At 34.4% G+C, this 113,448-nt stretch overlaps 11 protein-coding genes and 1 long non-coding RNA gene across 24 annotated transcripts; 4 read left to right on the forward strand and 8 right to left on the reverse strand.

Annotated features, from left to right (window-relative positions):
* The first annotated feature begins 402 nt into the window (after positions 1-402).
* Positions 403-954, forward strand: LOC123691652. The gene is made up of 2 exons (XR_006751438.1): positions 403-494; positions 883-954. It is a non-coding gene; the product is annotated as an uncharacterized LOC123691652 (long non-coding RNA).
* Positions 955-3,215: 2,261 nt separating this feature from the next.
* On the forward strand, positions 3,216-18,871 carry LOC123692088 (coatomer subunit beta). The gene is made up of 20 exons (XM_045636722.1): positions 3,216-3,380; positions 3,560-3,654; positions 3,833-4,062; positions 4,291-4,460; positions 5,250-5,457; positions 6,324-6,461; positions 6,997-7,195; positions 7,535-7,680; positions 8,698-8,838; positions 9,358-9,513; positions 9,895-9,998; positions 10,635-10,807; positions 11,123-11,298; positions 11,792-11,921; positions 12,837-12,983; positions 14,308-14,469; positions 16,013-16,158; positions 17,250-17,339; positions 18,043-18,195; positions 18,493-18,871. The coding sequence occupies exons 2-20, from the start codon at positions 3,564-3,566 to the stop codon at positions 18,580-18,582; spliced, it is 2,850 nt and encodes a 949-aa protein (XP_045492678.1). The 5' UTR covers positions 3,216-3,380; positions 3,560-3,563; the 3' UTR covers positions 18,583-18,871.
* Positions 18,872-19,254: 383 nt separating this feature from the next.
* Positions 19,255-28,170, reverse strand: LOC123692089 (troponin T, skeletal muscle). Of its 10 annotated transcripts, none has more exons than XM_045636723.1 (15): positions 28,022-28,170; positions 25,181-25,220; positions 24,863-24,904; positions 24,635-24,637; positions 24,350-24,367; positions 24,085-24,102; positions 23,242-23,269; positions 22,919-23,044; positions 22,549-22,767; positions 22,115-22,336; positions 21,747-21,839; positions 21,586-21,666; positions 20,925-21,003; positions 20,012-20,235; positions 19,255-19,428 (listed from the first exon to the last, which is right to left on the reverse strand). In XM_045636723.1, the coding sequence occupies exons 2-14, from the start codon at positions 25,201-25,203 to the stop codon at positions 20,012-20,014; spliced, it is 1,176 nt and encodes a 391-aa protein (XP_045492679.1). In that variant the 5' UTR covers positions 25,204-25,220; positions 28,022-28,170; the 3' UTR covers positions 19,255-19,428. The 10 variants fall into 10 exon arrangements, with proteins under 10 accessions (XP_045492679.1, XP_045492680.1, XP_045492681.1 ...); XM_045636724.1 differs by lacking the exon at positions 20,925-21,003 and adding an exon at positions 21,277-21,355; XM_045636725.1 differs by lacking the exon at positions 24,635-24,637.
* A 922-nt stretch (positions 28,171-29,092) lies between these two features.
* LOC123692090 (helicase POLQ-like) lies at positions 29,093-43,633 on the forward strand. The gene is made up of 16 exons (XM_045636734.1): positions 29,093-29,886; positions 30,292-30,470; positions 30,742-30,933; positions 31,114-31,195; positions 31,325-31,524; positions 36,987-37,132; positions 37,895-38,056; positions 38,616-38,785; positions 39,265-39,463; positions 39,902-40,056; positions 40,347-40,498; positions 40,718-40,813; positions 41,026-41,117; positions 42,463-42,664; positions 43,029-43,163; positions 43,479-43,633. The coding sequence occupies exons 1-16, from the start codon at positions 29,205-29,207 to the stop codon at positions 43,569-43,571; spliced, it is 2,937 nt and encodes a 978-aa protein (XP_045492690.1). The 5' UTR covers positions 29,093-29,204; the 3' UTR covers positions 43,572-43,633.
* On the reverse strand, positions 31,725-33,036 carry LOC123692091. Of its 2 annotated transcripts, XM_045636736.1 has the most exons (3): positions 32,973-33,036; positions 32,173-32,815; positions 31,725-31,845 (listed from the first exon to the last, which is right to left on the reverse strand). In XM_045636736.1, exons 2-3 carry the CDS (start codon positions 32,807-32,809, stop codon positions 31,742-31,744), a joined length of 741 nt encoding a protein of 246 aa, XP_045492692.1. In that variant the 5' UTR covers positions 32,810-32,815; positions 32,973-33,036; the 3' UTR covers positions 31,725-31,741. The 2 variants fall into 2 exon arrangements, with proteins under 2 accessions (XP_045492692.1, XP_045492691.1); XM_045636735.1 differs by lacking the exon at positions 32,973-33,036 and having other exon boundaries at positions 32,173-32,840.
* Positions 43,634-44,292: 659 nt separating the features above from the next.
* On the reverse strand, positions 44,293-47,013 carry LOC123691993 (ribosomal RNA-processing protein 8). The gene is made up of 5 exons (XM_045636593.1): positions 46,844-47,013; positions 46,061-46,751; positions 45,594-45,768; positions 44,984-45,220; positions 44,293-44,522 (listed from the first exon to the last, which is right to left on the reverse strand). The coding sequence occupies exons 1-5, from the start codon at positions 46,910-46,912 to the stop codon at positions 44,312-44,314; spliced, it is 1,383 nt and encodes a 460-aa protein (XP_045492549.1). The 5' UTR covers positions 46,913-47,013; the 3' UTR covers positions 44,293-44,311.
* Positions 47,014-47,457: 444 nt separating this feature from the next.
* On the forward strand, positions 47,458-73,373 carry LOC123691793 (trypsin alpha-like). Of its 2 annotated transcripts, XM_045636350.1 has the most exons (6): positions 63,552-64,055; positions 64,469-64,623; positions 64,968-65,056; positions 67,009-67,258; positions 69,522-69,671; positions 70,851-71,206. In XM_045636350.1, the coding sequence occupies exons 1-6, from the start codon at positions 64,010-64,012 to the stop codon at positions 70,995-70,997; spliced, it is 837 nt and encodes a 278-aa protein (XP_045492306.1). In that variant the 5' UTR covers positions 63,552-64,009; the 3' UTR covers positions 70,998-71,206. The 2 variants fall into 2 exon arrangements, with proteins under 2 accessions (XP_045492305.1, XP_045492306.1); XM_045636349.1 differs by lacking the exons at positions 63,552-64,055; positions 64,469-64,623; positions 64,968-65,056; ... (1 more) ...; positions 69,522-69,671; positions 70,851-71,206 and adding exons at positions 47,458-47,681; positions 47,936-48,045; positions 48,324-49,240; positions 50,045-50,201; positions 72,305-73,373.
* A 1,065-nt stretch (positions 73,374-74,438) lies between these two features.
* On the reverse strand, positions 74,439-82,636 carry LOC123691943 (trypsin-4-like). The gene is made up of 6 exons (XM_045636537.1): positions 82,423-82,636; positions 82,202-82,231; positions 81,713-81,860; positions 75,585-75,837; positions 74,933-75,088; positions 74,439-74,707 (listed from the first exon to the last, which is right to left on the reverse strand). The coding sequence occupies exons 1-6, from the start codon at positions 82,634-82,636 to the stop codon at positions 74,531-74,533; spliced, it is 978 nt and encodes a 325-aa protein (XP_045492493.1). The 3' UTR covers positions 74,439-74,530.
* Positions 82,637-84,857: 2,221 nt separating this feature from the next.
* LOC123691944 (serine protease inhibitor dipetalogastin-like) lies at positions 84,858-86,097 on the reverse strand. The gene is made up of 2 exons (XM_045636538.1): positions 86,082-86,097; positions 84,858-85,966 (listed from the first exon to the last, which is right to left on the reverse strand). The coding sequence occupies exons 1-2, from the start codon at positions 86,095-86,097 to the stop codon at positions 84,858-84,860; spliced, it is 1,125 nt and encodes a 374-aa protein (XP_045492494.1).
* Positions 86,098-87,709: 1,612 nt separating this feature from the next.
* On the reverse strand, positions 87,710-91,380 carry LOC123691917 (serine protease inhibitor Kazal-type 5-like). Of its 2 annotated transcripts, none has more exons than XM_045636505.1 (2): positions 91,335-91,380; positions 87,710-90,943 (listed from the first exon to the last, which is right to left on the reverse strand). In XM_045636505.1, exons 1-2 carry the CDS (start codon positions 91,348-91,350, stop codon positions 87,951-87,953), a joined length of 3,009 nt encoding a protein of 1,002 aa, XP_045492461.1. In that variant the 5' UTR covers positions 91,351-91,380; the 3' UTR covers positions 87,710-87,950. The 2 variants fall into 2 exon arrangements, with proteins under 2 accessions (XP_045492461.1, XP_045492462.1); XM_045636506.1 differs by lacking the exon at positions 91,335-91,380 and having other exon boundaries at positions 87,710-89,896; positions 90,338-91,058.
* A 2,232-nt stretch (positions 91,381-93,612) lies between these two features.
* Positions 93,613-96,733, reverse strand: LOC123691989 (agrin-like). Its single transcript, XM_045636588.1, has 2 exons — positions 96,601-96,733; positions 93,613-96,340 (listed from the first exon to the last, which is right to left on the reverse strand). The coding sequence occupies exons 1-2, from the start codon at positions 96,632-96,634 to the stop codon at positions 93,900-93,902; spliced, it is 2,475 nt and encodes an 824-aa protein (XP_045492544.1). The 5' UTR covers positions 96,635-96,733; the 3' UTR covers positions 93,613-93,899.
* Positions 96,734-103,106: 6,373 nt separating this feature from the next.
* Positions 103,107-112,087, reverse strand: LOC123691945 (sodium channel protein Nach-like). Its single transcript, XM_045636539.1, has 10 exons — positions 112,020-112,087; positions 110,333-110,533; positions 108,472-108,663; positions 107,535-107,636; positions 106,487-106,631; positions 105,823-106,019; positions 104,889-105,022; positions 104,432-104,546; positions 103,925-104,031; positions 103,107-103,243 (listed from the first exon to the last, which is right to left on the reverse strand). The coding sequence occupies exons 1-10, from the start codon at positions 112,085-112,087 to the stop codon at positions 103,128-103,130; spliced, it is 1,377 nt and encodes a 458-aa protein (XP_045492495.1). The 3' UTR covers positions 103,107-103,127.
* Between the last annotated feature and the right edge of the window lie 1,361 nt (positions 112,088-113,448).

Below are 113,448 nucleotides of genomic sequence, written 5' to 3' on the forward strand. Positions count from 1 at the left end.
AACACATTGATATCAAATATCATTTTTTGAGGGAGTCTGTTGAAAATAAGATTATAAGTATTAAATATATGTGTACTAGCGATATGCCAGCTGATATTTTTACAAAATCACTTTGTGCAAGCAAGCATTATAAATGTATTAAAGCTCTGGGAATTAATGATTGTTTATAATTGTATTGTATATGTGTTGTATTTGGTTTCATGTGATGTAGTGGGGGTGTTGTTTTTAATCTATGGACATCAAATGAAACCTACGTCATCTAGTGAATAAGAGAGTGAAGAATGTAATTCGTTTTGTGACTGTATGAATTGTATCAATGTATCGGTTCATTCGTTCTTGCTCATTAGTCATTAAAATACTTGCCTCTCGTTCGCAATCAGATACACGTTGTTTTATTTTATTAATAGTTTTCATTCGGTGTTTCTCATAATTTCAAGCTGAAAAACGAGAAAAATATTTGGAAAACGTTTACAGACGTACAGCAGATTATACCGGTGAGATTCCATTTATTTTTGCTCAGTACTACGTAAAATAGAATATTCCATTAGTGACCAGTGTTTAATGTACGTATCTATGGCGATTATTACGTTTTTGAAATTTAATTTGAGGTTATTTGTATGTAAACAAAAACTAGTTTTTATAGTGCGACCAGCACAATTTGAGTCAAGAAGTTATATCCAATCCAACCAGCCTTAAATAGTATAGTGATAACTATTTTCATACAGCTATCTATGAATCCTTACTTGCTACTTACTAGAGTGGACGCAGGGATCCAAAGTGAGTCTTGGCCTCCGACATAAAAAAAAATAGTTTTAAGCTACTAAATAAATATTATGTTAAATGTACTATTTGATTTTATTCATTTTAATTCGTTTGTTATAGGGGTTTCTGAAAGCACAGTACGCAGGATAGTGGAGCAAGGGAGTAAAAATGAAGGAGAATATCTACAAAAAATAAATAAAAATACATATGTAGTTTTCAAATCACCTTGTTTTTTTTACCTGACGGACCCAGAAGGAGCGTAATGTGTTTGAGCCTTAGGTTTGAGCTGTATGTATGTATGTTTGTTTGTTCGTATGTTTGATTCTATGTGCGCCTCTGCAGTCTAAATGGCTTGACCGATTTCTATAAACTAATTCCAAATACATTTAAGTAAAATTTGACCTAGGTAGGTCATTTAAAATACTAATGTATTTTTGTCTTCAATTTACACGATGATGAATGAAACAACTTTAAATCGCGGTATTTATTACTTTTTATTTTTTTGATTTTTATTCTATAGTATCAAGATTGCTTGCGTCGCAGTATCAGTGTTGCTATATGAGCGACGGTGGCGCCCTCATTTTTTGTCATCTCTTTTGTGTCGCACTGTATAAAAATACATACTTACATTATTTTCTTTATCACATTGTATTGAAATTCTTTTCTTTATAAAATTACATTTTAGTTTTATGACTTAGATTTTTGTGTTAAAACACGAGTCCCTAATAACAAATCCATACTAATATTATAAATGCGAAAGTAACTCTGTCTATCTGTCTGTTACTCAATAACGCCTAAACTACTGAACCAATTTGCATGAAATTTGGTATGGAGATATTTTGATACCCGAGAAAGGACATAGGCTACCTTTTACCCCGGGACATAGGATAGGTTTTATCCCGGAAATCCCACGGGAACGGGAACTATGCGGGTTTTTCTTTGACTGCGCGGGCGAAGCCGCGGGCGGAATGCTAGTATAAAAACATACATAATCATATTACTCACTTTCATACATTTTATCGACTCGTTCTTTCATAAAAATATTTCAGTTTTAAGACTTATTTTTCATGTTTAAACACGAGTACTCAACAATTAACATAAACTTTTTCATACAAACTTAGCATGCGCATGCGCAATGTAACTTTTTGCGATGTATATACGCGTAATTAAAAGTTGTAATTTAAACAATAAAAATGCAATTAAATGTTCGAACAAACGTAATTTATTGAAGAACAAACGTAAATCTGTATTTATTTCTGTATTTATTTCCTAAACGTAAATCTATCTGTATTTATCTGTAATTATTTTACTAATGATATGGAAAAATATTAATAAATTTGATTGAGGGGGCTAACCAAACGGTACGTTTTTAATTACAGTGAAAGTTAAGTGAGACATCAAGGGACCTGCAATGTCGTTTAACTTATAGAGGTATTCCACTTACCCAGTGTCCCAGATATACAGGTATAAATAAATATATCTGTCTCATTTTCAGAGGGTTCCATTAATAGAGGTGAGAATACAGGTTATTTCAGTTATACAAGTGCGATCATTAAAAAAAAAACGGTATGATAGTAAAGCGAAACTAAAACTGAAGGTAATTGAAGCTCAAAATTTGTAGTTACGTACTTGGAATTACGGGTGGAATTTGTGGGTAGAATAAGAATGAGTAAACAAACAATGTTATCTCAGTTACAGAGGTTTATGCATATAAAATTTACTCGCTGTCTCAGTTATAGAGGTAACTATGAAAGAGTTATAGAGGTAAATATATAAAAAAAAAAAAGGTCCCACTTAACCAAGTTTCACTGTAATTATTTTTAAATAAACAATTAAGGAACAAACAATTATTTATAGCGAACAATCAAAAACAAACCATGAACTAACGATATCTTAATATATATAAATCTCGTGTCACAATGTTTTTCCTCAATGGACTCCTAAACCACTTAACCGATTATAATAAAATTCGCACACCATGTGCAGTTCGATCCAACTTGAGAGATAGGATAGTTTAAACATGTAGGTACCACGGGCGAAGCCGGGGCGGACCACTAGTGACCTAGGGACTAGGACTAGGGACACTAGGGACCACCACAAAAAATTATATACGTAGGTACTCTTACCATAGCATTAAAAATATCATGCTATCTGCAACTGTTTTCATCAAGGTTTTAATCCCCTTGTATAAATAATATTATAATAAAAAAGACGTGTGGCACTCGGGGACTGCCGCGGTAAAGCTATTGTATAGCATGCCTTCAAGCCACACCTCCGTGCCCGTCTGAGTGGGGAGCGTGAGGGTTTTTTCGTTATGGAATTTCTGGATTCGGTCCCCGCGCTCAAGGCCCGCGATAGAAGCTATGCAATAGCTTAAAATTTTGTCAATACCCGTGGCACTCAATACTGATTATTCCTTTAAAAAAAAGAAATGTCAATGTCATCTGTCAATGTCACTCAAATGTCTCGATGCGGATAGTGGACACGTCTCACCGAATAGCGTATAATAAAACAATTTAAAATCTGTGTATTTCGTCATTTTTGTATTGGATTATTCATTTTCTTCATAATATACTATAAAGTATCATTAGTACAGAGAAGGAAACCCTAAAATAAAGGTATGTAAATTGCATATTTCATATGTGTCTTATCAAAAATAATTTCATGTTACAGCTATGTTTCTATTAAAGTATTAGATAAAGTATTTGTACTGCGATGGCAAGAGCTTAATAATTGAATGACAATAGTTGATGAGCCTCGTTACGATTGATAAATCTATATAAATGTACCTTTTCAGAATCATGGGGGGAGTAGAACAACCCTGTTATACTTTGATTAATTTTCCAACCGATTCGGAGCCTTACAATGAGATGCAGCTTAAAATTGACCTTGGTAAGTTGATTTTTTAATACATGCCACTATTCAATTTAATATGTATAATAAGTGTATTAAATTATTTCATCAATATGTCAAAAGGCAAAACATTTGTATCAATAAAAACATACTCAAGAAGTAATATACTAACTTTTACATATTGGACCCCATTTTATATTAACTTCCCATGTTTCAGAAAAGGGAGATATTAAAAAGAAAATAGAAGCTCTGAAAAAGACAATTGGAATTATTCTATCTGGAGAAAAGATACCTGGCCTTTTGATGATAATCATCAGGTTTGTCCTGCCGCTACAGGATCATACCATCAAGAAACTATTGTTGATCTTCTGGGAGATTGTCCCGAAGACCACACCTGATGGCAAGCTGATGCAAGAGATGATTCTTGTCTGTGATGCTTATAGAAAGGTAATGTTTACTGAAAAGTTGATGAAGTATAACATGATTATTTTTATTTCATTTTATGATTGATGAAGAGTATTTTTAATGAACATAATGCATGCTTATTTTATAAGAATGTAATGAAGTTCAAAACCTGTTAAAAATAAACAAACATTTGTTTACATTGTTAAAAATGCAACTTATGTCCAAATATTGTTTAAATAATTAATTTAAAATTCTATAATACATTTTTAGGACTTGCAACACCCCAACGAGTTCTTGCGTGGATCCACCCTGCGTTTCCTCTGCAAGCTGAAGGAGCCTGAGCTCCTGGAGCCCCTGATGCCAGCGATCAGGACATGCCTGGAACACAGACATTCTTACGTGAGGAGGAATGCTGTTCTTGCGATTTTCACTATTTACAGGTGAATTAAATGATTGACATATTAAAATTTCAAATGAATGTACCAGATTACATTTTGATAAATCTATCTGATTTTAATAAATTTTAAATATTCAAAATAATTATAACTCATCCTAAGTTGTTGAATGCAGCAAATGTGTGTATCCTACTAAGGGGCCATCCATAAAGTACGTCACACTAATTTCATGAGATTTTGAGCACCCCCCCGTCCTTGTCACAGGTGGTCACATTTCTAAGACCCCCCCCTCCCTAGTGTGACGTCACATGTTTTGCAATTTAACATCGAAAAATTATTAAATTAAAACAGCAGTTCCGAAATTAGTTTTATTTCCATTTAAATTAAGTACTTTTTTATGAAATCAACATAATATCAAATATTTGAAACAATAACAAAAAAATAAACTAATGTTATTCATTAGTTTATTTTTTTGTTATTGTCATAATATATTAATTGTCAACAAAACAATTTAAACCGTATTGCCCTAAAGATAGAGTTGGACATATTTTTTAGTTTAATTTATATTTCAAATTACGCGATTAGTACCTCTAGATTTTTAAATGTGACGTCACGAAACTTAAGACCCCTCCCACCCCTTGTCACACCGTGTCACACTTTGTCGACCCCCTCCCCCCCTCTTTACGTGTGACGTACTTTATGGATGGCCCCTAATAAATAAAATGTGAAAGAGGATTGATGTATCTATGTTTGTTGCTTCTTTACGAAAAAACTAGTATAGAGAAGTTAAGATTGACATTATTCTATAAAAATGTAACAATTCGACATTGTCAGAAACTTTGAATTCCTCATTCCTGACGCTCCGGAGCTGATAGCGAACTTCCTGGAAACGGAGCAGGATATGTCGTGCAAGCGTAACGCCTTCCTCATGCTGCTGCATGCTGACCAGGAGCGAGCGCTCTCTTACCTGTCGTCCAGATTGGACAGTGTGCATGGGTTCGGAGATATTCTGCAATTGGTGATTGTGGAGCTGATCTACAAGGTAAGATTTATATTTTGAGGTTTTTTCTGCCATGAAGATGATTTTTTATTCTAATTACATATTTATATATAAGGTATTTTTGCAACTTGGAAAAAAAACATTTTCTATTTAAAAATAGCTTTCTGGCTCTTTTCTGTTGTAACTCTGAACCAGATTATAAATTCTATGTATTTTGATGACTCAAAGCAAATTTTGATACATGTTTGAATGACCTTAAGAAATAATTGTATGCTCTAATGCCACAATTGAGTATTCGAATAAAAAAAAATTATTGATTTTTTTATGTATTTTAAAACCTTACTATTAATAATATTGATATTTAATGCAAAAAAACTCTAAAAAAATTTTTTTTCAATTAATTATAAGCAATTAAATATTGATGAAATTTAAATTAAAATCACGTGACTATAAACGCGCCATGACTGGTCACCATAGATGTGACATCAAAATGCTGTATACGTTTTTCTATCAACTGCAATGTGTTAAAACTAACATTATGACGTCACACGCGTCCGGGTGACGCTTCGGGAGTTGTCGGTGTTTTTTCGGTACTGGATTCAAAGACTAATTTTTATTTTGAAATAACTTTTGAATTATTGCAAAAAAAAATTTAAAAAAATAGTTTTGTTATAAAACTAATATATAATCTTTCCATTTAGCACAAAAAAAATTTTTATTCAAATACTCAATTGATATTTTTGCTAGCTGTGCAAATGGTATCCTGGACCTCTGTAGCAGCATGTCCTTGGATGCATGTAGTTGTAGTCATTTTTTATGTATTGTTACTAAATTTAATGTATGTTTTGTTTTAATTACTGTAAGTACAATGAATAATTCTGTTTAAATGAATAAATAAATAAATACAGGTGTGCCACGCGAACCCGGGCGAGCGGTCGCGGTTCATCCGCACGGTGTACGGGCTGCTGAACGCGCCGAGCGCCGCCGTGCGCTACGAGGCGGCCGGCACGCTCATCACGCTGTCCAACGCGCCCGCTGCGCTCAAGGTCAACTTTAACATTACAAATATTTAAAAAAAAAACTAATCTAATATATGTAGATTACATAGATGTATAATTATTATTTTCCCAATTCCAAAAAGTTTTTTAATTTTTGTGATTTTTCTAAAGCTTTCGAATATGTAGAACACAAAACATTATCAACAAAATGAAATTTTTGTGGAATTATAAATAATACACGAGATTTGACAGCCTCTTTCTATCGCATCGTTACAAACTTCAAAATGTTTCTTTTGGAGGCCATACCTCTCCTAGCGCAGTTATGCAAATTGGTGTCCCACAAGGTTCTATTCTAGATCCGGGTTTATTTTCTGTATATTATGTAAATGATTTAGTATTTAATATTATTCAGGCTTGTTTATTTGCTGATGACACTTCTTTGATTTAAAAGGAAAACAAATTAAGACATAAATTTATCGACTACAAAGTGGTAAACAGCTTATAATTTATTTCTAAACGATAAAAAAAACGTTACAGATAATAAAAGCATGATTTTTTTGCTAATAAATAATTATTTCAACAGGCAGCAGCGGCGTGCTACATTGATTTGATTGTAAAGGAGAGCGACAACAACGTGAAGCTGATAGTGGTGGGCAAGCTGAGTGCTCTCCGTGCGGAGGGCGGGGAGGGTGCTGCTAGAGCACTGCCGGACCTCGCTATGGACGTGCTGAGAGTGCTTGCCGCTTCGGATTTAGATGTGCGCAGGCACACCTTGCAACTTGGTGAGTTATATGATCTTGTAAACTGGGGATTGTAGGATTTTTTTTGGAATAGTAAATACATCTGGTTTTGTCTGGTGTCAACTGCTTTTTTTGTGAAAGTGATTGTGTTGCGTGATATTATTGAAGTAAAACTTCTTTAGGCGCGTTGAAAGTAAAATTTCAAGGTCGCGTCATGGCAATATCGTCAAGTCATAGCAATATCGTCACGTAATGGAATAAGGCGACGATTTTAGTATCTTTGAATCTTACCAAAGAAGTTTTACTACTTACACGTATGCGCGGTACACGCCCTTTTTTTCAAATAGGTATAATCTTTTATATGATTTGTTTGTGTATCAGCGTTGGAGTTGGCGACGCCGCGTCACGCGGAGGAGCTGGTGGGCGTGCTGCGCAAGGAGGCTGCGCGCGCGCACAGCGCGGACCACGACGACGCGCACAAGTACCGCCAGCTGCTCGTGCGCGCGCTGCACCGCGCCGCCACCAAGGTACCCTCAAATATTGTTATTATTTTAGAAACAAACAGTCATATACATAAAGAAATACAATCAAAATACATAAACATACCTATAGTTTCATTTTTTTAACTAGTTATTGTAATATTACAAATTACAATATACCATTACTATTATGTATGCCAAAAATCAAACATAATAAACTAACTATATATTGCATTATTGCGCTGCTTATTTTGTATTTTAAGTAACTCAAATTAATGTTTGTAAGTTGCTGGTACTGATATTGATATTGATTATTGCTGGTATTGATTTTTCTTCACTCACAATCAGTCGCTCACTTAGTAAATACCTCTATAACTGAAATTCATTATTTATGTCACTAAAAACTATAATTTACTGTTACTCGTTTAAATACTGCTCTTAAAACAATTGTAACCGATGTTGTTTTAAAAATGAAACGAGGATTTCGAACAGCTTTTTAATTTTTTTCTTTAGAACTTAGTTACATTACCTGTAACATCGTCACACAGTACAGAGAAGAGAGCGAGCGAGTGAACATAGGAACGAATGAACAAAACATACTTCAAACTAATACAGACTAATAAATTTATAATACAGACAATATAAACATTGCCATATAAAACAACAGTAACCATATAAATTTATAAAGAATAGAAAAAATTCGATCACGAGGCGGGACTAGAACCCGCATCCTTTCGCGCCATTCCGGGGCGGATGCCTCACCAACTCAGCCACTCGTGACCCGCCCCTGGCTGAGTTGCTGCTGCTGAGTGGCTGAGTTGGTGAGGCATCCGCCCCGGAATGGCGCGAAAGGATGCGGGTTCGAGTCCCGCCTCGTGATCGAATTTTTTCTATGCTTTATAAATTTATATCTATAAAGCATTTGAATGCCATAAAACCAAAAATATAAATTCAACTGTAACCATTTCAAGCAATGCACATTGAATTTTTTGAAATATTTCAATTTGCATAAAATTATCGCCCCTAGCCAATGGAAACTTGCACTAATATTATTATTCCGCACAGTTCCCCGAGGTGGCGGGCAGCGTGGCCCCGGCGATGGTGGAGATGCTGGGCGACGGCAGCGAGGCGGCCGCGCACGACGTCATGCTGTTCCTGCGCCACGCGCTGCACTCCTTCCCCGACCTCGCCTCGCAGGTCTACTCGGTGAGACTTAGTACACTGGTCACTTGGCACTTCGGACATTTAGCACTAGCCACCTGGCACTCGCCTGTATACCTGGTACTTGCTATACGGCACTTGCCACATGGCACTTGCCACATGGCACTTGCCTACATGGCACTTGCCTACATGGCACTTGCCACATGACACTTGCCACATGGCACTTTCCACATGGCACTTGGCACATGTTATTTGGTACTCTCCATTAGTGACACAGCATTTACTACTTACGCGTGTCACTAGCCTGGTGACACTTACGACATCTAACTTAACATTTACCTCTTTCAACATGATTAATGATTTGTGTACTGAATTGATACTTTTGTAAATCATTACTACCTCTTTATCTTATTCTTGAAAAGACTGATCAAACAGTCCAGACACATCCAGTTATTTAAAATCCTACTGACAAATGTAACATTTGAGTTTTGATACTTTCCAAATTCCACATATACCACAATTAGTATCAAATATTTTTTCCCTTAAATAAAATTTTCCCCGTAGAAACTTCTAGAATGCGTGAGCAACATTCGCGTCGGTAAGATCGCTCGCTCAGCGCTGTGGTTGTTGGCGGAATTCGCCGACACAGAAGAAAGGGCTTTAGCCGCACTTGAGATTCTTGATAACGTCATACCAGCGGCTAAAAATGCTGATGCAAAGGTATGTCTTTTTTAACTCCTTCTAATATGTATGTTTATTTTGTCAATTAGACATAAAAATGTGTATTGTGTTGTGTTTATGTATTTGTTTTCAGGACTTTGCTTCTTTTAAGTGTTGTGATGTATGGTTATTAAAATTAAGTTATATTTATTTGTTGTAAGATTGCTCAAATGTTTTCCAATTGATAAACGAAATTTTAATGGTAAAAGCTTTAGCATAAGAAATGATAAAAATGCCAAGCACACGCGTCAAAAGTGAAATTTCTTTGACAAGATTTAAAGATACCAAAACTCCATGACGTGACGATATTGCTATGATGCGACCTTGAAAGTTTACTCTCAACGCGCCTGAAGAAGTTTCACTTCAAAAATTAATTCGCAGGAGGAGGAACCAGAGAAAGCAAGCAAACAACCGGAGGCACCGGCTCGTCAATTAGTTACAAGTGACGGAGCGTATGCCACACAATCTGCTTTCAACTTGCCGCAGTGAGTATTTTCCTATTTTTCTATTTTCTGGTTGTGTGGTACTTATTTGGGTATCTTTAACTTTAATGTATTAAATTAGGAAATTCATAGAGGTTGATTAAAAGTGGGCCAAAAGTTGATCCTTGGTGAACTCCAACGTTTATCTTAAATGATTTACTAAACCCAGCAGCAAATTTTATTGTTGATTTTATTTACGTTTTCATCCATATTTTGCATTATTTTCTCAAAAATCTCTGGTACTTTTTGTAGTATGATTTTCTATCCAATTTTTTGTGCACACTATCAAACGCTTTTTCTAAATCAATGCGGGCAATTTGTAAAAATTATTAGTTGATTTGCTGCAGTAAAATCAAACTGATTACGGTAAATTAAATGTATTACGGCGCTTTAAAAATATATGGATATTTTTGCCAACCCACTATTAATTAATTGGCATGATGGTTGATTATGTACTTTGAAGTGTGTTAAAGTTGAATCCGTAAGTGGTATGTGAAGTTCTGTTGTGACTACAAACTTGACCGGTATTCTTGACGTTGTATAATTTCGACGCTCTAATTAACTTGAATGTCCGTCTGACAATTGACCTGTTTTCTTGACGTTGTATAATTCGACTGCTCTAATTTACTTTATATTTAGGGCGTCAACAACCGACACAAAAGAGGGTCTATCTACCGCAATCCGCGCAGGCGACAGTTTCACAGCAGCCTGCGCCTGCTCCGCGCTGTGCAAGCTGGCGCTGCGCTTGCCGCCCGCGAGACGTGCGCACGCGCTGCGGCTGGCCGCGCAGCTGCTGGCGTACCACAAGCTCGGTGAGTGGGGGGAGGGGGAATAATTAATTAAAAAAAAATGTTTTACATTGTTGGTTTGCAGACCTGACAGGATTTTTTTATTTTTATCATTCATAAAGTTTGTTTTCTGACAGCCAATACTTGAAAACAAGAATTGGCGAAATCAGTCCAGATGTTTTCACACGTCATCCCGAGTCCTGACCGATAAATTTTTCTATACTTAAACATATTTGCAAATAATTTTAGGCATTATTCCCTTCCCTCAATACTTGACCACTACAAAAAAGGAAGGCTTACAAAACAGCAAACACGTTTTAATTTTCTTTTATCTTTTAGAGGGTGCGAACGGTCTAACAGCGGACGACATCGAGCACGCAGCGGTGTGCATACGCGCGGGCGCTGAACGACCGCCCACCATCACCGGAGCGTTGTTGACTTCGTCTCGACAAGCACTAGCTGCATTACTGGCTCTGCCTGACCGTGCGCAGCCTGAATTGTTGCCTGAGGTTGAGGTAAGGGAGGATTAAGTGGAAATAAATATAGAAGGATAGTGCAGTGTTTTACATTTTGGTCCTTCGAGCCGGATTGATAAGTTTTCGTTTTGCTACTGGATTTAGTGAACAAATTGTGGTAATCATCAGAGTTAGTCATCAACATTAAGCCAACTTTCATATACATAATATATTTAATAATCGATGAATCAATTATTAATCAATCATAATATACGCAATAATCTAATTGAATGCCAAATTATTACTCCTGTTGATCTTAGCGTGATAATATATAAACCTTCCCTTTCCACAATAAATGGGCTATCTAACACCGAAAGAATTATTCAAATCGGACCAGTAGTTACTATCGGACCAGTAGTAGGTAGTACCAAACAAACAAACAAACTCTTCAGCTTTATAATATTAGTATTTATAGAAACAACAACTCACTGTTAAAAACCAATAGAATTTTTTAGTCCTTCGGTCCGGTTTTATAAGTGTTTTTTTTTTGCAGGCGGATCGTGCGTTGACAGTAGAGAAGCGCGTGGAAGTGGAGCGCGGTATAGCGTTCGGTGCGCTCGCCGGGGCCGCCACCGCGCACCAACACGACATGTTCGAGCTCTCGCTCAACAGGGCTGTGCAGGGTGAGCACACACACACACACACACACACACACATTCAAACACGTACACACACATCGTTTCACATTCACAGAAATGCGCCACGCAGATAAACATTAAATATTCACACACACACACACGCACATATATCCACCGCGCAGTCAAGACATTAAACATTAAATTGCCACGCCGACGGAAACGTTAAACATCCACACACGCACTTACCCACAAATGCACAACACACACAGATAAGGATAAATGCACTTACACACAAATACGATATGCAGACAGAAACACTAAAAATGCACATAGAAACATAAAACATCCATACACGCACTTACCTACAAATGCACAACACACACAGATAAGGATAAATGCACATACACACAAATACGATATGCAGACAGAAACACTAAAAATGTACAAAGAAACATTAAACATCCATATACGCACTTACCCACAAATGCACAACACACACAGATAAGGGTAAATGCACTTACACACAAATACGATATGCAGACAGAAACACTAAAAATGTACATAGAAACATTAAACATCCACACACGCACTAACTCACAAATGCACAACGCACACAGATAAGGAACATGGATAAACGCACTTACACACAAATACGATATGCAGACAGAAACACTAAACATTTACACAGAAATATTAAACATTCACATACGCATTTTCACATTTGAAATGTTAATTATAGGAAAATATTAATTTATTCATTGTAGTGATGCCGATATGGGTGTTCGTTTAGTTTTGAAACTCGCATTCAAAATGTTTGCTTCTTGTAAATATTAACAACTGATTATTTTACTTTCTACCCCACGCTTGATTCACTTATTAATTCGTGTTGAATCCTTAGTCTCACGATTGTAAGATATAATTTAACATCAAATTATCTAAATAACCCATTCCCGTATCCAGGCCGTCCATCAGCAAGCAGCACGTCGGGCGGCAAGTTGTCCCGCGTGCGGCAGCTGACGGGTTTCTCAGACCCGGTGTACGCGGAGGCGATAGTGGCGGTCAACCAGTACGATATCGTGCTTGACGTGCTCGTTGTTAATCAGACTGGTGAGTTTTCGATCAAATAATCGTTAGCGTCCTATTTAAAATTTAAATGTTCGTCCAGTGCAGTTCTGAAAACTGAGGATTTTAAATTATTTTATATTTAAGTCGTTAATAATGTAGTTTGTCATTCGATTAATGGATTATTTGCATTTTGTTAGATTTAATTTTAAACCATGACACTTGAGCTTTTATATTTTGAAAAAATTGTATTATTTAATGTCCAGTTTTAGTTATTCTTCAGATCGTCAGAAATGATTAAACAAATGTTTCATGGAACAAAAAACAATTAAAATATATTGCGTTATATAAGACAAATCATTATCATACATAAGCAACAATAATGGTTCAAGTAGGGTCCCTTGAGGAACTCCATGTCTGTTTTATTCATATGTGGACTTATATGCAACCATCTTGGTCTTTGTCAATATTTATTATTTCTTCATATTGTTTTCTATGTGCCAGATAGGTTTTTATCAAATTCTAGGAGCATTTATGTGTGAAGATATTGTGATTTACTAAGTCAAATGTTTTCAAGAGATCAAGGACATGTTTTATTACCTGCGATTTTTTATCGACATTCTCTGAAACTGTTTTAATCACTGAAAACATTGCCGACGTAGTAGATATATTAATCAAAAAACTATTTTCTAGTGTTGATTACATTTTTATATTAGTTAAATATATATATAACATTTATTTCAGGTAACAGACAATAAATTGTACAGACCCATAGAATAAATACCTTACAGACTAACATACATATAATATTTTATAACTAAAACTATTAAGCACTACACTATATACAATTCACGGCACTGGCAGTGTCATATTTCGCTGAATGGGCTTCGGCTGGATGTTGCGAAGCCGCCCGCAAAACCGCCGGAACACGACACCACGGGGCCAGAACTCCTCGCTCATGAAGATCGACAGCTGCTCGCTCGGTACACGCACAACAAATGAATTAAAATTCAAATTATTGCGTGGCTCCAGGCGCTGGACCCTCACGATAAACTTGGTCTTAACCCGCACATACTCCACTACATCAGAAGCTTGGGTGGAGTGGTGCAGGCGGGACACGTACAGCTGCGTCGTCGGTATGGCGGGCCGCAGCAGGTGGTTGTTACCGGTCGGGGCGGTACCGCACTTGTTGGAGGAGGGCTTCTTTAAAGGGCGACAATGCTTCCTATTAATTGTAACCCGATGTGTGTTGCGTGTTCCCGGAGGACACGCTAACTATTTATTAGAAAACTTCTTTTAATTATTTTTAATTAATTAAAGGGCGATAATTTTCCCTTTTAAATATGTATAACATGTTGTCCGTTGGCAGAGGACACGCTGCAGAACTGCACGGTGGAGCTGGCGACGCTGGGCGAGCTGCGGCTGGTGGAGCGGCCGGCGCCGCTGGTGCTGGCGCCGCGGGACTTCGCCACCATCCGCGCGCACGTCAAGGTCGCCTCCACTGAGAACGGCATCATCTTCGGCAACATCGGTACGTGCTGCTGCGGGTGGACACGCACGTGCTGCTCGTTAGTACGTCTACGCGAGTGCAGACACATCACTATTAGGTGGCATTGAGATAATATTACTACGTATGGAGGAGACACCACGAACAAAATCTGTGCGCCAATTTTTTTGCTCTGAGTTATAAAAATTATTATCTAGTTAGGTACTTACCGATGAAAGTTCCTTTGCACTTTTCCGTATTATTTGTGCAATGTTGTAATACACACGAAGGCATGTTTGATGCGTTTCACTTTAAAACAAATAAAAAATGAGCGTGCAGTTACGCCATATGGCTTATGTTGAGCGGAACATAAGTGATGTAGGCGGTGTCGTCTCCATATGTATATCTCAATGTTAGGTGGCAGGATTATCTGAACTACTAGATGGAGAGGCGGACCGCTCTGTACAAGCAAGTCCAGAACAGAATTCTATACCGTGTAATCCCAGTCTTTTTTTGCCAAGCAAGCGTCAAAGTTCATTGGATACATTTTTTGTATCTTACACAAATAATGCCTATACTTGCGTGATACGTAAGTAAAAGTCACTAAGAACAGAATAAAAAAATCGCTGTTTGTATAAATTAATTTAGATATAATAATTGACACACGTATCATAATTTATTCAAGTTTATTATATTTTTTACATTAATTATATAAGAATACCAACATATGTATTTGTTTTCTCTGGTGACATTATACATCCGTCGTAACATTCACAATAAAAGTGATAACGTTGACAGTGCTAATGACGAAGATATTGATTATAACGATGGTGATGATAATGATAATCATGATATTATTGACGATGGTGCCAGTGTACGAGGTGATATAATTAATGATGATGACAAACATAGTAATAATGATATTGTTAATAATGCTCCCAGTGCATGATGTGTCGTTATTGATGGCGACGATGATGATGATAATAAAGATATTGTTTATGACGCTCCCAGTGCATGATGTGTCGTTATTGATGGCGACGATGATGATGATAGTAATGATATTATTGTTAATGTGCACAGTGTACGTGTAGATATTAATCATGATGACGTCGATGATACTGATAATTACAATACAGGGCTAGTTTTCAATGACCAGCCAAAATTTAAAATTAAGATCTAGATATTAAGCCAAAGGTACATTTTTTTAGCCAAAGGTTTATTGTCGAATAAAAAAGAAAAAAATAATAGCATTCATTTGAAAATGTCTTAAAAATTTCCTAAATCGTAAACACGCGATAAGTTCAACGACCTCGCTCGTGCAAGCCGCCAGAATCTATGCACTTGTGTGCGTGCGCGCATCGCCAAATTTATGTGTGTGCTAACTTCTACCTATCTAGGTTGTTGAACTGAATTGTGCTTTTGTGCACACGTTCACTTTTTAGTGGCGGACAGGAATGAAATCTAATTGAAAAAAAAAAAACTTTTTTTTTTTTCATTAGATCGAAAGTGTTATCGATTCTGAGCCATTTCTGAAAATTTGGCCGGTCATTGAAAACTAACCCTGTATAAAAGATAATATTATATACAGTGTACGAGGTGTCGGGCGCGTCGCTGGACCGCGGCGTGGTGGTGCTGAACGACATCCACATCGACATCGTGGACTACATCCAGCCCCACGCCTGCTCCGATGCAGACTTCCGCACCATGTGGGCGGAGTTCGAGTGGGAGAACAAGGTGGGAGAGGGGTTTACTGATTCTAGTTATGTTATATATTCTTTATTGCACACAATTTTTAATTTACAATACAAGGACATTAGAAGCAATTGGCGGCTTTATTGCTAAATAGCAATTTCTTCCAAGCAACCAGTACAAAGCATGAAATATACAGTTACAAATATGGGAAGATAGTGTACACATAACAAGCAAATAAATAATTAATACAAAAAACATACAAATCAAAATAAACGAAAAAAAAACAAACAATATCAAAAACATTAAAAATAAAACACAACAAAGAAAAACAGCACAGAAAATTAGCAGGTTTGCAAATAATGATTCTTTACCATATTTTTAAAGGACTCAAGCGATTGAGCTTTCCTAATGCTGGTGGGTAGATCATTCCAAAGTTGCACAGCTTTAACAGTAAAAGAAGCGTTAAAAAATTTAGTTGAGTGAACAGGAACACGTAGCATTAGGTTATCATTTGATCGTAGGTTCAAACTCCTGCCAGATAAAAATTCAAAGTTATCTTTTAAATAGCAAGGAATACGAGGATCAAATAGTATGCAGTACAGGAGCGAGAGGACATGAGCATTCTAATTCGTTTTGTAGTCGTGGTGGTGGGAAAGTCTTTAAAATAATACAATAGAGTTATTCATTGTGGCATAAACGTTTAAATAAAATGAAAATAGTAAAGAACGAATGTAAAATATAACAATGATGATTTGATGTTACTTGCATAAACTAGTGATCGTGGTGCGATGATAGTATTCAGTACTAAATGGAAGAAATTCATTAGAATATGACGAGTGATACAACACAATTTAAATAACAATTTATAGACACGATATTTATTAAGTAATAAATCGATTGCGGTGCGTTTGTCTTGGTAATGTATTGTTTTTTCTTGAAGTATTTGCGGTAGTTGAGGGACGGAATGAAAGTCGGGTAACTTAAATACGAAATATAAATTATTTTTCACAATAATATCCAAGTTTACGAGTCATCTAATAATAATTATCTTTTTCTCAGCCAATCTCTTTTCTTAAATAAATCTATACATTTTTTTTTCTAGAAGCTAATTTCATTCATTTTATAATTACCAGGTGTCAGTAAATACCAGTATTACGGACTTGCGTGAATATTTGGACCATCTGCTCGCATCCACGAACATGAAGTGTCTCACGCCAGATAAGGTAAGTCATATTTGATTGTGGTAAAGTCTTTTTCGTATTTCTCTATATTTTTGTGTTCTGTAATAAGTTTCTTTTTTAAATTTTGAGTATATTTCAAACCAATTCAGCAAATAATTAACTTTTTCATCACAGGATGTTTCACAGTTTGTTTAACACACATTTAAATGCATGTGGCAGCACAAAAATACTTTAGCGATATTTGACCTTTCCAAAACATTTGATTCTGTGGAACATTCCATTTTGGTCCTAAAACTCAATTGCTATGTAATTATCTTTTTAGCACGAAACCAAGTAGCTGTATACGTTTACAATATGATACAAACCATTGTTGTTAATGAAAAATAATCTAGGTGATGCGTCGTTTGGTGTTCTACAGGGACCTACTTGGGGTCCATTTTTATTTTTGATAAATGTGTATTCAAGGGTATCTAATTACTTGCAGTTTATGTGTGAATAAGATCTATTCGCAGAATTTATTTCATAATTCTATTTAAAATATCGTCTAACTTATTCGTTTACAGTTACTAGTTAATAATAATCGTAAAATGATATTCATGGTGTTGAATTTGTTCCCCCCGAACGTAAAAAAGTTGCAAAGGCGTCTTAAATGGGGTATTATTACTCTGCGGCAATTTATCTATCTACTTTAAGCAGGGAGACGGTATACCTGTGGATATTTATCCATCTATTTATACACCTCCAGGCTCTATCCGGGCAATGCGGGTTCATGGCGGCGAATCTATACGCCCGTTCCATCTTCGGCGAAGATGCTCTCGCCAACCTGTCCATAGAGAGCGCTCTGCACCGCCCTAACGCGCCTGTTGTTGGACATGTCAGGATACGGGCTAAGAGCCAGGTAAGCACGAACTCGTACAAAAAAAAAAGATCGAGTGTGTCAGAAGTGAAACTTCTTTGGCAAGATTCAAAAATAACAAAATCGTCGCCTTACTCCATGGCGTGACGGTATTGCCATAACGCGACCTTGAAATTTTACTCTCAACGCGCTTGTACAGATTCACTTAAATTATTCACTGTACGTGTACTATCATTATGCAATTCAAGTCAAAAATTATTTAATCTCATAATATATTATATTTACTTAAAAATGTAAACATTTTAAAGCTTTTTTCTATACAATTTTTTTTTCTAACAGGGCATGGCACTCAGTCTCGGAGACAAGATCAATCTGATGCAGAAAGCGCCGACACACAAACAGACGGAAAATGCGATTCCCGCTGCGTAAATATATATAAATTAGGATGTAGGTTAGATTTAATATTATATCCTCGTATGGCAAGGAGTGTACTTTAAAATTTATTATAGCCAATAACATTTATAAAAAAGTATTGTCACCAATAGGACTTCAGAATAATGTTCTTTTAATTTTGTTATAACTATTCTTATTATAATATATTTTATGTCGTGCATTTAAATCATAAATTATTCAGTGTATACTTCCTTTGTCAGACATACTATTATGTTGATTGATTTATATTGATATTTTATTAATAAAATTACTTATTCGATATGTATAATTTTGTTTTATTTCTTACTTCAAAAATCATGTATTCCTGTTTCCTTCCTATTAGATTCTTCGTCAAACTTTCATCACATATTGTTTGACAGAATACTAAATATAGGTAATCGTTATAGTTGTAAAAAATACACATAATATAATAATTCTAGTATAATCTAAGCACTTTTTAACCTTTTTTTAACATCAATTATTTTTTATGACTTGAATCGTTATATTAAGGATCTCCGGAGAAAGAGCTATTTTTGAATATCTTATTAAATTGCTTATAGTTAAAAAAAATCTCAATTTCTCATTGTAATTTATACATTAATAGGGTAAAAAAGTAAGGTCACAGAAAAGATTCTTAACCATTTATTAAGAAGAAATAAAACCATCAAGTCTTATGTAATAAATTAGTTTAATGCGTCGTCAGCGATGTTGCGACGTGTATAGTTCATGTTTCGTACAAGTCAACGTATAAATAATAAAAATAATTTATAATTAGTTAATGGATTGGTTATGAAACAGTACAGTCGACGCGGCGGCTCGAGAGTGGCTTCTTGGAGATAGTGTCTGGAAATAAAATAACTTTCATTAGTTTCACGATTACATAAATTTCGAACAAAATTAAGATTTTGTTAAAGACACTGGACTATTTTTTTTTGTTAATATTAATTTCCATTTACAGTTTTAAATTAAACGATGTTCGCACATTTTTATTCAATCACATTTACTTCAAATTCAGATCTACACTTTAGAATATACCTAACGGCTCATTCATAAGAATAGTTAGCATAAAATGTACCGATGCATCAATCTATTCAAACCCATCAATTATTCAATTTTTTATTCATTGAATAAAGCGCAAGTGTGCGTAACCCACAATATTTCGGGTCATTTGTAACAGGATGGCGGTTCTACAGGGGTCTTAGTACGCAATGACAAAAAGAAAAATGATGATCAGAACGCTGATACCGGATACCTTAAGATACTATAACGTTTTATATTAGAGTATCTTAACATAAAATATTATAGTATCTTCACCGTGTGTGACGCGCTTTAGACTTCTAGAAGCGCTTTTGAATTGTCAAAATACAGAGAAGAGCCAACAAGAAACTCTTGATACTCTTTTAAAATCATTTTACATTTCACTCACTTATTCCTCCTCCTCTTCTTCTTCCTCCTCCTCCTCTTCTTCCTCCTCTTCCTCTTCCTCCTCGACCTCTTCCTCTTCTACGACCTCCTCCTCCTCGGGTTCAGGCTCGAAAGTGGGCTCCTCATCATCCTCGGGCTCAGCCTTGGCATCCTCCTCACCTTCGGGAGATTCGGGTTCACCCTTCTTCTTACCGGGCCTCTCGCCGAACCATTTGGGCAGTCTCGCTGTTTTGGAAATTATCATTAGATATCGATAGGATAAATGGGGCAACATTTAGCGCTTTCTTTTTAATGAGTCCTAGAGGTTTTTAGGCAAATCAGCGCTATAAAGCAAATCTATGTAGTAATTCAGGCCCCGGAACCACAGACACAATAGAAAATCTACTGTGTCTGGGACTAATCGGGCCGCTTGGGGCTCAATGGGTTAATGTAAAAGTAAAATATCACGTTGAAACATGCGATCTTTTTATTCGTATTAATTAAAATTCTTATCTGTTGTGGTAAAATTTTTGCAACATAAGTGTAAAGCATTGATATTATTTGCCATAAGAATATGATATTTACAATGAATCTTATTAAATAATTCAAAAATTAAAAAGTATTAAATTGATAAGATAGAAAGCGTGTTAGTTACAATATAAAGCTAAACCTACTTTATTAGTTTCAGATGAAAAGGAAACGATTTTAGTAATGTTACCTGTGTCCTTTAAAAGTTGATAGAAGATTCTTTGAAGAGCAGCAGAATAAGCAGTAAGTAAATTATTATAGATTTTTACTATTGATTGGCTTTTCCTTAGAAATTTTCCATATTAGAAAATTAATAAAGCATCGTCTCTATCGACATTTCTATATTTTGCTTTATTGTTAAAAGCTTTATTCTCCAAAGCATTTTTGCCTTTTTTCTCTTTACTTACCCTTTTGCCTGCCTCCGAACTGCTCAGCCCTTTCATGCCACACCTTCTCGAGGAAGTCCTTGTTCAATTTCTCTAGGTCCTGTTGTGAGGTTATGATTGGGGTCAAATATAGGTATCATGAGGGAACTATGGTTACATTATCGTATTGATTAAATTTTGGGCGTTTTTTAAAAGATGTATAAAATATTTATTCATTTAGTTATATCTAATTGAATTTCTAGTTATATCGATACGATAATGTCAGTTATACAGTTGGAATAGGACCCATAACAGCAAGCCACATGGACATGAGTACGACATGCCATCGCGGGGCTAAATGTGGGAGGAACAAGATGCCACATTCGCCGCTTACTTTTTGTTCGGTTCATAAACTCCTCGTGTTTCTCCTTCCATAATTTATCCAAAACCTCCGAGACTTGGGTATCGTATCCCTGTATAAAATGTGGGCATTAACAATGTTGATTTATCAGTTCCTATGTTAATCCTCTTTTTCAATATAGGTACATAGGTACCTTATTATGATTAATTCATTTTTGCTACCTTTGATTTCCTATGCTTATACTGTTCCCGATAGATGACTATCATTTTTATTGTTCACTATAAGATCAAATAAATGATCAGCTTTAATGATTTGGAGTATTTCATAGAATTTTCTACTTACACCCTCGAACAACTTCTTTTTGTCGTCGTACGAACGTGTGTCAACGCGTCTTTCATATTTGGACGCTACTTGGATTTTGGGCTGCAAAAGAAATAATATTTTAGAGTCATGTTACTTGTAAGATTCAACTCAATGGATTTCTTAATTAATTTGAAACTTACGGGGTGCTTGCCTGTGAGTGCTTCGGGGTCAAGACCCTTTTTAAGGGCCTTGTGCCTCAACTGTTGCTTTTGTCTTTCTTTGAGCTCTTTTAACTGTAAAAAAATACTTGTATTATTATAATTGTCTCAGTAGTTTTTTTTACATCATGCTAACTTTCGACTTGAATCTAACTCATGGAGAACGTTACCAATTTTTGTGGTAGTAAAAGAAAAATTTACTTGTCTCATACAATAGTTATCTGTTAATTTTACGTATCTATACCCACTTATATGAATAAAGTTCTTTGTTTTATTGACTGTTTTAATTATGCGCAAATCCTGTTCAAGTGCAAAAAAAATCCAATACAAGAAAGACTCTTGAAACTCACGTCATAGTCCTGTCTCTTCTGCCTCTCCTCGAGATCGTATTTCTCGGTCTCGAGCTTGACGATGCACTCCCAGAGCTCGGTGGCCTTCTGCCGCAGCTTGTCCACGGAGAGACCCTCGATGGCCAGCGGCTTGATGCGGATGGAGAGAGAGATCCTCTTCTCCTCTTCCAGCTGCTCCTTTGTCTTGTTGCGTTCCAGTTGGGCGTTGCTGAGTCCGAATTGCTGGAAGGTCACGGTATTTTTAAAAGATGATTTTGTGAGCTTAAGATGTATAAAGATTTATTTGTATGATTATAATTTTATAAAAGCAGAAATTTGTCTAGAAACACCTATAATCAAAAATCTATCAGTTCATTTTGATCGGTCAGATTCTACAAACGAATTTTGTCAGACGTGTCTCATAAAATTTGATTGATACAATGAGTGTAACTTACGTTGTCGCTCTTCTTCTGAATGGTGAAGTTGGGGCCTTGCTTGCTGGAGGCGTCCTTCATCGCCTGGAGCATCGCCTGGCGCTTCTTCTCAGCCTCCTCGAGCCGCTGTCTCTTCTCTTCGATGTCGCGCTGTTTCTTCTCCTCAATCTCGCGGATGCGCCTCTCTTCTTCTTCCTTCTTCTTCTGGGCGAGGCGCTTCTCTTCTTCAGCGCGGGAAACCTGATCAGTTTACCAATTACTTATCAGATTTAGGTAATTATAAAGCTAGTTAATTTATCTCTTAATTTGATATTGCTAATGAATGGAAACTAAAGTAATCAACGTTAAAAGCACTATGTTCATCATTTTGTGATTAAATTGGATTATTTACCTTGCGCTTGGCCTGCTTCTCTTTGAGACGTTTGAGCTCATCTTCTTCCTTTGACCTTTGTTTACGCCATTCGTTAATGTATTCCTTCAGCTGTTCATCTAAATCCGACCGCTTCTGATCTTGACGCTGTTCATAAAAACATACAATTAATTTAATTACATTTACTATTTAAATGTTGTTATTATAATATATTGCTTTTATTTACATTACATTAGCTCTAAAGAATCCAATATAAAACAAATCGAAATAACTTTTAGCAGGATCGTTAAATATGATTTGGTAATAAATCCTTTATAACTTATTTGTATAAAAGACGAAATTACCTTGATGAATTCTGGATCTCCCTCACCCCTGAAATTATACAGATCGATTAATGAAATGCTAAAGACTTCGGTCTGCAAGTTCCCAACAAATAGTTACGATATATCGTCGTCAAGTTACGCGTAAACTTAAATATTTATTCGATGACTATAAATTATTGTTATATCTTCTGTTGCCGTTGGTAGGTCGTAACGATTTATTGTGAATCAGTTAAATTGACCGCAGGTATATTATAGCTTCTGTTAGGTATTGCATTATTTATTATTGTCTTAGTTGTTGTAGTTATACGAGTAATATTATAGTTTGCTTTAACAACACAATTTATTTACTGTTTCTTAATTATTTGATGTGAGAATATGGACATAAGTATTAACATTTAAGATATCTGTTAATTAATTTATTGTGTAAATTTAACGTATAGTATTATTCCATTGGTATTTTATGTTTGATATTTATTTCTGTATAATTGTGTATAATAGTGAAATATTTCGTTAAGATAATGCATATTTATACTGAATATAATGTTTTATATTGGACATAATATAAAGGAAGTTAATTATAATAATAATTAGGAAATGCATGCTTTGACACTACCGTGCAATTATGAAACATTAACGGAAACTCATCCATTCGAATTGACCGAATCGATGTGTAAAAGCGGCGCGGGCGCAACGCGAACATTCAAAAATAGAACATCTAGTTTGACCGTTAAAAATAACCGCATTGATTCGCTTGCTCAACACGATGACGGAAAAATTCTGGCAAAACCATAAATAAAAACGCCCGAGCCGCGTTAGTTAATACGACTTTTATAGTTAGTGACACCATAGAGCGGTGCAACTTACGCGATCGACGGTCTACTCCTAGAAACAGAAAATAACAATCAGCATCTACCACACATTGTCGCAGTAATCGTACATAAAGAACATGAAAGAGAAAAGAAGCAGTGGTTTATACGTTGCGCATACAGTCTCCATTACAATATTATAGAGTTATAGAAGTAGAAAATTTAAAATACTTTTTTTTTCGTTTAGTGCAATATTATTGCCTGTGCATTATTAAACGGCGAAGCGAAGCTGTGAACATTTTGAAGTAATCAATACTACTTACTCTTGTTTGGGAGCGGGCCTAGAGAGCGATAGCAGGAGCGGGGAGGAAAAATAAATGTGATTAAAAATCGTATTCTAATTGTATTCATTTCAAAAGCTAAGTAATAGAAGCGAAAACAATCGGCCACACTATCGGTCAAGTAGATCGTTTGAACGATGTAGAAAGCGAGAATGCGCCTAACGTTCCAAGTCGGTCTGAGAGCTGAGAAAGCGTCAACTTAGCACTAGAAGCGAAAATCTTAGCCTAATTGAGGCAAGCGTGCGAGTGCCGGAACAAGTCACTTACTTCCTGCAACAAAAGATTTAGGATACGGTGAGGGGTGCATCAAACCCGATACTAAAGAAATTGGAAGACTGAAGCTAATTGAATTTACAGTAGTGGTACTAAATGATAGATTTCATCAAAACAAGGTTCTAGAAGATCGCTAGGCAAAGAGACCAGGCCTCAAAGCTTAAAGTATCAATCGGAAGAGTTAAATCTCAAAGGGATCGCAGTATTCGTCCGAGTACTCACGTCTCCACGACTTCTTCTTCTACTTCCTCCTCTTCGGAGCCACTGTTGAGAAAATAAAGGGTTTAGGAATAACGCAGAGTAACATTTGCAGATAACAATGGATATTGTGGAGCAGTTAGCACATAGGTAACAAAAATTCGTTCTCTATGAATGAAATGTTCTTTGGGGGGTAAAAAAGATGCACATAGTGTTTTGGTTACGTTCATTTGTTTTGTATATAGTATATAGAGTAGTGTGTACATTGATCATCGTAAGTTACCTTTAATTTATCTGAAGACTTTCTAATAATTCAGAGTGTTTAAATAAAATAATACTTACGAATATTCCTCTTCGTCAGACATGTTGGTAGTTTGTTATTCTGTAAAAAAAGTTATTTTTATTTTAAATAATGAAGTAACGACGGCTTAATGTGCATTCATTTATCAAATATCTTGGCACAGAAATGACTTGCACTGTTTAGATTTAGGTACATTATCTATTAGTTGGCTTTATTTCAAAACGTTGTTTAATTAGTTAAACAATGTTTTGTGTTACCTACTACGTCGAGAATAACTGTCTTACCACAAAAAAACTTTAGACAGGGTTAAACTTTAAGCGCGGGTTCTATTTAATCTGGTTTTGTCGTATTTCACAATATAGACAACTATTAGTGTGACAGATCCCTGGTTTAAAGTTAAACTGTGTTTAAATTGTTTTGTGGTAATACCATAAAACTCTAATATTATTCATACAAATCGGAACTAAAAACGTAATTCATCATTTGGGGTCGAGTAGTCTCGTATCAGTGGTTGAGTAGGTCCTCTCTACTCAAAGTTGCAATAATTGTCATGTTTAATCACAAAGCAGCAGCTGCTTAGCAGCTTCTTATCTGCTTTGTGTGTTTGTTATTTTATTTGACTGCATGAATAAATGCATACTTTGCACGAACTGCATGAATGGATTGCGTATCTATAGGTACGTTATAAAAAGCACATGTTACGCAAGAATTATTTATCTTGACAATTAATAATAAATATAAATAAGTACTTTACCATTCATAAAATGACGGTTAAAAATATAGGTATACGGTTGAATTTAGAACCTCCTCCTTTTTTGAAGTCGGTTAAAAATATTTAATAAGCTGTTTGTGTCCTGAATAGTTTAAAGTAGGTATTTTACGAAAAGTCCCTCGCAATTTCATGCGCGAAATAATATGTTCTACAATATATTCTTATAATAATTAGAACTCAACTTATTCGCATTACAATTATTTTCAAACAAGAGTAAATTTTCAAAAATTTAAAAGTTAAGTAGGTACTTAGTTATTTTAATTTCCAGTAAACCTGTCTTAATTTTATGAAATTATTAGAGTCACTGAAAGTGAAAATTAATGAAAAAAAAAAACCTTTCATTGAAAAATCTTTCTACTTTCTACCTACCTTTCAAGAGATTCCGATTGAATACGTAGGTATTACAATCTTACAATGTACCTATAGGCTTTTTTCGAGGAAGAATAAATACTAATTAATGTTTATTTTTAATAAATCAATAACATACTAGCAATATGCTAATCAGTTTTGTCAATCAACTTAATAATTAAAAATTAGAATCTGATTCTTAAAACTATGTAATCAAGTAGTTAGTACAATATATTGAACAACAAAAATTACATAAGCTATGTACCTACCCGCTACAACTGTATATTATGTAAAGACAACGTTTTTTTTTTTCATAATCTTATCCTCAAGCTTCAGCCTCAATTCTTTGAGCCTTAGCTCAAAGAATACTAAAATAGTCCGATAATAATTATCTAATGGCATAGGTAGTTAAAGAATTCGGAGGAACGTTATGCATCTATTCATCTATTAACCTATTTATTAGATATGTGCTTCATATTCTCAATATTTTGTTGTTACCTAAGTACCTAATTTTATTGAAGCTCCAGTTTGTGTTCAAAGTATGTTTCTATTAAAAGAAGAATATAAGCAAAATAAAAATGCATAAAGATAGTGCATATTTTCAATGAAATAATTCATGACGTCACTTTCAGCTTTTCAAGGTCAAAAAATTTTCGTTAAGTTACCGCCAAAAATTTTCAATCGTCATTGATTTTGAATTTGGAAACACGTTAAAAACGTTGGAATTTCGAATCACAGTATCCGATAGGTAGGTAGCCTTAGATAATATTATACGCATACGTTCCATTATTTAAAATAAAGTTTCAAATATTTGTCATTATTGACTGAATGTTCCAATTTCCAAATGTAAATTATGTAATATAAATATATAAATATTGTTTATGAGCGAAATACGAAGACGTGTAACCTTATTGTTTACAGAGAGCCGTCTATTTTCAGCGGTTTTATCTTTCGAACCAATAAGCACACCTACAGATTGCGCGTTGGCACTTGTTCAAAAAGTGTATATTTGGCATCAGTATCAAATTGTGCCTCGAAATATTTTTTGCAATACAGATATATACATTTTAAGGTGGTTTTGATAGTGGTGGTGTTTAAAAAATTTAACTGGATATCTTTTTAATACGAAAAAAGGAAATTTTGATAAAAACTTGTAACTTTTTTTATCTGAGCCAAGTGACATTTAACGAATTTTTATTTGAATCTAGGAAATTACGTTTTACTATTATTTTAATAACATAATATCCCAACAGTTACAATAGTTTAAATATTTTCCAAAATATACTTAACACGAAATTTTGTGTCCAAAGAGGACGTTTTTCGAATTTTTCACTACCTATGTATTTATCTAAATATATCAGAGCAATGCAATCAATGTTCCTTGATTTAACTTATTATTAATCTGTGATTACTCTAATTGCTATTTTAACTGTGAGAATTTCCTGAATTTTTTTTTATCTCAGGATAACTTATTATCCTCTGAATTTGCAGAATCTGTATAGTATATATATAGGTACTCTATTTTTAACCTAGTGTACAGTGTATAGTGTAAGTGTTATACTTAAAATCATGTGTATCCACACGAAATCACGTAACATCCGTGTAACATAACTCCGCGCTAAACATAGTGTTGCTATACGCTGCCGACCCGATTTGGCAAACTCGCACCGCGTATTTATAGACACATCCTTATTTTCCATAGACACTTATGGTAAATCTACACACTGTACATTAGGGCACTGCACTACACCACGTCACTTACGTCGCACGGGTAGAAGACGGTCACTCAGTCACTTTAGCACTGGTTCGTAGACCGGCAGCACAGCGACGTTGGAATGTGGAGTCCGCGGCGACCGGGGCGGCTCTGAGCGGTTGCGAGCGATGTGCTCGCGCTTGCCCCGCGCCGCGCGTTTATTTTTAACCGCAGTCATTTTTGATCTGATTTCAGCCAGCTCCGATTTCTGTAGCGCACGGTGGAACTCTGAGCGTCCTGCGGCGGACGTGAAGGGCGTGGTTACAGTTGTACTAATTATTATATTTATCAAAATTTCACGGAAACTGATTAGACATGTTAATAAAGATAAAATTAAGCTTAAACAAATACCGAACTATAAAGATTAAAGAACCGCTAAGATGTTTTCCATTCATCGGTCATGAAAAACATAATTTATCGATGCAAATTGACATCGATAACGCGAGGATATAACACCAATTCGTTCCTTCTTTCACACAACCAAATTCAAGAACTCATATTAATATAATATAATTTTATACAATTTTGAATAATTGAACTTTTTTCATTAAGTTGCAAAAAATAGCATTGATTACTATAATCATCGCATAGTATTAGTAAGTTTTCAAGGAAAAAGGGAGAGTACGTAACTTAGATTCTAACAACGTACTGAAAGTTTTTATTGATCACCAAAAACAAAATAAAACTATTAGCTATTATCAAATTCCTCCATTTGTGAGTTACGATCTAAGGTTACGATGATAACGACAGACCACTACCTTGGTCAGAGAATATACAATGATCCAAGTCACTTATTCATATTAATTTCTTCATAAAACGCAAATGTGTCCGACTGACTGACCACGCAGGCACAAGACGAAAGTTTGTCTTTCTTTCATGTCCTAACGAAGAATTATCTCATATGTAAAGAAATTTCCTTTGACAACGCAGCTAAGCGCCCTGTAAATAATAATTTGACCTTTTTTTTCATTTCAAAAATGTTAAGGCGTCTATAACTAATTGCCTTGTACCTATTAAAGTCACTATTAAAAAAAAAACGTGATTGTCATTTGTCACTTTAATGTCAAATCCACGTGACATCTGTTTGTTTTCAAAGTTGTTTACATTTACATTTTAAATTAGTGCACAAAAATGAACTTACAATGGACTATTTTCTTTATTTAGTTTTATTATTTAGTGATGTATTATAAAAATGAATTCTCGGAATAAAATACTTTCACCATCCCCATCAACACCGAAAAGACGTCGTCTTGGAATTAGAAGGAATGTGCGGTTGTCTCAACTAAGTATCGAAAATATCAAGTTAAATACACCGAAACATTTACAAATCAATTCTAGAGTTAAGGAGAATTGCGATTCGCCGCCATTACCATGCAATCAAGTGGAGTATTTGTGTGATTCAGAGAGTAATAGTTCAATTAGTAGCGATATACCGTGCTCTCCCGGCATATTAGAGACGTGCAATATTTTTCATAATCTAAGCAGTTGGAAATCGTTTCAAGAAACCAAAAGCCCTAAAAATGATGCTGCGTCTGTTAGCACAATTGTTGACGAAGTATTTAATGATTCATTTCAATCGAAATCATTTATAAATTGTGTGCAAGAATTACCAAAGAATCAAAATTATCAGGATGAAATTGAAAAAACTTTTAATGAGATAAATCAAACTATTTGCCATAACGATTCCTTTTTTGATGAGAAGGATTCGTTTTTGCTTAATATAAGAGAAAGTGGTATAATCAATGAAAAACATACTAGAGAAAAGGAATTACCTCAACCAAATGTAAATAAAGGAAATAGCAATGATTTTTTTGGTCTTCCAATGATTACAAAAGGACTTTTTAAATCATATAGAAATATTGAAAAATTTTATGGTAAATTAAATTATGTTTCTACTTTGTTTATTGAAGTTTTGTTTTAACTCTATCTCTTTTGTCTAATTTGATTCAGTAAGTAAATTTCTTGATTGTCAAGCTTTAGGCTGGTTGCAGAGCTTGACCGACCATCAGTGCGTACGTCAGTCGCGCTTGTCATATGTATGCAAATTCATAGAACCGACCGACCATACGCACGCATATTGTCATGCGCATTCGTTTCATAGTCATACAATTGTTGATGCATATTGTCAGGACCGACGGTACGCTGTAAACTGTTCTAGATGCCCATAAGCTTATAAGTAAAAATTTCATTCCCATTTAATATTTATTTCATATTATATTATTTTTACATATAATAATAATTGCGATAAAATGAATATCGTCATTCTCTCAATTATTTAGATTGGCAAGAAGAGTGTCTCAATCTAAATGCAATAAAAGAGAGACGTAACTTAATTTATGCTCTGCCAACAAGTGGAGGCAAGACATTGGTAGCAGAAGTGCTTATGCTACGAGAAGTGTTGGTCCAGAAGAAGAATGCACTGTTTATTTTGCCCTTTGTAGCTATCGTTCAGGAGAAGGTAATGTTTATATTGTAAAAATGAGTAAACAATACTTTGCTATGGGATTATAGACTTTATATGTAGTTACTAATGTTTATATTCGTACAGCCTAGCTGTAATATTGGAAAATATGTTTATTACCACAAGGCACAATGTAATCATTCCATCGTTTCTTTATATATCATTTCTTTATACTACAACAAGTTTTAAATGAACAATTTTCATATATTGGTTTCAAATATAAACAGGGTTGTTCCAGCTAAGTTTTGTTAAATATATTTTTTTACAGATATGGTCCTTATCACCATTTGCTATTCAATTAGACTTCTTAGTAGAAGAGTATGCAGCCGGAAAGGGACACTTGCCACCAAAGAAAAGGAGAAAGAGAAATAGTATTTATGTAGCAACAATCGAAAAGGGTCTAGCATTGATTAGGAGCCTTATAGAGTTGGATAGACTAACAGAAATTGGCTTGATTGTGGTAAGTTCTTTTTTTTTTGAAAATTTAAAGGTGTGCTGGTGCTGGAAATTGAAGGCTAGGTGATAGCTGAAGAAATTCTAATGATATCTTTGTGTGTTTTGTTTTTAATATAGGCTATCCTCCTTAAATCCTTTTCATTTTGAAATAGATAGCAAAATCATGTCTTATTTTTATTCCTAGGTGGATGAACTGCACTTAATTGGCGAACCAGGAAGAGGTGGAACTCTAGAAACCTTACTTTCAACAGTAATATTTGCTAATAGTAAGTAGAAAAGTTCAAATTTAATTCCTAAGTAAAAATAAACCATCTTGTTACATTTACCTACAAAATAAAATTTGATAAAAATTATTGACTACCCACATTTATAATAAAATTAAAATATCTCCACAGAAGGTATTCAGATAGTAGCCATGAGTGCCACAATAGGAAACTTACCGGACTTGGCGCAGTTCCTGCAAGCTGAAGTATACCAGCGTGACTTCAGGCCAGTGGAGCTCACAGAATATGTGAAACTCGGCAATGTGTTGCACAAGATTGTATGGGATAAGGGTGGTATGGAGTTAGTACCTGATCGGCAGCTGGCTTTTGATGTAAGTGTTATAATTATAGAACAAAAATTTGCATAATATAAATTGATTTTGTTGTTGCTTTTACGTGATCATTGGCATAGAGTATATTTTAAAATCCTGACAACTTTAATTAATTTTAGTTTTTTCTACTATCTTGAACAATTCTTCATTATTTTTCATGCTCTTATTAAAATACATAAAATTTAAACAATAAAACACAATTATTTTGATAATGCATTTATTTTAACTTGTAAACATGTCTTATTGCTTTAATGAGCTCCATGAAGGCGTCTTTTTTATATTTAATATTGTTTTTTCTCCACAGATATGCAAAAATATGATCTGAAAAATTATCAGTATAATTGTAAAAGAATCGTTTTATTGCTCTTCACTGGGACTCACTGACTTGTGTAAAAATAATCTTATGATAAAACAATATTTATAAAAAAGTGGGATGATTAATTCAACATGTTTAAAGATGAGACAATAATAGGTTTTCTGACAGCCCCAGGGACTTAGGGAGATACAGCCCTTTACCCTTTATAGTACAAAAGCAAAGGCAATTAATAAAACCTACCACAGCCTCGCCTTTTTGGATTATCACAAATGGAGATCTAACCTAACCAAAATTTTAGCAAATATTAATGATTAATGCATTAAAACTATTACCTCGAGTGTATTTTCTTTTGCCAAATTTTGATTCGAAAATCTGGACAATCTTCTCTGGGACATGAATATTTCCTTCATTTTTATCTCTTTGATAGACAGCAATGGTGTCCCTGCAGTGTTTATACCAATCACTTATGGTGACTTTGCTTAAGCACTGTTGTCTAACTTCTTTGTATGGATCTTCATGAACTACAGTATTATAATTCCATTTTCGTGAGTATGCATATAATAAGTAAAACACATGTACTAAATCTATTTTTGCATTTTCAAAAAAAGTTCCTTTATTTCTCGAAACTCTTGATGATTTCATTTTACAAGTACGTTTATAACAACACCATGAACCAAATGATTTATTTGATGATTTCATAATTTTCATTGGAATGCGATGTTTACTACATTGTTTTTCAGAAAGTACTAGACCTTGTTCCTCAGCGAATGCCACACATTGCTCATTAGTGCCCAATTTTTTTATGACCCTCGCCAAATTCCACTGTGTTATCACTTCCTCCGTATAGAGGTTCCGATGGATAACAGGCCCTTCGTCATCGAAGTTGTCCTCAACTGTCGGTCCTCTAACAAGTCCTGAACTCGCAGGACCTGGTTTACACCCACTTCCACTATTTTCAGATGGTGCCATCACAATCTGTAATCGCGAGCAATCAGTGTCCATAGTAAATCAGTGTCCATAGTATGCGAATGTAGTATAGAAAAGCAATTCAAACAAAGTCCAAACATAAATAGCCCTCTTAAAAAATCGTAAATAAAAAGTATGTCAAAGCAAAAAATGAAAAACACTGAACTCAGAAGCGCGAAAGTATGTAAACAAAACTTTGAAATCCACGGAATGATTAATGAATAAACCTGTCAAATGTCACTGTCATGTCATATATAATAGGTACCAAAAATCAAAGAGAAAATTGAAAGAGCGGTTTGCGTTTCCGCTAAAAATTTACGAATTTGCGTTTCCGTTTACGGTGAAAATTTCAAGCTGCTTGAAATATTATATTAAACAAATTTATCATTTTCTTTCACGAATTGGAAAATTGGTGACAAAATTAAATGTATTTTTTTGTATTTTTTGGAAGTGGGAGTCGAGCACTGCTTCGGCACGAAATGGGTCAAGCTCGCACCGGGGAAGTTACCACACCCTCACAGGAAACCGGCGTGAAGTGGTGGCATATTAACAGTATGCCACCGCGTTTCGTACGGTGAGTGAGGGGTCCGGAGGCCCAAAAACAACAACCCCCAAATATGAACGCGGCATTATTAGGCAGAATACCCCAGGAGGGTACCGGCACCTGCGGTGCAGGAGAATCCCTCCCGCAGCGCCTGCGCTGCGGCAGCCCGTCGTATTCTGGGGCGGGCATAATTCCGCTCGGTCATGTGCCAAGGGGTTCGCAGAGCAAGCAAAAAAAATCACCCCCCTTCACTCTCACGGTGGACTTTTGTAACATACGGGGGCTGCACACTAACTTAAACGCCGTCCACTACCATCTTGAGACGGCTAAGCCGGCCTTGCTCTTCCTGACTGAGACTCAGATATCAACTCCGGCCGACGTATCTTATCTCACATACCCTGGTTTTAAGCTGGAGCATACTTTTGCACCGCGTGCCGGGGTATGCGCATACGTTAGGGAGGATATCTGTTGTCGACGTCTTGGCACCCTTGAAGGTGAGGATCTGTCTATTATCTGGCTGCATATTGACTGCGGCGACCACCCTCGCGTCTATGCTTGCCTGTACAGATCCCACAGCGGGAATACTGGTACCGACCGATTATTTGAGCACATCCAAGAGATGATCGACACCTTGCTTGTACAGTTCCCTTCTGCAGAGCTCGTGGTTTTAGGCGATTTCAATGCCCACCACGTTGAATGGCTCGGGTCGCGTACAACTGACCACGCGGGACGAACTGTACACGATTTTGCTCTAGCCTATGGCCTAACACAGCTGGTCTCATCGCCTACGCGAATACCGGATGTGGAGGGCCATACTCCCTCTCTTTTGGATCTTCTGCTGACCACACATCCCGAGAACTATCAGGTCTCCGTCGTGGCCCCACTGGGGTCATCAGACCATTGCCTGATACGGAGTATGGTGCCACTTATGGGCTCGAAACAGCAGACACCTGCAGCTCGACGCCGTGTGTGGCACTACAAGTCGGCAGACTGGGACGGAATGCGTGGTTTTTTAGCTTCCTACCCATGGGGGCCTGTTTGCTTCTCCTCGGAGGATCCCAACGCTTGTGCTGAGTCTATCACTGACGTGGTACTGCAGGGTATGGAACTATTTGTGCCATACTCTGTTGTGCCCGTTGGTGGTAGATCTAAGCCTTGGTTTGGACGTTCCTGTAACATGGCGTCTCGTCAGAAACAGGAACTTTTTCAAGCCTGGGTTGCAGCAACGGCGTGTCGCGATCCAAGCGTTGGTCTCATCAGGAAGAAGTACAACTCTGCCTCCAGATCCTACAAGAGAGAAATCGCTAGGGCTAAATCCAGTTATATTGGTGCACTTGGTGATAGACTAGCGCGACTTCCTTCGGGAACACGGGCGTTTTGGTCCCTCGCCAAGGCCATCCAAGGTAACTTCTGTCGTTCATCCTTTCCTCCTTTGCACAAGGACGAAGACTCTCTGGCCCATTCCGCTAAAGAGAAAGCCGAACTCCTGGGCGCTCTCTTTGCTAGGAACTCGACTCTTGATGACAGGGGAAAGACACCGCCTACCATCCCGCGGTGCAACCATTCAATGGCGGATATACGTTTCACACAACGTGCCGTTCGAAACGCTCTCTTTTCCCTTGACATCCATAAGTCGACAGGGCCGGATGGAGTCTCCCCTATTGTGCTTAGGACATGTGCTCCTGAGTTGGCACCGGTTGTAACGCGTCTTTTTCGGCTCTCTTACGCCAAAGGAATCGTTCCGAACTCGTGGAAGACTGCTCTTGTCCACCCAATCCCTAAAAAAGGCGATCGCTCAAATCCGTCTAACTACAGACCGATCGCCATCACCTCTTTACTCTCCAAAATAATGGAATCCTCTAATGGTCGCTCGACTGGTGATCTTTTGGTGTACCTCACCCACAGATGGGCGGAGGCGGTTGAGAGTAAAGGGGAGGCATTGGCTGTAAGTTTGGATGTAGCGAAAGCCTTCGATCGGGTCTGGCACAAGGCACTTCTAGCGAAATTACCATCTTTCGGACTTCCTGCGAGGTTATGCGATTGGGTTGCCAGCTTCCTGGAAGAGAGGAGCATTAAGGTCGTTATCGACGGTTCCTGCTCTAAGCCTCTTTATGTGAATGCTGGTGTCCCACAAGGCTGCGTGCTATCTCCTACACTGTTTCTTCTGCATATCAATGATTTGTTACAAATCAGTAACATCCATTGCTATGCAGACGACAGTACGGGGGATGCTCTTTATCCCGGCCGTGCGAACACCTCAAAGGAAAGCCTCAATGAGAGCCGAAACAAACTTGTGTCTGAAGTCGAGTCTTCCCTTCAAGAAGTCTCGGATTGGGGCGAACTTAATCTTGTTGAGTTCAATCCCCAAAAGACACAGGTTTGCGCGTTCACCGCTAAAAAGACCCCATTTGTCGTAGAACCTCGGTTTAAGAGTACTCCCCTTAGTATATCGCCGAAAATCGGAATCCTCGGAGTTGAAATCTCGAGTGACGTTCAATTCCGCAGTCATTTGGAAGCGAAGGCTAAATTAGCCTCGAAAAAGCTTGGTGTGCTCAGCAGATCGAGACAGTACTTCAAGCCGGCCCACCGACTTCAGCTGTACAAGGCTCAGGTGCGACCGCATATGGAGTACTGTTCTCATCTCTGGGCCGGAGCCCCACAGTATCAACTCCTTCCTCTTGACCGCATCCAACGTCGAGCAGCTCGAATTGTCGATGACCGTAGGCTTTCCGATAGGCTCGATCCTCTGTCAGTGCGAAGAGACGTTGCGTCTCTCTGTATACTGTACAGAATCTACTATGGGGAGTGCTCTGAGGAATTGTTCCACCTACTACCAACCGCACAGTTCCACCACCGGACCACACGCCGTAAAAACCAGTTCCATCCGCACCATCTGGATGGTTGGCGCTCCACCACTGTCCGCTTCACCCGCAACTTCCTTCCGCGTACGGTGAAACTGTGGAACGATTTGCCACCTGCGGTGTTCCCGAACAACTACGACATTGGGGCCTTCAAGAAAAGAGCTTATTTGTCCATAAAAGGCCGGCAAAGCACCTGCAACACTTCTAGTGTTGCAAGTGTTTATGGGCGGTGGTGACCACTTACCATCAGGTGGCCCACCTGCCCCTTTGCTTGCTCTGACATAAAAAAAAAAAAAAAAATTTGTAATTCTGGCAGCTAAAATTTATTTGAAGATTGCCAAACAACGTCCCTAAATTACTTCAGTATCATCAAATTCAGGCTGCTTGATTTTAAATCCGATTCTAAATTATATACTACCTGGCTCCGACCGACTCGTAATTTTTCTGTTGTTTTACAAAATTTTATCACATAATAACCTAATCCCAATCCAACTAAACAGAAAATCAACAAAAATATCCTTCGGCCTTACATTACTTTCTTATAAACAGAATGTGGCATAATCAATGGATCTAAGGAATGTCTAAATAATTATAATGTACTTTTGTTTAGAAAGTATAATATTATAATATTCTATTTTAATTTATTTATATTCTATTTTGACCGCGTTTTCCCTAATCAGAACTAGTTGAAACAAAGGCACATTTCATTACCTACAACTGGTTGTAGGGATGAAGAATATTATCAGAAGTGAGATCCAATATTATATTGTTTTAGTACACAGAAGCTGGCAGTAGGCTAGACCCGGACTTCGTGGGGGGTCTCGTCAGCGAGGTGGTGCCCGGTGACAGCTGTTTACTGTTCTGCCCTACGAAGAGGAATTGTCAGAGCGTTGCAGCGCTTCTTTGTAGCATGCAGCGGAGGTTAGTGATCAAACAATGTTTATCGATGATTTTGCCATTGAGTTACTATGTACTACGTACTAGAGAGGACATCACTACTGCACTATTTGTAGCACGAGTTAGAGTCAATCGTCTCGAACAGTATTTATTTGTTGTATTGATTGGTTTAAATTTATAAGTAATAAGAGGCAGAATATCTACAAAGTGTATGACTCACCAGACCAGACCAGCGCGCTTGTCGCACAGATTTTGTTCGTGGTGTCCTCTCTATACGTAGTAATAATACCTCAATGAATTTTGTCTTGGTCTTTAGATACTTATATGTTATTATATTATATTAAGCAGGATTTTATATATTGATATTTTAGACAAATTTTAGATGAATTAATGCTCTTAGAACGCGTCCTGCGTCATGGCTTTTCGTCATTGCTACAACGTGTCGAGCTCGAAGCAAGTCAACTACGGCACGGATTTCGTAATGTTGTTCTTTCGGCAATTTTTACAACGCGTCGTGAACGTTTTTATTAGACCCATAACACGAACAAAACGTGAAGCTTTATTTTGAAATGAATATTTTTTGGAGGCATTGTGAGTAAAATTTCAAGGTCGCGTCATGGCAATACCATCACGTCATTGAGTAAGGCGACGATTTAGATTTTTTGTAGATTTCGCGACTCTAGCGAAGAAGTTTCACTTCTGACACGTATATACGCTCTTTTTTTCGTTCAATGCGCGTTTTTTTAATCATTGAGAGTAAGTTGTATATAATTATGTACATTGTAGCGACATGCTGCAGCACCGCAACGCTGAGCGCGCGTCGCTGCAGAGCGCGCTGGGGGCGGAGGGCGCGTGCGCGGAGCTGGTGCGGTGCGCGCGGGCTGGCGTCGCCTTCCACCACGCGGGGCTCGCGGCTGATGAACGCGCGCTGCTCGAGCAGGCTTTTCGGTGCGAGCGAGCATATAATATGTACATACATACGCACACACACACACACACACACACATGGGCAAACACAAATACACTTAATTACTTGTGGAAGTGTGGAAAGTATTCCGGAACTATTCAATATACTACAGATGCTAGTTTTATGAAGTTTGGGAAAACCAAACAATAGCAATTTTGGGATCATTCTAAAGCATTTGATTATGTTCAACACAAAATGTTGCAACGAAAACATTTTTTTTATGAAATCAAGAATACTGCTTTTAATCTAGACAACTTCATACTTAACTAACCGAATCCAAAAGTTTTCATTGAGTGATCAGAATTGACCATACACAATTAAACAAATTGGTGTCCCACAAGGTTCTATTCTATGCCCGTTACTATTTCTAATGTATATTAACGATTTGCCATTCTTATTTCTACTTCCTTCCTCATTTAATTGCTGTACCGATTATACTTTTAATCACGATAGTTTACTAAACTAAAAGCAATTTTTTTGGTATACTTATATGAATCTCTAGAACACAAAATATGTTCTTTATTCGTATATTTCTCATAGTTCGGGCGTGTTATCAGTACTATGCTGTACGTCCACACTAGCGGCGGGTGTGAACCTGCCCGCGCGGCGCGTGATAGTGCGCGCGCCGCGGGTCGGCCGCGAATTGATCAGCTTGGCTGCGTATAAGCAAATGGTCGGCCGCGCGGGCAGGAAAGGGCATTGTAGCGTGGGTGAGTGACATGTAACATAATGAACATTGCGAATGTCAATATTGTGATATCGAAAATTTTTAATTTGTTTGGTTTGTTTACGTTACATTGTAATAAACGTTTTTGTTCACTCTTTTATCATTTCAGTGTGTATGATGATTGATGTCATATTCCGTCGAACTTTTTGGTTCATGCCGGTTCTCTAGTAGTCCTGCGATATCATTGACGTGCTATTAACAACTAAACTCACACGTGGCAGTAATGATCAAATTAAATCGTATCGCTCATTAAACAACTCTGCTTAACATAATATGCGTAGGCAGAGTTTTTCCTCGGACATATTTTTTTTGTCATGTTATTAAAGTTTTGATGCATTTTACTTATCATTTACATTTATTAAGAAGAATTGCATTGTATAATCGAATATAGCATATCCGACCGCGAAATTTCATTTCATAAGATTTTGTCACAACCCTTGATCATATAATACAAATCACCAGGGGAAAGCATCATAATCTGTGACGAGCGTGACTGGCCCCGGCTCCGAGCTGTGCTCGCTGGTGGTCTACCACCTGTCCGCAGCCAACTGGCTACCAGTATTGAGGGGTTGCTATTGAGTGCTGTAGCTTTGAATCTCGCTACTGATGTGGGAACTTTGAAGAAACTGCTTGGGCATACTTTGTTGGCTGTTACGGAACAGTGAGTTTGGTTTTTTTTCTTTAATAGGATTTTTATTTTGACGTTATTACGTTCAAATATGCTTTTTGGATGTAGATTTACTGTTATGATGGATAAGTACTAAAATACAATAGATACAATTATATTTATTCCGCACAGGGTTCCCGAAAACAGTCAGGAACCTCCTCCTTAGCAAACGATCAATTTAATATAAAAAAATCATAGCATGAATAAGAGAAAGCCATTTCTGACCATTATAAACAAACATTTCATTTTTTATATTTATTTTCCTTTCTGAAACTTATTTCATTTCATTTCAGAAAGGAAAATAAATATAAAAAATGAAATGTTTGTTTATAATGGTCAGAAATGGCAGGAATAGAATCATTATTTTACCCAAATAATTTCAACCAATTATACTTCGGTATAGCATTCTAAAATAAAAATAAAATGTTCCAGAACACTCAATATAGACGAAGTATGTAAACAGAATGTATTGGCACTAATAAAAAGCGGTGCTTTAGAGTTTGTTGGCCAAAAATCTGCATCAGTTAATGAAGTAGATAATGAATTGAAATTAGCTGTTAGCAAACTTGGTAATGCTGCGATAAAAGGTAAGATACATTTTAATTTAGATAATATTTTGATTCTGATTCTTAAGACATTTAAATAACTTATATTATCAAAATAAGTTAGGAAATTGTAAGCTTTCTTGTGTTACTAGCGAGCGATCTAGCTTTTTTTATTTAAGCGAAATCCTGAACTAAGTGAGTCCCGACTGTATTGGCATTCTGTACACTAGAATTTTAATGCGTTTTGTTCTAGAAAAACTTTCTCCAAAATTTTGAAATCACTCATCAGCTGGAAATTGGAATATTTCTTAAAATACGTCACTTTTGTGCAGGATGTCTAGATCTGCCCATAGCAAGACAGTTATTAGCCGATCTAGATCAAGCCTCTCGCGGTCTAGTGCTTCTGGGCAGTTTGCACCTGTTGTATCTAGTCACTCCACATGAAATTGTCATCAGACCGGACTATAGGCATTATTACTCACTGGTAATTATCGTTTTTATTCACAGATTTATTATTGTCTTTTAGTATGACTCTTTACGATGCTTACCTTCATCTTCATTCATACCTTGCAACGTATTCAAATATTTTAGCTATTTTATGAATACATTTTGAAAGATACGTTAACTATTAAACATTTTGAAATAATTATTTTTTTAGTGTGATTTGGAAAACAGGTATATTTTCAATAGTTTTTTCATTTAGTACTGTGACTTGGATGAGGAAGGAGCTCAAACAGCGAGAATTTTGGGCATTACTGAAGTTAACGCGATACGCATGATGACTGGCAAACCCATCACGGTATGTTTCTTACATATGTCATTACTTTAGGTTTTGATCATAATATTGTTTATTCAAATAAATACAAAATATATGGTCTGATCGGAAATGAAAAGAGTTTGTGCACGCCAATTTTTTTCCAACAAAACAAGCTCATTCTAACTACTTTTGCCTTAAGGTTCCACATATTTTAATAAATTATCCACGTATTACGATTTTAAGCCATATTGCAGAATGTTTCGGAGCAAGTACTGAACAGGTTCTATCTCGCGTTAATGCTGCGTGATCTCTGGAAGTTAACGCCTGTTCCTGTTGTAGCTGACAAGTGAGTGTATTTTATATTTTAGAACGATAGTTGCAAGATAATGCATGTGGTTTAGAAAATGGATTTGAATAATGGAAAAATATTTATGAATCTGGGGGCACGGCAGTGCCCCCGCCAAGACCAGCCAAGCGAACAAGCACGGGCACTACCTACCTTTTCTCGAAGCGCTTCGACGTTTTTTTGAACCCTCATAACTTGGGTTTGGATTATGATAGATCAACAAAATTTTCGGGATATATTGTCAATAGCGGACTTATTGAACATATTAAGTTTTAATTACATTAGCTTCTATACTTCAGATTTTATTTATATCTAAAAAACGCTAATTTCGTCACTGACTCACTGATGATCATCAAAATTCTTAAGGTATTTCCTAATGTCCTAGAAAGCTGAAATTTTGTATGTAAGCTAGTATTAGCACACAAACAACAAAAAAATTATAAAACTTGTAACTTTCATCCCCCAACCCCTTAAACTAGGGGATGGGAGTTTGTATGAGACCTGTAATTTTAAATTAAATTTTGATGACGCTAGAGGTCTAATCTAATAATCTAAAACTTGGTTCCCCTAGATATATATATGTATAGGTACTCCTTGTTAAAAAAAATTAAAACTTTAATCGACATACTTATAAAATTTTGTTACAAACAACTTACAAAAAGAAATGAAATCCCACCAAAAACATTTTCATGTAAAATGTTGCCAAGACGAGCCCATATGACTCGCACTGTCAAAAAGTTATCAGATCTCATGTAGAGCGAAGCTTCTAACACTACACGCCCTAACTCTACAAGGCCTAACTTCACAAACTCTACACCTTAGTCAAAATATGTGGCTTGGCCGTTCGTTACTACAAGAACTATTGTATAACACAAAAGTAATGCACAGTGAATTAATTTTTCACCTTACGCCGATGTGAATGTAGCGAAATGGCCAAGCCACATATTTTGACTAAGGTGTAGAGTTTGTGAAGTTAGGCCTTGTAGAGTTAGGGCGTGTAGTGTTAGAAGCTTCGCTCTACATGAGATCTGATAACTTTTTGACAGTGCGAGTCATATGGGCTCGTCTTGGCAACATTTTACATGAAAATGTTTTTGGTGGGATACCTATATCCAAAAATTACGTATGACTTTTCGAAGTTAAGAACTATTTCCTATGATTCAAAATTTTAACTATTACTTAGTTAATAGAGCCGTGATTATTTTGATGCAAACTTTCTTTACCTATCTTTACTTTGACATGGTATTTTTTGTAGATACCTATGTGTTTTTCTTGTATCTTCTATCTATCTTATTTTTAAACACCTGTATTCCTGTGTCAACAACTTTTACATAATTTCTCAAAGATACAACGTATCCCGTGGTCTGGTCCAATCGGTGATGACGTCATCGTCTTCACTTGCGTCAAGCGCGGCGCGGCTCTGCGAGTGTCTGAGCGTGGAACCGTTCTGGCAGTTCCACGCGCTGTTCCACGAGCTCGGTCTGCGCTTGCGCAACTGTGCCGTGCCGGAATTGGAACAGCTTATGGAACTGCCGGCGGTTAAGAAGGTAGGCTTTGGGTATATTTGATTGTTTATTTTGATTTTTCATATTAAATAGTAGTGTAAAGCTTAAATTAACTTAATAGATTTATAAAAGAAGTTAATTTTTGTTAGTGTTATGATATCAGAAGTAGGAAGCTTAATATTTTTTCTTAAAAGCTTCCCAAGCTTGAAAAAAATTCCTTAATTTCGTAACTCTTCTCTATTGCTTCTACCTAAAGCTCAATTTGAATTTTACTTAAAAAATAAAAATATTCATACGAAACTTTTACCACCACTTTAGGCAAATTGTCACATTAAGCCTATAATTCAGTCTCAAAATATTACTTGCAACATTTTCTACAAATAAATAACTAGCAATATTCATACAGGCACGTGCACTACAACTGTACCGCGCGGGGTACAGGCGCGTGGAGCAAATAGCGCGGGCCAGCTCTGAGGAGCTCGCAGCCTCCGTGCCACATCTCGCACACACCGCTGCTAAACATCTGATAAGTGCTGCACGGGTAGGGATACTAATAACCATTAAATATTAAGATTTCCACCCGCGGCTTCGTTCACGTTTTCATAGAAAAACTCGCATAGTTCCCGTTCCTGTGGTATTTCCGGGATAAAAATTAGCGTGTCTTATTCTGGGTCTTCAGCTACTTACATACCTACCAAACTTCATTGTAATCGGTTCAGTAGTATTTGCGTGAAAGCGAAATTTGAGCGTTACTTTTATAACTACATACATTGTAAACACATCGAATTACGAATTATTCTTATTGTGTACATTTATGAAAGAAATATTTTAATATTGTTAAATTATCTTTTTACAGATGATGTTGATTGAAAAAGTGGAGAATTTGCGAGCTGAAGCCGAAGACGTTATGGAAGATTTGAAGTTGGACGATAGACTGAATATAATATGAGGCAATAATATATATCAAATCAACGAATGTATTGTGTAAATAAATAAACATTTTTATCAATACAATTGTTTTTTTTATTACTACTCATAAAATATTACCTTTCCTTACATATTTTGTGTATGCCGTAATAGATGTGTAGATAATCAATTAAATAAATCAAATTATGTAGGTCATAATGCTCGCAAATAACAATTTATATTTTCATACATGGAATGTTTATAAATTGGTTCCAGTTGTCTTTGAATTTATAAAAAATAACATAATTTACTTTTTCTTATTACTTACTGACTCAAAATTTTGGCTTGGTTATCCAAAGAATGAAAGTGATGAAACAAATTCAATTAAAAATACCCTCGAGTTCTTTTTGGTAGGCAAGTGATCACAGACATCTTTGCGTATAAATAATTATATTAGCTATGCTCCGCGGTTTCACCCACGTGGCTCCGCTCCTGCTGGTCTTAGCGTGATGATAATTATATAGCCTTCCTCGATGAATGGGCTATCTAACACCGAAATAATTTTTTTAAATCGGACCAGTAGTTCCTGGGATTAGCGCGTTCCAACAAACAAACAAACTCTTCAGCTTTATAATATTAGTATAGCTGATATTTCATAAAAAGACACCTCACCTGGTTATCAGATGAGTGGGTCGATCTTAATTCGGATCTCGTAAGTACTAAAAAGGTATATAAATAAATTAAATTAAAATAAAAAGCAAACATATCAAACAATCAATTTATTCATCGCTTCTTATAGAAACACGGTTTTAACGACAAAAATGGCAATTTATTCTTCTTAGGCGGCTCATTGACTTTCGTGAACTCCATGAAATAAAACACGTTGTTGCTTTTATCCAAATCCTTCAGTGAAAAGCCCATCCTTTGAACGTCGTTTATGAATTTGTCTACATCGTCGAAACGGCTCTCCACTTCTGCTATTAATAGATGCCCGCTGAAATATGTATTTTTATTTACATTATCTCTATTTATATAAAAGCGATGGTGAGTAATTAGGACATAATAAAATTACTGGACTAAACAATATTTAAATTTAGCAGGGAAGTTGTTTATATGCCAAAGGGGGCTTTTTATTATTTAAGGCTGCGAATATAATTTCGGGAACAGTTAAACTGCTTTATCGTACATGATATTAATGTTAATAAATGGTAGAATATCTATGCTTTGGCCCATATTTCTGTCCTATCATTAATAATTTGAACAATTTAAAAATAACTGGGTGGTAAACTATGAATTTCTATGCACTTAACTTTACATAGCAAGTGATTTCAATCATCTTAGTGCATTTATTTCAGTTGCAACATTAATTACGAAGCAAGCAAACCCACTTAATTTTCTAAACAAAATAATAACTAAACACATAAATTTTATTTCCCTCCCAAAACAATAACTTACCCTTTCTTCAAAACGCGATTAGCTTCCACGATAAACTGAGTCAACTCCGTGCCCATGAGCGCCAAGCAATAAACAGCTACATTCATTGAACTGGTTAACAGTGGAGTATGGGCAATATCACATACTTCAACATTTGGGTTAAACGCTACTAAGTCGAAAGATCTAACTTTTTGTGGCACTCGTCGAGAAAGTATACCTTCTCCACACCCCATGTCAACTATTAGATGGGATTTCGGCCTGAAAACGATTTTTTATTAAAATTGATCGATCCAACTAAGAATAGGATTACTTCGACGCCATTTTGTGACGTCAAAAATCATAATATACGTACTATTATTAAATAACACGAATTAATAACAGTGTCAGTTAAGCGATAATGTTTTATAAATGGTGTAAAAGTCCAACAAAATACATAATATTATAATTGTAATGGAAGAAAAATCCAAGTAAATCGTATTTTTCAAATAACAATTGATACAAAGAGGTAATTGATGTTACCATTCTTAATTGGCTTGCACTTAGGTATGTGTGTAACTGTGTAGCCATAGAGGGAAGAATGGATGGAGAAAAGATATGATTATTGGCATATTGATTACAAAAATAAACTTACATTTTCAATATCCTTTTCAAAATAACATCGAGGGGTTTTACAGGCCACTTCTTCACCTGCTGCTGGTAGCCCTCATGGTATGTTTGGAATGCATTAGGGTCCTCTTCAAATAACTTTTTGGCATCCGAACCAGATGATGTATACAGCTTCTCGTTTAAATACCTAAATTGTGCAGCTAGAAGGAAGAAAAAATACAGATCCTTCGTTACAATTACGATTTTTGTATGATGTCAGGAATGACGTCATAAAGGTATACATAGTCGCAAGACTACCATTACTTTTTTATGTTGAAATTTTAAGCCAATATGGGCAAAGTTTAGTCTAATACTGTTTCTACTAATATTAAAAACAGAAAAATTGATTTTTGTCAATAGAATTTAACAACAACAGGATTATTAATATGTTGGTTGGTAATCTATAACGAAGGTTCTCATGGACAATATAGTACAATATATTATGTAGACTACCTTTAAGTCGCTGCAACATTCGATCCCTCAAATTGCTACCGTTAACTTTTACTGTACTTCTAAGATTTTGTTTTTGTAAAACATTTCTTAACAGTTGTTTTTTACGTTCCTCTTTTGAAAGTGGCTTTTCCTCTATGAATGTTTCTTCCACAGCTTTTTCTTCTTCATGTTTACTTTTTTTTAATTTCTGTTTTTTAGCATTAATTATGGCTTCATCAAGTTTGTCAGTGTCAAAATTATCCATTTCAAGGCTCTCATTTAAGTCAGGTTTTTTATCACATATGTTACTTTTTTTATCATTTCTTTCATGAAGTCTTTTTTTTCCTACAACTTTTGTATCTGAACACTTTTCACTTCGTTTATTTTCTAGTTTCTTAGGTTCTGTTTCTATGTTTTTAATAATATTATTACTTTTAGCATCACTTTGTTTATTTGCTAAATTCTTGTGTTCTGTGTCTATTTTTTCGACAATATTCTTACGTTTAGGTATGTTTTTCATTGGGGAAGACTTATTTTGCAATAAGTTCTTTTTCTTAACAATACCATTGGATATAATAGGTGGTTTCTTAACCTTTTTATTCTTCTTTGGATGGACAATTCCATTGGGTTTATTAACTTCATTGATATTCTTTTCACTATTTTCTTTTTTGATGATGTCATGATTTTTATTATTCGGCTTGGGTCTGTTTTTCTAAAAATAAAACGTTCAATTCACACGTTAGCTACTGTTACTTTAAAAATAAAAATTTGTAAGACTATGACTTGGATAAACATAAGACTTACTTTTATTTCTTTTAAAAAGTCCAAATTTGAAGCCGGGACGCTAGCCTCCCATTCCGGTATTTTAAACATTTTGATTATTATAACTTAAATAATAATAATTCACGATAAAATTAAATAATTCATAGCGTGTTTACTAATCAAAAACATGTGAGCGTAGTTTAGTTTTGACCATTGACGTATGGTATCAGTTATCTTATCAACACTGACAGTGACAGTTCATCACAGAGCTCGTCACAGACTTATATTATGTTTTTTTATTTACTCTATGTTATGTGTGTAATTCGAAATTTAAACACATTTATTCAAAATTAATAGAAATGGTGGGAATTTATTACCAACAAAAATGAAAATAATCCGTTATCACAAGGTATGTATAAATTAGCTTACATGTATTATGTTCCACTTCTCTTGTTTTCGCTCTCTTAAATAAAATTGACGAACGAAAAAATAACACTTAGATTTTTTCTAAAGTGATCAATGAATATTCGCTCTTAAGATAAGTATCAATTATTAACACTTGCTGAAATTAAATGAATATTTATATAAAGAGTACACACTACGCAATACGCATGTCCATTTTTAGCACATGCGCCTATTAGAGTATCCAGCCCAGCTGTGTATCTATCTAAACAATATTGAACTGTGCAAAATTATATTCAATTTAGAGCTTCTTACATAAAATATTATTATTATTACCCTATTCAATGAAGTAAAAAAATGACACAGAAGAGGATAACATGTTGTTTTACCCATTTATATCAACCACTGTTAAGTTCAATGATAAATAACAAAATATAAATTTATTTAATAGGTTAAAATAAAAAGGAAGGCTATAAAGGTAAATAATAAAGCTGCCTATTTATTATTATAATATATTTATGTTTGGTAGTGTAGGTGCAATTGTGCGATAGGTCATACAAATTATTAGTTTTGTGTTATACCGATAGGTATGAAATTGCACATATTAAATATTTAAGTGCAATTTAATGGCACGTTTACCTTTTCTATTAGAAATTGCATCGACGTGAAAGAATGAAGGTCTTCATTTTATAACAAAACATTTATTATTATTATTTGTATGTATATTTGCAGAGCACACTGCTATGTCAAAAGTATGCAAGTATCGACGGTGATGTCAGCCTGAAATAATGCGTTTTAACGGATTGCAAAGACCAATGGCAAAGATAAGAAGGGACAAAATTGTAAGTACTTGCTAAAAAAACTGTACCCTAGGCTTAAAATTTAAATTTGGAATAAGTTTTGGACATGGTTATCTTTTCGTTTGACTTTTGCACAGACTATAAATTAAAATCATTAAATTTATGATGAAAAAAAAAATACCTATTGGTATAAATACTATTTATATTAATGGGAAGGAAATATTTTCTACAACCACTTTTTAATAGCCAATAATACTTAAGATTAAATAATTAAAGTGTTGCATTGAAAACTGAACGAATTTTATTATTTTGAATTTCAGTGGCGATGGCGGTTACAATGGAGCCTCGTCACGCTAGCGGCAGTCGCTCTAGTCATTTACAACGCAGCCGCTAACATGTGGCTCTTGCGACCAGCATCTTGTCCCATACCCAGCACTATACCACCCGCCGTAGTTGAAGCGACTTGCGAGCCGTGTCTCGAAACAGCCCCAAACACCGCCATCGACGATGACCCTATTTCTCGTATAGACTTAAATCTGGGAAGATGGGACGGGTCACGGTCCTTCAAACTGTTCGATTACGTCGCAGTCGGCGACATGTATGTCGAAGCTTCCGCGAATAGACAAGTCTGTTTGGCCACGCAGAGCTCTATAGAAAGATTGCATGAGCTATTAAGGATTGCTGCACACTGGTCAGGACCGATATCCGTTGCGGTTTTCGTAGCTGGAGATGAATTGAGGCTTTTACGTGCATTTGCAATGTGGCTGTTCAGGTGTCAGCCAGAATTGTATTCGAGGATAGCGATGCACGCAGCTATGCCGATCGCTAAGCCTGGTGTGCAGGGTACACTGCCAGTTTGGGCAAAAAATTGCGATGCACAGCCTTTACCCGTGGGGGAAAGACGAGCAGAGACTGTGTCTTGGAGATCGAGGCATCCATACCCCCAGAATCATTTAAGAAACCTAGCTAGAAAGAATTGCCACTCAGCCTATACATTTTTGGTTGATATTGACATAGTACCGTCAAAAGGAATGGCGGAGGAGCTGGATAAATTTTTATTAAATACTCCAAAATGTCCGCTATGTGCGTATGTGGTGCCGACATATGAGTTGGACAAACGTGTAGCGACATTTCCTCCCAATAAAAAGGAACTGCTGCGGCTGTCGAAGAGCAAATTAGCGATACCGTTTCATAGAAAAGTGTTTATTTATAATCAGTACGCTTCCAATTTTACAAGGTTAGTGAATAACGCAATTCAGCTTACCTACGTGTTAATATCGCGTGCGAGTTATCGTAAATGAAATAAATGTCAGCAGAGGAATATACTTATATTAACTCTTTAGCTATTCATAGAAGGGCTTTGAAACGATTTTGGTTTTGGATATGAATTTATTATAAATTTTAGATATATAAAGCAATTCAACACTGCTTATTGAAAACTTTGTTTAATGGTACAAAATATTATCACAGATATTATTATGCTGATTTTATTAGCGCTTGAGTTCGTTTTTTTGCGAAACTCTTAGACGTAAACATATGAACGTCCTTAACTGAAAACTATGATTTTTATAATAAATTATTCGATAGTTAACAAGATATTTTAACCATTCTTAATAGAACATTCAATTTTTTCATAATATTCTGGTATATAAAATTAAAAGAACAGTTCATATTCCGATAGTATTCTAATGCCGTAAGCTTTCCAATATTTTTATTTTTTGTGTTGATAGCTTAACATGCATCGTTTCTGTTTTTTATAAATAATATTTACCTACACAATAATTAATTAGTCGTGATTTTTTGCTTTATTATCTTACTAGCGGTCCGCCCCGGCTTCGCCCGTGGTACATATTTTGCAATAAAAAGTATGTTCTTTCTCAGGGTCTAAAGATTGTCTGTGCCAAATTTCATCAAAATCGGTCCAGTAGTTTATGAGCCTATTCATTACAATCAAACAAACAAAGTTTTCCTCTTTGTAATATTAGTGTAGATTACCATAATTGACCCAAAAGTTCGTATTTAACAGAGTATAATATTCCAGATGGGAATCAACAGGCGGCAACGAAAGCTTGGAGACGCATATCAGCCACAACGTCACCAACTTCGAACTCCTGTATGAGCCCTTCTACGTCGCCCCAGACACTGTTCCACCTCATGATGAGAGGTTCCTGGGGTATGGGTTCACGAGGAACACGCAGGTATGGCTTTTGATGTTAGGGAATATGCTAAGCGGTTCTATTATGATGTCGATTCGCAATATGCATAGTACCTACTTAAAATTGTATTTATTTCTGTTATTTCCGGCATTCGTCTTATTCGAAATTGAGCTGTGCGATAGTTGAAAATGCGCTCTTTAGTTTTATAAAGGATACCAATCTTTACTTGTGCGTGTTATCGTGAAATTCACGAGTGTGTATGATTCAACAGATTGTGTTTGTTACGTGTTAATATGCTGTAAATCATTACAGTATAGTAGCATCATGACGAACCGAAAAATATATAAAGATTTTTATTGCACATCACTTTTTTAAAGCAATCCGTCTGGACGCATTTTTGGTACAAAAATAATTGGAATTACATATATGATATTTTTTACACGTGTGTATTTTATTTTAATTGTTACCTCTGATGCATAGTAACAAGTAGTGTTTCAGTATATAAGGTCGACTTAACATCAAACAAATAACGATTTCATATCAGCGGTAAACACTGCCGGAACTCATGTCACGTTAAATTATATATTGCATCTTCAGAACATCTTTATGCAATAAAAGCGTGTCGTATAGAGGTGATCTTCCAGTTAATCAGACATTAATACATTTAATCTAAATAACTACATGTCTGGAATTAGGTCAGGCTAGGGTTGTCATTCAAAATAATTAGTGTTATACTGCTAAATACTAGAAATTCTAACAAGTTGACCCGCGTAGGTACTTCATTTGCTCTCAAAAGGAACATTTTTTTTCCTATTTTTGCAAAAATGATGGTCTGCTTCTATGGTTGGTAAGCGTGAAGTTTTATAGAGATATTTTATATCCTCGATACAAGTCATATCCAACACAAAAATAATAATTGTTCAGATTACGCCAGTAAGCAATCTTTTCTAATAGTAAGCGCTTTATTTTAATAGTTTGGAAAATCCAAAAGTGCACGCCTCATAACCTCATCCTTTACAATAAAATTGATTATTTATAAAGAGTACACTAAGTATAAATATAAAAAAGAAATAAAATAAAACATTTGGAAAAGTAAAGAAAGCGGTACCGTAATAATAGAGCTATTTTTCTTGTGGCCCCACCTAGATGTGAAACTGCGCAGGTTTAAGGGACTGACTACCAACTTATTTTTTTAAACCTTGGCTCATAGTATAAAGAATCGAGTTTATAATGGTGAATTTTGAGTACACTATAAATATAAAAAAAAAAAAAATAAAATAAAGAATATAATATATAGATAACTATACTAAAATTATGGAGAACAGTCGATATTTTTTTTTGTTTATTTAATAACAATTAAACCACATCGAATCAGACCCTGAAAAATGAAAGGGTTCTATTCCTGAGCATACTCAAGCGTAAGAGAAAAAAAAAGACTCGATTAGTAAAGTATTTCGGTCGCTATCGTGTTAACAAGAAAATCCTCCGCACATACAGGCACACGGACGTCCAAGACAGAACTTTTTTAAACTGTTTTTTAACTAGTTTAAATAACAAAAATGACATCAAAAATATCATGAATGTTAAAAATAGTGTTTTTTCTTAATATGTGTGTGTATGTATTATCTTACAAGTGCAATGTATGATACATAAAGACATTTTAAGTTTGAAAAATCAGATGTTTTGCGCGAAGTGACAGTAGTACCCACCTCAACGCTTCGCTTATGAGGCGTGCAATTAGGTAGTATCTAATTAGATCTGTAAGTTATTTTACAATGCGTAAGTAGGTAATATCGACGTATGTTATTGATTTTTTATATTTCTGAATCAAATGCCTCTTTTTTACGCAGGTGAAAAACAATCGTATATTTCATCAAAACTATATATGCCGGAAATTATATTCAACACTAAAATGCCATACTTTGTCAATTTGGCATGCAAACTCATGCCAATCGTGCTTGATAAAAAATTAACAAAACACATTCATTGCCAACAATGGTGTATATTTTGGGTTGAAGATAAAAGGGGGAGAGGGGGGACTGGCGCTTTTTATTTTCCGCCAAAGAACAATGTTATTTATTTAATATCTATTTCTGATATTGTGCCATTGCCATCCCTAGCTCTGGCACGTAGGAGGTGTATTGGCAATATGCCAGCAGCGACCTATTTCATTGTTACTTCGGATCTGATATAAGCACTGGAACACTGGACATAGACTTTTCCTGTCACCTCCTATATGAAAGAACCTCCTATGTAATACGGTTAACAAGTGGAACTCGCAAACTAGAACCCTCAATTCACTAACGACAAAATAATTAGACTGTGTTGTTAGTGTAGTAAATTATTAAGATGCTCGTTAATATAATTATTATCTAAACAAGCTTTGGCACCTTCTTAAAAAATTTATAGTTTAAAAAAATACTAAGTAATCAGAAAATAAAAATGTCCGAGGTAACACAATATGCGGGACACCCGATTGGAACTAAGTTCCTTTCCTTTTGAAATATTAGTATTACCTATAGGATGTATAATGAAATAAATTTACAACATTAAGGAGTTACATGATGAATGATATAATTGATTAGTGAAGGAATGCTAATACACGTCTTTTGCTATAGTGCGTAACGCCCTCCGCACTCCGTTACGCACTAGAGCAAAAGTGTCGTTAGGATTTTTCATGACGCTCGCCTGGTCCCCTTAGCCAGCGTACCGCGCGATAAGGAACTTCGTTTCAAGAAAAGAGAAATAAAAATTATATAGATATATGTAGTTTAAAAAAAACAATTCCTACTTTTAAAACTTGTTCATTCCAGACTTTTGTACCTACAGACTAATCCTGCATTATTTATCGTTATAGCTTCTTGAATGTTTAAAAAAATTACGTACATTGCTATAAAAATAATCCCACTACTATTATAAATGTGAAAGTTTATGAGTTGTTATATTAATCACACAGTTAGGTATGCAAAAAGTTTGTCGTAGTTCGTATTAAATAGCGCTTTATGACTTGGATTAACGGATAGGATACTTTTCATCAAGGTTCAATCCGGGCGGAGAAGTAGTAGCGGTACCTATTTAAGTATTTCGTAGACATTTTTTCCTGTGAAGCAGGGCCGAGTTATACGCCTGTCTCCCGGTGAACTTCCTGTAACAATAACTCAAACATATTACATATATTGTAAAAAGTGATGGTCAAAATTATGGGTATGGTCAAAGTTGGGATAAACCTACTACGTAAACGGAATAGCGGACAGAATCCCTATTAATATTAGATGGTAGAGTCTTTGTGAGATGAACATATTTTAGTCAGATGTTTATTATTCTTTCACGCAAAACAAGCAGACAGGACTAGTAAAAAATTTAAAAGGGAGACGAGGAATAATAGGCTACTTTTTTCTTCACTAATAGTATAAATTCCGACATGCCTACACATTTCTGCACTCAGGATGTTCCTATACAATAATGAGCAAGTTTCGAAGGATACGACTGACGTACAAGCTGTAAAGCTTGTACGTCAATAATAGTTTATTGTGACGCTGCGCACCGGCATCCGCTATTCGCATGTTTATTGCCCATTGCTATCCGCGACTTCGCCATTTTGAATTTATAATGACGCCATAACTTTTGATATGGGATTTATGAAGATATGCTGAATAATGTTTATGGAGGGGTGTATATTTTTTCAATAACTTATTTTTTATAGTTAGTAATAGTTAAAAATATAATTCTATAACATACCTATATAATATGTAGATAGGTTATGTTAAAAACAAATTCTGCTTATAAAAAAACAATATTGTTAAAGTTTACACTTTAGAGTTTGGCTGTAATTTGTTGTAGGTAGTTTATATATCTTTGCAAATGAAAAAAGTGCATAATATTATTAAAAAAATAAAAGAGTTAAGAAATTATAACTAAAATTTAAATTCAAATCTAACCGTTATTTATGAAAAAATCAAATGAGGGCAAGTAGAAATTTAGTAGACCTTAAATATATATATTACTATTTACTCCATAAAACGTGGAAAAGCAGCAGCCGAAAAGATCATGATACTACGAACATTTGTCATTATAATATACCTCAGCTGATATTCCCTCTACATTTCGAGTTCGAGTCCCGCCTCGTGATCGAATTTTTTCTATTCTTTATAAATTTATATTTATAAAGCATTTGAATGCCATTAAACCTAAAATCGCGTCCGCGTTAAAATGTAGTAGCCCTTCTGGCTAACATTGTGAAACACCTTACAAAAAAAAAATAAAATAAAAAATAAACCTAAAATATCAAATTCCCTTTACATTAATTTATTTTGCTGTATTACTAGAGGACAGGAAGAGTAAACTTTCGGCTTCAGTATATTTTTTACTTCTTGTGTAAATAAGAGTAACTTCAGGGTTTCTCGCTTGCCCTTTCAGGTAGAAACTGCTTCACGAACCGGTGGTAAATGGTCAATTAACAATTTATATGTATTGTGACTAGTCGAAAGTGCATCTATTAGAAGTCTAATTGAATAAAATGTTTGGAGTTTTTTGATTTGAATACGTTTTAATTTATAAAGACCTACGGTTACGATACGAAATAATCGAAATACAAAAGCTTAATTCGTTCAATGTTTTGCTCTTAATTGCTACAAACATCTTTGCAACAACAAAATATCAAATTAAAAATACCAGGAAGGATTAATCAATAGATAAACTACAAAAAGTGGAGCAAATCGATCAGTTTTATCAGCGTTTTATTGCTACAACTGTTGGAACTATGAACGCAACAGAATTTACAACCCACTAGAGTTACAAAAAAGAGATTGGGATCGTATCATAGTGGTATCATCGTAATAAATAACATGGCTTTTTGTCCAGCGCCGGCGAGTAATTGCTCACGCCGAAATTTATAGATGGCGCTACTGGGTTATTGAATCCGATTAATGAGTTTTCGCTGTTTCGAATACATTGAATGTCGGATTATAGCTTATAGCAAGGTAGGCGTAGCCTTTGTAGACTAGTATGGAGGTGTCTTTTTGTTAAGGAGAGATTTGGTAGGTAGCTAGTTCAATGCCTGTGATGCATATAGATATAAAATAAAGTCACATTAGTGATTGATACTTTGATCGATTGTTTGAAATTATAGCAGACTAGCTGTGCCCCGCGGTTTCACCCGCATTCTTGTTGGTCTTAGCGTGATGATAACATATAGCCTATAGCCTTGCTCGATAAATGGGCTATCTAACACTGAAAGAATTTTTCAAATCGGACCAATAATTTCAAAGATTAGCGCATTCAAACAAATAAACAATCCCTTCCGCTTTATAATATTAGTGAAGATAATAATTAAGGGTACCTACCCTACCTACATATACCTATATGTACAGGTTGGGTTACCGTATATTTAACGAAGAGATCATATAAAAAATAGTTCTTACGCCACGTCAATGAACAAAAGAAATAGTTTTAAAGGAAATCTTTAATATTAACGAAGTTTATTCCGAAACAAACATGAGTCGGGCTTCCATGCTTGATGATCAATATCCAACGGGACCTAATTATTGTTTGATATGATGATTCAAAAACGTTCCCTAAATAGCTGTTAGTTTGGATTCACTCCTAGATTCACATTACAATTAAACAAATGCATGTACTGTTTATCAAAGGAGAGCCAACTATGCTTTTAGAGCTGGCGTTCATCACCGATGACTAATTATTGTAATTATTGTATGTATAATTACCCAATGTTTTACACTGGCGCCCATTCTAAGGGCCGTAAGTGATGTAACACGCTGTATGTCGTGGAGTGGAGCCAAACAGAACCATTTGGCAGACAACTGCACAAATCTATCGCTCCCACCGCTTTGTCGTGACGTTAGCTCACAATTTGTGAAAGCTAATAAATTTGATGAGTCAGTCTAGTGAGGTAAGGGGATGTTATGCGAGTTACTTAATACTAAGATCTAAAAATAACGACGTGAGAAGAAAAGGCAGTGAAATTGTGTCAACTTTAATACAGAACATCGTGTTCTGGATAGACGTGTATAGCTAAAAGCGGATGCAAACGTGATAAAGAAAAATATGTGAAACATAAGAAACATATCACACAACTTTACGTACAACTTTAAAAAAGAGCGTGTGTGCTGAGCACATTATATGTCAGAAGTGAAACTTCTGTAGGTAGCGAGATTCAAAGATACCAAAATCGTCGCCTTACTCCACGACATGACAATACTGTCATGGCAATACTGCCATGACGCGACCTTGAAATTTTACTCTCAACGTGCCTAAAAAAGTTTCACTTCAAAAATTTGATAAAAAATAATCTCGGATTCGAAGGTGATATCGGAGATATTTCACCCTATAATTGCTGATTTCATAGCGTCATGTTTAATGGCATCTTCACGAATACGCCAAACTAAATCCTAGTTCACGGCCCAACATATCAAATGCAGTAAATACATAATATAATCTCAAAACTCCAACAAATTAACGTAATAATAAATCAATATTGCATACAATATTGTGTAAATATTGCGTTACCGAGCGTCTGTTTTGATCCCGAACTTCGTATTGAATGAAGGAATGAAATGAACATTAGAATTCTTGTAACGTCCGTCCGTATCGTGGGATAAAAGTAAAATGTCGGAGTGGGCCACGCTTCACGTTGGGCTTGTCCACGTTCACCAAAATAGTGTGACTATTTCGGTAACACGCTGTAACCCGACACTCGCGGGATAGGAGTGCAAAACATTTGAATAATTGTGTGAAAATTTATTTATTAGATAGTTATCAAAATCTGTGTAAAATGTTATTCATATACAGTAGGTCGTATTTTGGAAGCGTGTATTTAAGATTTTATTCCGATTTTTTCTACATAACTATTATAATATCATTGGTACACATAATAGGCAAAGTTCTAGAGTTTATCGTGAACAGACAGACAGACGGGGTGGACTTTGTTAAATAATATGTAGGTAGTGTAGTAGCACATAATATTGTAATACTGTGGTAGTAGGTTAGGTATAGTGTATAGATGCAAGTTCTATTGCTAGGTTTGCAATTATTAGATGCTCGAAATTCGATCTTCAGTCATTTTTGAAGAGGTAATTTATATAAATTAGTTAATTAAATTCAAAAGTATGTTGATCGCGAAATATTATGAATTATCCTACGCTCCCGAGGTAGCCATATAAATGAAAATACAATGTATCCAAAGTTTTGCTACTTTAACAGAGTATAATAAAAACGAATAAACTGCCTTATAATTCGGTTGTAAAGTCTTGTATTCCCATAACTTTAATTTAAACTTTATTCGCGGAGTACCCATTGTACTGTAAAATTACTACACCCCAAGAATACTAATTTTATCTCTCAAGTTTATAAATGAAAGAACGATAAAAGTTTTCCACCCCTATTAAATATTTCGATAACTGGGAAGAATTTCATAGAATACGCCTCTTACTTATTACTTTCTTCCAGATCATATGTACACAATACTAATATGGTAAATATTATGTTTGTTTGTTTAAACTAAATTTTGTGAAAAATAATGTGTTTGGCATGATAGATATATCTAGTGAAATACTGAAAAAAATATGTATAATATGGAAATCTATACATATAATAAATCTGTAGAAGGGTCAATTCTGTACATTGCAAATATTGAAAAAATAAATAGCAGGGGGTGTTACTGGATCGATACCAAACCAAAATATGTGATTAAAAAATTTTTTGTCTGTCTGTCTGTCTGTATGTGAAGACATCACGTGAAAACTAGCGGTTCGATTTCGATGAAACTTGGTATAATTATACCTTATTATCCTGGGCGTAAAATAGGATACTTTTTATCCTGGAAAAATACGTAGAAAAAAAAATCTTAATTTTTCAGTTTTATCCATAGACGTTGTTCCGTAGAACCGCGAACACACGTTGCGTATTATTATAGGCCTAGCCGTATTTGGGAATTGGGTCCAATAGATATTTATAAGATGTTATTGTCAGAGGTACTCAAAATGGACAAATAAACCATCCACGCGAAGACCGACATCCGCGCGGACGGAGTCGCGGGCGGAAGCTAGTATCAAATAATTTCAAATGGAGTTATATCGTAACAAACGAACACAAATCCCTTGTAATATTTCAATGTTAATTCTAGTGAAATTGGTTTTATAGTGCATGTTAATAAACAGAAAACAATTAAAAGGGTATAAGTATGAGAAAAAGGTAGGTATCTATTTCGTATAAGGCTAGAGTATCGAATTAAATATTTAGAATTATCAATTATGAATTATTTCGATTTAATACATCAATAATTGTATTTAAAAAATGGACAAGAAAATTAGAAAATAATTTGATGTAACATGTCTGGCTTTGAATGGTTATTTCACAGCACGACTGATTATTGAGTAAATTAAATCTTTTGAAATTTCTCTATTGTTGCATTCAGATGTATTTTCTATTCTTTCTCATTGTACTTTCCGTATTATAAAACATTGCAATTCTTATATAATAGAATTTGCAGGTGCAACCTGTGGGTGCAACGCAACGGTGCGGTCTTAAACCACAGTTATGGTTTACAATAAAAATATTTTTTTGCCTATTTCGAATGTGATATTAAGTAAGTAGTAGTGTTTTAAATTTTAATATAGAGCCCAGCTATTTTACACTCAAAAGTATATTAATCTTAGAACATATTGTACTTACGAAATTAATCAACAATTCCCGTAATGATAAAACATATTATTTCGTTAATGCAAACAAAAACTTACTAGCTTAACATACAATACATCAAATGACATAATTTACAACTGATCGAAATAACAAAGCAACCAAATTCATAGGTTAAGCCACTTTAATTTCAATACGAAATAATGGTAGTGTTATTAATGAGAAATTCGCAATTACGCTACAATGTCATTGGAACAAATAAGATTAATTTGCAGTTGACACTGCAAACTAAACTTCGGCCAATAACAGAGATGGCAAAGTGATAAGCGGTAGCGGAAATATTAAATTAAATAGTTTGTTACGCAAGACTCATGTCATGTGTCAAATACCCATCTGTAAAATATATTCCATACCATTCATCAATAGTTTATTTGAACATTGTATTTATTGAAATAATGTATTTTTGATAAACATAGAAGTGGGAATATTTTTATAATCACTGAACTGATTTTGAAAATAATTTCACAGTCAATAGATATACCATCCCTGATCCCAAATACCTTATTTTCCATTACATTTTTATTCCGGCTCTAACTTGCTAGAGCGGCAAGAGATATTTATAATTATGTTCCTACTAAACTATTATCCGCTTTCCTCTAGTAGTGTAGACCCCAGCGTCACGGTCCACCGGCAGGAGCCAGGTGAAGGCCGATGAATCATCAGCATCAATAATCGATATGCGTACAATCAATTTCCAACAATTTAATATCCACCTGCGATCGCAGACGGATTGACTTTTTCACACGAAAATTTTCATTTTAACGAGCATATTTCATGCTCCTGAAATCTTTTAAATAAAATATACCCGTGGAAACAAACGACGGTAAACTATTCAACTGTATATATTTGCATTTACAGTGCGTTTTAAATAACTCGCGAAGAACGTTTTCGTATTTCAGATTTTGGATTTGCGTGTTTTTGTAACAAACTACGAGTAGTTTGTTGCGGTTTCTTGCGCGATATTTAAATAAAGATGAATTTATCTGCTAGTATAGCTTGTGCATTTATCTGTACTGTGATTTTTTTAATAACACATTGGATGGCAATTTATTATATGGAATTTTATGTAGTAATATTATTCCAATTTTTAAAATAAGAGGCGTCATACTAGATCTAAAATATCTTAAAATATATCACACGCAATTTTCACATCTATGCTAAAAATTTAATTGGCCTATAAATATAACGAACTGTTTTCATAACAGTTCCAATAAAATACGAATAAAAATTTAATGTTTCTAACAAAAAAATCAATTAGCTAATAATCACCTTCAACTACATAAATTTTACGAAATATTTAAGGTAAAATAATTGAACAAAAAGTGTATTTAATGTAATCCATACTAATATTATAAATGCGAAAGTAACTCTGTCTGTCTGTCTGTCTGTTACTCAATCACGCCTAAATTACTGAACCAATTTGCATGAAATTTGGTATGGAGATATATTGATACCCGATAAAGGACATAGGCTACCTTTTATTGCGAAACATGTACCACGGGCGAAGCCGGGGCGGACCGCTAGTTATAATCTAAATACCAATATTTCTTTGAAATAACCTGTTGGAAATGGCAACGCCTTTTAAATATAAAATTACGTTATATTCGGTATTATTATACAAATAACAATTTTTAATAATAAGTTCTTGGAAACAGATTTCATCTTAAATAAAATAGTAGAGCAAGCTAATTAATTATACTATATTGAACAATATTTTTGAATGTTTGTTCTATAATTTGATTGATAAAGAAATAGAACACAATAATGATAAAAATTCAGTTATGATTTCATTCCTTTAATATTAATTATATAAAACACAAAAGAAATGATTTGTGACAATTTTTTAATATTGTATTGTAAATTATAATTTTATGTTCCATAAACGGAATTAATTTTGGGATAAACCAAAACATACACACGCATATAAAACAGCTTTACTCTGGGTTTATTCTTCAAATTTAATTATAATAAACCATATAATTATAAGTAACCAAATACAAAATAATATAAGGTACATTGTAAGGAAGCTACATCGGAAAATTTCAGTCATTAAACACAAATGTCCCATGAAAATACGCCTCCACAAAAAACTTGATAGAAATACCGTTATATTAGTGTAATCGGGTCGTTTATATTTTTACGATACACCCGCCGCCCGCCCAGACTCCGTGCCACGGCTATTTTAAACACGTGTGATTACGTCATCACCGTGACGTCATAATGCACATTGTTTATTGAACAGCTGATATAAATAATTGGCGGGAATACAAAATCGAACATTCTTAAGGTACAAGTCCGAGACGGGCCGCAGACCGCAAACTGCAACCGCAAACTGCAAGCGACACCACTTGTTTCTATGAACATCTATGAAATTGATTCCAAGCGCGGCGACACTGCTGCCTGCAGACGCGACGCGCAGCGTGCGGCCGCGGCGCGCAGCGACTGCAGACTGCAGTATGCAAATGCCACCTGCGCGGAAGTGACAAACTATCTTTGTCTTTTTTGTTTATATCATTTAGACACGGTTCTGTGCATTGTGCAGCCACGGCATGCAGCCGCAGTTGGAATAGCGACCGCAGGCAGCATTGCGGTAACCGCAGCCGGTAGCCACAGTGTCGCCTGCGGTTGCAGTCTGCGGCCCGTCTCGGACTTGTACCTTTATGGTTGATGATGTAAACTCAATCTTTATCTCAAATAAATATCTAGCTTTAGAAGTGCTTTTCAATATTAATCATGTAGAAAATTTCAGAAGTAATATACAGTGTAAACTCTATATAACGTCACTTAAGGGACCGTGCATTTTTCGACGTTATAGAGAGTGGTCGTTAAATGGAAAGAAAGGGAAAATTGCATGATTGGTCCCGAGACAGGAATATTATTTTGACATTGCCTATGAAACCATGTTATCATCACTTGATCAAGGTCTTCATATTGAGGTTTCTTCAATTTTTTGGCAGATTGTCCATCTTCTTCAGTATGCAGAATTTTTTATTTAACGTGTAACTAACGAAAGCCAAGTAGTTGAGGTGAATATGTGTAAGTTCATTCACACAACAAACAAACGACTGCATTTCTTAGAATCTTCGGTAGGTATGTCAGTAAAAAAGAATGTACACAACTACATTTTCATTGATTTCGGCAACTTAGTCAGTACTTCCTAGTAATTGGTAATGTCTTATTGTGGTCGTTTATTAGAGTGAGCGTGATGCTATATGGAGTGTATTATTGTATAGACAACAATATAAACCAACCAAAGTCGAGAAATCTTGACGTTATACGGAGTTTGACGTTAAATGGAGTGTCGTTATATAGAGTTTACACTGTATATATATATATATATATATTCTATACTTTGTAATTGAGGTTGTGAAATAAAGATATTTTTATTTTTATTTTTTTATATATATAACTAGATCTATAGGTAATTCTTCCACGTGCCTCTTGACTTATATTCAAAATATTGTTTAAGAAAATCAATGAATTGTTGGCATAATTTTACTTTGAACCGCTCAATCCATTGCGTAGGTTATTTTTAAACAGCAATGTTTAAGGTTGAGCACGAATTCGTTTTAGATCACATTGTTGGAGTTACTTCATCGTTAAACCAATATTATGGCGTTTGTTCAGTTTAGAAATGTTATTTTAATCTACTTTGTAGATTATAAATAGACCTATGATTTGTAGCGACATGTCTTATCAGTGGTTTAAAAAATTATTATTCATAAACACTTGTAAAAGTTACAAGTGTCAAGTTTGAGGAGCTTCTTTCAAATCTAACAGAATCTAAATCAATATGGTATACTTACATCTTGATCATCAAGTTTAGTTCAATATCATTTGCATAGCTAAGTTAATTATGCCAGAGTTAAAATGTATATAAGTATGCAAACTTTATAATTAGTGTTGCCCAAATGCAAGAACAAGACGAGACTTAGCCAGTCTTGGTCTTGGTCTTGCGCCAATACATCTGGTCTTGGTCTTGGTCTTGGTCTTGCGCCAATACACCTGGTCTTGGTCTTGGTCTTGGTCTTGCGCTCCCAGTCTTGGTCTTGGTCTTGGTCTTGCAGCAAGAGTCTTGCAAGTCTTGCAAGTCTTGCAATTACCTATTAGTCTATTACTATTTATTAAAGTTTACTTTAAATCTTAGAAAAACGTATTAGAATTGGAACATTGTGAGCTTGAATTATCATAGCCATAGTAAAGATCAAGCAGATTAATAAATAACTAGTAATGCGCATAGGTCCTAGTTTTTCATATTCTTTGATACAGTTTTTTGCGTCTCATAGAATTCCTAAGCGTACCTACCTATACACCGAACTGTTACACCTAACTACTCAGTGAAATAGCGCAAAGTCCTAGCTGCAAGACGCAAGAGTCTTGCAGGCTATGTCTTGTTCTTGCTCAAGTCTTGCACGGTCAGTCTTGGTCTTGGTCTTGCTAAAAATACGCGGTCTTGTTCTTGGTCTTGGTCTTGCAAAAACGCAAGACGCAAGACCAAGACTGCAAGACCAAGACTGAATTTGGGCAACACTATTTATAATACAAGTTTTACTCTACAAAAATGGCTTTACTAAGGGCTCTATATAATATTAATATGTTGTTACCATTTGAGTGTAATAATTGACAAGACGCACTTCTTTTTATATGTATGTTTGAAGAGGTGTTTGAACTCTCTAATCTCAAGATTTTCCTACCTGACTTATTATTTTTTGTACGTTTTTACTGAACGATCGAGGATTTAGGCTATGTAACTTTACGCTACAACCAATATGATTGATACATCTATGAACATTTCAAATATGGGAAATTTATAAATATTTGTTTCAAATAAAGAATTTTTGATTGAATTTCTTTTGAGAGAAGACGAAGTCATGCGGGTACTACATAAACTTTCTTATCATATAAGTAGGAAGTGATATTATTTCCTTGATCCAGTTTATTTCCCTTTCCATAACAAAACGATTCATGGACGATAGAGGACGTATTATAAATCCTAGTTAAATGGAAGTTTAGTGAGTTTTTTCACCGGATTGGTAACAAAAGGTCGCGGCCAGTTCAAGCGGTTGCAGTTGGGCAACCGTGGTCTGGCCTGAGACCTAGAGAGTGCAGTGTTCAAGTGATAATTGGCCCGGTCTATCATGCGGTTGACAGTTTTGGCTGTTCTGTGCCTCGCGAGCGGAGTTGGTGAGTGACTTTTTGTGGCTTTTGGATGTGTGCACAGCCTTATTTATGTTTGGCTACAATGTATAAGGCGTAAAGAATGTGTATGAAATTATAGAGATTGCATGGGTAAAATATAAGAGTGGCTTATTAGTAACAGAGAAATTATATCATGGAGGTTAATCATTGCACGAAAACAAATTATTAATTAGTGATTAGTTACAAACATTAAAGAAACAGAATAAATACCTACACAGATTATATTATGCGGAATTCCCTACTTCTTTTTTACTAAGTCATAATTAAATAGGTAACATGTGATAAAATTGTTGCTTTTGAAAAATAGCTTATAAATTAGTTTATTTTAACTGAAAACGCTTACGCTTATGTTGCACATTTCAAAACACATGAACCCCTGAGTCTAATACCATTTGTAGATCTGCAAGAAGCGACAGAAGGCGAGTGCTGCAATGATGAACAGGTCCCAGAACTTGACCTGTCCCAACATCTGGAGCTGGAGGCTGTGTGTCCAGAACTCAATGGCCAGATTATTGGAGGAAGAGCTAGCTCTATTAATCGACACCCCTATCAGGTAAGGGCTACGAGTTTTAGTTGTCTAGGAATTAGTTGGTTTTTTTTAGTATTGATTGAGTGTAATTATTGAGTTCTTAAGATGGATATGAAATGTGAATAATCATTTTTTTACAAAAAAATCATTGAAATGTGTACGTTCATTTCAAAAAATGTTTCAATTATTTCATAAAAGCAATTCAAAAATTAATATTCCTCTATCTAAAAAAATATTTTATTTTTACTGCGGAAATTAAAACATACTATCTAATAAATTCTCTACATTATGGTACATAAAGACAAACTGCACCATTATATTATTTAATTTACGTAGTTCGAGAATGTGTAAAAACAAAATGTTTCCAGGTGTCGATGATATTAAATGGGAACTCGTTCTGCGGCGGTTTTATCATAAGCCCCAACTACGTGTTAACTGCTGCACACTGCGTTCAAAAGTGAGTGTTATTTTATGTTAGTGTTACGTTTATTATTATCTGTGGTGTTACTATGAGAGTTTGTGTGTGTAAGTAGCTTGAGATATAGTTAAATTATGTTAAAATTAGATAATATAATATTGAGTGCAAACGACGCGGACGTTAGTTTGACGAAAGTATTAATGGAATACTGATAAATGATAAATAAATGTTCAGTTCAAAACGTTAGTTATAGAGATTAGCTTCAACAAATAAACTCACGCTTATATATGAAGTCAACTCTTTGTAGGAGTATTTTTACAGGCCTGCTTTACTGCTAAATTGTTGTTAAATATTCATTAATACTGAGGCATCGCTATGAATTTTTATCTCTAGTTTAATTGTCTGTTTACAGCGTTGGCACGAGCGCAACTTTGGAATAACGTAATGGTTAATTTGAACTCGCGCGTTATTTTTAAGAGTTTTTGATGAGATTTTAATGTAACTCGGTACTAGGAAGATATCAGATTACCGTTTTGAATTTCTCCTTGTAATGATGTGTAACAGGGGCTCATTTTTTAAGTATGCTATTAAAGATGTATGCAAAAATACTGTTTTAGAAAAAGAAATACGGTTAAATAATGTAATTTAATGTTTATTTTAGAGAAGGTTTCGATCTAACCTTTTTATTTTCTAATTACACCTAGGTGTTAAATATGTCTATGTTAAACGATAATAGTGCAGTAGTTTCATTTCTTCTTTCATCATAATGCATTTCACCACACTAAATGGAGATTTTAATTCCACGTCAAACTATTAACATAGCAATGTCCTATTAAATGGAACACAGAAAGCATTTCCACTAGCGCGCACCTTTACAAGCGTGCCACTCGACGTTTCTCGCTCGACCCGGCTCATTTATGCCGACGCATTATCGAATACAATTCAGAGAAACCCGCGCATTGTGTAAACATAATTTTTTCATAGCGTTTAAAATTTATTTATAAGAAGTTGGCGACGTCTTTGACACATTAACCCAGATACGGAACAAAGGACGTAAAACTAAAAAGAGTTAGCGCCGCGCCTCTAGTTATTTTTTCATAAAATTGCACTTTTATGAGCGTGCAAAGTGTAAAAGCATTGTTGCTATTAGGATAATATAAAATTATATTTATTGCGCTTCACGTTCACGTTGGAACGTACTTTAAGTTTGCTCGTGATATAAAATGGGTTATTTCGAAGAAGTTTCATGCTTTTAAAATCTAAATGTTAAAGTGACGCATGCTACGACTTTCTGAGAATTAGCTGAACCTAGCATTGTTTAGATGTTTGTCGTACATTAGAATAAATAATAGATACATAATTGTTTTTTAATGTATGCATTTTTTTTTGTTTGTGAGCAATAAATTCCAATTGCTGTGTCCCTTAATCTGCCGCCTGTCAGCTAGTCTTTGACTACTAGGTACATCGATTTACTTTGAATAGATTTGGAAAACGAATTTTATACAAAATATGCCATTTAAAAATAATTTTCAATTTTGAATTTCATTCGACCCAGTAGGTACTAATTCGCCTTATTTTTTCAACTTGTAATAACTACTTATATAGTTAGTTCTGAGCTGTTTTCTCACATAACAAAGTAGTTTATTGTCCACATGTTCTGATTACATCTATCAGTTGTTCTACGTTCTATTACCACTACCTATATTAGCAACTAGCTGCGCTCCGCGGTTTCACCCGCATGGCTCCGGTCCTGTTGGTCTTAGCATGATGATGTATAAGCCTATAGGCTTCCTCGATGAATAAGCTATCTAACACCGAAATAATTTTTCAATTTTAATATTTTTACCGAAATAATCTTTATAATATTAAAATAGTATAGATAAGGCCACCTATTGTGCCTTATAAGATTGTACTAGATTTCCTTACATTGTTTTGTACAATAAAGTATTTTTTTTGTAAAGAAATTAACAAATATTTCGATTTTATCCAAGCGTCCAACCCTCCCGCGTGCGACTCCGCGTCGGCAGCACACGCCGCGACTCCGGGGGCCGTATCGTCCCCGTAGCGAACATTACCGTACACCCACAGTATGGCAACCCCCGGTTTGACAACGACATCGCAGCGCTGAGACTGGCTCAGCCGCTGACGTTCAGCAACGCGGTGCAAGCGATACAGCTGCCAAGGCGGGGTCAGGCTGTCCCTTTAGTACGGCTCACTGTTACGGGATGGGGGCTGACGGCTGTAAGTATTTAGTATTTAAGAAGTACAGGTAGCATCTTCAAGGGGGAAGGTCATGCAGATGCTATAGTTAATATATATTTTTTGTTTACTGCACAGTAAGTACAGCATACGAAGTTCAAAGCCGCCATAAAGATTGATGCTACGTGTATACATCCTTAAAACACTGGCAAAGCACATCTGTTGCTAGTGTTTATGAGTGGTCACCAGAACATTAGGTGCTCTATTGCTTGCTATGCCCATAAAATATCCAGAAAAAATACTTAATATTTACTGATTATTCATAGAAGTCTCGTCGTGTAGGGGTCTACACGTTTTGAAGATAGCTTTCACAAACATAAACAGTGATTAAGTTATACAGCTTGAAATATAATTTAACTTCATGAAAAATATTTCATTTTACAGTCGAATAATTAAAGGCAAATTATAGAAGTTTTATTAAGCAATTAAAACACAATTACACAATTAAAATCGTCTTTATTTGGTTCTCACAACATTAAAAGGTTACAAAAACTTAGTAATAGTACACAATGTATAGTAGAAGATAACGTTGTGAGAAACTGGTGCCTGAAATAGACTACATAGAAGTCTGAGGTACAGGTCACCAGCCCCCCTCGCGGATATCATACGAGAATACACAAGTGTACGTACCTAAATAATGCATAAAATTATACAAATCTTATCAGAAGACAATTTTACCTACTTAAAAAACACTAATACAAAAAAATAAAGAGAAAAGAAAAAATATATTTTAATTTTAATTTAAATCTAAATCCTACCAAATCTTAAAGGTATGAATGTGAGTATGCTAGTGTGTGTGCGCGCATGAGTGGGTGTGTATGTGAGTGTGTGTGAGTGAGTGTGTGCGCAAGTGTATATGTTTGTGTGATTAATCATATGTGTAGGTGTGTATATCAGTTTACATAAAGTGTTCTTAAATTGCAGTAGAAAGATTCCAGGGTAATTTTAAATGAGGTCTTTAAGAAGGTCTTCGGTTTGTTGGTAATCCAGTGATTTTAAAAAAGTAGAAACTGTCTTTTTGCATTTGTAATTGTTCAAGGGATAAATGTTTAATTTCTTATTTATTTTATTATAAAGAAAGGGTCCCATAAAGCAAAAGAAATTATGTGAATGAGTTGATGAAAAGGCGGTAGATGAACAAATTGTGTTATTATGGCGCTTATTCTTGAGTAAAGTGGGGTCAAATACCAGCTTTGAATGTTGCTTCATAATGGTGTGAAGTATGAATGTTTGTCTAACCGAAAGCACACCCCACATCCTATAGAGCTCTAACGTGGGGTAACGATATGGAAGTCCAGCACTCACTTTAAGTATGGCACGTTGAGCTCTTTCAACTTCAATAAGGTGTGACTTTGCACAACCGCCCCAAGATGTAACACAATAATCTAAATAAAAGAAGTGTAAACAATTTCTTAACTAAATTAAAATTAATAATTAGTTACTCAATCTAGATTTTTTATCTAGCTCAATTAGTTAAGGGTTGCTAAACATAAAACCTAGACTGGATTGGCCCAGAAAAAGCTAGCATCAAAATAGATAGAACATTTTCATTAACTGGGTCAGCACGATTTAAAAGTACTTGCGAAACTTTAAGAGCTACAGTACAATTTTGAAGTAGAGTAAGTACAAAATATTTTTACTCAATTCGATATATTATATTGGATTTAAAGCGTGACATTCAATCCTACCTAATATCTTCTATTAAACGTCGAGCAAATTCGAAACGTTATTTGAAATTTTTAAATGTAGCAGTGATGGAAAATTTACTAGTTTTGAGTTGTCTGCGATCAATTTAAATTGAATAGATATTATATCAATAAACACACATATTATATATATGTTACAGAAAAAAGCTAACTACGTTTGTTTAACAAAAACTGTTATATTATATAATTTAAATTTTTATACTCCATCAAGCTATCGTAATTTTATAGAGAAAACTAATATTCACTAATATAGGATTCACATCTTCACATCTTATAAACACATTTCACTGACCTCGGAATTACACTTACTTTAACCATATTATAACCCAAAACCATAGCATAGTTTGGGCAAAGCTGGAACTACGCTTCGGGCAAAGCTTTAAATACACTTTGGGCAGAGCTACAATTACACTTTCGGCGAAGCTACAACTATAAACTATGGGCAAAGTTACAAGAACACATTGGGAAAAGCTATAATAATACTTTAGGTAAAGCTACAGTTACATTTTTGGGCAATCTTCAAGAGCAAATTGTTCCAGCCCCGCGGCCAAAGGATCCCCCGCATCATGATGGAAGCCAACGTGCCCGTGGTGCCGCATTGGCTCTGCCAACTCTCCTATGGAGACGCTCTCACCAACAATATGTTTTGTGGCGGACACTTCTTGATTGGTGGCGTGTCTTCTTGTCAGGTTTGTAGTGAACAATAGAGGTGGTATTAAAGCTTTCCACTACACATTTGTCTAATGAACTATATAAGAAGTTTAAAAATTTCATGATGTACTGGCGTACTAGCTGGCGCTAGCCAAGTTGTGTTACAAGCCAAATGTTGTATAGTGGAAACGCGGCTTCAATATCATTTATGGTAGATTCTTAGAGTAACAGCTCTACATTGTTGATGATTGTGTAAAAGATTATACGATTTGATATGAGTAATCAGGTCACTAGTATAGTCAATTTCAGTAAAAAATTTGTCATTTTTATAGTTAGGTACTATCAAAAGTTAAATTAAAATACTTGTGTGTCCAAATAAGTAGTGTATACCAAAATGATTGAAATATCTATTTTAAGCATCCAATATTTAGGCAGACACAGCTGGAATTTCTGATAAATTATATGTTAGGTATACAATACACTAGTGAATTGTGAAGACCGTACTCTCTATTGTTATTTTCTCTAATTCATTGAGCTCAAATTATTGAACTGAAATAGAAATTCAAGAGAAAAATTTAATAATCTATTCTTTGGAATTACAAGTGAAAAAGTCACATTATAAGTAACGTTATAATGTGACTATTTTATTTATTTATTTAGTTGGTGAAAACAGACAGAATGAAGCGTATTTTTAGCGCGTTGGAAGTCGCCTGTATTGGAGTGGTATTTTTATCGCGACCTAATTGCGTTTGCTAGGGATAAATGCTTTATTCATTATTAAAAAAAAAAATGAATGATATTTAAATTCATCCTGTTGCTGGGCAAAATATTTTTAATTAATATTGATTACAGCAATGAAACTTTATTTTTTAAGAAGCATACCTACATAGTACATAATCAAATAATATATTCATGGTAAATTGGTTATTGGTATTCGAAATCACATACTGTGTGTTTGGAGAATTAGTAATTGTCATGTCTAAAAAGCTGTAGAATGCTGTTAGTTAAATTATTTGTTTTATAATTTATTAGTTATTACTACTAGTTGCTAGTGGTTATTAGCTAAATTAGTTAAAAAGTTAACATACTACTGCCATCGAATGATTTTTTTGATTCCTACTTACAAACATCGACTGAACATGTTTGGTTAATACTGCAACGCTTACCAATTGACTGACCTATACAATTTGTTCGGTTAATACCCGCTTTCTTTCTAGGGCGACTCAGGAGGTCCAGCAGTATTCCGCGGCACGGCATTTGGTGTTGTATCCTTTGCTAGAGGATGTGCCTTACCGCTCTCACCCACTGTTTTCACTAATATCGCTGCTCTGAGAGACTGGGTGACGCAGACTACTGGAGTTTAATGTAATACTACTAGAATAATAAAAATTTTTTATAGGTCATTTCTACCAAATTTAGGAAAAATTGATACGGCTGTTTTTACGTGAATGAAAAATTTTACAGCTCCGTTTCATTAATGGATTTTTGAATTTATTATATTATTTATAGGATTGGTCCTTTAAATTGACTTTTTAAATATTTAATGTTATTTTTAAAGTGAAACTTTTATTACATCGTCTCAAACTTTTTGGTCTGTGTAGCGCATGTCGCGTGACGCACGATACGTACGATAATTAGCGTACAAATACGATAATTTTTAGTTATCTATAGTGTGAAAAAAAGTTTCACTTTTACCGTGGTTTCATAAAACCACACAACATTTTTTTCATATTGTTATATAAGGTTAACCATTCCATTTTCAGTGTAGCTTTTGTAATAAAAAAAATTGGGTTCTAGAAACATCTAGAAGTATTAAGATGAAATCGGTAAATAGGATTTTTCCTATATAAATAAGTTTTACATTTTGTAACGAAGCTGATTTCACATCGGAATGTCTGTGATAAAAATAGAGCGTGTTTGCCGAACTCTTTTATGTTGACTGTTTTATTTATTTTGTGTATTGTAAATAAATTTGTTACTTTTTTCTAAATGTGTTTTCTTTATTGCGTATCTACATCCTAAATAAAGATTAAATAATCAAATATGTATTTTATTCATTTCTATGCCTATCTATAAATTAAGTAATGTGATTTGAGATACCTGGGTACGTCTAAACACAAATGAAATATGAACCCAAAATCTTAATTTTATGAAATAATTAAAATATTGCATTAACGATAAGAAAATACTTTCGAATCAAAACAAATTATAGATTAAAGAATCATAATGTAAAAGCTCGGAGATGTGGAAGTTGTTCCAGATTTGTTATTTGTTACATAAAATAAAAGATATTTCTTTATGAAAACATTTCTCAGAATGAGTACAATACCAGCTAACATTTTTTGTAGATTTCCATTGACTTCATTCCAAACACAAACAACACGAAACGGAAAACTACAGAAATAAAACGTTATGTTGTCAGTTTGTAAACTGTTGAAGAATTTACGTCTAATGTGTTATTATAAAAATAATTTATTTTTTTATGAAATCAAAGTCAAAGTTAATATTTTTTTATAAATAATTTAAACGTAAATTGGTTATTCTTTATTAAGTTCTTATTCCATAATGATAAATGGTGCATATTTATTTAATTATTTTTTGCTCAGAATTTTACAATTACATATTTTTACTTCATGTCCTTATAAACTTACCAACGCCTTCCATTTTATAGGTATACGAAATGTTCCTAATCGGTTACCAGTTCAAAGTCCTGTCTCCCATATTCACAATCCACTGGGGCTTACAATTGCGACGCAACCGCCCTCTATGGCGGGAAAAACAGAACGAAAAAAACAGAAAACACTTCGAGGCCTTCAAGCGAGAACTGTTCGCTAGATACAGAAAGGATCCTTTGCACTTACTGCGAAAGAGTGTCCAAGCGAAGAAAACATAGGCCTCGCAAGGCCGTGCGAGTGTAGCCGGCCTTATTTGGACGATTTTTATACTGTTCAGAATCTTCTGACACTCAGTGTCCATGAATTCAGTGAAAATTAGAACTGTGACCACACGTTCAGATTTATCGGGACTGTTTTAAATGTTTTTCGTGCCAGTGCTTTTGTGATGCGAAATGTCATCAAGTGATTGTAAAATAGTGAAATTTATGAAAGAATAGGACTAAGTAATAAACAAGGTAAATAGGCAATTTGTGTTATGTTTTAAGAGATTGTTATAGGATATTGTTTAATGAATGTTTATTGTAGTTTATATAATTTTATTCATGTTTATATCATGCTTTGCCTAAACATAGCATATAAGTACCTATGATTTTGTAACTAATGTGTTTATTTGTGGCATTAGGCTATAAATAGGTATATTATTATCATAGGAATCGGAAAAATGGGCTTTTTCAAATATACCTAAATGAGAGATTCACTATCAATTAAACTAAATAATGCAAGCTTTTCGTCTCCTTAAACGTTTCATATTATCCTTATCACGAGCTTATTTTATTGTCACTACGGGGACGGAGTTTTCAAGCCACTATCAGCTATAGTTCGCGGTTCTAAAAAAATAATATTCCTTTCAGTATATTTTTCATAATCTTATATAATATATCTCCATACTAAAATCCTTCAAAAAAATGAAAATCTTTTCGATAAAATAAAACGTAAAATAAACAGTAATATTCACATTTTTCGGATTTATTATACGAGCAGACCTGAATATTCATTTCATATTTCATCATTCTCATATTGATATTTTCGGCGTTTAAAAAATTCCTGTCGATGGAAAAGAATAAGGTCACAACTCACATTCACATATCAATATGTTTTTATTAATCTGTTTTTCTGATATCAGTTCACGACCTAAATAAATACGGGTATTTATTGAAATGCCATTAGACTAAGTAGTTTGACACAAAAACAACTGTAGGGAAAATTTTATTTATTTTATATAAATGGTAAGAAGTATATGTAAATGACATGTATGTAATCTTATAGAGCTTATACATGTACCTAACTAATTAAATGTTTATAGAGCTTATACATGTACCTAATTATTTAACTGAAATTATGTAATGTTTTATTTCAATCAATGTAACTGCCAAATCTATTGTTGTCTTTGAGCTGATTTTTCAATTGTCTAGTTAATGAACGTGCTGTCTCTTTCTTTTACTTGGAATAATTTGAGATGTTATTATATTTATCTTTATATTGTACATTAAAAAAATGGTCTTAGTACTTAGGTTCAATTTGTTACTTTGTAAGTATAGGTAAATAAGTTTAAATGTTTATAGAACTTTCTACGACTGTTATTTTGTAACTATATTGTGTTTATTGTTACAATTTTTACCCGACAGCAATAGGAATGTAAGTGTGAATCTAGTGTCTATTTGAAAAATAATTTTTCAGAATATAGTTAATAATTTTTCTTGAAGATTCCCAGAATGTTAGTAAGATGAAGAGTTTTAGGAAAGGAAAATGAAAGTCGAAACCTTTCCCCTGTCGGGTTTTTATTTTCAATAATAACTTGTAATGTTAAAACTTCATGTCGCCAGCACATAATCTGTTCACACGAAATTTTGTCTGTGTTACAGAAACTAAAAACGCACTATTGTTAAGTTTGACTTGTATTAAGTTGATAATTATGTGTTGTCTATTAATATAAAATTGTTGTACGTGTGCGCACAATTTAGTTGTTATTTATCTGTTGTAATTGAGAGGCACAAATAAAACGATCTACATTCATTCAGTCTTTTTATTTACAGATGGAATTGCACTAAAATACTATTTACTTAACTAATTTACATTTAAATTTGAACATCAGTAAAATAATAATAATAATTATAGTTTAGTAAGCTTTAATATACCCGAAGTTAGGGGTTAAGTTTAGGTGCAGACTATAAATACATCACACTTACACATATTTATAGACCGTACCTACAAAAATAATATAATTAAAATGTGACATTAGTGTCAGGTTTTTTAGTAATGTGTCCATGAATCCAGTCCCATATGACGGGGTGTGCGAGTCTAGTGTACACGCCCGGGAAGTTGCCCCGGGCACACCCTAGTCCCCACGAAACAACGCCGATCAGGGTCCCCTCGGATACTATAGGACCGCCGCTGTCTCCCTATAATGTAGATTTCCTTAGGTCTATGTAAAATGTACATTATTAATAAGTTTAGGTTAGGCAGGTTTCAAAAAAGATAAAAATTGCAAAAGCTTAAATATTAACTAATTATATAAAATACAATAATTTCTGAACCGATTTACTTCACATTAGGTATTCTACAAATATTCCCCGTGCTATTAACTTTCTCTAACAGCAGTTCTAGAATATTCTATACTTCCTTACCTGACAAGCATCAGGGGCTGGTTGTGTAAAGGAACCCGCGCAGAACATGCTAGCAGGATCTATTGACTTCTTCTCCAGACCAGACTGTCGGCACAGCTTCATGGCCATCGTCTTTATACTAGCTGATTGTAAGAAGGTTGCTCCGGGACCTCCTTCCTGAAATATTTTAAAAATATATAAACGAACGGGGTTACATGAAAAGGATAATTATAATGGCTCTTTATTAAGAAGAAAGCAAATAAATAAATAGTAGGTAACTCATAAATACCATTGTTAAAATATCAAACAAGAAATTTTTTAACCCTCGTAGAATTTTTAATAACGCGATCTGTGACTGGCTATTTTATTTATTGAGAATTGAATTCTGCTAACACAATAAAAATCATTCGATAGTGATTTCAAATAGCTTTTAAATTTATAAAACACACAAAACGACATTATTTTTATTTGGCGATTTTTTGCTATAAAAAAGTTAAATATCTAAATGATTACGTATTTTTAAAATAGCCATAAAACCGTGGATAATAATACACTTAATTTATATTAAACTTTATATAAAGCGGCATACTCTGTCTAGATATTAGGACATACTTTAATAAAACATTTATTAGCTACACAACTGCCAAAATCTTTAGCTCTATTAAGAACTTACCCTTAATTTCCCCCACCCCGACACAATCGCGACTTGATTAGCCGGGAGCCTGCTCTCTCTCATAGCTATCCGGATCGGCAGGACCCTGGATGAGAACCTCAGCGGTGTGTACAGCTTCACCAGACCAGCATCGTTGATCTTTGTGCTGCTGACGTAGCGCGGGTGCACGTGGGACTCTTTGACGTCATACATCTCGCCGCCGTGGGACTTCCAGGAGGATCCTAGACGGACTGTCAGGTCTGCGGCTTGCGCTCTGAAATATGAGGAGTCTATGTTCTTTAAAAAATAAAAATAAACGTTTATTAATACCTGTGTTAATACTGAAGTTTTTAGTGTCTTTTATCGTAAGTTGTACCATGTTGTACTTAGTTAATTTGAATATATAATACTTTTTTGGAAAGCCAAGTTATGTAGGTATTAAAATAATTAACATTTTAGGACGCACATTTTGGTAATTAACGTCTAGATTTAAATCTCAGAGCTAACTGAAGGACGTTTATATATTTTGGGTCTTCAAGACTCAAAGGATTTAAATTACATTTAGGTACAAAGAGACCTAATAGCCTGGATTTGCATGTTCTTTATAAAGAATTATTAATAGTGAGTAATTTGTCCATTTGCTCAAACGAAAATGGTTCAGCCATAATTAGACGTTAATAATAAATGAAATCGTCGATTGAAGGTTAACTTTTTGTTAAACAAATTTACGGAATGAATTGATTCGTTTCAAATCGACAATAACTCCCGAATCGCATTATTAATTCACTTCTTCACTGTACATTAATGGACGATAAATTAAAATTGACAAATGCTTAATTTATTTTACATTTCCGTATAGAAAATTGTGTAATGTACGAATGAACGCTGTAATTCAATCAATTAAGAAGCTGAGAACGTTCCAGAACTAATTAAATTGAGGCAAGGCATTGAAGGTCCAATCAAGTATGGTCTATTGCAGATAATAAGTTTCATATTTCAGTTGTAGGTAGTACTGACTGCCATAAATACGCACTGCTATGTTATTATTAGCCTACATAGTATAAGATCTTTTTCTCTTATTAAAGACTAGCTGTTCCCCGCGGTTTCACCCGCATTGCTCCGCCCCTGTTGGTCTTAGCGTGATGATATATAGCCTATAGCCTTCCTCGATAAATGGGCTATCTAACACCGAAAGAATTTTTCAAATCGGACCAGTAGTTCCTGAGATTAGCGCGTTCAAACAAACAAACAAACAAACAAACAAACAAACTCTTTAGCTTTATACCTCTAATATGAGTATAGATTTTGAAAATTCTGTCCCTAAGTAAGTAAAAAGTGGTAAGTTAATGAAACTCCATCTGTTTCGAAGCTAAATCGATATAAAGTTAATGTTGTTCCAACGAACAAAGACGCGCTGAAAAAATGAATTTATGCGGGAAGATAGAGCAACTTTTACTTTTCGCATTTATATTATGTACATGTAGATATTATCTCGAATAGTATTATACATTGGCAACAGAGCTATAACATTTTATAGAAGTACTATCTAGGTACCTTTAGTTGACACGGTTTGCATCTCAAACGTAAAAATGAATACAGAGAATAGGTATGTTACAAACGGCTGAACGCTGAACATAAAACCTGTGCATAAAACGACATTCGACACGCATGCATTGAATATTAGTATGGGCTAAGAGTATGGGTCACTATTTACGAGAAACTTTACTAAATGGACTATAGTCTACACTCTACAACATAACCTAGATGGTAAGTTTTCGAAGATTTTCATAGAACCGTTCTTAATTTTTCGAATTAAATGTACCTAATTAAATAGAGTCTATAACTATATTATAAAATCATAAACAAAAATTATGAATCTATTTCATGTAAAAGACACAGCAGTGTAAGCAGTGACATAAAAAGAGCGTCTACATCTCAAATACTTGAAATAAAAAGTCAATAAGATGAATGGACGTAATATTATATTACACGCAGTTACAGGCAAAATTCAATAAATGGACCCAAATGAAACGGGAGCGCAAATAAAAACTCTATCAATTTGAAGGGCGTCGAAGTGAGCCGAATAGATGTCAGTAATACGAGAAATATGTCCTATCGCCGACAGGATCGCCCAATACTGGGAACGTGTCGTTTCCGAAGTATCTGACTATAAATTTCTGGGGCGCCGTCGTAAAGAGCCGCCGCGTACATTCAACAGAAAAATATACATCTTGTTTTGTTAGGACAGTGCTTCCCAAATGTTTGGTGTGATACAATACACCCGGTTTAGATTGTAAAATGTATCTATACGTACACGGTACAACTTACAAGTATGATTGAAGGCTTTCAATGTTGATTGTACTATGTAAAGTCGTTTGGCCGTAAAAGTATGAATATTACCTTGATTAGTTTATTGCATAAAATATTAAAACTACAGTCTTTTCCCTATTGGCTACATATGCTTTTGCTATGAAAGGATTTACGACAAGTTATTTAAATGTTTGCATGTCAGCACTGTATTATAAAACATCTAGAACAATTAGGCACGTTATTACGTTAGCATAACATACATTTACATAATGCCGACCACGTATAATCACGATTTTTATTCGCACTTGGGCGTTTTGCATTTTTCCACATATAGGTATTTCAGATTTATAAAGCTGTTATTTTTTATTTTTGTATAAGTATAATATACTTAAATATTGTTATCTTTTCTTATAAACATCCCAGTTACGTTTATTTTTTATAGTTAACTCTGGACAATCATAAGACCTACGAAGATTCTACGATGTACCTACATCACTAAAAACTTGCTAAAAAGTATTATTCACCATCCATAATAAATTATTTTCCTACGACACCCGCTTTAATCTTTGAACACCGCTGCTCTAGGTGATTGCTATTTTGCATCGGAAAAAATACAATCGGGCCGAAGGATAAATTGAAATCGTGGGAGGCTGCAATTCACGGGAAGCGCGACGCTAAAGCCTCGGACTTTCTACCCAATTTACTGCGTTGTAGAAACGAATTTTGTCGATGTTGTACCCATTCTAGCTTCTGTTTCATTGATTTGTTTATTCTATTTATTACTTGGGAATAGTTGTTTACGTCATTTTTTTTGTTTAAAACATGAAAAATGTCTTGTGATAAAAGATCGATTAGATTCGAGGTAGGGGGGTAAAAGTATAATTGTTTATCTATAAATGAGTTAAATTTATGTAGTAGAGTTGGAAGAAGGTATTAACTATAAAAATAATTATAATATAAAATATATTATAAAGAATAGAAAAAATTCGATCACGAGGCGGGACTTGAACCCGCATCCTTCGCGCCATTCCGGGGCGGATGCCTAACCAACTCAGCCACTCGTGACCCGCCTGAGCAATCGAATTTATTCTATCCTTTCAGTTTTATGTGTCTTAAGGGACACACCGCGCGCCATCTATTGAGATGATTTAACAACCATCTCAACCAATATGAAGCACTTTTCAGTGAATACAATATTGTAACGATGGAACACGACCTTTTCTTGAATTTATATTTTTTGGTTTTTATGGCATTCAAATGCTTTATAAATATAAATTTATAAAGAATAGAAAAAATTCGATCACGAGGCGGGACTTGAACCCGCATCCTTCGCGCCATTCCGGGGCGGATGCCTAACCAACTCAGCCACTCGTGAGTCGTGACCCGCCTGAGCAATCGAATTTATTCTATCCTTTCAGTTTTATGTGTCTTAAGGGACACACCGCGCGCCATCTATTGAGATGATTTAACAACCATCTCAACCAATATGAAGCACTTTTCAGTGAATACAATATTGTAACGATGGAACACGACCTTTTCTTGAATTTATATTTTTTGGTTTTTATGGCATTCAAATGCTTTATAAATATAAATTTATAAAGAATAGAAAAAATTCGATCACAAGGCGGGACTTGAACCCGCATCCTTCGCGCCATTCCGGGGCGGATGCCTAACCAACTCAACCACTCGTGACCCGCCTGCGCAATCGAATTTATTCTATCCTTTCAGTTTTATGTGTCTTAAGGGACACACCGCGCGCCATCTATTGAGATGATTTAACAACCATCTCAACCAATATGAAGCACTTTTCAGTGAATACAATATTGTAACGATGGAACACGACCTTTTCTTGAATTTATATTTTTTGGTTTTTATGGCATTCAAATGCTTTATAAATATAAATTTATAAAGAATAGAAAAAATTCGATCACGAGGCGGGACTTGAACCCGCATCCTTCGCGCCATTCCGGGGCGGATGCCTAACCAACTCAGCCACTCGTGACCCGCCTGAGCAATCGAATTTATTCTATCCTTTCAGTTTTATGTGTCTTAAGGGACACACCGCGCGCCATCTATTGAGATGATTTAACAACCATCTCAACCAATATGAAGCACTTTTCAGTGAATACAATATTGTAACGATGGAACACGACCTTTTCTTGAATTTATATTTTTTGGTTTTTATGGCATTCAAATGCTTTGTAAATATAAATTTATAAAGAATAGAAAAAATTCGATCACGAGGCGGGACTTGAACCCGCATCCTTCGCGCCATTCCGGGGCGGATGCCTAACCAACTCAGCCACTCGTGACCCGCCTGAGCAATCGAATTTATTCTATCCTTTCAGTTTTATGTGTCTTAAGGGACACACCGCGCGCCATCTATTGAGATGATTTAACAACCATCTCAACCAATATGAAGCACTTTTCAGTGAATACAATATTGTAACGATGGAACACGACCTTTTCTTGAATTTATATTTTTTGGTTTTTATGGCATTCAAATGCTTTATAAATATAAATTTATAAAGAATAGAAAAAATTCGATCACGAGGCGGGACTTGAACCCGCATCCTTCGCGCCATTCCGGGGCGGATGCCTAACCAACTCAGCCACTCGTGACCCGCCTGAGCAATCGAATTTGTTCTATCCTTTCAGTTTTATGTGTCTTAAGGGACACACCGCGCGCCATCTATTGAGATGATTTAACAACCATCTCAACCAATATGAAGCACTTTTCAGTGAATACAATTAACAAGTCAAGTTACAATTAACAATAACAATAAACAAGTCCCGCCTCGTGATCGAATTTTTTCTATTCTTTATAAATTTATATTTATAAAGCATTTGAATGCCCTAAAAACCAAAAAATATAAATTCAATAATTATAATTATATATGTATAAATCTGCCTTTTATTTCATAGGATAACTTTATGTACAATGTAAATAGAGTAAAGGCTGAGTTCATCACTCCACATATTATTTTGTGTTATTTCACAATAGTGATAATATTTTCTTTACCTCGCTACCTTTTTGCGTTCCATATACAAAAGAAAAAGTTTTTTACACATGAAACGTTACTATGAAATATCAAGCCGAAAAAAGCAGAAAAAACTATGAACAAAAAACTGAATCTAGTACACGATCGTCGAATATTTCAGAAATTCATATGAGACCATCAACATCGCCAATATATTCTATGAAAACCGAAACGCCTTATAAAATGTGCGAGCAACGTGTATTTTATTTCCACGAGTTTACTACAGGGATTCCTCCTGCTTTGTATACTGACAAATACTCTATTCCTTTATGCGAAAATATAGGCGATACCCTTGACATCCCGAGGGGTATTGTCGAACTTCTATATTTTGAGGAAATCCTTGTTTGTTGGTAAGGATTTACGCTTTCGGCACAATATGTTTATTTTAATGGAGTGTTTATAAGCTTATGGGTTTAAAGGCACGTTTTTGTGTATTCTGTGTAACACCGTTTATGGTTCGCGTATGTTCTGTTTGACATTTGCAGTTATGCTTCATCTGGTTATGATAGGATAGTTAGAAATTTGAACTACTGATAACATTAAGTAACTAGATGAACCTACTCATTCTAAATAAATAGATGTTTATCTTCGATACAGTGTATACAGGAACCACTAAAACATTTTTAAAAAGTTTGAAAAAGTTCTCAGATTTAATGTAGAGCCAAGCGTCCAACTCAATGCGTCTTACTATACAATACTCTACAAGCCCTAACAAAGTACCTTAGTTACTCTATACCATAAACTTGACAACATAATTATTAATAAAAATTTATATACAGGTATCATATAATATTTTACCTCAGCAAGCAATGTGCAGCGGTCAGTATCCAATATTCAGTCACAACCGAACCACCGCAGATGGGGTATGTTTTCTCTCGTATAGACGCCTGCCACGGTACAGCTGCTATGGAGGTGTTCTTGCCAGAGACTATGCGTCTGGTGGACCCTGATGAGTGTGATCGATTAACTTGTATAGAGCATGTAGAGCTTTTTCATATGTTGTCTATGTGTTTGTTATAATTGATGTAATACTAGTAAATATATTAATGAGAATAAAATTAAAAACATTCTGGGTTTCCTATTTGTGAATATACTTGTTAGAAAGAACTAGAAACAGATTATTGTGTAAAATGAAAGGGTCGGATAGGTATAACTTGGCCACTTTGCCATGTAATTTTACTAATATGTATTTCAAGAAAATTCATTAAATTAAATTAAATTAAAGCAGTTATTATACAGCAAAACAATCAATATAACATATTGAAGATTTAATTAGGTCATACGTACCTCTTCGATTATTATTCACGCTGAGATTACCTGGAAACAATTAATAATTCGTAATGAAGATTTTTCCTCTCTTTCTGCGGATATATCTGTTTATTTTTTGCTTCCGATGATATATAAAATAAAAGGAAAATAAAATCTAATAAATCGTTATTTAAATGTTTAGTAAATGTTTATTTAATGATAAAAAGAGGTCTAAGTGAAATTTATGAAAGAATTCTTACCCGTGAGTTTATCCAGTAAAGTTTCGTACTTTATTCTATATCGTTGCTGAACTTGAGTCTTATTCAGAAACTCTAAAATATTGTTTTTGTTAACTTCGGCTTCAGTCGCCAACTCGGAATAGTCCACTATAACAGTTTGAAGGAACCCTGTATCTAAGTTCGCGCCAAATACAACGAGTGAAGTCAACCGTAGTACTATAGCTATTTTTAACATTGTTCTAAATTGTACACATGTTAAAAATTACACATAATAAATTATTTTAGAACATAATATCATCAAATTATTTATGTTTTACTAATTTCAGTCACAATTTAAGACTCCAAGATTAACTTTCCCTTGTGGTATAAAACGTGATTCAGTCCACGTGGTAAACGTATTTACGTCTTTTGTAAACGTAAAACGAAATAGCCGTGAAATTGCGTTTCTTTAATATCAATTTGTATTTTATAATCGTGTTTTATTGAATACGCTTACGCACGAATATCCAATTAAGAGCGCCTACCAAATTTAATAGCAATTACGTCAATGTCTGCTATGTTCTTTTTTGAATAGGCGTTAATTTTTAGTTCGTGTTAAAGTTAAAATTATTGTTTCTTAAGATTTCAGTCTTAAAGTAGTCGCAGTCATGAACTGAAGGGGTGCGAAGTTTTCATGGCCCAAGGAGTTGTTTCGGACATTTTTAAACTTAGAAAATCCGCTTTTAAATCTAATTAACAAGTTTCAGGTAGTAGGAATTCGCGCGCCAATCTGTAATTAAATTTGTTTCATTCGAGCAAGTTTCGGATCCAAGCTCGGTTTGAAAATGGCCAAGGCGAGTTTGTGTATAACTTTTGTTGAAATTCGAATTATTCACTTAGCAATTTTATTGTGTTACCGTTATTGAAAGCGTCTTTGTTTGGGCTCTTATCTATGAAAGGCCTTTATAAATATTCATTGTATAATTTATCGAAATTTAATGGTTTACCTTCACTTATATGGTCTGTTTCTTTTATTGCTCTAAATATTGTCCTAAAAATTTCTTTAATTTTTACAGTCTACAATTAATAATAATGTACGTTTATTGTTGTGCCTCTCAAGTGTATTCAATTACAACAAAATTTGAAGTCTTTAACAAAGTTAATTCAACGAGAAGACGACTTTGACAAATTCCAAGAAAGGTTTTCCATGAACGACAATTAGACAATACCCGACTTCGAATTTCTTTTTTATTTATAAAATAATAATATATTGGTTATAAAGATGTAAGTACGTTTTTCAAAGAATCCATAATTCATCGTGTGTTTAATTATAAAAATAAATGTTCGAACAACGATTGCAAGAAATATTCTTCTTCTTCTTTCGAACATAATATTATGTTTGCAAGCAGAATATTGTTATTTATCGATCTTATTCTGATTTAAAATTTCTTCTTCCTGTACCGGACTTCTTTGTTGGACCTTAACGTTTATCATAGACCATAATTGTTTTACATTAAACATTAGATCTATCTATGTCATAAAAAAGTCTCCTGACGATAAAATGATACAGCAGACTCGTTAAACGACACCGTACTTTGCTCGCGACAAAGGCGCTAACTACGGCCACTACGGGCGCAAGTGGCTGCTAAGCTCTTTGTAAGCTTCCTGTAAGCTCAGGTTAGCTTCTATTTTACTTACATTTTATAGCTCGCTGTAATAAGAGGCCACGCGTCTTTTAGTTGAAAATGGGACGCGGTACATGTTTTTTTTGTTTGTAAATCTATACTAATATTATAAAGCTGAAGAGTTTGTTTGTTTGTTTGAACGCACTAATCTCGGAAACTACTGGTCCGATTTGAAAAATTCTTTCGTTATTAGATAGCCCATTTATCGAGGAAGGTTATAGGCTATATTTCATCACGCTACGGGCAACAGGAGTGGAGCCACGGGGGTGAAACCGCGCGGAGCAGCTAGTAATATATAAAAATGTGCATAATTTACTAATTTTCTTAGTTATAACTATATTATTATATAAAATTTACTACCTATTTTAAAAGTATCACAGATTCAATTGATACCAGGTTGTTCCCTGGTATTAATTAAATAAGTCACTTGACTTGATGATAGAGGAACATTTAGGTATAATATATTTTTATTAGTCAATGAGAGATATTTAAGAAATCCTTCATAAACTATAGATTTCGTTTAAAACCTACGCGCGATGGTTTGTGGCGATAATATGACTATAAGCGGAATATATTTACTGCGTCATGAACAACCCGTAAGTCATATTTTCATCTTTATCTACTTTATCTCTGTTACGCTTTCATGTAAAAGGAAAAAAAAAATATATGCACACATAAAAATAAAATATATGTACACTATTTCATGATTATATCATAATATATTTAAAATTTGTTCATTTCTATTAAACAGACACAATTCAACTCATTCATCTGTGTAAAAAATGCATTGATTTACAATTCACAAGCACCCCTCTTCTTGAGGAATAACGATTGAGACGTATTTTTATCTCTCGACAAACAGCCAGCATTGCAGTTCAACCAGCAAAGGTTCCAATAAGTTCTGCCATCAGTGCCACACATTGGCTGATATTCCGGTGGACAGGTATAACAACTACACCCTCGAGGCTGGCACTCCCCATAATAATACACACTTCTAGTACCACCATCAGCAGAATTGGCGCATCTTAAATGACACTCGTTTGTGTAAGTCTTCTGGTCACTACTACACACTGGTATATTCTCCTGTGTGCAGTAACAACCGGCACATTTTCCATAACTAGCTATTGCTAGATACGAACTTCCAGGCTTCTTAGCTTCACAGTTAAGCTCACATGGATTGTCATAAGTCCTACCATCTGTGCCACAAACAGGGTTTTGTTCTGGTTTGCAGTGACACAAATAGCACACACTATCGTCGGCGATATCTATGTAAGGATACTTGGAACAAGAGTTCCTTCTATTCTGGCAAGCGATATAACACGGATTGTTGTAGATACAACCATTACTGCCGCATACTGGTTGGGTATCTTGCGGACAAAGACATCCATCTAAACAAGCACCATTATTTTTAACTTCAATTGGTTGATTACCTTGGTTTATGAGATAGCTGCTAGTGACATCAAGGACGCATTTGTTTCTATATAGAATATCGTCTGTGCCGCAAACTGGAGAAGCGAGGTCTGTGCATCCAGTTGAAGGTCCAACACAAGCAGCTCTGTACGCAAGATATATGATTGGTTGTTTAGCATTTATACGCTTTTTGTTTTCACAGGCTAGCTCACATTCGTTGGGAAACGTCAGACCTCCCAGAGAACATACCGGTAAGTTGACATACTGACAGATGCAAGACTCGCATTCACCGTCACCTATTTTGTTTAGAGATGGATTTTGATTGCTGATACATTGGAGGACACAATCGTTCATGTATGTGATGCCGTCAGAGCCACAGACTGGGTTGTATTTATATTCGCATGGACATATTGGTTGCGTTTCAACAACAGATTGTTGAACATATGAATTAGCAGCAATCAATCCACTCTGTAGCAGCAATACCAATACATCTGAAAATCATAAAATGAAAATCATCTCAATATCGAGATTTACCCACATCATATTTTCAAAAGAAATTGGTGCTTATATAATCACAACATTATATAAAGGAACATAATGACTTACAGCTTTTTTCTCTCATTTTCCCGCTTGATCACTTGTGAAGGCATATATTTTTATTTAATCGTCAAGTTGTTTTATACATTACTATCGCAGACAATTGTTTTTAATGAGATGTAATAATGTCATCGATAGTAATTATGTTATAATGATAAAGTTATACAATATGTTATTCATATTGACTCGTTTGTAAATATATTTTATATTAAGTTTTAGTTTAATGTTTAATTGATATATTTTCTAGCACTAACAGGGCCATCCCTTTGTATGTAACTAGCTATGCCGCGCGGTTTCACCCGCGTGGTTCCGCTCCTGTTGGTCTTAGCGTGATAATAATATATAATATAGCCTATATTACTCGTGGATAATGTAGCTTTCGAATGGTGAAAGAATTTTTAAAATCGGTCCAGTAGTTTATGAGCCTATTCATTACAATCAAACAAACAAACAAAGTTTTCCTCTTTATAATATTAGTGTACAGAAAAATTTTAAATATTCCACTAACCCGTAAATATTTAATAATCCCTAAAAATATAATTATAAAAACAGTTTGTATTAAATATTGTTCAAACCAACAGACAAAATGTATAAAATAATGTGAAAAACATTTTTTTTTTTCAAAATTACCACTATAGTGTCGATAACCTCTTATTCAGCTCATATTCGCTAATTTATGAACAAGTTTTTCACTTTCTTTTGTTATAATTCATTAGCGAAATTTTATTTTATCGAATGTGAACATTCTAATGATTTGAATATTAATATTACATATATAAGCAAGCATTCTTTGAAATTGGTGACAAAAAAATCCTTATTCGTATTTTTTTATTACTTTAAGTTTATACAAGTGTTCAGAAACTTAACTCATCATAATATCATAGTAGATTATGCAGAAAACATCGTGTTTACTTTTGTTATGTACCCAAGTCATTATTATAATTTTTATTTGTTAAGTAATCCTTTCAATCAAATAGATAACGTAACTATAAGTCGAATTAAAATATGGATATTCAAATAATATGAAATAAATTGGAATTAAAATATGAATCTGAAATGTGAAATAAATTTTTGCCCCTTTTTATATTGCATCTCTATTAACAACAGGCGATATTGCCTAAAAAAATTGACAGGCGTTTTTTATTTGAAGGTTTTTCATATATTATGGGTTTTACGGTTGGGCCAATCGTGAAGTAATTTCCTCTAGTGCCCTATTCCCTGCATTGCATTTATTCCCTGCGGCCGACTGGAATGACTCTCAAAGGGCTTAAAAAATAGTTTGTTAGAAAATAGTTTGTAGGGCATCGTTTGTGGGCTACTGAAGTTTTAGCGAAGCTCAATTTTTTGTTTAATAATTATGAAAACTAATTTGTTTTTGGGAAGATTCCAATGATTTATGTGATTTTTAGGAATTATTTCAAATAATAATTAATAGATAATGTAAGTATGAAAAAAAAATAAATGATTATAAAACTTAATCTGTATACTGTACCGGAATTTATAATAAGTTATCGAACTAAATCAGTTTTAAATCCAATTCTAAGTTTTTATAAATTATTTAAAATAATAATTATGCCAACAAAAAAGTTATACATATAGGCAGCCTTCATCCGTAGTTAAAAAGAAAAAAGAACATGTTCATATCATAGTTTATTTGTAAAGTCTAATTACAAATTAACAATGTTATTAATTATTAGAAATTCCGATCTTAAGGTTACAATTTTCGTGCAAAAACAACGAATATGCATTCCATTTTAACACCGATCGTGATCAAATAAAGTCATTACATGTTAATTACTATTAATTTTAACAACATTGACCGAAATACATAATAATTTTAAACTTCGATTAAATTAATGTGACAAGTTAAACGTTGTTCTAACAAGGTCCATTTTTGCAGAGGTTAATCGCAGGAAGAGCTCTCATAGCATTGGCCATGCTACTGCAGAGTAAGTAGCATACATTCCAGTAGGTGTTGCCATCGTCACCACAAACAGGGCGGTACAGCAGCGGACAAGCCTTGCAGTTGTAGTAGTTGAAGAAACCACATTGGCCTCTACTACTGATTTCCAGTAGAGACCTTTTGTCTTTTTTTCGGATTCTATTTTCACAATTAAACACACACTCATTTCCATATGTATTTCCATCGCTGCCGCATATCGGTTCATATATCTTAGAACAAAAGCATCCACCACAATCGCCTTTATTAACTATAGAAAGTTTCATTCCTAGTTTTTGAACTCTGTTCTTTTCGCAATTGAGTTTGCATTCATTGTCGTAGGTGTTCCCATCGCTGCCACATACAGGTTCATAATCATTATTTGGACAGTCACATTCGCGACAAGCTCCTGTGTGCTGTACTGTGATAGAGAATTGTTTCGAGCGACTGGCGCATTCTAATATACAAGGATTTTTATAAGATTTGTTGTCAGATCCGCACACGGGGATTACCGATGTGTAGCAGTTGCATGAATTATTGCAGGCATTATTATCCGCCACTGTGAGAGGGGACAGCCCAATTCGTTCTAGACGTTGACTTTCGCATGATAATTTGCATTCGTTTGAATATGTTTGCCCATCGCTGCCACATACTTCCTGAACTACAGCAAGACAAACACATCCATCTGTACATTCGCCATCACTTATTTTTTTGATTAGATGTAGACCTCTACGTTTGAGATCCTTGTTTTTGCAATCCAAAGCACATTCGTTGCCATAAGTGTTACCATCTTCTCCGCAAATAGGCGTGTAGTCTAAAGGACACACACAAGGTTCGGCGCATTCACCGTCGTAAGCTTTCATGATTACGGTATTATTTTTTTTTAGTTGTTCATTTGTGCAGTCGAGTTTGCACTGATTATCGTAAGTTTTGCCGTCTTCTCCGCAAATCGGATCATAATTAAATAGACACAAACAGTTTCCCGTACATTCACCTTCACTTGCTTTATTTACTGGGTTTTGACCCTTAAGTTTCAGTTCTTTATTCTTACAATTTAAAACACACTCGTTCGAATAAGTATTTTCATCCTCACCACAAATTGGTGAGTAGTCTGCAGTACAGAAACAAGCTTCAGCACATTTACCATCATTAATTTTCTCAATAATTGGTTTATTGTTCTTTTTGTTTTCTTTATTTTTGCAATCAAGGGCACATTGATTACTATAAGTCTCTCCATCACTACCACAAATGGGATCATAATTAAATGAACAATTACATATTTCTGGGCAACTACCATCCGTCACTTTCTTTATTGGAATCAAACCTTTATTTTTAAGATTTTTGTTCTTGCAATCCAAAGCACATTGGTTTCCATAAGTGTTTCCATCGTCTCCGCATACGGGCTGGTAGTTGAGTGTACAAACACAAGGTTCACTACATTTACCATCACTTACTTTATTAACTATTGGTTTATTTTTCTTTTTATTTTCTTTATTTTTGCAATTTAGGGTACATTGATTACTGTAAGTTTTTCCATCACTACCACATATAGGATCATAATTGAGAGGGCAAAAGCAAACTTCAGAACATTCACCGTCGCTAAACTTTTCAATAGGATCCTTACCGTTTTGTTTTAGCTCTTTGTTTTTACAGTCAAATGTACACGCATTATCATATGTTTTCCCATCATTTCCACATATCGGTTTATATATTACATTTTTACAATTACATTTTTTATAGCATGGACCGTCATACGCTACTGAGATTTTCTTTATATTCTGTTTATTTTCACAATCAAGTTCACATTTGTTGCCGTAGGTTTCATTATTTGATCCACAAACTGGTCGATAATCCGAAGTACACAAACAAAGTTCTTCACATTTACCATCACTTTCTTTATTAACTATTGGATTATTTTTCTTTTTATTTTCTTTATTTTTACAATTTAGGGAACATTGATTACTGTAAGTTTTTCCATCACTACCACATATAGGGTCATAATTGAGAGGGCAAAAGCAAACTTCAGAACATTCACCGTCGCTAAACTTTTCAATAGGATCCTTACCGTTTTGTTTTAGCTCTTTGTTTTTACAGTCAAATGTACACGCATTATCATATGTTTTCCCATCATTTCCACATATTGGTTTATATATTACATTTTTACAATTACATTTTTCATAGCATGGACCGTCATACGCTACTGAGATTTTCTTTATATTTTGTTTATTTTCACAATCAAGTTCACATTCGTTGCTGTAGGTTTCGTTATTTGATCCACAAACTGGTTGATAATCCGAAGGACACAAACAAAGTTCTTCACATTTACCATCATTTGCTTTTGTTATTGGCTCTTTGCCCTTCCTCTGCAATCCTCTGTTTTGACAGCCAAACTTGCAGACATTGTCATAAGTTACTCCATCACTTCCGCATATTGGATTATACGTATCTGAACAAATACACTTTACGGGGGTGGAAGCTTTCCTTCTGCTTTCAAGTTCACAATCCAGAGCACATTGATTGCTGTATGTTTTCCCATCGTCACCTACCACTGGGCTATAATTAAGTGGACAATTACACTCGTCATCACACTCGTCGTATTTCACTACAAAAAGGGGATATCTAGATTCTGTTCGCTGTTTATTTTCGCATTCCATATGACACTCACTGAAATATGTTCGAAAATCGCTGCCACATACCGGAATATAATCATCTTCTGAACAAGAACAATGTTTGCGACATGGCCCATCATACGCGACTGTGATTTGTTTTTTTCCGTTTTGTGTATTTTCACATTCGAGTCCACATTCGTTGCTGTAGGTTACATTATTTGATCCACAAACTGGTTGATATTCTCGTGTGCATGTACAAGAATTTTGTGGTTTCTTTGTGTAACATAGTGATGTTTGGACTATAATAATTATAGTGAATATACCTGAAAAACAATAAATATTACTGATTGTAAATAAAATATGACTCATAAAATACTGAAATAAAATTAAAAAACAAGTTCTTTAGCTAGTTTATTATTTTAGTAACCATTAAACACACCACGATAACATAATAGTTATGTCCCATAAAAATTATTGAAACACTCTTCAAAATATTTAGAAGTTATTCAATAATAATTCTTAATCAATGATTATGTAAAAAATTAAAAATTAAAAAGTGTTCAAGAAGGAAACAATTTTCGATACAAAATAGTAATTTTATATAACCTTGAAACGTCTGCGCTATTGAGATTAACGTATATAAATTGTTAGTTACTACTAAAAGCTAATAGTAATTATAGGTAATTTTATTAACAAAAAATATGTAAAACTTACAAAGATGTTTCTTCATTTTATGGCAGTACTACTCGCCATGAAAATGAATATTCGCTTGATAAATAAAATTAATAAAGTCGTATATATATATGGGGCCTGACAATTGTTTAGTCAATTGTATTATAATATGGCGATACGAAGCGTAATAATATAATATATGTATAAGTATATAGAGTCTTGTAACGTGTTCATGTTTTCCAAAATTTGGACTTATCAAACCAATAAATTGCATCCTTTTGTACTAAAGGATGTCATTTAATAGTAGTCTAGAATATGTCTCATAATAGAAATGCTTATACTGGCCTCAGATAATGATAATTATATTTTTAAAACGTCGTGAAAGTCCTTAATGTTTGCAATGTTATGGATCGCTTATGCTATTTCACTGGTGGTTAAATAAATATATAGGTAAAGAAGAGGCTGGAGGGTAGATAAGAAGTTTAACGGAAACATCAATTGAAATAGCAGACTAAATACAAGTGATAACTGCGTTAAAAACAACCGACTTCAAACTTGCACTTGCAAAAATGCCCATAAAATAAAAACTACTGGGCCTATCCGAATAAAATTTTTATGGGACAAATTCGACACCATCCCACATCGACCAAAAAAAGAATCACGTAAATCGGTTCAGAAACCTCGGAGTAATCCGTGTACATACATAAAAAAAAACATACCGGCCGAATTGATAACCTCCTCCTTTTTTTGAAGTCGGTTAAAAATATCACTATTAAAAAGTTTTTTTCAACTTATCCTTCATTAAGTAGGCATATAATATTATTGTCGCGGAAGAATTCCAACCAATACCCGCGGCCCCATCATTAAAGCGGCTCGACGGAACACAGTGGGGTTTCTTCCCCGGGGGCCGTGGGTATCTTTGGAAGATTTCCACACTATAAAAAATAGGTATATAATATGTCTCAGTCAGCTGGTTGGATCTACTATTTGATTGAATGTCTAGTGCGTTCATTGAAAGACGACCGCCGATCGATCCAAGCTAAGCGAGGCTACTTTTTATGGGTATTTAAAAACAACGAACCTAACTTAACCCACCCCTTTATCCAAACCAACGACTCTGCCAAATGACGTTCAGTCAAGACGTTGAACGTTACATTGAACAACTTGACGAAGTGTCCTTTAGTCATTCAATTAAATGTCAATTCTATGAACGCGCCAGTCATTCAATCAAATGGCAGTTTCAATCAGATAACTGCGACACATAGATGTGCAAGTTAGTTAACCTGTCTCACAACCAGTTTTATATGGTGAATACTGCGTATGTATGTTTTTATTTTGCAATGGAATCTCTAACTAGATTTATTTCCTGTTAATTGTGATGATGACGTCATCATTAGTTTTCTCACTATACGGGGATTTTTTGGCTAAATTAGGTTTTTATAATATCTTACGTTTTTTTTTAATGTTTAAGTTCTGGGATAATACTTACTTTGAAGATGAATATAAATATATTTAATTTCTTCTTATAGTTTGATTGTGATCGGTTTTATTTAAAACATCATAAGAATACACAGAAACAGAATAAAGATGATAAATTTCATTTGCTTTTAATACCTACAATCAAATTACAGCAACAACTGTTTAAATTTCAGTTATAATTTTTTCGTATAAGAGACTATTGATTCGACAATTATTATGAAGGACACTTGAATTCAAGTATGTGAATCTAACATTTGTAATATGTAACCTATTACATATTATATTTATAATATTATATTGAGTTCATATTCCTTCACTTTCTATCTTAAGTTTTTTTTAACAATTGACGATAAGTCATTTTAGCTAGAGCTTGAGCAAGAGCATTCTTTCGTGATCTTTTAGTGCAAATGAAAACTCGAATTCAATGTTGTTCAGTATTAGAACATACAAAAACAAGCACAACAACAACAAGAAAAAGTATTTTAATGTAACGTTTATACCAACACATAATATTTTGGTCAGTTAAATTGATATCTATTATTATGCACCACGAGTCCACGAGACAACACCAACTCTCTTAATTATAATGTTCGGTTGTGTCCATTTCCTCACATATACGTGTATCAGTTAGGATAAATTTTGGTATCACCAAACTGAATAAAGAGTGGCTTTTTAGAATGGACCAGCGTTCACTTGTTTATCATTAATATTGTATTATCAGTTATCGTGAAGTGGACATAAAATAAATATAAATGAATAATTTTATTACTTCGACTTCACATCGACAAAATTAAATTACATGTACATAAATGAACTGAAACCAAAAATAAAACTACACATAAATGTTTTAATATTTATTTGAGCAACTTAACTAACGTAAACATTAAATCAGATTAAAAAAAAATAATTTAAATCTAATTAATCAAAATTTGGCAAATAGTTACTTAGAACTCGCTGCAGTAAAATCATGACTCAGATTTCCAACAGTCCTAATTTTCTAAGCTACAATTGGTATAAACAATGTACTTACCAAGCTTTTTACAAAATAAATAAAAGGTAAGCACATTTTGAAATACTTATGATAACAGACTAAAGTATCTACATTCTTATTATATCACCTAAAAAATTTCAATGTTCATCATGGCATGCTCCTAAATACTTTATGGCAACTCTTTTATTATTTCCTGGAGTTTTATTCTCGCATTCTAATACGCAAGTGTTTGTGTACGTTTTGCCATCACTCCCACACACGGGGATGTAAACATCAGGGCAGTAGCAGAAACCACACTTGCCTGGATACACCACGTATATTAGCTTCTCACCTAACGTTTTTAACTTATTGTTCTTACAATTTAGTTCGCATTCGTTTTCGTAAGTCCTACTGTCGCTTCCACAAACTGGATTATAAACCTCGAAACAGTAGCAGTCCCGGCAGAACCCGACATATTGGACTGTAATTGGTAGATTCTCTCCTGATTTATAGTTACCCTGCTGATTGTAATTATTGTCTACGTAATTTCCCCCTTGTTCGTATTTTCTACGCTCTTCACTTCTATAATTGCTGATGGCATTATTTTCTGAATATTTATTACTTTCATCGTTCAAATTTCGTTTGTATCTATTTTGTGGATAGCCTCCGTATGCATAATTGTCATAAGGATTGAAATTATTTGGACTGAACGTGTTGTAATCATATCCATTGTTATAATCATAATTTCCATAGTTATTTGGTACGTTATATTCATTATAATTTGTAATTTCATTATTATTATATTCATGTCCGGGATACGTTTGTACGCGTTCATAGGGACGTATAACATTTTTATTTACACAGTCTAGGATGCAGTGGTTTTTATATGATTTCTGATTGCTGCCACATATGGGTTGTACTACGTAGGGACAATCACATGCATACTGGCAAGCTCCTTTTTTGTACATTGTGATAGGAGAAAGGCCAACTTCTTCCAACTTTTCACTTTCGCACTTTAATTCGCAAACGTTTCCGTATGTTTGTCCATCACTCCCACACACTTCTCCTTTTTCAGATGTACAGTTACACGCCTTATTGCATATTCCAGGATATGCAATTTTGATATACGAATCTTTGTTTTCCATTTTTTTATTTTTGCATGATAGCTCACACTTATTAGGGTATGTGTTACCGTCAGTGCCACATATTGGCTCGTAAATGTTAACGCAAATACAACTTTCTGGACATCTCCCTTTATTTACAATTGTTACAGGTCTTCGACCATATTGTTCCAATTCGAAATTCTTGCAGTTTAATTCACATTCGTTTCCATAGGTCACGCCATCAATGCCACAAACTGGTTGATATACTTTCGCGCAAGCACATGGTCTTTGTTCTTTACATTTTCCTTCATAATCTACAAAGATTGGAAGCTTGTCGAATTTGGTATTGTTATAGCTATCACATCGCAGGAAACACTCATTTGTATATGTTTTCTGGTTTGTGCCACACACCGGTTCGTAAATCATTGGACACACACACGATTCATTTTTCTGTTTAGCTGGATCAGCATCAATCGAGTTACATTTTCCTTCATGTGACATAGAAATAGGAGATTTTCCATTTTTAATATTTATATTACTCGCACATTTTAACAGACACTCGTTACTGTATGTTACCATATCTGAACCACAGAGCGGTTGGTAAATGAATGGACAGATGCAGGAATCTTGGTTATCTTCTTTTTCTTTACACTGCCCTTCATAAGCTGTAGTAATGGGAGGTTGTTCATTTTTAATATTCACATCATTTGCACATTTTAGAAGGCATTCATTGTTGTATGTGACCTTGTCCGAACCGCACACAGGTTGGTTGATGAACGAGCAAATACAGGAATCTTGATCGTTATCTTTAATTTCTTCTTTACACGGCCCATCGTAATCTATTGTAATGGGAGGTTTTCCATTTTTTATATTTTTATTACTAACACATTTAAGTAGACATTTATTGTTATACGTCGTCTTATCAGAGCCACACACTCTTTGATAAATGAAAGGACATACGCATGAATCCTCTTCTTTTTCCTTACACTGTCCTTCATAGGCTAAGGTTATATCAGATTTACTATTCTTAACGTTTTCATTGCTTGCACATTTCAGCAGACACTCATTACTGTAGGTGGTATTATCCGAACCACAAACTGGTAAATAAATTTTTGTACAAACGCATGGATCCTCTTCTTTCTTACATTCTCCTTCATACTCCATAGTTATTGGAGCCTCTTCATTTTTATTTTTATCACTAGCACATTTAAGAAAACATTCGTTGCTGTATGTATTCTTGTCAGATCCACACACTGGTTTGGAGTCTTCTGAACAAATGCACGAATCTTCTTCTTTACATTCTCCAGGGTAAGCACCGATGATGGGGTTTCCTTCTTTATTTTCATCATTAACACACTTCAGAAGGCATTCGTTACCATAAGTTTGATTATCTGAGCCACATATTGGTTGGTAAATCTTGTTACAAATACATGATTGTCGTGGGATCCTGGTGCTCAGTGAATGTGGTACTTGGATTGCAATTATTATGAAAATACCTGGAAAAAAGTATTTTATTGTAAATTGATATTTTTTTTATAATTTTATTTGTCCATGAATTGTTACGAAAACGCAGTGCAAAGATAAATAAACAAAGCAAGGGAAGTGTTTACAGAAAAATGAGGCTAAAAGAAATAACCAATTGTACGAAATATTTTGAACTGTCTTGAAGAAATCTTGTTTTTACGCAATATCGTCTAGTATATTTATTTTTGCCTCTAGCTTAGTAAATATGATCACTAAGCCTATAATAACTTACACCAAATTATGTTCGTCACATAGCAGTGCGCCATCTTGACGGAATTAATATCTACTAAGCAAATGTTTTGCTTCAGACCAATATTTCAGCGGAAACGTAATAATGATTATCGAGGATGAATATCATGTAGGAATCGATTTACAATATTGAATTATAGCCTCTTTATCTACAGGCTGATAGAAAATATAAGTGTTACAAATTAATTAATTATGTACTTCTGAATAATAACATGTGAACGTAATATTTGTAGAGGCTAATATTTTCAGCCAAAAAAATATTCTATAATATTAATCTCGAATAGATGCATGATGTTGACATTAAAAAAAATTGGAATGGTAAGTAATGATAATAATAGTTAGAGATCTTAATTTTTTATAAATTAGAAAAGTTTAATCAATTATCAATTCGGAGAGCAAATTTTTTTTATTATATTGTACTTATACTTTTAGTAAATAAACAGAAAGAAAAAACCAATAATCTTGACCCTAAAATATGTATATTCATACACACACACAGGCACGGTCCCTCTTTTTACACAATGCAATGAACGCACCCTGTATCGCATGAAAATATAATTTAAGTAATAATCTGAACAACTGATGAAACTCGCTACAAGCGTAAGTACATACGGATAAACAGTAATCATTGTTTCCTTGCGTGATCTATGCAATTAGCTAATGCGCCTGACTCTCTCCAGTTACCTTGTGATGATGTGTCCATTTGTGATATGGGGCAAATCTGTTTCTCTGATTGGATTTTTGAAGTGAAACTTTTTTAGGCGCGTTGAGAGTAAAATTTCAAGGTCGCGTCATGGCAATACCGTTTCGTTGTGGAATATGGCGATATCTTTAAATCTTGCCAACGAAATTTCACTTCTGACACGTGTGCTCGGCACACGCGCTTTTTTATTGTACGATAGGGAAGCACTTGACTACGATATTGCCTGATAGTAAACAAAGATGTGTCATGTGACCTAAGAAAGAGCGCGCTTCCTGACAAGGTACTTGTTCAATCTTCTCTTGAAGACCACCATATTGTACTCGTCGGGGAACACAGATTCAGGAAGCATGTTCCAGTCCCTTGCGGTTTGAATGAAGAATGTCGAGCCGTATCGCTTGGAGGGAGAGAATTTTTCTTTTCTATTCATATTTTAATTAAATTGAAAACAAAAATAAGCAAGGAAGAAATTAGAATAAAAAATTATTAAAAAAAGGAAATTGTAAAGAAAATATTTGTATACGACGCGCAATTTTATTTCATATTGATTCATTGAAGAGCAAATGTTGATTACTCATAGGTATTGTTTATTGCAGGTTTTGTTTGAAAAATATTCATGTGTATGCAAGTTTTTTTTAACAGTTGAACAAATACATGTATGTCTTTTAATGAAAAATATTTTCGTCAAGGAATCAGACTTAATAAAAAGAGTTTTAAAATTATGAAAGGTTTTAAATTTTAATTAAATAGAAATAAAACTAAAACATCTCTTCAAAGTTTCAAAATGAAATATCAAATATATCTGTATACCTTTTTCGTCAGGGAAAGTCTTTTTTTGATCTGACTTGCACTGGGGAATAGCTAAAGTAAGAAACTGTTTGCTGCTACCATTTTTAATCTATTTATTTTTAACTTTTACACAAAATACTGTTAATATAAACAAAGTTCTGTATATCAGACTTCTGTCAATAATAAAACCCGTCTCATTAACATTCGAAGCACGGGAAAGGTCAGATATTCTATAAATATACGAGTGAAGTGACGAAGGGTATATTGGGGCGAGCAGAAATGAATGATTAGAAGATGATTTATTTCGACTTGTTATTTCATTAGAGCATATTGGTAGTTTTTATGTCGTCACAATCGCCATAAAGCTTTTGACACTGTATATATATACAGGCAAGTATACAGGAATATAATATTATGTCCAAAAATTCCTTTAAGTGAGTTTCTATTTTTCGATCAGAATATTTGGATGTGATTCGGATAGATTTTTTTCAAGCAAAAATTTAAAAGATTTTCAAAAATAATTGTTTAAGAAAGAAGCTGGTACATACTTAGAATAAATACCATCCTAATCTCTTCGGTAACCTTTCGCCATGGGATTTCATTCAACAATAAAAATATCAAGAGCCTGCCAATGTACACGCTCTTAAAAATGTGATGATCAAAAATAAATTAAATAAACAACAAATAGCTTTTTTGAATTCGTTATAATAGTTTTAAATATTCAACTCATGTGAAGTTACAAACTACAGCACATTTTTGGTAATCATCATTACATTGGAATGTATATTTGAACTATTATCATAATGCTTGTACATTATATAATAATTATTGAAATTATTATTGATTGATGTGTGTATAATTATAGTTTTTAAGTATGTATTTATGAATTATGGTTTTACATCCGCGTCGATACACTCGATTTAGCGTATTTTCGACTAATTTTAAATGTAAATTAGATGCAAATTAGTTATATCAAAACGGATTCAGAATAGAAATTACTGCACATTTTTATCACTTTGTAATATTAGGTTTTATGTTGTTACTTAAAATGTGATAATTCCCAAGCTTTTTTATTATTATTTTTTTGTTTACTGACAATTTTGGATTGTAATAATACATTTAGAATTTTATCTTTTAAATAGCTAAAAGTTGCATGTTATACCTACTTAGGTACCCACTCCAAGTAGCAGAAAATTATTTGAATTTATAAAAGTAAAGGATATTATTTAATAATATTTAAGCAAATTCTATTTATTTATTTTATTTTAAAATTGAGATATCAGGTGGACATTTTTTACACCTTATTACGATGTCACAAAGAAAAATAGGGGAATAGTAAAATTAAGCAAAATATTCATTTTTTTTAAATTGATATTTTTGGTTTTATGGCATTCAAATGCTTTATAAATTTATTTTTTATATTCAATTTTCTTAAATAACCACTTACAAATGAAACGTGTCCATTAAATAAAAGTTAAGTGCTGTTAAGATTCCAAATTGAATAACTTGGCTGCATGTGTGAAAACATTCCAACTAGTGGAATGGTGTAACCTAATGGACGACGTATTTTTAGCAAGAACGTAGATTGTCCGACATTTTGGTATGTTTCTTAATTTTTTTCTTTAAAATTGCGGGACTTCCTTAGAGTTTTTGTGCTTTTGCTGTGTTATCTGTTGGTAATTCCAGACTAAAAGTAAAGGCAATGATAAAACGTGGATGTCATTTTGAAATTTCAAGATTTTAGTTTACCTTTTATAGAAGGAGGGCCTAAAATAATAATTAGAAATCATAAAACTATATTCATTATTTCATAATTATATTTTACAAAAACTAAACTGCCTGAGGACCAACAACAAGGCTAGCTCTCAAATAAAAAAAGTAATCATCAAAATCGATTACTAGGAAGATTACTAGGAATTATCAGGAAGTAATCGATTTTGATTATTTTTTTTTGACGATTATTTTGACTGTATTTTTTTGGTTTCGATTTGATAATCGAAACCAAAAATACAGTCAAATTGAGAATCTCCTCCTTTTTTGGAGTCAGTTGAAAAGAATTTACAGTGACTGACAAGCAGTCATATCGGAAGGAAGGTTAAAAATAGAACAAAATCAATGAACAAAAAACAGCACCGTGTTATTTTCAAAGCACACACGAACAAACGCATAAATCCAGCTACATTGGCTTTCACCTCGCCATGTTTTCCTTATTGAAATAACATATTTGCGTTACGCTCAAATTGAGCTTAGGGCTCATGGGAGTTCCCAGTTATTGTGCCGCTGACCGAATTTTTGTGATCAATTTTTATAGCCAGTTAATAAAAACATGGCATTCCGTGTTGGAACGTTTGTTTAGTATTCGTACTTTTCAATCGACTTCAGCAAGAAGGTACGAGTTTGAATGTGTATTGTATTTGTAATGTTTGGCGATTATTCCGCCAATTATGAAGGAACTAGCTTTTCATACGCAGCTTTGTCCGCGAAGTCAAAGGAAAACCCACATAATTCCCCTGTCTGTGGGATCTAAAAACTATCCTATGTGTTGTGTGACAAATTTCATGAAAATCGGTTCAGTTTTTGCGTGAAGGAGTTACAAATAAATAAACATTCGCATTTATAATATTTATAGATTTTCGATGGTCCCTTTTTGTTTGATAGATTCGGTAAGTGAGTGAATGTGTTTGTCACGGTTTTTAATTGTTTTTATATATTATTATCATCTAGATTTACGCCCGCGGTTACTATATATAGGTATTTATCGCGGTTATAGAGTTACTTTCGTATATTTACATAATTATCAATTTTGAAAATAGTTTTATGTTTGTTAGGTTACGTGGAACAGATTTCTGTGTTTACAAGTAGTTGCTTAAAATTTTATAGCAGAAAATAAACTTACAAATGATTTATTATTTATGGTCATAACTTGCCTTTGAAATTCTTTATCTTTCTTAGATTAATGTTATATTGAATAGCATAAAGAATAACTTCACGTAATTGTACTTTCGAGCTATTAAAGTGAATACTTTTTAGTATATTGGTATGTTTTGCTTCTATTGTGAAAGTATCTCTTTTGAATAGGTACGCAATTTATTAATTGGTTGCTCGGTGTTGTACATCGCACAAAAGTGTTGAAAGCAATTAAATCTAACATTGCATTGAATAATTAAAAAGGTTTCATTTGATCGTCTGGCAGACTTTAAATAGTTTGGAAAATCCAAAAGTGCACGCCTCATAATCTCATCCTTTACAATAAAATTGATTATTTATACACTATAAATATAAAAAAGAAATAAAATAAAACAGTTGGAAGAGTAAAGAAAGCGGTACCGTAATAATTGAGCTATTTTTCTTGTGGCCCCACCTAGATGTGAAACTGCGCAGGTTTAAGGGACTGACTATCAACTTATTTTTTTAAACCTTGGCTTATAGTATAAAGAATCGAGTTTATAATGGTGAATTTTGAGTACACTATAAATATAAAAAAATAAAGAATATATATAGATATACTAAAATTATGGAGAACAGTCGATATTTTTTTTTGTTTATTTAATAACAATTAAACCACATCGAATCAGACCCTGAAAAATGAAAGGGTTCTATTCCTGAGCATACTCAAGCGTAAGAGAAAAAAAAAAGACTCGATTAGTAAAGTATTTCGGTCGCTATCGTGTTAACAAGAAAATCCTCCGCACATACAGACACACGGACGTCCAAGACAGAACTTTTTTAAACTGTTTTTTAACTAGTTTAAATAACAAAAATGACATCAAAAATATCATGAATGTTAAAAATAGTGTTTTTTCTTAATATGTGTGTGTATGTATTATCTTACAAGTGCAATGTATGATACATAAAGACATTTTAAGTTTGAAAAATCAGATGTTTTGCGCGAAGTGACAGTAGTACCCACCTCAACGCTTCGCTTATGAGGCGTGCAAAAGTAAACGATTCGACGTACAATAGATGTAGAATCTATTTTTAATCTAATTTATTTTAGAAGGTTTTTCATACTTTGATCATATTTTGGTTTATTTTTATCGGATACTAAATTCCACTTCAACACATTTTGGTTATGCTGTATCAAAATCTGTTCAGTTATAGAAAAGATACAGCTTAAAATTACGTTATGTAGTTTGGATGATTTGCAATAATATATTATTAACATTTACAGGAGTTTCAACTTGTATATCTTCTCTTTCTTTCACATGTTTTTTGTATATCTAGAAGGCATCGAGTTCACTAATAATATTTTCCTATCTACATTATGTACTTTTAACTTATAAATACAACCCAAAAAGACATTTATCAGCAAAAACGATCCACATCAGAAGTGGGATCAATCTCCGAATGATCACAGGCACGTACAAAACGAATTACATTTTCGCTAAATCACGCTCTGCCAATATCTACAGCAAAACTATCATTGTAATACGGATTTGAACGTAACACTTGCAGTTCAAAAACAATTTTGGTGCAATTTGAATTAAAAACTTTATTGGAATTATTAAATTCTTTATTAATTTGTTAATGCTATTTGTACCTCTAAAGTCAACATGATTGTTTTTTCTTCATGTTAACTACACAAATACTTGCATCCGGAGTATATGACTTTATGGTACCAAGAAGGATCAAGAAGTAAGTATTAATCACATTAAGTATTTTGTAATAACCAATACTAGAAGTTGTATTTAATAGAGGTAGTTGAGTCAGAGGCTTTCTACTGCTCGGGTAACGGTGAATTTACATCAAATGAGCGAATGCTCATTCTAACCCCACTATGACAAATTATTTTAATATAAAGGCGTAGAAGAGCATTCTTTATTGTTCTTAGTGCGTTCGAAAACATTATATTCAATGTTGTAATACTGAACAAAACTGAATACGATATTTCGTTTACACTAAAATATCACGAAAGAAAGCTCTAGCTATAAGTTCGTTTGATGTAAATGCACCGAAATATACAAGGAAAATAAATAAACATCTTTTCGTTAATAGTTTATTTCATATTAATATAACACGATTTATCGTAAAGCGTGGTTCCGAAGAGTGTCTGTAGCATGCCACAGTAGCATTAGAATCTCCAGAACCGTCAGCATGCTGCAGCCGAAGAACATGTTGAAGACTCCTCCGAGTTGCGCTGAAACATAAGATAATAATTAATTATAATAGAATAAGGGTCAACTCACACCAAAAGAGCGGCGAAGCGCAGCGAAGCGGAGCGCAGTTTCCGTGTCATATGAATTTTTACTTTATTATCATTAATATAAAACTTATTATCGCCTGAGAAACTCGAACCCGCGGCGCCGCTGGAATTCCGCGGAATTCCAGCGGCGCCGCGGGCATCCGCGCGACTCGTTCGAGTTTCTCATGCGATAATAAGTATTATAGTAATGAAAATAAAGTTAAAATTCATATGGCACTGAAACTGCGCTCCGCTTCGCCGCTCTTTTGGTGTGAGTTGACCCTAAGGAGCTTAAAACTGATTAAGATTTAGTTCGATGATTATAAGTATTAAAGAGTTGAAAGTTTTCTGTAGGGCGTAGGGTCATGTTCGGTTGACTAACTTATATATTATTTCTGAGCGTGTAAACAAATGCAGAGCTCTAAAATTCGAACATATAATTCTAGATGATTAATTTAATTAATTTAAGATTCTACCGAAATTATGTTATTATTAAATTTTCTACATCCAATGAAAACAATTAGTATATATAGCAGGACTCATCTGAAAGTTTCATCTCATATTATGTAGTTCGGCTTAAAGTTTAAACAATATAAATATCGATTCTCCAATGATTTTATAACAGAAATCACTCACCAACCAAGTTGAAGCGTGTGAAATAAGAGCGCCGCGAGAATATCATCTTGTTAAAGTTCTGCAGGTACACTCGGACAATGCTTATCCTCGTTAAATCCAAGCCTTCACTGAATCCAATAAAATGTATTTGTTGGGGAATTATTGTAGTTATTTTTATTTACGGTAGGTCACTAGATGTTGTTTTGACATAATATTGTGTTCGTATTCCTTTGTGTAAATTTTATTATGCGGATGGTCGGATCATGCGACATATCGATACATATAATATAGTATGACTACATAACATAAAACAAAGTCACTTCACACTGTCTGTCTGTCTCTATGTATGCTTAGATCTTTAAAACTACTCAATCGATTTTGAAGTTATTTTTAAAAGATAGAGTAGTTTTCGACGACGCTTTTGGTATAAAAACTTTTAAATGTAAGACAAAGCTGATGAAGCCTTGGGCGGAAGGCTAGTAGTGTTTATATTATAGTGTTTATATGATAGGCTAGTATTATACTTACTAGAAGGAGTCAATCACAGGTGTATCTGGATAAATCTTGAATGCAAATGGCATGCTGATTTGTATATCCCTGTCACAAGTCATTGGACAGTCACACACGCCAGCTCCAAAAGGCACTGTAAATAAAACACATATATAGCAAATAATCGTATTAGGAATTAATTAAACAACCGGTAACAGTTGCAGAAAGCCTTACGAATGTCTGATGATGTCGCCCATGATCGGTGGTGATAGCCTCATAGTTGGCCCACCTGCTCGGTAGCACGATCCTACTATAAAAACGACGTGTGGCACTCGGGGACTGCCGCGGTAAAGCTATTGCATGCTATGCCTTCAAGCCACACCTCCGCCCGTCGGAGTGGGGAGCGTGAGGTTTTTTCGTTACGGAATTTCTCGGTTCGGTCCCCGCGCTCAAGGCCCGCGATAGAAGCTATGCAATAGCTTAAAAAACAACGTACCAACAGACGATCTAACGCAGCGCACGTCCCTAGCACCGCACTGCCGTACACCTGGCAGCACGGGATGCTGCACCTGCGTGCAGTTGCAGCGCTCCATGATGCGCGCCATCTCGCATTCCATTAGACAATAGGTCCTGTAATTACAGACAATTATTAATAGTAAGTATGGAACAGTGCTAGAGTGAATTACAATTGAAAAAAAAACTGCAGGCTTCGAAGCGAGTTGTACAAACGAAATTCAGAATGAAAATCATAGAAGCAAATTTATCAAAAAGTTAAATTTTTTGCTAGTAGCGGAATAAGTATAGTTGATTATGATGTCTCTCTCCATAATACACGGGTATCGCCGTAAGGATGATACCCGGTCCTTTGGAAGGCTTACGTGGGGACACAGGTCCAACACGCAGAGGCCCTTTAGAGAATTTAATGTGTTGTGGGACACCAGCCGCAGCCTGCCCATGGCTGCACTATAGAGATACAGCCCTGGGCAGTCCGCGGCCAATGTAGGACTATTGCAGAAAAATGGAAATGAATAAAACTGGGTTATGGAAGGGGGTGTTAGATGGACTGGTATATTGGGTCTATGGGGACTATGGACGTCTGCCTTTTCAATTTCAATTGAAAATTATCGCAGACGGTGACTCGCCAGTTTATTATTATTAGCTATAACTCTACTCTACTTTTTACGTCTGAGTTAAAAAAAAAATATTGCGATTGACTTTCCACATTTAGAAAATTTAAGGACTCATATCATCACACTATCATAGTAGGTAGATATATATTATATAATAGTATATTTTGTGGCACTAAAGTACAATATTGTTTTGATATAAAACAGAAAATGCTCTTGCTCTCTGGAAGCGTTAAGTAAAACGTCGGGTATTGTAGCAATGTTTACTTCTAAAAAGTCAAAATTATAATTAAATGCCTTCACCTATGGTATTCCGGGAAGTACTTCAAAGACTCGTCCGTCATACGACACCGTCGCAAGCTGTGGCTGAGGTCCTTCACCTCGTCATCGATGTGGATGCCCTTGGTGGAGTATCCCGCCCACACCTCGCTGCCGATCGGGACGGGCGTGCCGTTCGACAGCATCTCTACGTAGTAGTAGCCGTTGTTCTTTAGACTTATCTGGTTTTCGGTATATATTTTGTTAGGGATGTTTGATCGTTAGAAGCTCAGACTATTGAGTATTGGCGTGACATACAGATAAATAAGTAGTATATAAGTAATAAATGTATAATTTAATACCTTGTAAATCATGACGGGCAATCAATCAATTTCATTAATCATCATCATCGTTGAAATGGTAGTAGAAAACATAAATAGTGATTTAAAAATTAATAAAACGGACTTGATAAGGTAAACCTTGTAATTAGTAATTACAAAAATGATATAGTAGTTCATAAATAATTATAAACCCGTGTCCATGTTAGAAGAAAATGATTAAAAAGTATTTCAAGAAAGATATTAGTGCCCAACTTAATCAAGATAATAATATAGCATTACTTATTTCTTTGTGTTTATTGTACACTTAAACACAAACAAAAATACTAAATAATCCGGTCACAGCGCTTCCTCTGCAAATAATATCTTACCCACTTATAATAGAGGTCAGTATTAACGGGAGGGCGCGTGTCGTTTTGTGAAATGGCCACAATCAATCCTCGGTTGGGTCCCACTTGACTCACGTGGAGCTTCTGAACCGGCCGTTTCTTATTATAGCCGGGATTCTTCATTTCTCTGAGACAGGGAAAGAATTGGTTCAAACTCAATCTCAAACATTTATTTATTCAATTAGACTTCTTCGAGAAGCACTTTTGAAACGTCAATACATATTTTTCACATTTACCACCTATTGGTATAGTTTTGGTATTGTGAATATATTGATAAAAGTTAATTTTATGTCACTGAGTTATGAAAAATGTTTTTTAAAATAGCCAATAGGCTTTTTCTTGTTTAGAATAACTCGACAGGTCGTCTACAAATTGTCGGTGTACTACACTGTTTAATGCATTATTGATTACATTTCATTGCATGTAGTATGTACAGTATGGAAATAAATAATTTTAGCGCATTAAAATCTTATTAACAGATATTTTTAATCTCTAATTATTGATGTATCTTGTATGAATCATTCTAGTACATAGAGTAATTAAAAATAGTAATACGCAGAGACATTAGCATAAACAGTTTCTAGTAATAATTTGTAACATTTACAATAACTTCCGTGCTAGTTGTTATCAGAACTAATCGTGCGTGACTTCGCACATACGATTTCTATAATGTACGTAAATTAAAGAAAAAATTATACAAAATTGTAAATTACGTGCGGTTTTATGCTTTTACTTATGAACTTTTTAATTAAAATCAAACTGAAACATTTCTTTCATTAGACTTCTTCTAGAAGCATTTTTAATCGTCAAAAACCTAGTTTTATCATTATTATTTTTAAATATGTGCTTATAAGTAAGATAAACATCGAATTATTCTTTTATGTAACGGCCTTATTTATGTAGAGAATTATGTTTTTCGATTTGAATCATTTTTCATTGATATTCTTCTACTACAGTGTAATATGATAATGTGACTGAAATGAGCTATGTTTAATTTAATTTAAATAAAAACTTATTACTTAAAGCCTACCTCTTTAAAGATCTTCCATTAAACACGCAGCAAAACCCATAGCTCGTCATCTCCATACGAAATAATGATAAACAGGGTATATTTTTCCCATGCCACCTACATCTGAACAGATTGATTTAATTAATTCTGTATGAAATTAAGTGAAAAATATATTTTATAAATAGTAAAAGGACGCTATGTTTTTGTAAGAGATTGCGGCTGCTTGGTCAGCGTGAAGTATGGCTTCAGATACATTATGAATACTGATTTTACTTGAGATAGTACGAAATAATAAAAATTTTATTCTACGACTAGCTTCCGCCCGCGACTCCGTCCGCGCGGATGTCGGTCTTTGCGTGGATGGTTTATTTCTCCATTTTGAGTAACTCGGACAATGACATCTTATAAATATCTATTGGACCCAAATACGGCTAGGTCTATAATAATACGCAACGTGTGTTCGCGGTACCTACTACAGAACAACGTCTATGGATAACTGAAAAATAGAGATTAATTTTTTTTCTATGAATTTTTCCAGGATAAAAAGTATCCTATTTTACGCCCAGGATAATAAGGTATAATTATACCAAGTTTCATCGAAATCGAACCGGTAGTTTTCACGTGATGTCTTCACATACAGACAGACAGACAGACAGACAGACAGACAGACAGACAAAAATTTTTTTAATCACATATTTGGGTTTGGTATCGATCCAGTAACACCCCCTGCTAGTTATTTTTTCAATATTTTCAATGTACAGAATCGACCCTTCTACAGATTTATTATATGTATAGAAATTGACTTTACTAAACATATACCAAAGAACTGAGGATGATAATTAAAACCCAAACGCCAACATGGCCTCAAATTATCATTCTTGTAGGTACTATTCCCCTTCTTCAAAAGTATCTCAAAAGTAAAATACCACGATGTCTACAGCCATCAAAATATACATACTTAATCAGAATTTCCTTGCACGTCGAAGTGAGCATCATTCCAGCTGTTTCCACATCCATATCATTATACTCCAGCAGCTTCTGGATGTTCTCCAGGTCTTCCAGCTCAAAGGTGACATCTCGAGAGTAGATGGCTCCCAGTTGCAATATGATGCCTTCAATGTAAGTGGCATTTACGCTGGGAGGATATTTTCTATGAAATAAATAAATATGACCAATCTTAAGATATATTATCACATATTATCAAAAAAATAAAAAAATTCAGTCATAAAGTTTATTATCAGGTTGAATTAAATTGTTAGGTAGTGAAAAAATCTACTCCTAAATCTGTTCATGTTACTGAAATTCAAGCAATTATGTAGTTTAGATTTAATTATTAAGTTTTTTCGTTCTGTCGAGTTATAATTTTAATGTGGAAAAACTTGCATACTTATTTACACGAGAAGTACAATGCACGATTTATTACTTATATTTTTTAAGTATTAAGAAGTCTTATTGTATTATTGTTTTGAATACTGCATTATAGCAGTTGTATATCCAAAGCGGGTAATTTATTTTTTATTCATGAATATAATAATGTAGAGTCGAGTTATTTCATTTCATTTGCATGTTTCCCTTTGTATTGGTTTTCTGTTTGAAGTTTGTCTGGCTTCTACTGATTGATTCGATTCATTTGATTATTTGGATCACGTGCATTGAGATCAAATTTATTTTTACTATTACATTTTCACACACAGAGGAGCTTGTATAATCATGGTTATGCAGAATTTGAAATTCACGTATTCAAATATCGGTAATTCAAATATTTCAATTTTATTTAAGATCTTTACTTTTTGGATGTTTAAAATGATAAAAAAACATTAACGAAATTAAATTTACATTAATTAAGAATGTGCCAATACTTCTCTTCTTTTTTGAAGTGAAAACTTCTTTAGCGGCGTTGGGTATAAAATCTTAAACTCGCGTCAGGACACGTGGCCTGATCGAAAAAGCGTAAGACGGACTTTTTTTTTAGCCCTTATATTCCATGCGTAAGACGGATACCTTTCCAAAATATTAAACATGCTGAAGGTTAATAATCAAGTTTTCACTTCTGCCGGCACTCCCGGAGTGCAACCCGTCTTTTTTTAAGTAACAATTACATTTACTTGATAAATATTGATTTAGGAATAGTAAATTTTTATCTTTTACACATGAATAAATTGATGAATCACGAAACAATAAAATACATTATATACCTACCTAAATGCAAGCTTCACTATAAAAAGTATTCTCAAATTAAAAGTTAAGAAAAAAATTCTTTTAAATTAAAATATAAAACCTTACAGAAATTCCTTCCAACTCGCGTGGTTTACGCTAACGTGTGCATTAGCCATTAACCGTTGGATTTCTCTTTTCTTTTTAACAGCCTTGTGTTTATGGACTTCGCTTTACCGAGCTTATACGAAGATATAGATAAACCTAACTAATGTGTGAAAATACTTTCAGTGGTAGTGAATTATAATAAAAGTCATATTACATTTGTACCTACTTTCTGAATTATTTACAAAAGATTATTAAAGATTAAAGATTTTATCAAATCAAATTAAACACAATATGTGCATAATATAAATATTATGAACTACCTTTCCGTCCGCGTAGCACAGGTAAGCCCGCAAAGTTACCGTTACCGTACGAAAATTCAAATCGGTTCAGTACCTAGTTAGGCGTGAAGAAGAGACAGACAAAACATTGAGAGAAAACAAACGAAAAAGAAAACAAACAAGAGACAGACGAGACAGAAACAGACAGAGTTTCTCGCATTTATAATATTAGTAAGGATTAGGATTTTCGATAGTAAAAATTATTATAGTACTACATACATTTTACCAAGAAACTCTTGTATTTTCTCTTCCGGGTAACTAATTTCAGGGCACACGACCACCGTGGGGAAGGTCACCCAATTCTTGATAGCGGTCATTTGGACCATGTATGTCGGGTTGCTGAGGTACCGAGTGACAGTCTCCCATACCACGGCAGTGGAACAGCAGAAGATAAGGATGTGTGTTAGCAGCCAGAAGTTTCTAGAAGTGTTATTATCATCATGAATTATAAATATTATAATGGCTTAACACCCATATCACCAATTAAAAATGAAAGTCAACAACTTTTTAAAGTGAAACTTCTTTAAGCACGTTTAGAGTAAAATTTCAAGATACCTTTGAGTCTTGCCAAAGAAGTTTCACTTCTGACACGTGTATTCGGCAGATGTGCTGTTTTTTATTCATGTTAACTTTTACACGTTTTTATGAATAGTCATTTCTTACTTTAATTTTATGTACATCTACTTAATTTATTTGAACACTAGCTTCCGCCCGCGACTCCGTCCGCGCGGATGTCGGTCTTTGCGTGGATGGTTTATTTCTCCATTTTGAGTAACTCGGACAATGACATCTTATAAATATCTATTGGACCCAAATACGGCTAGGTCTATAATAATACGCAACGTGTGTTCGCGGTACCTACTACAGAACAACGTCTATGGATAACTGAAAAATTGAGATTAATTTTTTTTCTACGTATTTTTCCAGGATAAAAAGTATCCTATTTTACGCCCACGATAATAAGGTATAATTATACCAAGTTTCATCGAAATCGAACCGGTAGTTTTCACGTGATGTCTTCACATACAGACAGACAGACAGACAGACAGACAGACAGACAGACAAAAATTTTTTTAATCACATATTTGGGTTTGGTATCGATCCAGTAACACCCCCTGCTTGTTATTTTTTCAATATTTTCAATGTACAGAATTGACCCTTCTACAGATTTATTATATGTATAGATTATATAACATAAACGTAGAATATACATTTTCATAATATAAATTATAAAGATATAGGTACATACATTACAACCAAACAAAAAAGTACAATACAGTATTCAAATTAAATTTTTATTATTTGATTGATTTGTTAATTTTTTGTAATAGGCGTGGGATGATTAAGGATACGAATAAGGGTTTTTGTGTTTAAATAAAAGGTGTGAGGAACGGAAAATGCATGTAGTAGGTGCAACATAATATAGTAGAATACTGTTATGACTTATGAGTTATTATTAGTACGCAGCATAAGAAGTAACCTTTAATTTTTTTTTCATGAAACTGAACCTTTCAATAACATTAGTCTATACAAAGTTTTGCATTTATAATAGGTATCGGTTTCACTATTTTGAACAATTGGATAATATAGAAACAACAAGCCGTCTGCTCTACTATGTTTCAAACGTTTTTTATGTTAAAGATTTTGTATACGATTTTCTAAATACACATTTGAACTAAGATTTGAACGTTCTTTCAAGTATGATATTTGTAGTCGAATGTTATAATCAGATAAAATCTGTAGTAGAAGATATAGAGATATACGTATGATTTATTTTTAAATGAGATATGTAGTCATTTAAAAATAAATAATAGGTACTTATATGTATTTCGGAAACATAAAGCATGCTGTTATAAAAAAAAAAACTGTTTTAGTCATATCTCGATCTAGTTAATATAAATGATACCTATGCCTCGGATGCACAAGCCGCTTAGCCCCGTGAAACTGGGCCTGCTCCAGCAATCTAGAACTCATTATAATACAAGAACAACGCGATATCAACGATCGCTCCCGATCTCAACTAAATATACCAGATCATACTTATTATTATACTTATAGATAATTTATCAAAGTGACAGTAATTTGGTACTATAATGTATGAGAAGCAATAAATTTTATGCATACTGAATTATTTACTGCTGACTTTATGGTTGTATAGTGGATGGTTTTATAGCTGGTATATATTGTAATTATATGTTCGTGTCGTAAAATTGTACATTAGTAAATCTAACCATTTATGGCTATTGATTTAGTAGTATACGATAGTCAGCGAAATATCGTGTTCTGAGTTATGGTTGTAATCTACACTAATATTATAAAGAGGAAAACTTTGTTTGTTTGTTTGACTGTAATGAATAGGCTCATAAACTACTGGACCGATTTTAATGATATTTGGCACAGACAATCTTTAAATCCTGAGAAAGAACATAGGCTACCTTTTATTGCGAAATATGTACCACGGGCGAAGCCGGGGCGGACCGCTAGTAACAAAATAAAATAACGAAACGTAAATGACTATTTTTTCAATACGTACAATTAAGCAATAGAAATGAAAATCATTACTACTATTACCTACTATGGTATGGTTACCTATATGGTATTGGAAGAAATTGCTTGAAGCAATAAAGCCGCCCTTTGCATCAAATGTCCTGTCTGTGTGTGTAATGTTTTGTATGCAATAAAGATTTTAAATAAAATAAATATCTACTATAAAATAGAAACTTACAGAGCCTTTTAGTCTAAGCTCGTAACGTTTAGCTGAAATGACATGAAACTCATGTTCATAATATTTTATTCAATTTTTGAAGTGAAACTTCTTTATCGGGGTTGGAAAAAAATTTAGTGTAACATTTTTTCGTTACGCGCCATTTTTTTCTTATCCCTACCACGCGTGTTTCGACGTATTTCTGTAAAGTTGCATATAGGTATATAATTTTTGGAAAAATAAGATTATAAAGAAGTTTCACTTCTTACGTGTGTACACAAGTACACGCATACATTATTTAATATACTTTCACAATCGAAGCACGACACGGATTCGGACAATTTTTATCAAGATCGAGTCCACCTTAGAAAGACTGACAAAGCGCAGTCCAGATTCCTTTGCATTACTTTAATATTTTGAATTCGCGTTATTCCAAGGAAACTCTTTATTAAAATTATTATTGTCGTACAATACAAGAACTACAGGTGCAATTTGTCTCGTTTCTTTTTCAGACAAAGGGAATATTTTTTCAAAATAATAAGTTGCATCCTCGTGGGAAATAGAACAAAGTGGTAAGGCGAGGACGGTTGTAAATCGTTCATCAGATGGGATAGACGGGGTGAGGTGACTT

The sequence above is a fragment of the Colias croceus genome, chromosome 5 (genome assembly GCF_905220415.1).
Source record: "Colias croceus chromosome 5, ilColCroc2.1".
NCBI lineage: Eukaryota > Metazoa > Arthropoda > Insecta > Lepidoptera > Pieridae > Colias > Colias croceus.

Coding starts and splice junctions, on each gene's coding strand:
- LOC123692088 (XM_045636722.1), top strand. CDS start 3,564: ATGGGGGGAGTAGAACAACCCTGTTATACTTTGATTAATTTTCCAACC. Junction 7,681..8,697: donor TGCACCGCGCCGCCACCAAG/GTACCCTCAAAT, acceptor TATTCCGCACAG/TTCCCCGAGGTGGCGGGCAG. Junction 9,999..10,634: donor TCTGCTTTCAACTTGCCGCA/GTGAGTATTTTC, acceptor CTTTATATTTAG/GGCGTCAACAACCGACACAA.
- LOC123692089 (XM_045636723.1), bottom strand. CDS start 25,203: ATGTCTGACGAAGAGGAATATTC. Junction 22,337..22,548: donor TTCAGAAGAAGAGCGACAAC/GTAAGTTACACT, acceptor GTGACCTTCCAG/CAATTCGGACTCAGCAACGC. Junction 20,236..20,924: donor GTTCGGAGGCAGGCAAAAGG/GTAAGTAAAGAG, acceptor TTTCCAAAACAG/CGAGACTGCCCAAATGGTTC.
- LOC123692090 (XM_045636734.1), top strand. CDS start 29,205: ATGAATTCTCGGAATAAAATACTTTCACCATCCCCATCAACACCGAAA. Junction 29,887..30,291: donor AAATATTGAAAAATTTTATG/GTAAATTAAATT, acceptor TCAATTATTTAG/ATTGGCAAGAAGAGTGTCTC. Junction 30,934..31,113: donor CAGAAATTGGCTTGATTGTG/GTAAGTTCTTTT, acceptor TTTTATTCCTAG/GTGGATGAACTGCACTTAAT.
- LOC123692091 (XM_045636736.1), bottom strand. CDS start 32,809: ATGGCACCATCTGAAAATAGTGGAAGTGGGTGTAAACCAGGTCCTGCG. Junction 31,846..32,172: donor CAAAAGAAAATACACTCGAG/GTAATAGTTTTA, acceptor ATAATTTTTCAG/ATCATATTTTTGCATATCTG.
- LOC123691993 (XM_045636593.1), bottom strand. CDS start 46,912: ATGTTTAAAATACCGGAATGGGAGGCTAGCGTCCCGGCTTCAAATTTG. Junction 46,752..46,843: donor ACTTTTTAAAAGAAATAAAA/GTAAGTCTTATG, acceptor TTTTATTTTTAG/AAAAACAGACCCAAGCCGAA. Junction 45,769..46,060: donor AATGTTGCAGCGACTTAAAG/GTAGTCTACATA, acceptor TCTTCCTTCTAG/CTGCACAATTTAGGTATTTA.
- LOC123691793 (XM_045636349.1), top strand. CDS start 47,992: ATGCGTTTTAACGGATTGCAAAGACCAATGGCAAAGATAAGAAGGGAC. Junction 48,046..48,323: donor AGATAAGAAGGGACAAAATT/GTAAGTACTTGC, acceptor TTTGAATTTCAG/TGGCGATGGCGGTTACAATG. Junction 50,202..72,304: donor GGTTCACGAGGAACACGCAG/GTATGGCTTTTG, acceptor TCCATTTTATAG/GTATACGAAATGTTCCTAAT.
- LOC123691943 (XM_045636537.1), bottom strand. CDS start 82,636: ATGTTAAAAATAGCTATAGTACTACGGTTGACTTCACTCGTTGTATTT. Junction 75,838..81,712: donor GCTGCACATTGCTTGCTGAG/GTAAAATATTAT, acceptor CTCATATTTCAG/AGCGCAAGCCGCAGACCTGA. Junction 74,708..74,932: donor CAGCCCCTGATGCTTGTCAG/GTAAGGAAGTAT, acceptor TCTACATTATAG/GGAGACAGCGGCGGTCCTAT.
- LOC123691989 (XM_045636588.1), bottom strand. CDS start 96,634: ATGGCGCACTGCTATGTGACGAACATAATTTGGT. Junction 96,341..96,600: donor TGTGACGAACATAATTTGGT/GTAAGTTATTAT, acceptor ACTTTTTTCCAG/GTATTTTCATAATAATTGCA.
- LOC123691945 (XM_045636539.1), bottom strand. CDS start 112,087: ATGAGTTCTAGATTGCTGGAGCAGGCCCAGTTTCACGGGGCTAAGCGG. Junction 107,637..108,471: donor TGCAAGGAAATTCTGATTAA/GTATGTATATTT, acceptor CAATCTGTTCAG/ATGTAGGTGGCATGGGAAAA. Junction 104,547..104,888: donor CTGCGTTAGATCGTCTGTTG/GTACGTTGTTTT, acceptor TTTTATTTACAG/TGCCTTTTGGAGCTGGCGTG.